This window comes from Anabrus simplex, chromosome 2 (assembly GCF_040414725.1).
Source record: "Anabrus simplex isolate iqAnaSimp1 chromosome 2, ASM4041472v1, whole genome shotgun sequence".
Taxonomy (NCBI): domain Eukaryota; kingdom Metazoa; phylum Arthropoda; class Insecta; order Orthoptera; family Tettigoniidae; genus Anabrus; species Anabrus simplex.
In genome coordinates, this window is record NC_090266.1 from 443242936 (window position 1) to 443387114 (window position 144179).

A 144179-nucleotide genomic window follows, 5' to 3' on the forward strand; every position below is an offset into this window, starting at 1 on the left:
GAGCAATGTACAGACAAAACTCTTATTTTATATATATAGATTACATTTCAGGCCTTCCCCTAAACTACCATTTCACTCAATGTGAATAACATTATTGATAGCCTAGATTATAGCGACCTATTCTCCGACTTCGCACACCAATTTTTGTGAAGATACGACCACTAATACAATAAATATTTGACAATTAAATTTTAGGCCTACCCTTAAACTACCATGTTTCTAAGCGTGTATAGCCTATATTGTAGCGACTTATTTCACATGTTTGTCTACCGATTTTCATTAAGACACGACCACTAATAACATAAACATTTGAGAATTAAATTTCAGGCTTCCCCTAAACTACCATTTCACTCAGCGTGATTAAAATAATTTATAGCCTAGATTGTAGCGGTTCATCACCCGACTTTACATTCCGATTTTCATTAAATTCTCTTCAACCGTTTTCTCGTGATGCGTGTACATACATACAGACAGACAGACAGACAGACAGACAGAAATTACGGAAATGTAAAAAATGCATTTTCTTGTTATTGTGAACATGACCGATACAAAAATAGCATTCTTTTCAAATTCTGAGCAATGTACAGACAAAACTCTTATTTTATATATATAGATTACATTTCAGGCCTTCCCCTAAACTACCATTTCACTCAGTGTGAATTACATTATTGATAGCCTAGATTATAGTGACCTATTCCCAGACTTTGCATACCAATTTTCGAGAAGATACGACCACTAATACAATAAATGTTTGACAATTAAATTTTAGGCCTTCCCCTAAACTACCATTTTTTTCAGCGTGTATAGCCTATATTGTAGCGACTTATTTCCAATGTTTGTCTACTGATTTTCATTAAGGCACGACCACTAATAACATAAATATTTGAGAATTAAATTTCAGGCCTTCCCCTGAACTATCATTTCACTCAGCGTGATCAAAATAATTTATAGCCTAGATTGTAGCGGTTAATCACCCGACTTAACATTCCGATTTTCATTCAATTCTCTTCAGCCGTTTTCTCGTGATGCGTGTACAGACAGACAGACAGACAGACAGACAGAAATTACGGAAAAGGAAAAAATGCATTTTCTTGCTACTGTGAACATGACCGATACAGAAATACCATTATTTTCAAATTATAAGCAATGTACAGACAAAACTCTTATTTTATATACATGGTGAAGCGAAATTCGCGCACTCAGGCGTCGCAGCGCGACTGCTCACATGCCAGCAATAAAAAAATGTCTCTCACAAAAGTTCGTCCTTCGAGTATATCCGGCAGAAGAAGGGCGTTGAAGAGTGGCAATCTGGCAACACTGTAACCACAAGTAGGGTAACTACCTCTGTCAGCACGTACTCTTTGTGCTGTACAGTTGGTGCAGTGGTTACAGCTTTGGGTTAGCATTCAGGAGGTCGAGGGGTCGATCCTGGGTTGAAGCGTATTTTTTTTATTTCATAAATGTAGTCCAGGTGGTATGGTATCTGGCAACTAAATCGTCAACAGCCATTGCAGCGGGTCCTCTAGAAACCCTTTGCACTTACATACTACGATCCTACAAATGGATGAACAATCGTTTCCCTTGGTCAGCTTTGAAAGACGTCCTTTCCACGTCGTGGGCGTGAATTTATTCGCACAAATTCATATACTACATGCGAAACCTGTTTTCTTTCCACCGTCGTCCAACGATCTCATAGATTAGTAGCAACTGTTATTCTTGCCTCGTTCAAGTCCATTGTATTTCGTAAGGGCTTACGTTACCAGTAGGCCTAGCAAGGTATTTGTTGTGTTCAGCGTTACAAAATGTTGTAAATGTAGGATACATGAGACCTAAGGTACGGTGTCTTACTGTATTACAGTATGTAATGTCCGATGGAAATTAGTAAACAAAAAATTGCGCCTTAACCCAGGATCGAACCCTCTACCGCCTGCATGCCAACCCAAAACCCTATCCAATGCACCAACTGCTCAGCACGGATATATGATGCTGACAGAGGTACTTACCGTACATGTGGTTACAGTGTTGCCAGATTGCCACTATTCAACGTCCTTTCTCTGCCTGATATACTCGCAGGACGAACTTTTGTGAAAGACATTTTGTATTGCTGGCATGTAGGGAGTCGCACTGCGACGCCCGAGTGCGCCAATTTCGCTTCACTCTGTATATAGATTACATTTCAGGCCTTCCCCTAAACTACCATTTCACTCAGTGTGAATAACATTATTGATAGCCTACATTATAGCGACCTATTCCCCGACTTTGCATACTAATTTTCGTGAAGATAAGACCACTAATACAATAAATATTTGACAATTTAATTTTAGGCCTTCCCCTAAACTACCATTATTCTCAGCGTGTATAGCCTATACTGTGGCGACTTATTTCCCATCTTTGTCTACCGATTTTCATTAAGACACGACCACTAATAATAAAATATTTGAGAATTAAATTTCAGGCTTCCCCTAAACTACCATTTCACTCAGCGTGATTAAAATAATTTATAGCCTAGATTGTAGCGGTTCAAGACCCGACTGTACATTCCGATTTTCATTAAATTCTCTTCAGCCGTTTACTCGTGATGCGTGTACAGACAGACAGACAGACAGAAATTACGGAAAAGTAAAAAATGCATTTTCTTGTTACTGTGAACATGAACGATACAGAAACGCCATTCTTTTCAAATTCTGAGCAATGTACAAACTCTTATTTTATATATAGATTACATTTCAGGCCTTCCCCTAAACTACCATTTCACTCAATGTGAATAACATTATTGATAGCCTAGATTATAGCGACCTATTCTTCGACTTCGCACACCAATTTTTGTGAAGATACGACCACTAATACAATAAATATTTGACAATTAAATTTTAGGCCTACCCTTAAACTACCATGTTTCTAAGCGTGTATAGCCTATATTGTAGCGACTTATTTCACATGTTTGTCTACCGATTTTCATTAAGACACGACCACTAATAACATAAACATTTGAGAATTAAATTTCAGGCTTCCCCTAAACTACCATTTCACTCAGCGTGATTAAAATAATTTATAGCCTAGATTGTAGCGGTTCATCACCCGACTTTACATTCCGATTTTCATTAAATTCTCTTCAACCGTTTTCTCGTGATGCGTGTACATACATACAGACAGACAGACAGACAGACAGACAGAAATTACGGAAATGTAAAAAATGCATTTTCTTGTTATTGTGAACATGACCGATACAAAAATAGCATTCTTTTCAAATTCTGAGCAATGTACAGACAAAACTCTTATTTTATATATATAGATTACATTTCAGGCCTTCCCCTAAACTACCATTTCACTCAGTGTGAATTACATTATTGATAGCCTAGATTATAGTGACCTATTCCCAGACTTTGCATACCAATTTTCGAGAAGATACGACCACTAATACAATAAATGTTTGACAATTAAATTTTAGGCCTTCCCCTAAACTACCATTTTTTTCAGCGTGTATAGCCTATATTGTAGCGACTTATTTCCAATGTTTGTCTACTGATTTTCATTAAGGCACGACCACTAATAACATAAATATTTGAGAATTAAATTTCAGGCCTTCCCCTGAACTATCATTTCACTCAGCGTGATCAAAATAATTTATAGCCTAGATTGTAGCGGTTAATCACCCGACTTAACATTCCGATTTTCATTCAATTCTCTTCAGCCGTTTTCTCGTGATGCGTGTACAGACAGACAGACAGACAGACAGACAGAAATTACGGAAAAGGAAAAAATGCATTTTCTTGCTACTGTGAACATGACCGATACAGAAATACCATTATTTTCAAATTATAAGCAATGTACAGACAAAACTCTTATTTTATATACATGGTGAAGCGAAATTCGCGCACTCAGGCGTCGCAGCGCGACTGCTCACATGCCAGCAATAAAAAAATGTCTCTCACAAAAGTTCGTCCTTCGAGTATATCCGGCAGAAGAAGGGCGTTGAAGAGTGGCAATCTGGCAACACTGTAACCACAAGTAGGGTAACTACCTCTGTCAGCACGTACTCTTTGTGCTGTACAGTTGGTGCAGTGGTTACAGCTTTGGGTTAGCATTCAGGAGGTCGAGGGGTCGATCCTGGGTTGAAGCGTATTTTTTTTATTTCATAAATGTAGTCCAGGTGGTATGGTATCTGGCAACTAAATCGTCAACAGCCATTGCAGCGGGTCCTCTAGAAACCCTTTGCACTTACATACTACGATCCTACAAATGGATGAACAATCGTTTCCCTTGGTCAGCTTTGAAAGACGTCCTTTCCACGTCGTGGGCGTGAATTTATTCGCACAAATTCATATACTACATGCGAAACCTGTTTTCTTTCCACCGTCGTCCAACGATCTCATAGATTAGTAGCAACTGTTATTCTTGCCTCGTTCAAGTCCATTGTATTTCGTAAGGGCTTACGTTACCAGTAGGCCTAGCAAGGTATTTGTTGTGTTCAGCGTTACAAAATGTTGTAAATGTAGGATACATGAGACCTAAGGTACGGTGTCTTACTGTATTACAGTATGTAATGTCCGATGGAAATTAGTAAACAAAAAATTGCGCCTTAACCCAGGATCGAACCCTCTACCGCCTGCATGCCAACCCAAAACCCTATCCAATGCACCAACTGCTCAGCACGGATATATGATGCTGACAGAGGTACTTACCGTACATGTGGTTACAGTGTTGCCAGATTGCCACTATTCAACGTCCTTTCTCTGCCTGATATACTCGCAGGACGAACTTTTGTGAAAGACATTTTGTATTGCTGGCATGTAGGGAGTCGCACTGCGACGCCCGAGTGCGCCAATTTCGCTTCACTCTGTATATAGATTACATTTCAGGCCTTCCCCTAAACTACCATTTCACTCAGTGTGAATAACATTATTGATAGCCTACATTATAGCGACCTATTCCCCGACTTTGCATACTAATTTTCGTGAAGATAAGACCACTAATACAATAAATATTTGACAATTTAATTTTAGGCCTTCCCCTAAACTACCATTATTCTCAGCGTGTATAGCCTATACTGTGGCGACTTATTTCCCATCTTTGTCTACCGATTTTCATTAAGACACGACCACTAATAATAAAATATTTGAGAATTAAATTTCAGGCTTCCCCTAAACTACCATTTCACTCAGCGTGATTAAAATAATTTATAGCCTAGATTGTAGCGGTTCAAGACCCGACTGTACATTCCGATTTTCATTAAATTCTCTTCAGCCGTTTACTCGTGATGCGTGTACAGACAGACAGACAGACAGAAATTACGGAAAAGTAAAAAATGCATTTTCTTGTTACTGTGAACATGAACGATACAGAAACGCCATTCTTTTCAAATTCTGAGCAATGTACAAACTCTTATTTTATATATAGATTACATTTCAGGCCTTCCCCTAAACTACCATTTCACTCAATGTGAATAACATTATTGATAGCCTAGATTATAGCGACCTATTCTCCGACTTCGCACACCAATTTTTGTGAAGATACGACCACTAATACAATAAATATTTGACAATTAAATTTTAGGCCTACCCTTAAACTACCACGTTTCTAAGCGTGTATAGCCTATATTGTAGCGACTTATTTCACATGTTTGTCTACCGATTTTCATTAAGACACGACCACTAATAACATAAACATTTGAGAATTAAATTTCAGGCCTCCCCTAAACTACCATTTCACTCAGCGTGATTAAAATAATTTATAGCCTAGATTGTAGCGGTTCATCACCCGACTTTACATTCCGATTTTCATTAAATTCTCTTCAACCGTTTTCTCGTGATGCGTGTACATACATACAGACAGACAGACAGACAGACAGACAGAAATTACGGAAATGTAAAAAATGCATTTTCTTGTTATTGTGAACATGACCGATACAAAAATAGCATTCTTTTCAAATTCTGAGCAATGTACAGACAAAACTCTTATTTTATATATATAGATTACATTTCAGGCCTTCCCCTAAACTACCATTTCACTCAGTGTGAATTACATTATTGATAGCCTAGATTATAGTGACCTATTCCCAGACTTTGCATACCAATTTTCGAGAAGATACGACCACTAATACAATAAATGTTTGACAATTAAATTTTAGGCCTTCCCCTAAACTACCATTTTTTTCAGCGTGTATAGCCTATATTGTAGCGACTTATTTCCAATGTTTGTCTACTGATTTTCATTAAGGCACGACCACTAATAACATAAATATTTGAGAATTAAATTTCAGGCCTTCCCCTGAACTATCATTTCACTCAGCGTGATCAAAATAATTTATAGCCTAGATTGTAGCGGTTAATCACCCGACTTAACATTCCGATTTTCATTCAATTCTCTTCAGCCGTTTTCTCGTGATGCGTGTACAGACAGACAGACAGACAGACAGACAGAAATTACGGAAAAGGAAAAAATGCATTTTCTTGCTACTGTGAACATGACCGATACAGAAATACCATTATTTTCAAATTATAAGCAATGTACAGACAAAACTCTTATTTTATATACATGGTGAAGCGAAATTCGCGCACTCAGGCGTCGCAGCGCGACTGCTCACATGCCAGCAATAAAAAAATGTCTCTCACAAAAGTTCGTCCTTCGAGTATATCCGGCAGAAGAAGGGCGTTGAAGAGTGGCAATCTGGCAACACTGTAACCACAAGTAGGGTAACTACCTCTGTCAGCACGTACTCTTTGTGCTGTACAGTTGGTGCAGTGGTTACAGCTTTGGGTTAGCATTCAGGAGGTCGAGGGGTCGATCCTGGGTTGAAGCGTATTTTTTTTATTTCATAAATGTAGTCCAGGTGGTATGGTATCTGGCAACTAAATCGTCAACAGCCATTGCAGCGGGTCCTCTAGAAACCCTTTGCACTTACATACTACGATCCTACAAATGGATGAACAATCGTTTCCCTTGGTCAGCTTTGAAAGACGTCCTTTCCACGTCGTGGGCGTGAATTTATTCGCACAAATTCATATACTACATGCGAAACCTTTTTTCTTTCCACCGTCGTCCAACGATCTCATAGATTAGTAGCAACTGTTATTCTTGCCTCGTTCAAGTCCATTGTATTTCGTAAGGGCTTACGTTACCAGTAGGCCTAGCAAGGTATTTGTTGTGTTCAGCGTTACAAAATGTTGTAAATGTAGGATACATGAGACCTAAGGTACGGTGTCTTACTGTATTACAGTATGTAATGTCCGATGGAAATTAGTAAACAAAAAATTGCGCCTTAACCCAGGATCGAACCCTCTACCGCCTGCATGCCAACCCAAAACCCTATCCAATGCACCAACTGCTCAGCACGGATATATGATGCTGACAGAGGTACTTACCGTACATGTGGTTACAGTGTTGCCAGATTGCCACTATTCAACGTCCTTTCTCTGCCTGATATACTCGCAGGACGAACTTTTGTGAAAGACATTTTGTATTGCTGGCATGTAGGGAGTCGCACTGCGACGCCCGAGTGCGCCAATTTCGCTTCACTCTGTATATAGATTACATTTCAGGCCTTCCCCTAAACTACCATTTCACTCAGTGTGAATAACATTATTGATAGCCTACATTATAGCGACCTATTCCCCGACTTTGCATACTAATTTTCGTGAAGATAAGACCACTAATACAATAAATATTTGACAATTTAATTTTAGGCCTTCCCCTAAACTACCATTATTCTCAGCGTGTATAGCCTATACTGTGGCGACTTATTTCCCATCTTTGTCTACCGATTTTCATTAAGACACGACCACTAATAATAAAATATTTGAGAATTAAATTTCAGGCTTCCCCTAAACTACCATTTCACTCAGCGTGATTAAAATAATTTATAGCCTAGATTGTAGCGGTTCAAGACCCGACTGTACATTCCGATTTTCATTAAATTCTCTTCAGCCGTTTACTCGTGATGCGTGTACAGACAGACAGACAGACAGAAATTACGGAAAAGTAAAAAATGCATTTTCTTGTTACTGTGAACATGAACGATACAGAAACGCCATTCTTTTCAAATTCTGAGCAATGTACAAACTCTTATTTTATATATAGATTACATTTCAGGCCTTCCCCTAAACTACCATTTCACTCAATGTGAATAACATTATTGATAGCCTAGATTATAGCGACCTATTCTTCGACTTCGCACACCAATTTTTGTGAAGATACGACCACTAATACAATAAATATTTGACAATTAAATTTTAGGCCTACCCTTAAACTACCATGTTTCTAAGCGTGTATAGCCTATATTGTAGCGACTTATTTCACATGTTTGTCTACCGATTTTCATTAAGACACGACCACTAATAACATAAACATTTGAGAATTAAATTTCAGGCTTCCCCTAAACTACCATTTCACTCAGCGTGATTAAAATAATTTATAGCCTAGATTGTAGCGGTTCATCACCCGACTTTACATTCCGATTTTCATTAAATTCTCTTCAACCGTTTTCTCGTGATGCGTGTACATACATACAGACAGACAGACAGACAGACAGACAGAAATTACGGAAATGTAAAAAATGCATTTTCTTGTTATTGTGAACATGACCGATACAAAAATAGCATTCTTTTCAAATTCTGAGCAATGTACAGACAAAACTCTTATTTTATATATATAGATTACATTTCAGGCCTTCCCCTAAACTACCATTTCACTCAGTGTGAATTACATTATTGATAGCCTAGATTATAGTGACCTATTCCCAGACTTTGCATACCAATTTTCGAGAAGATACGACCACTAATACAATAAATGTTTGACAATTAAATTTTAGGCCTTCCCCTAAACTACCATTTTTTTCAGCGTGTATAGCCTATATTGTAGCGACTTATTTCCAATGTTTGTCTACTGATTTTCATTAAGGCACGACCACTAATAACATAAATATTTGAGAATTAAATTTCAGGCCTTCCCCTGAACTATCATTTCACTCAGCGTGATCAAAATAATTTATAGCCTAGATTGTAGCGGTTAATCACCCGACTTAACATTCCGATTTTCATTCAATTCTCTTCAGCCGTTTTCTCGTGATGCGTGTACAGACAGACAGACAGACAGACAGACAGAAATTACGGAAAAGGAAAAAATGCATTTTCTTGCTACTGTGAACATGACCGATACAGAAATACCATTATTTTCAAATTATAAGCAATGTACAGACAAAACTCTTATTTTATATACATGGTGAAGCGAAATTCGCGCACTCAGGCGTCGCAGCGCGACTGCTCACATGCCAGCAATAAAAAAATGTCTCTCACAAAAGTTCGTCCTTCGAGTATATCCGGCAGAAGAAGGGCGTTGAAGAGTGGCAATCTGGCAACACTGTAACCACAAGTAGGGTAACTACCTCTGTCAGCACGTACTCTTTGTGCTGTACAGTTGGTGCAGTGGTTACAGCTTTGGGTTAGCATTCAGGAGGTCGAGGGGTCGATCCTGGGTTGAAGCGTATTTTTTTTATTTCATAAATGTAGTCCAGGTGGTATGGTATCTGGCAACTAAATCGTCAACAGCCATTGCAGCGGGTCCTCTAGAAACCCTTTGCACTTACATACTACGATCCTACAAATGGATGAACAATCGTTTCCCTTGGTCAGCTTTGAAAGACGTCCTTTCCACGTCGTGGGCGTGAATTTATTCGCACAAATTCATATACTACATGCGAAACCTGTTTTCTTTCCACCGTCGTCCAACGATCTCATAGATTAGTAGCAACTGTTATTCTTGCCTCGTTCAAGTCCATTGTATTTCGTAAGGGCTTACGTTACCAGTAGGCCTAGCAAGGTATTTGTTGTGTTCAGCGTTACAAAATGTTGTAAATGTAGGATACATGAGACCTAAGGTACGGTGTCTTACTGTATTACAGTATGTAATGTCCGATGGAAATTAGTAAACAAAAAATTGCGCCTTAACCCAGGATCGAACCCTCTACCGCCTGCATGCCAACCCAAAACCCTATCCAATGCACCAACTGCTCAGCACGGATATATGATGCTGACAGAGGTACTTACCGTACATGTGGTTACAGTGTTGCCAGATTGCCACTATTCAACGTCCTTTCTCTGCCTGATATACTCGCAGGACGAACTTTTGTGAAAGACATTTTGTATTGCTGGCATGTAGGGAGTCGCACTGCGACGCCCGAGTGCGCCAATTTCGCTTCACTCTGTATATAGATTACATTTCAGGCCTTCCCCTAAACTACCATTTCACTCAGTGTGAATAACATTATTGATAGCCTACATTATAGCGACCTATTCCCCGACTTTGCATACTAATTTTCGTGAAGATAAGACCACTAATACAATAAATATTTGACAATTTAATTTTAGGCCTTCCCCTAAACTACCATTATTCTCAGCGTGTATAGCCTATACTGTGGCGACTTATTTCCCATCTTTGTCTACCGATTTTCATTAAGACACGACCACTAATAATAAAATATTTGAGAATTAAATTTCAGGCTTCCCCTAAACTACCATTTCACTCAGCGTGATTAAAATAATTTATAGCCTAGATTGTAGCGGTTCAAGACCCGACTGTACATTCCGATTTTCATTAAATTCTCTTCAGCCGTTTACTCGTGATGCGTGTACAGACAGACAGACAGACAGAAATTACGGAAAAGTAAAAAATGCATTTTCTTGTTACTGTGAACATGAACGATACAGAAACGCCATTCTTTTCAAATTCTGAGCAATGTACAAACTCTTATTTTATATATAGATTACATTTCAGGCCTTCCCCTAAACTACCATTTCACTCAATGTGAATAACATTATTGATAGCCTAGATTATAGCGACCTATTCTCCGACTTCGCACACCAATTTTTGTGAAGATACGACCACTAATACAATAAATATTTGACAATTAAATTTTAGGCCTACCCTTAAACTACCATGTTTCTAAGCGTGTATAGCCTATATTGTAGCGACTTATTTCACATGTTTGTCTACCGATTTTCATTAAGACACGACCACTAATAACATAAACATTTGAGAATTAAATTTCAGGCTTCCCCTAAACTACCATTTCACTCAGCGTGATTAAAATAATTTATAGCCTAGATTGTAGCGGTTCATCACCCGACTTTACATTCCGATTTTCATTAAATTCTCTTCAACCGTTTTCTCGTGATGCGTGTACATACATACAGACAGACAGACAGACAGACAGACAGAAATTACGGAAATGTAAAAAATGCATTTTCTTGTTATTGTGAACATGACCGATACAAAAATAGCATTCTTTTCAAATTCTGAGCAATGTACAGACAAAACTCTTATTTTATATATATAGATTACATTTCAGGCCTTCCCCTAAACTACCATTTCACTCAGTGTGAATTACATTATTGATAGCCTAGATTATAGTGACCTATTCCCAGACTTTGCATACCAATTTTCGAGAAGATACGACCACTAATACAATAAATGTTTGACAATTAAATTTTAGGCCTTCCCCTAAACTACCATTTTTTTCAGCGTGTATAGCCTATATTGTAGCGACTTATTTCCAATGTTTGTCTACTGATTTTCATTAAGGCACGACCACTAATAACATAAATATTTGAGAATTAAATTTCAGGCCTTCCCCTGAACTATCATTTCACTCAGCGTGATCAAAATAATTTATAGCCTAGATTGTAGCGGTTAATCACCCGACTTAACATTCCGATTTTCATTCAATTCTCTTCAGCCGTTTTCTCGTGATGCGTGTACAGACAGACAGACAGACAGACAGACAGAAATTACGGAAAAGGAAAAAATGCATTTTCTTGCTACTGTGAACATGACCGATACAGAAATACCATTATTTTCAAATTATAAGCAATGTACAGACAAAACTCTTATTTTATATACATGGTGAAGCGAAATTCGCGCACTCAGGCGTCGCAGCGCGACTGCTCACATGCCAGCAATAAAAAAATGTCTCTCACAAAAGTTCGTCCTTCGAGTATATCCGGCAGAAGAAGGGCGTTGAAGAGTGGCAATCTGGCAACACTGTAACCACATGTAGGGTAACTACCTCTGTCAGCACGTATTCTTTGTGCTGTACAGTTGGTGCAGTGGTTACAGTTTTGGGTTAGCATTCAGGAGGTCGAGGGGTCGATCCTGGGTTGAAGCGTATTTTTTTTATTTCATAAATGTAGTCCAGGTGGTATGGTATCTGGCAACTAAATCGTCAACAGCCATTGCAGCGGGTCCTCTAGAAACCCTTTGCACTTACATACTACGATCCTACAAATGGATGAACAATCGTTTCCCTTGGTCAGCTTTGAAAGACGTCCTTTCCACGTCGTGGGCGTGAATTTATTCGCACAAATTCATATACTACATGCGAAACCTGTTTTCTTTCCACCGTCGTCCAACGATCTCATAGATTAGTAGCAACTGTTATTCTTGCCTCGTTCAAGTCCATTGTATTTCGTAAGGGCTTACGTTACCAGTAGGCCTAGCAAGGTATTTGTTGTGTTCAGCGTTACAAAATGTTGTAAATGTAGGATACATGAGACCTAAGGTACGGTGTCTTACTGTATTACAGTATGTAATGTCCGATGGAAATTAGTAAACAAAAAATTGCGCCTTAACCCAGGATCGAACCCTCTACCGCCTGCATGCCAACCCAAAACCCTATCCAATGCACCAACTGCTCAGCACGGATATATGATGCTGACAGAGGTACTTACCGTACATGTGGTTACAGTGTTGCCAGATTGCCACTATTCAACGTCCTTTCTCTGCCTGATATACTCGCAGGACGAACTTTTGTGAAAGACATTTTGTATTGCTGGCATGTAGGGAGTCGCACTGCGACGCCCGAGTGCGCCAATTTCGCTTCACTCTGTATATAGATTACATTTCAGGCCTACCCCTAAACTACCATTTCACTCAGTGTGAATAACATTATTGATAGCCTACATTATAGCGACCTATTCCCCGACTTTGCATACTAATTTTCGTGAAGATAAGACCACTAATACAATAAATATTTGACAATTTAATTTTAGGCCTTCCCCTAAACTACCATTATTCTCAGCGTGTATAGCCTATACTGTGGCGACTTATTTCCCATCTTTGTCTACCGATTTTCATTAAGACACGACCACTAATAATAAAATATTTGAGAATTAAATTTCAGGCCTTCCCTAAACTACTATTTCGCTCAGCGCGATTAAAATAATTTATAGCCTAGATAGTAGCGGTTCAAGACCCGACTGTACATTCCGATTTTCATTAAATTCTCTTCAGCCGTTTACTCGTGATGCGTGTACAGACAGACAGACAGACAGAAATTACGGAAAAGTAAAAAATGCATTTTCTTGTTACTGTGAACATGAACGATACAGAAACGCCATTCTTTTCAAATTCTGAGCAATGTACAAACTCTTATTTTATATATAGATTACATTTCAGGCCTTCCCCTAAACTACCATTTCACTCAATGTGAATAACATTATTGATAGCCTAGATTATAGCGACCTATTCCCCGACTTCGCACACCAATTTTTGTGAAGATACGACCACTAATACAATAAATATTTGACAATTAAATTTTAGGCCTACCCTTAAACTACCATGTTTCTAAGCGTGTATAGCCTATATTGTAGCGACTTATTTCACATGTTTGTCTACCGATTTTCATTAAGACACGACCACTAATAACATAAACATTTGAGAATTAAATTTCAGGCTTCCCCTAAACTACCATTTCACTCAGCGTGATTAAAATAATTTATAGCCTAGATTGTAGCGGTTCATCACCCGACTTTACATTCCGATTTTCATTAAATTCTCTTCAACCGTTTTCTCGTGATGCGTGTACATACATACAGACAGACAGACAGACAGACAGACAGACAGACAGAAATTACGGAAATGTAAAAAATGCATTTTCTTGTTATTGTGAACATGACCGATACAAAAATAGCATTCTTTTCAAATTCTGAGCAATGTACAGACAAAACTCTTATTTTATATATATAGATTACATTTCAGGCCTTCCCCTAAACTACCATTTCACTCAGTGTGAATTACATTATTGATAGCCTAGATTATAGTGACCTATTCCCAGACTTTGCATACCAATTTTCGAGAAGATACGACCACTAATACAATAAATGTTTGACAATTAAATTTTAGGCCTTCCCCTAAACTACCATTTTTTTCAGCGTGTATAGCCTATATTGTAGCGACTTATTTCCAATGTTTGTCTACTGATTTTCATTAAGGCACGACCACTAATAACATAAATATTTGAGAATTAAATTTCAGGCCTTCCCCTGAACTATCATTTCACTCAGCGTGATCAAAATAATTTATAGCCTAGATTGTAGCGGTTAATCACCCGACTTAATATTCCGATTTTCATTCAATTCTCTTCAGCCGTTTTCTCGTGATGCGTGTACAGACAGACAGACAGACAGACAGAAATTACGGAAAAGGAAAAAATGCATTTTCTTGCTACTGTGAACATGACCGATACAGAAATACCATTATTTTCAAATTATAAGCAATGTACAGACAAAACTCTTATTTTATATACATGGTGAAGCGAAATTCGCGCACTCAGGCGTCGCAGCGCGACTGCTCACATGCCAGCAATAAAAAAATGTCTCTCACAAAAGTTCGTCCTTCGAGTATATCCGGCAGAAGAAGGGCGTTGAAGAGTGGCAATCTGGCAACACTGTAACCACATGTAGGGTAACTACCTCTGTCAGCACGTTTCCTTTGTGCTGTACAGTTGGTGCAGTGGTTACAGTTTTGGGTTAGCATTCAGGAGGTCGAGGGGTCGATCCTGGGTTGAAGCGTATTTTTTTTATTTCATAAATGTAGTCCAGGTGGTATGGTATCTGGCAACTAAATCGTCAACAGCCATTGCAGCGGGTCCTCTAGAAACCCTTTGCACTTACATACTACGATCCTACAAATGGATGAACAATCGTTTCCCTTGGTCAGCTTTGAAAGACGTCCTTTCCACGTCGTGGGCGTGAATTTATTCGCACAAATTCATATACTACATGCGAAACCTGTTTTCTTTCCACCGTCGTCCAACGATCTCATAGATTAGTAGCAACTGTTATTCTTGCCTCGTTCAAGTCCATTGTATTTCGTAAGGGCTTACGTTACCAGTAGGCCTAGCAAGGTATTTGTTGTGTTCAGCGTTACAAAATGTTGTAAATGTAGGATACATGATACCTAAGGTACGGTGTCTTACTGTATTGCAGTATGTAATGTCCGATGGAAATTAGTAAACAAAAAATTGCGCCTTAACCCAGGATCGAACCCTCTACCGCCTGCATGCCAACCCAAAACCCTATCCAATGCACCAACTGCTCAGCACGGATATATGATGCTGACAGAGGTACTTACCGTACATGTGGTTACAGTGTTGCCAGATTGCCACTATTCAACGTCCTTTCTCTGCCTGATATACTCGCAGGACGAACTTTTGTGAAAGACATTTTGTATTGCTGGCATGTAGGGAGTCGCACTGCGACGCCCGAGTGCGCCAATTTCGCTTCACTCTGTATATAGATTACATTTCAGGCCTTCCCCTAAACTACCATTTCACTCAGTGTGAATAACATTATTGATAGCCTACATTATAGCGACCTATTCCCCGACTTTGCATACTAATTTTCGTGAAGATAAGACCACTAATACAATAAATATTTGACAATTTAATTTTAGGCCTTCCCCTAAACTACCATTATTCTCAGCGTGTATAGCCTATACTGTGGCGACTTATTTCCCATCTTTGTCTACCGATTTTCATTAAGACACGACCACTAATAATAAAATATTTGAGAATTAAATTTCAGGCCTTCCCTAAACTACTATTTCGCTCAGCGCGATTAAAATAATTTATAGCCTAGATAGTAGCGGTTCAAGACCCGACTGTACATTCCGATTTTCATTAAATTCTCTTCAGCCGTTTACTCGTGATGCGTGTACAGACAGACAGACAGACAGAAATTACGGAAAAGTAAAAAATGCATTTTCTTGTTACTGTGAACATGAACGATACAGAAACGCCATTCTTTTCAAATTCTGAGCAATGTACAAACTCTTATTTTATATATAGATTACATTTCAGGCCTTCCCCTCAACTACCATTTCACTCAATGTGAATAACATTATTGATAGCCTAGATTATAGCGACCTATTCCCCGACTTCGCACACCAATTTTTGTGAAGATACGACCACTAATACAATAAATATTTGACAATTAAATTTTAGGCCTACCCTTAAACTACCATGTTTCTAAGCGTGTATAGCCTATATTGTAGCGACTTATTTCACATGTTTGTCTACCGATTTTCATTAAGACACGACCACTAATAACATAAACATTTGAGAATTAAATTTCAGGCTTCCCCTAAACTACCATTTCACTCAGCGTGATTAAAATAATTTATAGCCTAGATTGTAGCGGTTCATCACCCGACTTTACATTCCGATTTTCATTAAATTCTCTTCAACCGTTTTCTCGTGATGCGTGTACATACATACAGACAGACAGACAGACAGACAGACAGACAGACAGAAATTACGGAAATGTAAAAAATGCATTTTCTTGTTATTGTGAACATGACCAATACAAAAATAGCATTCTTTTCAAATTCTGAGCAATGTACAGACAAAACTCTTATTTTATATATATAGATTACATTTCAGGCCTTCCCCTAAACTACCATTTCACTCAGTGTGAATTACATTATTGATAGCCTAGATTATAGTGACCTATTCCCAGACTTTGCATACCAATTTTCGAGAAGATACGACCACTAATACAATAAATGTTTGACAATTAAATTTTAGGCCTTCCCCTAAACTACCATTTTTTTCAGCGTGTATAGCCTATATTGTAGCGACTTATTTCCAATGTTTGTCTACTGATTTTCATTAAGGCACGACCACTAATAACATAAATATTTGAGAATTAAATTTCAGGCCTTCCCCTGAACTATCATTTCACTCAGCGTGATCAAAATAATTTATAGCCTAGATTGTAGCGGTTAATCACCCGACTTAACATTCCGATTTTCATTCAATTCTCTTCAGCCGTTTTCTCGTGATGCGTGTACAGACAGACAGACAGACAGACAGAAATTACGGAAAAGGAAAAAATGCATTTTCTTGCTACTGTGAACATGACCGATACAGAAATACCATTATTTTCAAATTATAAGCAATGTACAGACAAAACTCTTATTTTATATACATGGTGAAGCGAAATTCGCGCACTCAGGCGTCGCAGCGCGACTGCTCACATGCCAGCAATAAAAAAATGTCTCTCACAAAAGTTCGTCCTTCGAGTATATCCGGCAGAAGGGCGTTGAAGAGTGGCAATCTGGCAACACTGTAACCACATGTAGGGTAACTACCTCTGTCAGCACGTATTCTTTGTGCTGTACAGTTGGTGCAGTGGTTACAGTTTTGGGTTAGCATTCAGGAGGTCGAGGAGTCGATCCTGGGTTGAAGCGTATTTTTTTTATTTCATAAATGTAGTCCAGGTGGTATGGTATCTGGCAACTAAATCGTCAACAGCCATTGCAGCGGGTCCTCTAGAAACCCTTTGCACTTACATACTACGATCCTACAAATGGATGAACAATCGTTTCCCTTGGTCAGCTTTGAAAGACGTCCTTTCCACGACGTGGGCGTGAATTTATTCGCACAAATTCATATACTACATGCGAAACCTGTTTTCTTTCCACCGTCGTCCAACGATCTCATAGATTAGTAGCAACTGTTATTCTTGCCTCGTTCAAGTCCATTGTATTTCGTAAGGGCTTACGTTACCAGTAGGCCTAGCAAGGTATTTGTTGTGTTCAGCGTTACAAAATGTTGTAAATGTAGGATACATGAGACCTAAGGTACGGTGTCTTACTGTATTACAGTATGTAATGTCCGATGGAAATTAGTAAACAAAAAATTGCGCCTTAACCCAGGATCGAACCCTCTACCGCCTGCATGCCAACCCAAAACCCTATCCAATGCACCAACTGCTCAGCACGGATATATGATGCTGACAGAGGTACTTACCGTACATGTGGTTACAGTGTTGCCAGATTGCCACTATTCAACGTCCTTTCTCTGCCTGATATACTCGCAGGACGAACTTTTGTGAAAGACATTTTGTATTGCTGGCATGTAGGGAGTCGCACTGCGACGCCCGAGTGCGCCAATTTCGCTTCACTCTGTATATAGATTACATTTCAGGCCTTCCCCTAAACTACCATTTCACTCAGTGTGAATAACATTATTGATAGCCTACATTATAGCGACCTATTCCCCGACTTTGCATACTAATTTTCGTGAAGATAAGACCACTAATACAATAAATATTTGACAATTTAATTTTAGGCCTTCCCCTAAACTACCATTATTCTCAGCGTGTATAGCCTATACTGTGGCGACTTATTTCCCATCTTTGTCTACCGATTTTCATTAAGACACGACCACTAATAATAAAATATTTGAGAATTAAATTTCAGGCCTTCCCTAAACTACTATTTCGCTCAGCGCGATTAAAATAATTTATAGCCTAGATAGTAGCGGTTCAAGACCCGACTGTACATTCCGATTTTCATTAAATTCTCTTCAGCCGTTTACTCGTGTTGCGTGTACAGACAGACAGACAGACAGAAATTACGGAAAAGTAAAAAATGCATTTTCTTGTTACTGTGAACATGAACGATACAGAAACGCCATTCTTTTCAAATTCTGAGCAATGTACAAACTCTTATTTTATATATAGATTACATTTCAGGCCTTCCCCTAAACTACCATTTCACTCAATGTGAATAACATTATTGATAGCCTAGATTATAGCGACCTATTCCCCGACTTCGCACACCAATTTTTGTGAAGATACGACCACTAATACAATAAATATTTGACAATTAAATTTTAGGCCTACCCTTAAACTACCATGTTTCTAAGCGTGTATAGCCTATATTGTAGCGACTTATTTCACATGTTTGTCTACCGATTTTCATTAAGACACGACCACTAATAACATAAACATTTGAGAATTAAATTTCAGGCTTCCCCTAAACTACCATTTCACTCAGCGTGATTAAAATAATTTATAGCCTAGATTGTAGCGGTTCATCACCCGACTTTACATTCCGATTTTCATTAAATTCTCTTCAACCGTTTTCTCGTGATGCGTGTACATACATACAGACAGACAGACAGACAGACAGACAGACAGACAGACAGACAGAAATTACGGAAATGTAGAAAATGCATTTTCTTGTTATTGTGAACATGACCAATACAAAAATAGCATTCTTTTCAAATTCTGAGCAATGTACAGACAAAACTCTTATTTTATATATATAGATTACATTTCAGGCCTTCCCCTAAACTACCATTTCACTCAGTGTGAATTACATTATTGATAGCCTAGATTATAGTGACCTATTCCCAGACTTTGCATACCAATTTTCGAGAAGATACGACCACTAATACAATAAATGTTTGACAATTAAATTTTAGGCCTTCCCCTAAACTACCATTTTTTCAGCGTGTATAGCCTATATTGTAGCGACTTATTTCCAACGTTTGTCTACTGATTTTCATTAAGGCACGACCACTAATAACATAAATATTTGAGAATTAAATTTCAGGCCTTCCCCTGAACTATCATTTCACTCAGCGTGATCAAAATAATTTATAGCCTAGATTGTAGCGGTTAATCACCCGACTTAACATTCCGATTTTCATTCAATTCTCTTCAGCCGTTTTCTCGTGATGCGTGTACAGACAGACAGACAGACAGACAGAAATTACGGAAAAGGAAAAAATGCATTTTCTTGCTACTGTGAACATGACCGATACAGAAATACCATTATTTTCAAATTATAAGCAATGTACAGACAAAACTCTTATTTTATATACATGGTGAAGCGAAATTCGCGCACTCAGGCGTCGCAGCGCGACTGCTCACATGCCAGCAATAAAAAAATGTCTCTCACAAAAGTTCGTCCTTCGAGTATATCCGGCAGAAGGGCGTTGAAGAGTGGCAATCTGGCAACACTGTAACCACATGTAGGGTAACTACCTCTGTCAGCACGTATTCTTTGTGCTGTACAGTTGGTGCAGTGGTTACAGTTTTGGGTTAGCATTCAGGAGGTCGAGGAGTCGATCCTGGGTTGAAGCGTATTTTTTTTATTTCATAAATGTAGTCCAGGTGGTATGGTATCTGGCAACTAAATCGTCAACAGCCATTGCAGCGGGTCCTCTAGAAACCCTTTGCACTTACATACTACGATCCTACAAATGGATGAACAATCGTTTCCCTTGGTCAGCTTTGAAAGACGTCCTTTCCACGACGTGGGCGTGAATTTATTCGCACAAATTCATATACTACATGCGAAACCTGTTTTCTTTCCACCGTCGTCCAACGATCTCATAGATTAGTAGCAACTGTTATTCTTGCCTCGTTCAAGTCCATTGTATTTCGTAAGGGCTTACGTTACCAGTAGGCCTAGCAAGGTATTTGTTGTGTTCAGCGTTACAAAATGTTGTAAATGTAGGATACATGAGACCTAAGGTACGGTGTCTTACTGTATTACAGTATGTAATGTCCGATGGAAATTAGTAAACAAAAAATTGCGCCTTAACCCAGGATCGAACCCTCTACCGCCTGCATGCCAACCCAAAACCCTATCCAATGCACCAACTGCTCAGCACGGATATATGATGCTGACAGAGGTACTTACCGTACATGTGGTTACAGTGTTGCCAGATTGCCACTATTCAACGTCCTTTCTCTGCCTGATATACTCGCAGGACGAACTTTTGTGAAAGACATTTTGTATTGCTGGCATGTAGGGAGTCGCACTGCGACGCCCGAGTGCGCCAATTTCGCTTCACTCTGTATATAGATTACATTTCAGGCCTTCCCCTAAACTACCATTTCACTCAGTGTGAATAACATTATTGATAGCCTACATTATAGCGACCTATTCCCCGACTTTGCATACTAATTTTCGTGAAGATAAGACCACTAATACAATAAATATTTGACAATTTAATTTTAGGCCTTCCCCTAAACTACCATTATTCTCAGCGTGTATAGCCTATACTGTGGCGACTTATTTCCCATCTTTGTCTACCGATTTTCATTAAGACACGACCACTAATAATAAAATATTTGAGAATTAAATTTCAGGCCTTCCCTAAACTACTATTTCGCTCAGCGCGATTAAAATAATTTATAGCCTAGATAGTAGCGGTTCAAGACCCGACTGTACATTCCGATTTTCATTAAATTCTCTTCAGCCGTTTACTCGTGTTGCGTGTACAGACAGACAGACAGACAGAAATTACGGAAAAGTAAAAAATGCATTTTCTTGTTACTGTGAACATGAACGATACAGAAACGCCATTCTTTTCAAATTCTGAGCAATGTACAAACTCTTATTTTATATATAGACTAGCTGATGTACCCGTGCTTCGCTACGGGATTCTCAGAAAGACTGACTTGGTGGTTTTCCTAAATTAATCCAACATAGGTCATTACAAAAACGTCAGTAGGAATGTAGCGATTGAAAGTAATGTTATCATATAAAAATACTCGATCAAATGAAACACCGCACACTTTCTCACTTTCAACGAACAGTACTACGGTGTCGATCTAAGAGTCCGAAGTTCCAGAGCTGGAATAACCAGGTCGCAGACTGCCGTGAACACTCCTCTGTCATTATTCCTTTAAACATGCACACTACTCATTCCAATCAGTGCCTCCGAGTAGTGATTGAATAGCTCGAATACTATGATGAACCAGTGTGTTACGAACCAGATATATCAGAAAATGTATGAACCAGAGGAATGGCATGCTACTTCCCGCCAATATACAGGCAGGCTGTTTCAGTCGGTACGACCAGGCGAGTTGGCCGTGTGGTTAGGGGCGCGCAGCTGTGAGATTGATATATACAGATTTATCTATACGACCACTAATGACATAAATAACTTATTTGAGAATTACATTCCAGGCCTTCCCCTAAACTACCATTTCACTCAGCGTGAATAAAATAATTTATAGCCTAGATTGTAGTGGTTCATCACCCGACATTACATGACGATTTTCATTAAATTCTCTTCAGCCGTTTCCTCTTGATGCGTGTACATACATACATACATACATACAGACGGACAGACAGAAATTACGGGAAAGTAAAAAAATGCATTTCCTTGTTACTGTAGACATGACAGATACAGAAACACCATTCATTTCAAATTCTGAGCAATGTACAGGCAAAACTCTTATTTTATATATATAGATTACATTTCAGGCCTTCCCCGAAACTACCATTTCACTCAGTGTGAATTACATTATTGATAGCCTAGATTATAGTGACCTATTCCCAGACTTTGCGTACCAATTTTCGAGAAGATACGACCACTAATACAATAAATTTTTGAAAATTAAATTTTAGGCCTTCCCCTAAACTACCATTTTTCTCAGCGTGTATATCCTATATTGTAGTGACTTATTTCCAATGTTTGTCTACTGATTTTCATTAAGGCACGACCACTAATAACATAAATATTTGAGAATTAAATTTCAGGCCTTCCCCTGAACTATCATTTCACTCAGCGTGATCAAAAGAATGTATAGCCTAGATTGTAGCGGTTAATCACCCGACTTTACATTCCGATTTTCATTAAATTCCCTTCAGCCGTTTTCTCGTGATGCGTGTACAGACAGACAGACAGACAGAAATTACGGAAAAGTAAAAAATGCATTTTCTTGCTACTGTGAACATGACCGATACAGAAATACCATTATTTTCAAATTATAAGCAATGTACAGACAAAACTCTTATTTTATATACATGGTGAAGCGAAATTCGCGCACTCAGGCGTCGCAGCGCGACTGCTCACATGCCAGCAATAAAAAAATATCTCTCACAAAAGTTCATCCTTCGAGTATATTCGGCAGAAAAAGGGCGTTGAAGAGTGGCAATCTGGCAACACTGTAACCACATGTAGGGTAACTACCTCCGTCAGCACATATTCTTTTCGCTGTACGGTTGTTGCAGTGGTTACAGGATTGGGTTAGCATTCAGGAGGTCGAGGGGTCGATCCTGGGTTGAAGCGTATTTTTTTTTTATTTCATAAATGTAGTCCAGGTGGTATGGTATCTGGCAACTTAATCGTCAACAGCCATTGCAGCGGGTCCTCTAGAAACCCTTTGCACTTACATACTACGATCCTACAAATGGACGAACAATCGTTTCCCTTGGTCAGCTTTGAAAGACGTCCTTTCCACGTCGTGGGCGTGAATTTTTTCGCACAAATTCATATACTAAATGCAAAACCTGTTTTCTTTCTACCCTCCTCCAATGATCTCATAGATTAGTAGCAACTGTTATTCTTGCCTCGTTCAATTCCATTGTATTTCGTAAGGGCTTACGTTACCAGTAGGCCTAGCAAGGTATTTGTTGTGTTCAGCGTTACAAAATGTTGTAAATGTAGGATACATGAGACCTAAGGTACGGTGTCTTACTGTATTACATTATGTAATGTCCGATGGAAATTAGTAAACAAAAAATTGCGCCTATACCCAGGATCGAACCCTCTACCACCTGCATGCCAACCCAAAACCCTATCCAACGCACCCACTGCTCAGCGCGAGTACACATTGCTGACAGAGGTACTTACCGTACATGTGGTTACAGTGTTGCCAGATTGCCACTATTCAACGTCCTTTCTCTGCCTGATATGCTCGCAGGACGAACTTTTGTGAAAGACATTTGTTATTGCTGGCATGTAGGGAGTCGCACTGCGACGCCCGAGTGCGCGAATTTCGCTTCACTCTGTATATAGATTACATTTCAGGCCTTCCCCTAAACTACCATTTCACTCAGTGTGAATAACATAATTGATAGCCTAGATTATAGAGACCTATTCCCCGACTTTGCATACTAATTTTCGTGTGAAGATACAACCACTAATACAATAAATATTTGACAATTAAATTTTAGGCCTTCCCCTAAACTACCATTATTCTCAGCGTGTATAGCCTATATTGTGGCGACTTTTTCCCATCTTTGTCTACCAATTTTCATTAAGACATGACCACTAATAACATAAATATTTGAGAATTAAATTTCAGGCCTTCCCTAAACTACTATTTCGCTCAGCGCGATTAAAATAATTTATAGCCTAGATAGTAGCGGTTCAACACCCGACTGTACATTCCGATTTTCATTAAATTCTCTTCGGCCGTTTTCTCGTGATGCGTGTACAGACAGACAGACGGACAGACAGATAGACAGACAGACAGACAGACAGACAGAGATAAAGACAGACAGACAGACAGACAGACAGACAGAAATTACGGAAAAGTAAAAAATGCATTTTCTTGTTACTGTGAACATGAACGATACAGAAACACCATTCTTTTCAAATTCTGAGCAATGTACAGACAAACTCTTATTTTATATATAGATTACATTTCAGGCCTTCCCCTAAACTACCATTTCACTCGATGTGAATAACATTATTGATAGCCTAGTTTATAGCGGCCTATTCCCCGACTTCGCACACCAATTTTCGTGAAGGTACGACCAATAATAAAATAAATATTTGACAATTAAATTTTAGGCCTTCCCCTAAACTACCATTTTTCTCAGCGTGTATAGCCTATATTGTAGAGACTTATTTCACATGTTTGTCTACCGATTTTCATTCAGACACGACCACTAAGAACATCAATATTTGAGAATGAAATTTCAGGCCTCCCCTAAACTACCATTTCACTCAGCGTGATTAAAATAATTTATAGCCTAGATTGTAGCGGTTCATCACCCGACTTTACATTCCGATTTTCATTAAATTCTCTTCAGCCGTTTTCTCGTGATGCGTGTACATACATACAGACAGACAGACAGACAGACAGACAGAAATTACGGAAATGTAAAAAATGCATTTTCTTGTTACTGTGAACATGACCGATACAAAAATAACATTATTTTCAAATTCTGAGCAATGTACAGACAAAACTCTTATTTTATATATATAGATTACATTTCAGGCCTTCCCCTAAACTACCATTTCACTCAATGTGAATAACATTATTGATAGCCTAGATTATAGCGACCTATTCCCCGACTTCGCACACCAATTTTTGTGAAGATACGACCACTAATACAATAAATATTTGACAATTAAATTTTAGGCCTACCCTTAAACTACCATGTTTCTAAGCGTGTATAGCCTATATTGTAGCGACTTATTTCACATGTTTGTCTACCGATTTTCATTAAGACACGACCACTAATAACATAAACATTTGAGAATTAAATTTCAGGCTTCCCCTAAACTACCATTTCACTCAGCGTGATTAAAATAATTTATAGCCTAGATTGTAGCGGTTCATCACCCGACTTTACATTCCGATTTTCATTAAATTCTCTTCAACCGTTTTCTCGTGATGCGTGTACATACATACAGACAGACAGACAGACAGACAGAAATTACGGAAATGTAAAAAATGCATTTTCTTGTTATTGTGAACATGACCGATACAAAAATAGCATTCTTTTCAATTTCTGAGCAATGTACAGACAAAACTCTTATTTTATATATATAGATTACATTTCAGGCCTTCCCCTAAACTACCATTTCACTCAGTGTGAATTACATTATTGATAGCCTAGATTATAGTGACCTATTCCCAGACTTTGCATACCAATTTTCGAGAAGATACGACCACTAATACAATAAATGTTTGACAATTAAATTTTAGGCCTTCCCCTAGACTACCATTTTTTTCAGCGTGTATAGCCTATATTGTAGCGACTTATTTCACATGTTTGTCTACCGATTTTCATTAAGACACGACCACTAATAACATAAACATTTGAGAATTAAATTTCAGGCTTCCCCTAAACTACCATTTCACTCAGCGTGATTAAAATAATTTATAGCCTAGATTATAGCGGTTCATCACCCGACTTTACATTCCGATTTTCATTAAATTCTCTTCAACCGTTTTCTCGTGATGCGTGTACATACATACATACAGACAGACAGACAGACAGACAGACAGAAATTACGGAAATGTAAAAAATGCATTTTCTTGTTATTGTGAACATGACCGATACAAAAATAGCATTCTTTTCAATTTCTGAGCAATGTACAGACAAAACTCTTATTTTATATATATAGATTACATTTCAGGCCTTCCCCTAAACTACCATTTCACTCAATGTGAATAACATTATTGATAGCCTAGATTATAGCGACCTATTCCCCGACTTCGCACACCAATTTTTGTGAAGATACGACCACTAATACAATAAATATTTGACAATTAAATAATAAGGCCTACCCTTAAACTACCATGTTTCTAAGCGTGTATAGCCTATATTGTAGCGACTTATTTCACATGTTTGTCTACCGATTTTCATTAAGACACGACCACTAATAACATAAACATTTGAGAATTAAATTTCAGGCTTCCCCTAAACTACCATTTCACTCAGCGTGATTAAAATAATTTATAGCCTAGATTGTAGCGGTTCATCACCCGACTTTACATTCCGATTTTCATTAAATTCTCTTCAACCGTTTTCTCGCGATGCGTGTACATACATACAGACAGACAGACAGACAGACAGAAATTACGGAAATGTAAAAAATGCATTTTCTTGTTATTGTGAACATGACCGATACAAAAATAGCATTCTTTTCAAATTCTGAGCAATGTACAGACAAAACTCTTATTTTATATATATAGAAGATTACATTTCAGGCCTTCCCCTAAACTACCATTTCACTCAATGTGAATAACATTATTGATAGCCTAGATTATAGCGACCTATTCCCCGACTTCGCACACCAATTTATGTGAAGATACGACCACTAATACAATAAATATTTGACAATTAAATTTTAGGCCTACCCTTAAACTACCATGTTTCTAAGCGTGTATAGCCTATATTGTAGCGACTTATTTCACATGTTTGTCTACCGATTTTCATTAAGACACGACCACTAATAACATAAACATTTGAGAATTAAATTTCAGGCTTCCCCTAAACTACCATTTCACTCAGCGTGATTAAAATAATTTATAGCCTAGATTGTAGCGGTTCATCACCCGACTTTACATTCCGATTTTCATTAAATTCTCTTCAACCGTTTTCTCGTGATGCGTGTACATACATACAGACAGACAGACAGACAGACAGACAGAAATTACGGAAATGTAAAAAATGCATTTTCTTGTTATTGTGAACATGACCGATACAAAAATAGCATTCTTTTCAAATTCTGAGCAATGTACAGACAAAACTCTTATTTTATATATATAGATTACATTTCAGGCCTTCCCCTAAACTACCATTTCACTCAATGTGAATAACATTATTGATAGCCTAGATTATAGCGACCTATTCCCCGACTTCGCACACCAATTTTTGTGAAGATACGACCACTAATACAATAAATATTTGACAATTAAATTTTAGGCCTACCCTTAAACTACCATGTTTCTAAGCGTGTATAGCCTATATTGTAGCGACTTATTTCACATGTTTGTCTACCGATTTTCATTAAGACACGACCACTAATAACATAAACATTTGAGAATTAAATTTCAGGCTTCCCCTAAACTACCATTTCACTCAGCGTGATTAAAATAATTTATAGCCTAGATTGTAGCGGTTCATCACCCGACTTTACATTCCGATTTTCATTAAATTCTCTTCAACCGTTTTCTCGTGATGCGTGTACATACATACAGACAGACAGACAGACAGACAGACAGACAGACAGAAATTACGGAAATGTAAAAAATGCATTTTCTTGTTATTGTGAACATGACCAATACAAAAATAGCATTCTTTTCAAATTCTGAGCAATGTACAGACAAAACTCTTATTTTATATATATAGATTACATTTCAGGCCTTCCCCTAAACTACCATTTCACTCAGTGTGAATTACATTATTGATAGCCTAGATTATAGTGACCTATTCCCAGACTTTGCATACCAATTTTCGAGAAGATACGACCACTAATACAATAAATGTTTGACAATTAAATTTTAGGCCTTCCCCTAAACTACCATTTTTTTCAGCGTGTATAGCCTATATTGTAGCGACTTATTTCCAATGTTTGTCTACTGATTTTCATTAAGGCACGACCACTAATAACATAAATATTTGAGAATTAAATTTCAGGCCTTCCCCTGAACTATCATTTCACTCAGCGTGATCAAAATAATTTATAGCCTAGATTGTAGCGGTTAATCACCCGACTTAACATTCCGATTTTCATTCAATTCTCTTCAGCCGTTTTCTCGTGATGCGTGTACAGACAGACAGACAGACAGACAGAAATTACGGAAAAGGAAAAAATGCATTTTCTTGCTACTGTGAACATGACCGATACAGAAATACCATTATTTTCAAATTATAAGCAATGTACAGACAAAACTCTTATTTTATATACATGGTGAAGCGAAATTCGCGCACTCAGGCGTCGCAGCGCGACTGCTCACATGCCAGCAATAAAAAAATGTCTCTCACAAAAGTTCGTCCTTCGAGTATATCCGGCAGAAGGGCGTTGAAGAGTGGCAATCTGGCAACACTGTAACCACATGTAGGGTAACTACCTCTGTCAGCACGTATTCTTTGTGCTGTACAGTTGGTGCAGTGGTTACAGTTTTGGGTTAGCATTCAGGAGGTCGAGGAGTCGATCCTGGGTTGAAGCGTATTTTTTTTATTTCATAAATGTAGTCCAGGTGGTATGGTATCTGGCAACTAAATCGTCAACAGCCATTGCAGCGGGTCCTCTAGAAACCCTTTGCACTTACATACTACGATCCTACAAATGGATGAACAATCGTTTCCCTTGGTCAGCTTTGAAAGACGTCCTTTCCACGACGTGGGCGTGAATTTATTCGCACAAATTCATATACTACATGCGAAACCTGTTTTCTTTCCACCGTCGTCCAACGATCTCATAGATTAGTAGCAACTGTTATTCTTGCCTCGTTCAAGTCCATTGTATTTCGTAAGGGCTTACGTTACCAGTAGGCCTAGCAAGGTATTTGTTGTGTTCAGCGTTACAAAATGTTGTAAATGTAGGATACATGAGACCTAAGGTCTTACTGTATTACAGTATGTAATGTCCGATGGAAATTAGTAAACAAAAAATTGCGCCTTAACCCAGGATCGAACCCTCTACCGCCTGCATGCCAACCCAAAACCCTATCCAATGCACCAACTGCTCAGCACGGATATATGATGCTGACAGAGGTACTTACCGTACATGTGGTTACAGTGTTGCCAGATTGCCACTATTCAACGTCCTTTCTCTGCCTGATATACTCGCAGGACGAACTTTTGTGAAAGACATTTTGTATTGCTGGCATGTAGGGAGTCGCACTGCGACGCCCGAGTGCGCCAATTTCGCTTCACTCTGTATATAGATTACATTTCAGGCCTTCCCCTAAACTACCATTTCACTCAGTGTGAATAACATTATTGATAGCCTACATTATAGCGACCTATTCCCCGACTTTGCATACTAATTTTCGTGAAGATAAGACCACTAATACAATAAATATTTGACAATTTAATTTTAGGCCTTCCCCTAAACTACCATTATTCTCAGCCTGTATAGCCTATACTGTGGCGACTTATTTCCCATCTTTGTCTACCGATTTTCATTAAGACACGACCACTAATAATAAAATATTTGAGAATTAAATTTCAGGCCTTCCCTAAACTACTATTTCGCTCAGCGCGATTAAAATAATTTATAGCCTAGATAGTAGCGGTTCAAGACCCGACTGTACATTCCGATTTTCATTAAATTCTCTTCAGCCGTTTACTCGTGTTGCGTGTACAGACAGACAGACAGACAGAAATTACGGAAAAGTAAAAAATGCATTTTCTTGTTACTGTGAACATGAACGATACAGAAACGCCATTCTTTTCAAATTCTGAGCAATGTACAAACTCTTATTTTATATATAGATTACATTTCAGGCCTTCCCCTAAACTACCATTTCACTCAATGTGAATAACATTATTGATAGCCTAGATTATAGCGACCTATTCCCCGACTTCGCACACCAATTTTTGTGAAGATACGACCACTAATACAATAAATATTTGACAATTAAATTTTAGGCCTACCCTTAAACTACCATGTTTCTAAGCGTGTATAGCCTATATTGTAGCGACTTATTTCACATGTTTGTCTACCGATTTTCATTAAGACACGACCACTAATAACATAAACATTTGAGAATTAAATTTCAGGCTTCCCCTAAACTACCATTTCACTCAGCGTGATTAAAATAATTTATAGCCTAGATTGTAGCGGTTCATCACCCGACTTTACATTCCGATTTTCATTAAATTCTCTTCAACCGTTTTCTCGTGATGCGTGTACATACATACAGACAGACAGACAGACAGACAGAAATTACGGAAATGTAAAAAATGCATTTTCTTGTTATTGTGAACATGACCGATACAAAAATAGCATTCTTTTCAATTTCTGAGCAATGTACAGACAAAACTCTTATTTTATATATATAGATTACATTTCAGGCCTTCCCCTAAACTACCCTTTCACTCAGTGTGAATAACATTATTGATAGCCTAGATTATAGCGACCTATTCCCCGACTTCGCACACCAATTTTTGTGAAGATACGACCACTAATACAATAAACATTTGACAATTAAATAATAAGGCCTACCCTTAAACTACCATGTTTCTAAGCGTGTATAGCCTATATTGTAGCGACTTATTTCACATGTTTGTCTACCGATTTTCATTAAGACACGACCACTAATAACATAAACATTTGAGAATTAAATTTCAGGCTTCCCCTAAACTACCATTTCACTCAGCGTGATTAAAATAATTTATAGCCTAGATTGTAGCGGTTCATCACCCGACTTTACATTCCGATTTTCATTAAATTCTCTTCAACCGTTTTCTCGTGATGCGTGTACATACATACAGACAGACAGACAGACAGACAGACAGACAGACAGACAGACAGACAGACAGACAGACAGAAATTACGGAAATGTAAAAAATGCATTTTCTTGTTATTGTGAACATGACCGATACAAAAATAGCATTCTTTTCAAATTCTGAGCAATGTACAGACAAAACTCTTATTTTATATATATAGATTACATTTCAGGCCTTCCCCTAAACTACCATTTCACTCAGTGTGAATTACATTATTGATAGCCTAGATTATAGTGACCTATTCCCAGACTTTGCATACCAATTTTCGAGAAGATACGACCACTAATACAATAAATGTTTGACAATTAAATTTTAGGCCTTCCCCTAGACTACCATTTTTTTCAGCGTGTATAGCCTATATTGTAGCGACTTATTTCACATGTTTGTCTACCGATTTTCATTAAGACACGACCACTAATAACATAAACATTTGAGAATTAAATTTCAGGCTTCCCCTAAACTACCATTTCACTCAGCGTGATTAAAATAATTTATAGCCTAGATTATAGCGGTTCATCACCCGACTTTACATTCCGATTTTCATTAAATTCTCTTCAACCGTTTTCTCGTGATGCGTGTACATACATACATACAGACAGACAGACAGACAGACAGAAATTACGGAAATGTAAAAAATGCATTTTCTTGTTATTGTGAACATGACCGATACAAAAATAGCATTCTTTTCAATTTCTGAGCAATGTACAGACAAAACTCTTATTTTATATATATAGATTACATTTCAGGCCTTCCCCTAAACTACCATTTCACTCAATGTGAATAACATTATTGATAGCCTAGATTATAGCGACCTATTCCCCGACTTCGCACACCAATTTTTGTGAAGATACGACCACTAATACAATAAATATTTGACAATTAAATAATAAGGCCTACCCTTAAACTACCATGTTTCTAAGCGTGTATAGCCTATATTGTAGCGACTTATTTCACATGTTTGTCTACCGATTTTCATTAAGACACGACCACTAATAACATAAACATTTGAGAATTAAATTTCAGGCTTCCCCTAAACTACCATTTCACTCAGCGTGATTAAAATAATTTATAGCCTAGATTGTAGCGGTTCATCACCCGACTTTACATTCCGATTTTCATTAAATTCTCTTCAACCGTTTTCTCGTGATGCGTGTACATACATACAGACAGACAGACAGACAGACAGAAATTACGGAAATGTAAAAAATGCATTTTCTTGTTATTGTGAACATGACCGATACAAAAATAGCATTCTTTTCAAATTCTGAGCAATGTACAGACAAAACTCTTATTTTATATATATAGATTACATTTCAGGCCTTCCCCTAAACTACCATTTCACTCAATGTGAATAACATTATTGATAGCCTAGATTATAGCGACCTATTCCCCGACTTCGCACACCAATTTATGTGAAGATACGACCACTAATACAATAAATATTTGACAATTAAATTTTAGGCCTACCCTTAAACTACCATGTTTCTAAGCGTGTATAGCCTATATTGTAGCGACTTATTTCACATGTTTGTCTACCGATTTTCATTAAGACACGACCACTAATAACATAAACATTTGAGAATTAAATTTCAGGCTTCCCCTAAACTACCATTTCACTCAGCGTGATTAAAATAATTTATAGCCTAGATTGTAGCGGTTCATCACCCGACTTTACATTCCGATTTTCATTAAATTCTCTTCAACCGTTTTCTCGTGATGCGTGTACATACATACAGACAGACAGACAGACAGACAGACAGACAGAAATTACGGAAATGTAAAAAATGCATTTTCTTGTTATTGTGAACATGACCGATACAAAAATAGCATTCTTTTCAAATTCTGAGCAATGTACAGACAAAACTCTTATTTTATATATATAGATTACATTTCAGGCCTTCCCCTAAACTACCATTTCACTCAGTGTGAATAACATTATTGATAGCCTAGATTATAGCGACCTATTCCCCGACTTCGCACACCAATTTTTGTGAAGATACGACCACTAATACAATAAACATTTGACAATTAAATAATAAGGCCTACCCTTAAACTACCATGTTTCTAAGCGTGTATAGCCTATATTGTAGCGACTTATTTCACATGTTTGTCTACCGATTTTCATTAAGACACGACCACTAATAACATAAACATTTGAGAATTAAATTTCAGGCTTCCCCTAAACTACCATTTCACTCAGCGTGATTAAAATAATTTATAGCCTAGATTGTAGCGGTTCATCACCCGACTTTACATTCCGATTTTCATTAAATTCTCTTCAACCGTTTTCTCGTGATGCGTGTACATACATACAGACAGACAGACAGACAGACAGACAGACAGACAGACAGACAGACAGACAGACAGACAGAAATTACGGAAATGTAAAAAATGCATTTTCTTGTTATTGTGAACATGACCGATACAAAAATAGCATTCTTTTCAAATTCTGAGCAATGTACAGACAAAACTCTTATTTTATATATATAGATTACATTTCAGGCCTTCCCCTAAACTACCATTTCACTCAGTGTGAATTACATTATTGATAGCCTAGATTATAGTGACCTATTCCCAGACTTTGCATACCAATTTTCGAGAAGATACGACCACTAATACAATAAATGTTTGACAATTAAATTTTAGGCCTTCCCCTAGACTACCATTTTTTTCAGCGTGTATAGCCTATATTGTAGCGACTTATTTCACATGTTTGTCTACCGATTTTCATTAAGACACGACCACTAATAACATAAACATTTGAGAATTAAATTTCAGGCTTCCCCTAAACTACCATTTCACTCAGCGTGATTAAAATAATTTATAGCCTAGATTATAGCGGTTCATCACCCGACTTTACATTCCGATTTTCATTAAATTCTCTTCAACCGTTTTCTCGTGATGCGTGTACATACATACATACAGACAGACAGACAGACAGACAGAAATTACGGAAATGTAAAAAATGCATTTTCTTGTTATTGTGAACATGACCGATACAAAAATAGCATTCTTTTCAATTTCTGAGCAATGTACAGACAAAACTCTTATTTTATATATATAGATTACATTTCAGGCCTTCCCCTAAACTACCATTTCACTCAATGTGAATAACATTATTGATAGCCTAGATTATAGCGACCTATTCCCCGACTTCGCACACCAATTTTTGTGAAGATACGACCACTAATACAATAAATATTTGACAATTAAATAATAAGGCCTACCCTTAAACTACCATGTTTCTAAGCGTGTATAGCCTATATTGTAGCGACTTATTTCACATGTTTGTCTACCGATTTTCATTAAGACACGACCACTAATAACATAAACATTTGAGAATTAAATTTCAGGCTTCCCCTAAACTACCATTTCACTCAGCGTGATTAAAATAATTTATAGCCTAGATTGTAGCGGTTCATCACCCGACTTTACATTCCGATTTTCATTAAATTCTCTTCAACCGTTTTCTCGTGATGCGTGTACATACATACAGACAGACAGACAGACAGACAGAAATTACGGAAATGTAAAAAATGCATTTTCTTGTTATTGTGAACATGACCGATACAAAAATAGCATTCTTTTCAAATTCTGAGCAATGTACAGACAAAACTCTTATTTTATATATATAGATTACATTTCAGGCCTTCCCCTAAACTACCATTTCACTCAATGTGAATAACATTATTGATAGCCTAGATTATAGCGACCTATTCCCCGACTTCGCACACCAATTTATGTGAAGATACGACCACTAATACAATAAATATTTGACAATTAAATTTTAGGCCTACCCTTAAACTACCATGTTTCTAAGCGTGTATAGCCTATATTGTAGCGACTTATTTCACATGTTTGTCTACCGATTTTCATTAAGACACGACCACTAATAACATAAACATTTGAGAATTAAATTTCAGGCTTCCCCTAAACTACCATTTCACTCAGCGTGATTAAAATAATTTATAGCCTAGATTGTAGCGGTTCATCACCCGACTTTACATTCCGATTTTCATTAAATTCTCTTCAACCGTTTTCTCGTGATGCGTGTACATACATACAGACAGACAGACAGACAGACAGACAGAAATTACGGAAATGTAAAAAATGCATTTTCTTGTTATTGTGAACATGACCGATACAAAAATAGCATTCTTTTCAAATTCTGAGCAATGTACAGACAAAACTCTTATTTTATATATATAGATATACTTGGAGAGAATATCATTTACTGGTTATCTTTATTATATTTTTATATACGATGTTTATAACGACAATAATTATACATCTCTGTATAAGAATGTTTTTCATTCTTAAATGAAAAACATATCGTCACTGCGCGAGCAACACCGCTTATCCGACAATACTCTTCCCATCCATTGTTTGCTTTAAGACTGGTCACACCTTTCAGCCACATATGGACATGCAGTTCATTAGAACAGTTTCCATTGTGTTCATTTTCCTACGCGAGCATGTAAAGAAAAATGAACCTTAAATAAATTACACTGTAGGAGAGCGTAAATGCGTCATGCAAGTGCAGTTTGGTAAGGTCCATTTTCCTTTACACAATGGCATAGGAAAATGAAAACACAACGGAACTTGTTCTGATGGGCTGAGTACCAATTTTCTGCTGGGAGGCGTGACCAGTCTAGAGGATCATAATGGATTGAAAGAGCACTGTCAGACACGTGGTACTGCATGCGCAGCGACGATATAGTCATGACTTAAACATGGTGTAGTACGGTATTATTATGACAAACAGAAATTCTTTCAAAATGTTGACAAAATAAATGGCTCGTATTTCCTTATTAACTGTACTTCTTTTAATCATACATCAGTTACATTCATGCCTTTAATTTATATCTTTCTTTGTGTGTGTGTGTGTGTGTGTGTGTGTGTGTGTGTGTGTGTGTGTGTGTGTGTCATGTACAGTACTTCAATCATATTATACAGAATGTAGGCTAAATGCCGGTCAACGATCACGTACTGCGATAAAAGGGATCATAACAAAGAAACCGAGGACAGGAACCAAATCTCTGGATAGTGATTTTCATCCAGGGTCGACTGGGGTAACTAACGTAATGTTGCTTTAGACGACAACTGCAGTCGAGATAACCTTTGAATTATTTCAATAGAAGTAGTTATGGTGTCTTGAATCACGGTTATTTTATGAATGCCATAATTTGAGAGTCTAGAATTCATATACGTCAACAGGCCTCAAAAAGCAGAGGATCATATTTTTCATTCCTATCGCCATTCAAAAGTAAACAATAGAACTGAAATCAATCAGAACGACGACGGAAACTCTCGCTTGGTAAATTACTGTCACAAATATATGTTGTATGTGGGTGAGAATTGAAAGTTAGAACTGTGGTACCTATCCTCGTGTAAATTGTTCTGATCCTCTTTGTTATGGCCTGCAAGTACAGGGTAGCATTTTTCGTCAATGTATATATTAATCATTTTTGATTATAATTACTCCATATCTGTAGATGTCTCTATCGAACTCAAAGTATAAAGTATATTTATTTCTGAAGCCTGAATATTTTAGAGAAGAAAAGTTAATATTTAAGAAATGTATGCAATTTCAGAGACGAGGTATTTGTAACACAGAGATAAGAGCCGTCTTAAATGGATTTGATCTTGCGTTTGTTGGATTGTTTATAATTATGGTAAAATTACTTGGTTGTACTGACTGCAGTTTACTCACACGACGATATACTTGAAGGTTCGATTCCCGGCAGGGTCAGGAATTTTAACCATAATTGGCTGGCACTGGGGATGGGTGTGCTGTATGTGATGTCTTCATCTTCATTTCATCTTCATCACGACGCGAAGGTCGCCCACGGGAGTCAATCAAAGGACCTGCGTCTGGCGAGCCGAAAATGTTCTCGGACACTCACGGCACTAAAAGTCATACGCCATTTCATTTCCATTTCAGTAATTAAATATTGTCGACTCATTGATTCAGTTCGCTAATTAGAATGACGAAATGCAATGCACAGGTAGAGCCAGAAAAATTCGAAGGAGAAATACAACTGCATCGTTATTTACTCCGATTATATAGAATTTTAATAGGATGTGACAGCTGCACAAGAAATCAATAGTAACGAACAACCTAAACGAATTTAAGTATTTTATTACATATACAAGATACTTTAAATTTGCAACTAACTGAAGTATAATAATAATAATAATAATAATAATAATAATAATAATAATAATAATAATAATAATCCACCGAGCAGGTAACCGTACGGTTAGGATCTCGCAGCCGTGAGCTTGAATTCGGGAGATAGTGGATTCGAAACCCCCAATGTCGGCAGACCTGAAGATGGTTTTCCGTGGTTTCCCATTTTCACACCAGGCAAATGCTATGGCAGTAGCCTACCTTAATTAACGCCACAAGTGCTTCGTACCAATTCCTAGCACTTTTCTATCCCATCGTCGCCATAATACCTAACTGTGTCGGTGTGACGTAAAGCAAAACTTAATAAATAAAGATTTATTCCTTCATAACCTTGATGTCGCTTTTATGAAATACATTGTAATACCTCATCTACGTGTTTTATGACGTAACTCATAGTATTTTGAAATAAATAATAAGTGTGTTGGTTTTATATCACACTACCTACCTTTACCCGTTTTGGAGACACCAAAGTGTCGGAATTTTGTCCCCCAGGAATTTTCTTACCTGTCGGTAAATCTACCGAGTTAAGCCTGGTGTATTTGAACACCTCAACTGGGATGGAACCTGACAGTTTGAGCTCTCACAAATGAATGGAAACCTACAACCTGTTTTCCAGTCAGTGACCGGGTCAGGGATGGAATGAATGAAGCCCCCATCTTGCGGCGAGGATAGTGACAGACGAAGCCTGTCACACGCCTCTGGGGCAATGATTAATGACTGACCGATGAAGTGATATTGGAGAGTGTTGCTGATGAAGGAATATTGGGAAAACCGGATTGTCCGGAGGAAAACCTGTACCGCCTCCGCATTGTCCAGCACAAATCTCACATGGAGTGACCGGGGTTTGAATCACGGAACCCAGCAGTGAGGGGCCGACGAGCTGCCGTCTGAGTGACGGAGGCTTTTGCTCTCACAAATATAGTGGTTATATGTGCATTTTGTATTCAGTCGTTTTGCCCGAAGATCACATCAATTGTTGCATTTACTATGTGAATATTTCATGTCGGATGTGAAAGTAATTCAGCTAATACTTAGACGTGAGTGAAGTATTTAAAATATGTGTATATAATAATCCAAAGAGGAGAAAGTGATAGATTCCAATGGAGTGTATATTCGCAAATCATTGCGTTTTACATGGCTTGGGGAATGGTCAAACCGTGAACGTAATAATTTTAATGCACTGTTTGCATTTGTACGAGATTATACAAATATCAAGTGCTATTTACCAACGTTATGTACATCCTGCCATAATAGGAATATACGAGTAGTTCAATATTATCCTGCAACACTAACTGTAATAATACATCAATCGTTCAGACGACAGGACACAGTCCGTCGTACGAAATGCAGTTCTAATTTTTATTGTATGTTTAAAACTTTATTGCCATTTACATTTAGAATTAAATTCAAATCATATATCTTGTAATGTGCATTCCATCATGCAGGTCATATGAAAATTATAGGGGAATGAAAAAACAATATTGAAATTATTTTGGTTAATTTCGGGTTTTTTCCTTATGTTCTTTTTACCAACGCTGACAGAGCTCATTCCCTGATGTAAAGTTTTGGAATATGTAAAAATTAATAAAATTCATACAGCAAACGATACAAGAGTCACAGGCACGTGATTAATGGTGATAGGACGCCGCATGAGTCTACAAGTGCCTCTAAATTTTTCAAAACTAAAAGGAGGAACCTCTTTAATCCGGTTCTAGTGAACTCTTTATAGTACCATACTTTCTAAATCCCGCAATATTTTCAACACTCAGTGGTTGCCTTTAAGTATTTCAAAAGAAGTAACTAGTAAGATATTCATTCGTTGGTTGGTTGGCTAGTTGATTGCCTGTAAAGGCCATCGACATTACCAAAGGAAGAAGTCTCCGTATCTAGTCAAGATTTGAAATTGAAACTTCCTATGAGTATATAGTTTTTATAGTTAGAAAAGTAAAGAAATCAACTGTGAGAGATGAATTTCAGAGTTGAGGAAAGAGCAGAAAGGAAGAATAATAACGCTGGCCTAGATTGAATACCTCGTATCTCACAAAGTTCTTCCTATCCATTATTTCCCTTACGACTGGTCACGCCTTCCAGCCACATTTGGCTAGGCAGTCCATCAGAGCAGTTTTCGTTGGGTTTATTTTCCTATGCTGAGCAGTAAAGGAAAATGAACCTTATAAAAATTATGCTCTAGGAGTTAGTAAATACGTCACTCAAAGATACTTTCCTATAGTACGGTACGGTAAGGTTCATTTACCTTCACACATCGGCATAGGAAAAAGGACACAACGAACACTGTTCTGATGGACTGCATATCCATGGGTGGCTGGGAGGCGTAACCAGTCTTAAAGGAAATAATGGATAGGACGAACTTTGTGAGATACGAGGTATTCACTCTAGACCATCGATAAGCCATTGTACAGGCGAGACAAGATAACTTCGAAAATTACTGTCGTTGTGCCACAAGTGCCTTGTGGTATTTAACCGGGTGGGATTGACGGTTATCCATTGCATCACCATGAATGTGTTACGGACTCCATGCTTCAGTTTAAATCACTTATGACTCACTTTTCCTTAGTTGCTAAATTTTGTGACTACTATCCCCACTAAACTTACCTTCTTATCTACGAAACATCCTAGTGGCCCAATATCTTGCCGTTGCAGGAGTTGTAGAATATTGACTACGAAGGAAATATAATTATAAAAAGTAACAAATGATATTTCATCATAAGGTAATAGAATATCATTATACGGTCTTCTTTACGTATAATGTTCAATAATATTAATAAAATGTATGTATGTTCAGTCCGTCAGCACTTCCGCTGGTGGGATCCTCAACAGCTCTGCCATCAGCTGTAATAGTTGGCCTAGGCATCACTGAAGAGGCGTACTAGGGAAATGAGGAGTGATGTAGTTTCCCATTGCTTTCCTCATCGAGCCGGAGTTGCTATTATATATCAGTCTGCCAAGCCCACTGAAATGCATCCACCAACTGACGCTATGAGCAACATTTTCACACTATTCATAGCAGGGACTGGCTGCATAAGGAATTGGCATTACTAGCATCGCTCATACCTCAGTCACTTTCATATTGTCAAAGCCAAGGATAAGACAGAGACAGATCTATGAAAGTAACAAAATTGCTCTAGCCTATACCAGAAGATATAGTGCACTGTAAAGACTAGGTCCTGCCAGCAAAGGCTTATTAATAAAATACAAAGAGAATATTTTTTCCCTCCTGTGGTGGCGCATGAATACATTTGGACGTGTTCTGATGGAACGCGCTGTGGCGCACCAGACGTTTCCATTTGTGGTGAGAATATAATTTCCCAAACTATAAAACTCTGCTATATTACCCGCATTTACAAGCCTTTTGTGGCTGCCACTGATTAACTCTCCACCGTGGCCAGTAAGCACGCTTCGCGCTCATGGAATGGAATTTTATTTACTAACTGAAGGTTTATTGAATTTGTCACCGTTAGAGGTACACCAAAATTCAGTACTTGTTCGTTATGTTGAATAGAATTCAAGTTTGTTCTGTGGAATGTGCAGTGGTGTAAAATGGAAATTTAAACTTGGTATGGCAGAGTTGAAACATATCTATATACAGTTTAAAGCTTACCAACTGAGCAAAGGAAATTTGTTTCAGTAATATTCCAACTGTATCTGAGTTACCCGCACTCATCCTGCAACATTCCGTCTGTTATGTGAAAATTAAATAGAAATGTCATGATATAAACTCCTATGCTTGACCAAAACAAATTCAAGGTATCGTCCCTGTTCTGTCAAAACGGCGAATGTTACAATGCTCTTCCTATCCATTATTTCCCTTAAGACTGGTCACGCCTTCCAGCCACATGTTGATATTCGGTCCATCAGAACAATTTCCTTTGAGTTCATTTTACTATGTGCGTGTGTAAAGGAAAATGAACATTACTGTACCATACTGAAGGAATGTATGTTTGCGTGATATTTACCCACTCCTAGAATGTGATGTATTTAAGGTTCATTTTCCTTTACGCACGCGCATAGGAAAATGAACTCAACGAAAACTGTTCTGATGGACCGCATATCAATATATAGCTGGAAGGCGTGACCAGTCTTACGGGAAATAATGTATAGGAAGAGCATTGTAACATTTGACGATATACAAGATTACGTGCTACACCTTTTGTTGGTTTATATTCAACTGATTTATCACATCGCCCTCCGTTTCTGTGACGTGTTTTTGCCCGTAGTGGACGTGTTAAGGAGCACAATACTGCTCAGTAGCTCACATGAAATTTTTGTTAAACTCTTAGTCAATGAATAAATAACTAATATTTGAGAACTTAACTGGATGATAAATTTAAAATTCCGTATTGTTTTTCGAGTACAGCCATACTCGAGGAAGAATCTGTTTCACGGATTTTACTGGAAGCCGAGCACAGATGAGTAGCAGAACAAACGAAATTAATCGAATAGTACCTAGGTCATCGTGCGCGAACACACACGCTCATTAAAAAAATTGCTCCAGACTCGGCCACTGGTCACAAAAAATCAGTAAATGCTTTTATAATTTCGTCGGGAAAGTCTCAATAGATATTGTACCGGGCGGTACACCTCCACGACGCTAATTCAAATATTGCGCCAATTGAAACTTCTCTACTGGAGAAACTTGGAACTTTAACTATTGAACTAATTCCACGGTTGTTCAGAAGATGTCAGTGAGTGTATTTTATTTGCCTTTTGTTTTTCTACGATTAAGAATTGTGGACAATCTCTAACAGATGTCTCTACCCAAAACTATGGTAACACACTCTGGTGCAATGGAATGAACTTTCTTGAAGAAATATTGTATTCCTAAGTTTTGTTCTTACTAAATTTTGTTCTGTGGTTTGTGGGGTGCCAATGTAAATCCTTTCTTTCCGCCTGTTTGAATGTAACCAATCAGGAATTTATGTAATTAATTTTCCACCAATAAGGCGTTTCTTACTCGTCTTGTGTATTAGTTTTTGCTGTTATCCAATAAACGTTTGTGGGCGGGTTGTTATCATTCATGAAAGGCCTCGAACTTTCCACGAGGGTATAAGAAATTCTGATTTTCTTGTCTCAGGGCCACTTCAGTAACATCTTTCTTAGTGTGTGGATATGTAGCAGGGGTCGGGACGCGCCTCTTTCTTCGGGCAACAGATCTCCAACAAGGTAATGGCCTGTTAACATCTTTTTTTCTTGCTAGCTCAGCAGTTTAACTCTCGGAGAAGGTTCGAATCCTGTAGTATGTAACCCATCTTTTAAAATGTAAATTCCTTTTCTGCCTATGTAAAATCTACAAATATCTTTTACTGTAAAGCGGGATAGAGAGTGCTTCACCCTCTCGAACTCCCCTTCATTTTAAAAAGGAGGTGACGACGTTTTCATAACCGTTCTTCTCTTCTTTAATGTAGTAAAGTTTTCTCATACGGGTCACCTCCCTAGCTTGGGATTAGCCCCTGTTTTTCGGCCTAGAGCCATTTAGGTTTTAAAAGTGTATTTAGGAGTGCAAGTCACGCATCTAATCCCTTCTGTACTTTGGGCCAGTAACTTAACCTGATGTTTTGTTTTCTTCATGCGAAGGCCCCGTAGGTTGGGTATTAATTACCCCTGTTTCCTTGTGTGCCTTCAGGGAAGATAGAAGTGAAGTTTGTTGTGGCCTTTGATAGGCTTGTAAAATTGAGAGCGGGTCTGCTTTTTTCCTTAACATTGTAATTAGGAGCAAGTGCTCCTTGTATTTAGGGGTTTTCTGCCCTTTAGCAATTGTGGTTGTGAGCTGTGAGCTCAGAAATTAAACTTGGGGCTCGAAGCCCAAATCTTGTAACGAACTGTAATTTGTTGATCTGCTACTTGGTACCTGTTATACTCTGTCATTTGTTGATTTTGAAAAGAAAATATTATAACATTTGTTAAAGTTTTAAATTAACTTGAATTTTGTAGTTGAGACCTATTCCAGCCCGCACCTTCTTTCACCTCTAACTACCACGGATATCTCCGTAACAGGTATGATTCGTGAATATGAGATGTTAGCAAAGGAATTTTTTGTACTAACTTCTTTTTGACTGTATACGTTGTCCACGTTTACCGGATTTACTCAGTCAGCAGACACGAGGATCACTTGGCGTCGACCGTTCATGAGACCAAAGAAAAATTAAGCACATAAGAAGACGGGATGGTAAACACGGCATAAATAACAATTAAAAATTTGAAGTGCCATTTATTATAAATTAAGTAATAAATTAGTTAATTCTGACAAATAGTGAGTCCAGATGTGATGAAAAATATCTCTCGAGCCCTTCAATTAAGTGCTTCACGCTCTCGCCCTACAACAATCTAGGGTACACTAAATTCATTAGAGAAATCGAACTATTTCAAAATCATTAACACAATCAACTAAGGATGTTACACACCTCTAATGAATTATTTACATTAATTAACCTTTCTTTCTTTCTTAATCTGTTTACACTACAGGGTTTGCTTTTCCCTCCGACTCAGCGAGGGATCCCACCTCCTCCGCCTCAAGGGCAGTGTTCTGGTGTGTGAGAAATTTGGTCTGGGATACAAATACGGAGTAGGACCAGTACCACACCCAGGCGGCCTCACATGTTATACTGAATATGGGCCCTGGGGAGGATGGGAAGATTGGAAGGGATAAACGAGGAAGAGGGAAGGAAGCAGCCGTAGCCTTAAGTTACGTACCATCCCGGCATTTACCTGGAGGATAATTGGGAAACCACGGGAAACCTCTTCAAGGAAGGCTGTGGAGGGAATCGAACTCAGTTGACCTCCCGAGGCTGAGTGGACCCCTTTCCAGCCCTCGTACCACTTTTCAAATTGCGTGGCTGAGCCGGGAATCGAACGCGGGCCTCCGGGGATGGCAGCTAATCACACTAACCACTACACCATAGAGGCATTAATTAACCTAACTATTTAAATTAGTCTCAATATTCTACGCATTCCTGCTGCAATAATATTCATTCTGGGTTTGAGCTCATTTATAGGCTTTACGTTTACCAAAATCTCTCTGAACGTGCGATATTAAATCATGTTTTGTGAAATTATAATCTATGATTAATCTCACTCGCACATTCATGCAATTAACGAAAGGAAACTTGTTCGTCTTAAAAATAATTCTTCCAAGATTTAATATAGTTTTTTGACAAAATTAATCTAATCCAGAAAAACAAATTTAAGTGTATTGTTTACATACAATTCTTAAAAATATTTGGATGAGAGAATAAATTCTGATCAAAATGCCAGTCCCGTGATTTAAATAATTACGCTTTAACAATCAATTTATTTAATGAACTCACAATCTTGGTTAACGTAGTTATCTTGAGTTGCCTTCAATTTACGAATATATTACGATCGTACTGGTTATTCGTAAAATTATAACCTAATTAATCAAATATGAAATTATTAAAATATTAAATTATCAAATAATTAAATTAATAAATTATTACACTCTTTCCAGTTCTCGAAGAATAATCGCAACCAGCGCTGAAATTATTCCGACTATGGCAGAACACAGTTTAAATCAGCACCCAGTAAACAATCACACATGAACAAATCAACACACGAGTCTAATAATACAGCATAAAAACAATCATTAGCTATACGCTTTTATTTACTAATTTACAAGCTCATATCATCATTATGATTGTTATTTCATCAAACTCGGTAACGTAGATGACCTTAACTTCGCGCCCCTACGTTGGATGATTAATACGTTGTGTGATGACTGAATTAAAGGCAAGTCACTTAAATGTTATAATACCATTTTAATCACTATGTCGTATTCATGAAATCCAGTCTTAATGAAGAATAAGCGAAATAATGCCTCAATCACGTATCTGTAATTACATCTTGACTGGTATGAGCTTTAAGGTGGTTGAGATCACCCTCACTAAAGTTGATTGCGAAATAAAAGGTACATTGAAATAATCACACGTAAATTCACAACGTGGTTGTGTCCATAACTATTGCATTGTGCAAGTGCTCCATACTTATATTCCAAAAGACATCAACTCTAACCGTATTTTCCACCGGCATATTCACATAGCATCAGAGCATGTTTCGCATTTCAAATTCATAAGAACATAAGGCATGCTTAAATACTGAACATCTCATTACATATATCATTTATTCATGTTATTTGGAAGTTAAGTTTAGTAGTTTAATATTTTGATGATTTACAAGATACCTCACACTGTCGAATGGTCATTCCGGAAGAGTCTAACTTGGTTCCATTGACAAGGATAATGACACTTATCACATCAAAATTAAAATGTTTAGCACTCATTTTATCGTTTGGCATTATTACTATAATTTCAATATCATTAATGAACAATGGTGACCCCAAATATACTTCATATTCGAATATATCACTCTCACACCATATGACACAACGTCAAAATCTACCATAACCAAGATAGTTGAAATGGAAAGAATACTACCTTAGAAAGATGACTAATAGGATATTATCCTACGGCAAGACGGGCAATATTACATTCTAATAAAGTTTTAAAAGACATTAGGTCTTGCAAGTGATTCTCATTTTTGCTGCCGATGAGGTTCGATAACGGAGTTTCCATCCTTAACTTCCCGGTAGATTAATTCTTAAGTGAGGGCTGCTCCTCCATTTAGCAGTTCATGTCAGAGCTGGTTTTGCAAACTTGAAATCTTCTTGATTTGCTCCATGAGGAGGCTTGAGGCCACAGCAGAATTCTTCTCAGTTCCTTGGCACTGTGCTGAACCTCTCGTAAGCTGAAACCTAGCAGATGGAATTACCAACGATTCATGATCAGGTGCTCTTTTATATATTAATTTGCTGTATTCAAATGCTAGATTGCCAGCTTGAGTGAGATATCAATATAAGATATACTAGTAATAAGTATAGAACGAGGTCTGTGGATATCAGCTTACATACACTTCACTAGTAAGAGGAGTGTCACGATAAAATATCCTACTGACTGAGATAAGTCACACGTAACAGGTCATTTGATCAAGCTATTGCTTCGAGAATATTCCAGTACAACACGCGCACAGTCGCAGTCTCAGTCACGTGCTAACTGCTGCCCACGTATAGAGTTACAGCATGACAAAAGAATGAGAAGGAAAGAGAAACAAGCTACTGCGCTCACCGTGCGACCTAGTTTTGAACACCTTAAAGTCGAGGTTATCAATTAAATACACACATACAAGACGGGTGAATAAATAATGTTCTTGTGACCTATTTCACACAATTGTAACCCATGTAATTAATGCGACGTGGACAACCTTGTCTAAATTTACAACTCAAGCGACGTCAAACTCGCTGTGATCGTCAAGGAATTGGTTTCAACTTAAATTCCACTGTCCTTATTACTTTAACTTCTTCATTCGATTTATCTCACTAGGCGAAGAGGGGGAACTGCACGAGATGTTACACATGGAAAATAACGTACTGTTCCGACAGGGAGTCATTTGGCCGCCATGTTTCCAACTGTGCTTGCAGCAGAAACAACCTACACTGTGTTTATCGTGCGTGTAGTTTTCAAAATATTCTGTAGAATATGCAATATATGCATATACACATATAAACATATAAAGTGTTTTGCAAAGTCCTCTAATTGTTATCTGTATGTGTGGACGTATAGTCGGTTAAACTAAGTTCAAAGCTCCAAGCTTCAATGGAAAGGACGGGCATCTTGTGGCCTAAAATATCTTTCTCTGGAGGCAATATCGAGAAACATATTAGTAACATTATTTCCCGATAAATAATCAGCAGATTCTAATTCACTCATTAAATCTGTCCCTAGAGTGCAAGCAAATGGAGACGATGTCTACCGCCCAGACACTTCAATGCACAGAACACAAATATTTTGCAATTGAATTACTGTCATCCGCCTTTGTGGTGTAGTGGTTGGTGTGATTAGCTGCCTTCCCCGGAGGCCCGGGTTCAATTCCCGGCTCTGCCACGAAATATGAAATGTGGTACGAGGGCTGGAATGGGGTCCACTCAGCCTCGAGAGGTTAACTGAGTTGAGTTGGGTTCGATTCCCACCTCAGCCATCCTGGAGTTGGTTTCCCGTGGTTTCTCACTTCTCCTCTCCGCAAATACCGGGATGGTACCTAACTTAAGTCCACGGCCGCTTCCTTTTCTACCTCCTTCCAATCTTCCCATCTCCAGCCCCCCCCCCCCTTACAAGGCCACTGTTCAGCATAGCAGGTGAGGGCACCTGGGCGAGTTGCTGGTCCTCTCTCCAGTTGTATCCATAACCCAATGTTTCACGCTCCAGGACACTGCCCTTGGGGCGGTAGAGGTGTGATGCCTTGCTGAGTCCGAGGGAAAACCAACCCTTGAGGGTAACCAGATTAAGAAGAATAAACACCAACTGAATTCTGAAAGAATAAATTATTATTATTATTATTATTATTATTATTATTATTATTATTATTATTATTATTATTATTATTATTACAATAAAACCTGTCTGAACAGCCACATGCACGTAACAGCCACTTCAATAAACAATTATTTTTTGTCTGGGACCGAATAGTTTTCCCATTATGCTTATGTTAATATCACATCCTATTGAGCATTAAGCTGTCACTTCGAACCTCCGTCAGTGGCCAGACACATCTTACAGACAAATGTAAAAGAAACTGCCCGTCATAACCGCTCCGAATACTTCGAAAATCACATAATAATAAAGTCGAACTTTTCACAGCTGGCCATCCGACTATTACTCTACATGTATAATATTCTGGGGCACAATGCACGCACTTCTTCAACCTCAACCTCCCCTCTCCGTAGTCTTTCAGTAAACAGAGTTGTAAATTTCCAGCGACAATGACTGAGGTGGCGGTGGCGTGGTTGTAAAAGATGACAATGCGCGAAATTTTTAAAGATGATCTTGGTTTGAATAATGTTTGGATACCGTGTAGGCCTGCTACTGTCACGGTTAAAGCCTGTACGGCGAGTATACAGTCTCGCATCTGAATAAAGTCTTAGATCAGACTTAATCTCCCTTTCCAAGTTTTTGCAACCTTAATTAAGTGGTCACTTGTACTAACTGCAATTTTTTTTCGAAAAACCGTCTGATGGCTGCTTTAGGCAGGTTTCACTAAATTATTATTATTATTATTATTATTATTATTATTATTATTATTATTATTATTATTATTATTATTATTATTATTATTTTTATTATCATCATTATTATTATTATTATTGAAGATTATGTAACATAAAATAGTATATTACGGTACAATACCACACATAAGATACAAATAATGTAAATTAAATTCGACAAAGTATCTAAAATAATTTATATTAAACGACAAGAACTTAATTTAATTATGGAGCGACTATAAGTCTAGAATGTACTATAAATGAAAACTGATAGGATATCATTAGGCCAACAATATATCCTCGACCACATACAGTCTCTGTTTCCCATTCATTCACCTATTATGTTTTGCTATTGTCGTTGCTGAAACAATAAAATCAATAATTACTCTATAAGATATGTACTTTTTCTGATAGTAATCGTTCTTACCTTAATTGTCTCGGGGAATAAAAATATACGACAATGATTTCGGGTAAAACTGAGAAGGTATTCAAAATATTTATGTTATCTATCTAACGCCTACAATGGGTACATCTGATCCAAAACACTATTCAGTATCTATTTCCCCTGTGTTCCAAGATTCTAGTATACATTAAAGAATCGTTTCCGAGTCACCTCATACCTTATTTCAAGTTATTTCCAATGTTACTCCATAATTTCCATTTGAACCAATATTTGTTTAACACCATTCTACGAAACATTATGTCACAGCTCTTCGCAACTATACCAGATGAGTCTTTCTATACGTTTACACTTTGAACATACAACGTCAGTCTATTAAAGATGTCGCTTCTCCTTTTTTATTATTGATAAGCATTGTTACTGCAGTTACACCCTTGCTTCTTACAGTTTTAAGTTGCTATTTGGCACATGGTCGTTGAGGAAACAAAACCTCGGACTGCATAAACATATGTACGGTAGCTGGGAGGCGTGACAAGTCTTAAGGAATATTTTGACATATGATGTATTGTTTCTTCACCTACATGATATTCTAATATCCTGGCCCTGTTTAACGTTCATTCATTCGAAAATTAGAATTATTAAATCTTCTCACTTCTTTTTCGTTAAACTCCCCTGCTCCTGTACCTCAAAATACAACATTTCCTGTATCTTCGACCTGGTGCTACATTCACTGGACAACTTATTGCTAGGGATGTAAAAAAATCGCGGAAATACCGTAATGATGTTCACAGATTTGATGAATTTAAATTCGATCACGGTATATATAAGATATTATGGACCTGGTACTTCCACCCTCCAAGATGTAGTGATGGAAAGACTTAGAACATGATTTTTCAGCTATTACTCACTCATTGGCAGGGAAACTGAGAGATTGTTTCCCGTTCTTTTTTGCCTGCACCTATTTTCTGAATTTACCCGTTACTCTTCGGTTTTATTTAATCCCTGTTAAGAATTCACTTATTAACACACGACTACTCGACATTGTAAAACATTGTATCCGCCTCATCATCATCTGCTCTTCTACAATCCTAGTTCCTGTTCTTTTAATTACCGCATGTACCTATGTTACTAATTTATATGCTAACAGAAACTATGTAAGCTTCATGGATACTTTGAAGAAATCCGCTCTGCAATTCTGCCCTACCTCTTCCACACCTGCAACGAGTACCTTAAAATTGTCCATCGCCTACTCACTGTCTCCTCTAACAAAGAATGTCACTAATTTCTATCAAGAAAGTTGCACCCTAATTGTTAACACCGGCATTCTCTTCGGCTGAGAGGCCAATTTGAAATTTGAAGTTATTTTCAGAATTCTTTTTGAGGTGTCCATGACTTGTCAAACTTTAGTGTGACCCTTTCATTCCCTTAAGTGCGACATTCGTTAAAAAGATTATAAACGTTTGGGTAAAATCCTGATCCTACTTCGAATAGTCCCAAGGTGATTTTTGTTTGGAAATAATCAATGGACAGAGTGACCCTTCGAAATACTAAGGAGACGATTACGTTCGATATGATCACCTCGATTCCACTCTAACTTGCACGCGGACTATCGGGGACATTTAGTGGGCCACCCTGCTATTTCCAACAGTACACGAGATACGGTGCGACTAAAAGGAATCCAGGCCTTTAAGCACGCATAGCTTTTAAATTTAAATGTTGACATATAATTAAATACAAAATGTTACTCGAGATAAACATAGTTACATCTTAGACGGTATTTATTCCGTAACTAAATGATGTACCCGTGCTTTGCTACGGAATTCTACATTTTATACAGATTTCTAGGTTAGGTAGTGTACACGTTGTGAGCAAGATAGTATGAAATTGCATAGCTCTTAACGTTAACCTAGAAACGCGACGGGGAAGTCACCAAACATCTTTTCTCATATGAAGACGGAGTTAGGGAATTTTCACTGTAATGGTAGACCCGCTTGCATACCAATAGTCACAATCAGTTTGGGGAGCTTTCATTATAATGGTAGACACTCACTCTCCACCTGCCTTTTTATATCACCAGAAAGACTGTCTTAGTGGTTTTCCCAAATGAAGTGACCATACATTACAATGACGTCAGTAAGGATGGCGCGATTAAAAGCAATGCTTTCATATGAAATACTCGATCAAATGAAGAAACCACACATTTTCTCACTTTTAACGAACAGGGCTAAGCTGCCGATCTAACAGTCCAATGTTCCAGAGCTGGAATGACCAAGCCCAGACAGCCGTGAACCGTCAACACTCTTCGTCTTTTTTCGGCGGGGGAGAGTCGAATATTGGAGTGTCCCAGAGAAAAAACTATGCCCGATTACTAATCTCTTTTCTAGGAGTACACGATGAGTCGGAAAGTGTCAATTAAATACATTGGCGGCGGAAAAATCTAACTTGGAGGCAAATTTTTCCTCCAAGCCAGAGGCAAAACCCCTCTTCACTGATAATTGGGAATAAAATGAATGTAGAATTTAATAAAAATGAAGAATAATAAGCTTTTCGCAAGAAACGGCTCTTTTCAGGATTGAATTTTGTGTTATTTAGTGAAATGTTTTGCTATAATTTGGAATAGCCCTAATTGTTATTCTAGACCAGGCCATAATATATATAAAGGAAAATGGACCTTACAACACCGTATTGTAGGGATGTGGTTTTCATGGCGAATTTATGCACTCCTACAGTTTAATGTATTCAAGGTTCATTTTCCTGTACACGTTACCATAGGCAAATGAACACAACGAAAATTGCTCTGATGGACTGTACATCCATACGTGGCTGGGAGGCGTGACAGATCTTAAGGAAGAAAATGGATAGGAAGTGCATTGGGAGATACGAGGTTTTAGAAGTAAGCCATCGATATACTGATTTTCATTAAATTCTGTTAACCCATTTTCTTGTGGCTCGGCGTTGATACGGACTTAGAAACCAAAATACAAATTCATGAATATCTGTGTTATCATAGCCGGCACGGTAAAAATGTATAAGACATAAATGGTCGGAAATTTAATTCTATCTAACTTTAATTTTATCGATACGACCACTAATAACATAAATATTTGAGAATAAAATTGTACGTCTACCACTAAACTACCATTTCACTCAGCGTGAATTAAATTATTTATAGCCTGTATTTTATTGGCTTATTCTACGTCTTCGCATACCAGTTTTCAATGAGATAGGGCCACTAATAATGTACATATTTAAGAATTAATTTTCATGCCTTACCTAAACTACCATTTCACTCAGCGTGCATAACATTATTTATAGTCCAGATTATATCAACTTATTTCCCGACATTCCATACCAATTTTTATTAAGATAGGACCAGTAATAACTTAAATATTTGAAAATTAAATTTTAGTCCTTCCCCTAAACTACCATTTCAATCAACGTGAATAAAATTATTTATAGTCTAGATTGTAGCGACTTATTCCCCGACTTTGCATACCGATTTTCATTAAGTTCTCTTTAGCCGTTTTCTAGTGATGTGTGTATATACATACAGACAGACAAAATTACGGAAAAGTAAAACAGTGCATTTCCTTGTTACTGTGGACATGACCGATACAGAAATACCATTATTTTCAAATCCTGAGCAATGTACAGGAAAAACTCTTATTTTATATATATAGATACAGCAACATATTTTGACGAATGCATTAAAAGTCAGTTTCTCATAATACGGTATTCTACATTATTGAAAGAGGAACGAGAGTTTCATACTAGTATTTTTATTGTAAATAGTATTGAACTAAATTTTATTGTTCCGTAATCCTCACCGGTAGACAACCAGGTCCTCGCAATGAGCATGCGAACGAGCGTGTAATATGTAAATGTACTGTATGTGGGAAGCCACAAATGTAGTAATTACAGTGGAGAAAAGAATGTTGGAACAGTGTATACGATGGATGTAATTTATGGCTCGTTGCCAACAAACGAAAGGGAATTTTAGCTAATGTACAAGTCTAACCCATGGGATATGCTTGATAAATATCAGGTTCGTTTTAATTGCAAGGCACCCTGTTACCCTGTACCATTACACGCTCCTTTCTTATCTCAGCATCGCCAGCCTCGCAAAGCTATTATTATTTCAGATTTTTAGTTATTTAGCAAACCAGAGGGTATTTCATGGGGAAGCAAGCGCAGGTTATTCTTTAAATTACGGGAGTGATCAACTCCAAGAAAGAGAAGAAATTGCATATGTTTTGTTTACTCCTATATCTTAAGGAAACAGTATTATTCACTACAACCACTTATTATGAAAGCCTTTGGTGCTTCATCTGTGCTCTACAAAACATCACAATAAATGTAAAGATTGTAATAGAATGTAACTTAAGTAATTACCTGATCACGGGGAATCGGCCGTGCGGTTAGGGGCGCGCGGCTGTGAGCTCGCATGTGGGAGATAGTAGGTTCGAACCACACTGTCGGCAGCCCTGAAGATGGTTTTCCCTGGTTTCCCAATTTCACTCCAGGCAAATGTTAGGGCAGTATCTTAATTAAGGCCACGGCCGCTTCCTTCCCATTCCTAGGCCTTTCCCATCGTCGCCATAAGACCTATCTGTGTCGGTGCGACGTAAAACAAATAGCAGAAAAAAGCAAAATAAATATTATACGCAAGGCATACCTTATAGGTCGTTAAGGCTTCTCCAGCAATGCCGTACACAAATATAGCATGGCTATGTACTACATTGGAACATCAAGAATCAGATCAAAATGGAACGAACCGTCAGCCTTTCATGTTCGCCAATCATTTAAGAAGATTTTACTTTACCGAATCTGGTCAGATGGATGGACGGTGCGTTACGTTAATTTGTAATTATATAATAACAAATGCTGAATTCCCTGCCATGAAATCTAGACACTGTAGCAGTAGTAAAGATGTTGTGTATCGTTTGCATTTATTTCAGTATTGAGTCTTGAAGCTTGCCATTGTAGATAAATAGTAGTATGTTGGCCATTGATTTCGTACGTCGTAGATTCGTTTCCTGCCCACACAACGATATTTCAACCGTAGTTGATATGTTCCCTAGGTTCAGAGGCTGATGGTTTGTACAGTCTATACACTATTATTTTTCTCAAATATAACACATGACATCATATCGTCGCTGCCGGGAAAAAAAATCAAATGTGAAATATTTTAGCTTAGAACTTTGGCCAGTAAGATTCTGTCATCTAAGGCGCAATATTGTGTGGATGTTGTCAAGGCATTCTCGCTCTTCATAATGTATGTGCTGCGTGTCAGTATATCTCCAAAAATATTATCACATAGGAGGTTTTCTCCCGGCAACGACGATATGTTTCATCAGTACACCAACTCATAGTACCTCACGTGTCGGATGCGCTTAAATGAAACTGCACCAAGGCAATGGTGTTATCATGAAAAAAAAAACGGAAAAAGTAGGTTCATAAGAGAATCATAATACACTCAGCACACAAAAATAGGAGAACAAATCGATGGCTTACTTCTAAAACCTCGTATCTCCCAATGCACCTCCTATCCATTTTCATCCTTAGGACTGGTCACGCCCTCCAGCCACATACGGATGCACAGTCCATCAGAACTATTTTCGTAGAGTTCATTTTCCGATGGTAACGTTTAAAGGAAAATGAACCTTAAATACGTCAAACTGTTGGAGTGCTTACATTCGCCATGAAAACAACATCCCTACAATACTGTATGGTAAGGTCCATTTTCCTGTACACGCTTACACAGGAAAATGAACACTACGAAAAAGGTTCTGATGGACTGCATATAAATATTTGGCTGGGAGGCGTGACCATTGTTAAGGATTGTAATGGGTAGGAAGAACATTGTAACATACGAGGTTTTAGAAGTAAGCCGACGAAATATTTGACATGCTGTAAAAGTTTATGTCGTGGAGCATGAAATATGTACAAAGTACAGATTTATTGGAATATGCTACGCACCACAGTAACGCAGTCACGATGATTTAATTGCGTAAATGTTATCCTATTTAACATAAATATGCTTCCAGTCCCGTCCCGTCCCCAGTGCACGAACCACTATCGCCACACTATTGGTGCCGTTGATACGCATTATTCAAGAATGAGACAGTCACCATGAGGCATCTAAGCGAAGCGGACGTGTCCCGAGCTGTTGCCCTATGTCAAGAAGGGAGAACAATGCGGTATGTGGCTAACGAAAACAGAGTGTCTCCATCCGTTGGCACAGGCTCTAACATCGTTATGCGGAGACAGGAGGGTTTGTTAGACGCCGTGGACAAGGTCGCAAACGGAAAAGTACTGCTCAACAAGACAGATTCCTATGGTTTTCAGTAATACGCCGGCCATCCACCAGTGCCAGGGAACTGCGAAGTGACCATATAAGAGCCTCTGGCGTTCGGCTGTGTGTTCATACCGTACGCAGTGGATTAAGAGAGGTTAAAATACGCACTAGGAAAGCTTCTTGTGTAACCCCCTCACTACCGAACCGCAGAGCTCGTCTTGCATTTACCAGAGAACAACGTCACTGGCAACTGAGACACTGGCGACAGGTAATGTTTACAGTTGAGTCCAGGTTTACCTTAAATCGAACAGATGGCCGTAATGGCGTGTGGAGAAGACGAGGACAGTGATTCGTTGAAAGTATTATGCAGGAAGTGGACAGACATGGTGGTGGATCGGTCATGGTGTGGGGAGGGATCATGATTGATAATCATACGGATCTTGTGGTGGAACCCTGGCCGCCTGAATGCTGCGGTTTACATCAGGGACATCCGGAACGACGAAACTCCTCCTGCTGCTCTTCGTGTAGGGCCTGCTGTCTTGCTGATGCATGGCAATGCTACTGCCCATACTGCACGAGACACCAGAGATCATCTCAAGCGACTGCACATCTCTGAGATGGAGTGGTCTGCAAGGAGCCCCGAACTAAATCCACTGGAGCACTTATGGGGTATATTGTAGAGGCGGATTAGGCAGCGCGAAAATGCTCCACAAACAATACACCACCTCAGTGAAGCACTGGTTGGTGAGAGGGATGCCATTCCAGAGGCAGTCGTCCGACGTTACATTCGAAGCATGTCACGCAGGTGTGCAGCTGTAATTGGAGCTAGGGGAGGAGCAAGACGGTATTAGACAACTATCGCTCGGGTATCCAGACTGTTCAGCAAGAACTTTACATTGTGATTGTGGTAGTTCATCTGTTTTGTTGCGAATTGTGGTGAATGGTTAAATGCAATGGCGATGGTTTTGTTGTTGCTACCTAAATAAGGCATGCAGTTACTTCACCATTATGTGTTTCTTTTCACAAATACATATGTCGAGAATCTGCACAGCACTAAAAACCTGGTCCCCTACTTTTTGTGCTGAGTGTATAGCCCCACTTGATCAACATGCATGAATATTCATATCATCGCTGCGCGAGCCATACCGCGTATATGGCAATGCCCTTCGTATACATTATTTTCCGTAAGACCTGTTATACCTCCCAACCGCAAATTGATATACAGTTCAGCAGAACAGGTTTGGCTGTGTTCATTTTTCTATGCTGAGTTGTAAGGGAAAATGAACCTTACAGTACCGCACAGTAGGAATCTGTTTGCATGACGTATTCACGCACTCCTACAGTATAATACATTTAATGTGGCTGGGAGGCGTGACAAGTCATACATAAATGAATGGATAGGAAGGGTATTGTGAGATACGATATTTTTCTCGTGCAGTTACGACATACATACATACATACATACATACATACATACATACATACATACCGTCGGCTTACTTCTAAAACCTCGTATGTTACAATGTTCTTCCTACCTATTATATTCCTCAACACGGGTCACGCCTCCCAGCCACATATTTATATGCAATCCATCAGAACCTTTTCCGTAGTGTTCATTTTCCTGTGCAAGTGTGTGAAGGAAAATGGAACTTACCATACAGCATTGTAGGGATGTTGTTTTCATAGTGAATTTAATCACTCCTACAGTTTAACGTATTTAAGGTTCATTTTCGTTTACATGTAACAGTAGGAAATTGAACACAACCAAAATTGTTCTGATGGACTGTACATCCATGTGTGGCGAGGAGGCGTGACCAGTCTTAAGGAAGAAAATGAATAGAAAGTGCATTGGGAGAAACGAGGTTTTAGAAGTAAGCCATCGCATGCATACATACAGAGTGAAATAATGACTTTCTACCTTATTTTATTGACAATATCTGACGGGATAATAAACACGTATTTTTATACTGTCTTCGATTTCAGTCATGTATGGACCATTTGAATAACAGCTTCCTCGTGTCTTTGTCTTCTTTCCTGATTTTAGATCACGCTAGTGCTTCTTCATCATCCTTTCACTGTGTTCATTTCTTCTGAAGTTCGTCCATACAATTGCACGCTTTATTAATTTTCCCTCAAAACGTCTCAACATCATTACCCTATTGAAAAATGTGATAAGGAATGCAGTATGAATCGGACTGAAAAATTTGGGAGAGAATAAATATGATAAATAAAGGAGGGAAGTGTCCAAAAAATGAATATTGACTATGTAAAATGGGTGACATATTTTAGCGAGCTATTAGGAGGAAGGGATGATAGGGAGTATAAGGAGTCTACAGCTGGTAAACAAACCACATTTCAACACATTTAATTTTCTCGAGAAGTACTTGTTTGATTTTCAAGATAATTGCCATTTCTAATCACCATTAGTTGAGTGAAGGAACGGAAGATTTGTTACATTACCTTGGCGGACATTGTCACTCTAAGGAAGTACTTAAACTTCGATTGTGAGCCTCTTTTGTACCACTGCTGAAAGTGAATACATGATGTCGATATTTTTAAGGGTTACGAGTTATTTGAGGTGGACATCGTATTTGAATTATTCTGCGTAATGTACTAATTGGTTGCATACCTACTTAATTACTTGGAGAGCGTTTTATAAAGATGCCGTGAATATAATTACAGCATATACGTATATAAAGCTGTTAATGTTATTTTTCTGGCCCCACTGTCAGGGGATAGTGAAACTGCCTCTCACCCGAAAGCTGCGGGTTCAGTTCCTGGCATGGTCAGAGGTATTTTTCCCTCAAATGTGAGGTATGGTTCGAGGTCCATTCAGCCTACGTGAGAATAGTTGGGAAGCTATTTGGCGGTAATATAGCGGCCCTGGTGTGAAAGCCCAAGGGCAACGGTCGAAAGAATTCGTCGCCGCGATTAGAGTTCGAATCGCACCGTCGGTAACCATGAAGATGGTGTTCCGTGGTTTCCAATTTTCATACAAGGAAAATCCCAAATATCCTTTAAAAATAAAGAAACACGTACTCTTCCGTTTCCGGAAAATCCCATTAAGGGGGGCGAAAATGGGGGAAAAGTAATTGAACACCTTTTATGAGGAGACTTATATCTCGAAAACTGAAGATGCTAAAGACATGAAAATTGCAATTTGAAATCGCTTTGAAAATAAAGAAACACGTACCATGTTTCAGTGTTTTTTATAATCCGATTAATGGGGGGTGAACAGGAGTGACAAGCGGGGTGAAAAGACCATATCAATAAATTATCTCAGACAGGTAACATATTACAGATATGAAAACTAGTCATTGGAATTTCCTGTAAAAGTGAAGAAACTTAAATAATTTTTCGGAAAATCCACTTAAGGGGAACTGAAGAAGGCGGTGAATTTTTAAAATTAGTGTATCGGCAGTTTATCTCAAAAACTTAACATGTTTCAGGCGTGAGAATTGGTATTTGGAATCTCCTTTAAAAATAAGAAAGCGCATATTCCTTTTTTGCGGAAAAACCCTTAGCGGGGGGGGGGGGGGAGGATTGAAATAATTGAAAAATTAGTTGAATGATTTGTGTTGAATAAATATACCAAAAATCTAAAGACGTTACAAACGTGAAAACTGGTATCTGGAATCTCCTTTTAAAGTAAATAAACACGCATTTTTGTTGGCGAGAATCAACTTGGTAGGGGTGGGAGGAAACAGGGATGAATTCCTTTTACGAGGATACATATATCTCAAAATCTGAAGATGTTACAGTCGTGATCTTCGTATTTGGAAGCTCTTTTAAAGAAATGGGTACTGTTTATTTTTGGAAAATTCACTTAAGTGGAGAGGGTGAAAGGAAGTTAAAAATTGAATTATTTTTTCGTAGAGACTTATATCCCAAAACTGAAGGTTACAGCGGGGGAAAATGATATTTGGAATCTCCTTGAAAAATAAATAAACACGCATTTTTGGGTGGAGTGAAACCAACTTAACGGCGGGGTGGAGTCAAAAAGGATTTGAATTATTTCATGAGGATACTTATATCTCAAAACCTGAAGATGTTACAGACATGAAAATTTGTATTTGGAATTTTCTTTCAAAGTAAAGAAACACATAATCTTTTGTCTTTGGAAAATCCACTTAATGTGTTGAATTAATTAAAAAATTAGTTGAATTCTCTGTATGAGGATACTTATATCTCACAAACTAAAGATGTTACACACGTGAAAATTTGTATTTGGAATCTCCTTTAAAAATAAAGAAACATGCATTTTTGGAGGGGTGAAATGAATTTAACGGGCTGGGGTGAAAAAGGATTTCAATTCTTTTTATGATGATACTTATATCCCTAAAACTAAAGATGTTAAATACATGAAAATTGGCATTTTGAATCTCCTTTAAAAATAAAGAAACACGCACTTTTGGGGAGGGGGAAATCAGATTAATGGGTAGAAAGGGTTGGGGTGAAAAAGGATTTGAATTACTTTTATGAGGATACTTATGTCTCAAAAACTGAGGATGATACCAAAGACGTGAAAATTAGTATTTGAAATCTCCTTTAAAATTAAAGAAACACGTATTTGTTTTATTTTTGAGAAAATCTACGTAAGGGGAGTGGGGTTGAAATATGTTTATGAGGATACTTTATTTTAAAATATGAATCTCTTACAGACGTGAAAGTTGGTATTTTGAGTTTCCTTTTATAATAAATGAACACGTATGTTTTTTTTTTTGAAAGTCCATTTAAGGCGGGAGAGGGGTGGAAAGAAGTGAAGAAGAAGAAGAAGTTGAATTATTGTTATAGCATACCTTTATCTCAAAAGCTGAAGGTGTTACAGACGTACAGACATGAAAACTGGTATTTTGAATGTCGATTGAAAATAATGGAACACGTATTTTGTTGTTTTCGCAAAATCCAGTTAAGGGGCTGAAACGAATTGAAAAAGCGGTTGAATTTATAAAATGAGTACCATTATACCTACATTATATGTCAAAAACTTAACATGTTAGAGACAAGAAACTTGGTATTTTGAATGTCCTTTACAAATGCAGGAACATGTACCCTTTAGTTTCTGGAGAACGCAGTTAGCGGGGGGTGAAAAGAGGTGAAAAATAGTTTAATTGCTTTGTATGAAGATACTTATATCTTGAACATTAAATTCGTGAAAATTGTTATTTGGAATCACCTTTAAAAATAAAGAAACAGGTATTTAAGTTTTCGGAAATCAATCAATCAATCAATCAATCAATCAATCAATCAATCAATCAATCAATCAATCAATCAATCAATCAATCAATCAATCAATCAATCAATCAATCAATCAATCAATCAATCAATCAATCAATCAATCAATCAATCAATCAACCAATCAATCAATCAATCAATCAATCAATCAATCAATCAATCAATCAATCAATCAATCACTACTGATCTGCATTTAGGGCAGTCGCCCAGGTGGCAGATTCCCTATCTCTTGTTTTCCTAGCCTTTTCTTAAATGATCTCATAGAAATTGGAAAATTATTGAACATTTCCCTCTGTAAGTTATTCCAATCCCTAACTCCCCTTCCTATAAGCGAATACTTGCCCCAAAGGAAAGCAGATTTCCGACAAACGACTATTGTTACGAAAACGTTTCAAACTTGGGGCTGGGAAGACTTGGTAGTAAGGAAACGAAATACTCGACTGAAGGGTATGTTCCAATTTGTAAGTGGAGAGATGGCGTGGAATTACATTAGTAGACTAATTAGCTTCAACGGAGCTTTTAGTAGTAGAAAGCTCATAATATGGAGATAAATCTGGAATTTAAAAGGACAAATTTGTGCCAATAGTAATTTATTTGACGAGGAGTAAGGGATTGCAATAATTTTTCAAGAGAAATTATTGCGATAATTTATCAAACGAAATGCTCGATAAATTCCCACGTTCTTTGAAATCGTTTAAGGAACGGCTAGGTAAACAATTGACAGGGATTCTGCCACTTGGTCGACAGCCCTGAATCCAGATGATTGATTGATTGATTGATTGATTGATTGATTGATTGATTGATTGATTGATTGATTGATTGATTGATTGATTGATTGATTGATTGATTGATTGATTGATTGATTGAATCCTGTTCAGATCATTCATACGAATCGTCATTTGTTAGGTTTGCTGCTATTTGATATTTTGTTGTATCAATAGCTTCTGTACAGTGACCGGAAGTATCGTTGGTCTTCAGTTCCATAGTTATTTGTGTGTGTATGGTGGGGGAGCAGGGGCATGCGAGTGTGAAACTTATTAGACAAAGAGCTTTTTGAGATGTTGATAGAATTTAGGTCTGGAAAACTGATAAGTTACATGAAACATGAAGCATGGTGTTATCCCGGTATTCATTTTGTCTTATTCTGCAACTTACAGTATATGGAAAAGTGTAAACACAGAGAAAGCATGAAATGTTAACAAGGTATGGATAACTGAAAAACGACCTCCAGTTATGGTATATCATTGTGAAGGAAGGGAAATAATTTCATGCAGAATTAATGAGTTCGTATCCCATCTTCGAAGTCGCGTAAATTAACACGTGCTCTTCGAGATCATCGGGAGTCTCCATCTTTCACAGACTAAACTTCGAATTACTTCACTGACAGTTATTACTATTACTATGAATGCCCCTCTACATAAATTTAATTAAAATATGTCAAGTTCTGATTTAAGATATTCAAATCGTTCGTTCGTTCGTTCGTTCGTTCGTTCGTTCGTTCGTAATCTGTTTACACTCCAGGGTCGGTTTTCCCCTCGGACTCAGCGAGGGACCCCAGCTCTACCGCTTCGAGGGCAGTGTCCTGGAGCTTCAGACTCATGGTTGGGGATACAACTGGGGAGGATGACCAGTACCGCGCCCAGGCGGCCTCACCTGCTATGCTGAACAGGGTCCTTGTGGGGTGGATGGGAAGTTTGGAAGAGATAGACAAGGAAGAGGGAAGGAAGTAGCCTTAATTTAGGTACCATCCTGGCATTTGCCTGGATGAGAAGTGGGAAACCACGGAAAACCACTTCCTGGATGGTTGAGGAGGGAATAGAATCTCTCTACTCAGTTGACTTTCCGTTCCAGCAATCGTACCACTTTTCAAATTTCGTGGCAGGGCCGGGAACCGAACCCGGGCTTTTGGGGATGGCAGCTAATCACACTAACCACTACGCCACCACAGAGGCGGACTAAGATATTCAAATACTAATTCAAAACTACACTCACACCACCACAGCCGCGACAACGACATGTTCTTCCAACAGTTGCTGTACAGAGAAGTGAATCAGGTTCTAAAAGAAAGGAAAGAAGACCAAGGATAACCATAACGATACAAACGCGCTACATTATCTAAAATAGAGGACACTGAACTTGTACGAAGCACGTCACCAGTAAATCCCATACGGACTATTTCACTGCACGGAATGCGGGAAGTGCTTTGACTTTGTCTGAATGCAATTCAGTTATTTGTTACTTCTCTATGAGGAAACAGTTTCAATTTCCCTAAAGCGCAGCGTTTTATTTTTAACATCTCACAGAGCTATATAGGCTTTAACAACATGACGTATTCTAGACATAAGTTTCACACACTCTGAACATAATTTCAATTATTTTGATATATCCAGTAATACTCATAAAATGTTACAAATCACAACATGCCTTTTAGAAAAGCAGAGAAGTTTGCATTTTTCTGCAAGGAACTCTTATCAAAAGCAGATATAATATTCAAAATTTTAAAGTATTTCACAAAAGTGAGTACTTGGTTACATCCGCATGGTGAAGGTTTAGCGTACCTGCCTCTTACCCGGAGGCCCGGGGTTTTCTTCCTAGCCAGGAACTTGATAAATTATGTACTGTGGGCTAGAACGTACTCAGCCTCTTGAGACCATCTGAGGAACTGTCTGATACGAGAGGCAGTGGGCCAGTTGGAGAAACCTGTCACGCTGACCATATTTCCCTCCAGTAACATCAGCCATGTGATTTCGCAGCAGTCGTCTTGAATGCTGTCGGGAAAGTACCGTTTGTTTGTTGTTCGTTAAATATTCAGTAGCTGTAAAACTACTCTAGTACTGATCAAAGTGTGATGGCTTAAGATTTTTTTTTTTTGCCAGGGGCTTTACGTCGCACCGACACAGATAGGTCTTTTGGCGACGATGGGACGGGGAAGGGCTAGGAGTGAGAAGGAAGCGTCCGTGGCCTTAATTAAGGTACAGCCCCAGCATTTGCCTGGTGTGAAAATGGGAAACCACGGAAAACCATTTTCAGGGCTGCCGATAGTGGGATTCGAACCTACTATCTCCCGGATGCAAGTTCACAGCCGCGCGCCTCTACGCGCACGGCCAACTCGCCCGGTGGCTTAAGAATTAATCTTCCTTATCTTGTATCAGCGTTGGAGCAACGAATATCTGTACCTCGTGGAATGATATCTCTAGGCTGCGCAGTAGAATCGAACATCTGTTTCCTATTGAATGCTTTAGCTTGTGTATCGGTGGTTACATAACTGGTTGTAGACTGAATCGTAAAGCCTATTCGACATTAACTCCCAATATCCTCATGCCAATTGACTGAGCAAATCGCTTTGGGAAGATTGCGTTATAATTCACTTTCACTGTGTGCTGTGCCTGCCGAATATCTCGTTTCTAATTTTCTCCGATAACCAACGCACGCACTTTTACGAGTAGAAACACCCATTAAAATGCGTTGTTTATCAGAAGTTTTAAAGACCATTGTGCTGGAGGTTGTGAAAAATTTGAAATTACATTACTCTTTGCATTAATTCGAAGCGTTTTAGAAACGACCTGCGGATTCCTCTAAGCATGCAGTGAGACATGAGGCAGCAATTTATTTTTGCTAGTTGCTTTACGTCGCACCGACAGAGATATGTTTTATGGCGACGATGGGCCAGGAAAGGGCTAGGACTGGGAAGGAATCGGCCGTGGCCTTAATTAAGGTAAAGCCCCAGCATTTTCCTAGTGTGAAAATGGGAAACCACGGAAAACCATCTTCAGGGCTGCCGACAGTGGGGTTCGAACCTACTATTTCCCGAATACTGGATACTGGCTGCACTTAAGCGACTGCAGCTATCGAGCTTGGTCATCAAAGTAGTGAAGTCAAGTGATATATAAAGTACGCTGTTACAAACCGTATATATCTGGAAAAATATTCAGAATTTAAATCCCATCCCATTTAACATACGGGCTGCTTGGCCGAGGCGGTAAACGCGTGCTCGGTTCGCCCGGAAGGACGTGGGTTCGAATCCCCTTCAGGAAGTCGTGAAATTTAAGAAACGAAATTTCCACTTTCGAAGGTGCATATGGCCCGGAGGTTCACTCAGCGTACACCAACAATGAGTACCAGGTTAATTCCTGGGAGCAAAGGCGGCCGGACGTAGAGCTAAATACTCTAGCCCATCACGTGCCGCGGTTAACAATGGTGGAAGCCTTTACCTTCCACTCCTCCAAGGGCCTTCATGGCCTGTACGGAGGTGACTTTGCTTTGCTTTTTCCCATTTTAATAGACCGACTGTAAGAACAATTTCATTGATAGTTTCTTTTCATTCGTTTGTGAATAGAATAGAATGCTCTTAGTCTATTACTGAAGGGTTAAGAGTTTCTTACGACTTAATTTGGCCCTATGACTTTGGTAATTGTCTACGAGTCAGCTTTGTACTTGGTTCACATTTATTGCGACCAGTATCTAGTATTCGGGAGATAGTAGGTTCGAACCCCACTGTCGGCAGCCCTGAAGATGGTTTTCCGTGGTTCCCCATTTTCACACCAGGCAAATGCCGGGGCTGTACCTTAATTAAGGCCACGGCCGCTTCCTTCCCACTCCTGGCCCTTTCCTGTCCCATCGTAGCCATGAGACCTATCTGTGTCGGTGCGACGTAAAGCAACTAGCGAAAAAAAAAAGAATGGTTCACATTTATTTAAACATCACTTTTCCCCAAATAAATTTGTCGAAGGTCTGAAGGTCAAGCTGTAGAGATAATAATAATTATTTCGTGTGGCTACTTCTAGCCGAGTGAAGCCCTTGAAAGGCAGACCCTCCGATGAGGGTGGGCGACATCTGCCATGAGTAGGTAACTGCGCGTTAATGTGGTGGAGGATAGTGTAATGTGTGGTGTGTGAGTTGCATGGATGTTGGGGACAGCACAAACACCCATCCCCCTGGCCACTGGAATTAACCAATGAAGGTTAAAATCCCCGACCCGGCCGGGAATCGAACCCGGGACCCTCTGAACCGAAGTCCAGTACGATGACCATTCACCCAACGAGTCGGACAGCTGTAGAGATGATAGAGGATATTTTGTATACTGACCTTCGGAGTAACTCCTACACATACTGCTGAGAGACCACAGTGACTTACGCATAGGAAATGTATGAACTGCTGAACCTGTGTTCACCGAGCTCAATAGGTGCAGTCGCTTATGTGCGGCCAGTATCCAGTTTTAGGGAGATAGTAGGTTCGAGCCTCACTGTCCGCAGCCCTAAAGATGGTTTTCCGTGGTTTCCCATTTTCACACCAGGCAAAATGCCCGGGATGTACCTTAATTAAGGCCACGGCCGATACCTTCCACTTCCTAGGTCTCTCCTATTCCATCGTCGCCATAAGACCTATCTGTGTCAGTGCGACGTAAAGCAAATAGCAAAAAAAAAAAAAAAAAAAAAAAGATCCTGTGGGAATTCTGAAATGGAACCAAATAGCACTTCTTTCTGCGGCTTAAATCTGAATTTTTCCCATGTGATGTTTTCATGTTCGGTGAAGGGTAGAATTTATTCAATTATATTTGTAATGTTTCCAGTGGTCCGCCTCTGTGGTGTAGTGGTTAGCGTGATTAGCTGCCACCCCCGGAGGCCCGGGTTCGATTCCCGGCTCTGCCACGAAATTTGAAAAGTGGTATGAGGGCTGGAACGGGGTCCACTCAGCCTCGGGAGGTCAACTGAGTAGAGGTGGGTTCGATTCCCACCTCAGCCATCCTGGAAGTGGTTTTCCGTGGTTTCCCACTTCTCCTCCAGGCGAATGCCGGGATGGTACCTAACATAAGGCCACGGCCGCTTCCTTCCCTCTTCCTTGCCTATCCCTTCCAATCTTCCCATCCCTCCACAAGGCCCCTGTTCAGCATAGCAGGTGAGGCCGCCTGGGCGAGGTACTGGTCATTCTCCCCAGTTGTATCCCCAACCAAGAGTCTGCAGCTCCAGGACACTGCCCTTGAGGTGGTAGAGGTGGGATCCCTCGCTGAGTCCGAGGGAGAAACCGAACCTGGAGGGTAAACAGATGATGATGATGATGATGTTTCCAGTGATGGGAAATCGAAAGAATTTAAGAAACAAGATATCCACTTCCCAAGTTGCAGGTTGCCTTGATCTTCACTCAGCCTATACCAGAAACGAGAACCAGGTTAATTCCTGGGTAAAGGCGGCCGGGCGTAGAGATAAATACTTTACCCCATCAAGTAGGGAGGTCAAACACAGTGGAAACCAGTGCTTCCTCCCGTCCCAGGACTTTCATGGCCTGTATGGAGATGACCTGACTTTGCAGTTTGTGTCCTGTACTGGTACTGCGATTTCGTTTACGTCTCACTAACAACGCTCACTGTTTTGGAGATTCCGAGATGACAGAAGGAGTTTCTTTTAAGCGCCGGTAAATCTATTGGTACCAGGCTGGGGAATTTGAGCACATTCAAATACCACCGAACTTTTCCGAGATTGAAACCTGTAACTTGAGCTTTGAAGGCCAGTATTCTATTCAACCACGGAGTACGTTACAACACTGAACGTCATATTGCATTGGAGATCACGTGTGGTGCAATAGTTCAATAGTTCTCTACCGTTTGGGTCACTCTGAAATAAGACATTATAATTCAGCAAGACTTGGACAATTTGAAATAAATAGTTCATCATTTTACTCAACTATGCTTCACTTTATTTGGAGAGCGTTAAGATATCGTCATTGCCCCTCGAAACACATTTATGTGGCAATGCTGACGGGGAGAGAAACTGACCCGCAGCGCATGTATCCCTTTGAACTAAAATTCATTGATATAGTTCATGATAGAACCTTTCAGACCAGAGTTCTAAGCTGAAACGTGATCACATAGCGTTTATTTCTAGGCGTAACGACTACCGGGTGTGTCAGCCGCGCCTGAAGTTTCTGCTTTTAGGCGTCCCAACGAACGTCAATGGGGTGATGGTCGATTTTCCTTTGCCGCATACCTAGCTACAGTCGCCTTTAAAGCACTTACTGCGTCATCTGATAACTTAGAGGCAACACCCACCCTGGTGTAGTTGACTAACCGCAGATGTGTTGAGGCAAGTTGCGTTCGTATGTGGCTTCAAATCCCACGAGCGGTAAATATTTTTATTCACATTTTAAACTTTCGGGATCAAATAAGGGACCATTCGTACCACATTCGAACAATATCATGCATGTTGAATGTGTAGTGGCCTGACACTTGGTGTAGCCTAGCAGACCTGGTCATTTCTTTGCTACAGTATGTATTCAGCAGATGAGTATGTCGACATGCTCCTCATCTACGGTGAAACAAAACAGAACGCACAGAAAGCACGGCGCCTGTACCAGGAAAGATTTCCACACAGACAACAACCAAACGCAAATAGGTTTAGGATGGTGGAGTGACGCTTGCGAATAACTTCGTCACTTTCCCGAACAGGTCCTGTTAGAGAGGCACCAGTTACGTCCGGTAAAACTGCTGAGGCGGTTTTGGACACTTTCCAGGAGAATCCTCACACGAGTACCTGGGCAGTAGCACAACAGGCCAGCATCAGCCAGTCGTCTGTTGTAAGGATATTGAATTCATTTTTTTTATTGTCCGTATCATCTGCAACGGCATCTGAAACTCCACGGACGAGGGTTCGAAACTCTTGTTGATTTCTGTGTGTGGATACTGATGCAAGTGGCAAATGATCCAGCGTTTGTAACTCACATTTTATTTTCGGACGAGGCATGATTTCATAATAATGGCTCTGTGAATCGTCATAATATGCACCACTGGAGTGTTGAAAATCCCCACTGGTTAAGGCAGGCAGCATTTCAGACACGATGTGGAGTAAATATCTGGTGTGGTACACTTGGTGGTCACCGTGGACCATACATCTTTGAGGATAATTCGACAGGAGTAGGTACCTACAGTTTCTTCAAGACCAACTATCATTGCTGCTAGAGGATGTACCCACGGCTGAGCGTGTAACCATGTGGTATCAATATGACTGAGATCCACCTCACATGTCAGCAGATGTTCACAACTACCTGAATGTTGCATTTCCCGGTCGATGGGTAGGAAGGGGTGGATCTGTGATCTGGCCTACCAGATCGCCCGATTTGACGCCACTGGACTTCTGCCTATGGGGCTATTTGAAGGATGTACTGTACGATCAGCAGCCGGAAAATCCTGAATGCCTTCGAAACCTTATTACGGAAGCCTGTGAATCCATAACACCTACATTGCTACAAAGAGCCCGAATGGCAGTTCAACGACGTGTGGAAACGTGCATTACTGCAGAAGGCCATCTATTCGAACACGTACTGCGCTAACATTCTGTTCCTAAGCCAAGCGGATTCAAACCCCCAACCATTCTATCCTTGTCCAGCCCTGCTTGTAAAACATCCACATTAGCAGCAGTAATGATCTAGAACAGTGCCTAAATAAATAAATAAATAATAAATAAATAAATAAATAAATAAATAAATAAATAAATAAATAAATAAATAAATAAATAAATAAATAAATAGTCCACCTCTGTGGTGTAGTGGTTAGTATGATTAGCTGCCACCAGCGGAGGCCCGGGTTCGATTCTTGGCTCTGGCAGGAAATTTGAAAAGTGGTACGAGGGCTGGAACGGCGTCCACTCAGCATCGGGAAGTCAAATGTGCAGGGGTGGGTTTGATTCCCACCTCAGCCATCCTCGAAATGGTTTTCCGTGATTTCCCACCTCTCCTCCAGGCATATGTCGAGATGGTACCTAACTTAAGGCCACGGCCGCTTCCTTCCCTCTTCCTTTTCTATCCCTTCCAAACTTCCCATCCCCCCACAAGGCCCCTCCGTGGCATAGCAGGTAAGGCCACCTGGGAGAGGTACTGGTCATTCTCCCCTGTTGTACTCCCCGACCCAATGTCTCACGCTCCAGGACACTGCCCTTGAGGCGGTAGAGGTGGGATCCCTCGCTGACTCCGAAGGAAAAACCGATCCTGGTGGATAAACAGATTAAGTAGTAAATTAATAAATAAATAAACAACATTTAAAAAAATATATAAATTATTTAAATAGCCCACGTCGTGAGGGCATTCGGATACATTGGATCTGTGAATGATACTCGAAGTACAAAAAAACGAATAAATTGTACAGGCTCAAGTGGGATTCGAACCCACCTGCCAAACGCAGCTGTCTTAAAAACACCGCACTTAACCTATGACACCACGACGACTAAGGCGAGCGCGTTTCCAGAAAGCCTACTAGACGGACTACTACTTCTGCTTCACACATTCACACACGTTTTCTATCAGTATGCCATCACTTTTAGCGTTCATTTCATAACCTGGTGAAAGCTTATAATCGGTCGGAACTTACTTTTTACATAACCGTACGAAAATCCGCAGCCTGTTTCCAGTCATTCGAACGGGTCAGGAATGGAATGAATGAAGCCCCCATCTAGCGGCGAGGACATGAATTGTGCTGGCTGCCGAAGCCTGTCGCACTCCTCTGGGACAATGATTAATGACTGAGAGATTAAATGAAATGATACTGGAGAGTGTTGTTGGAATGAAATATGACAGGGAAAACGGGAGTTCCGGGAGAAAACCCTTTCCCGCCTCCGCTTTATCCAGCACAAATCTCATTTGGAGTGACCGGGATTTGAACCACGGTTCCCAGCGATGAGAGGCCAGCGTACTCCCGCCTGAGCCATGGAGGCCTGGTGATCTGAGACATCAGACAAATTAAGAGACGTGTATCTACTAGGTAGGGGCTGCCTAGTGGAGGTGGTAAAGACGTGGTCGCTTCACCCAGAAGCATTTACCTTCAATCCCTTCCATGGTTGTACGGAGATGGCTTTGCATTTGTTTGGTGCTTTTTTTGTAACAAGTGAATAATCTATGCTGAAACCGTGAGAATGTTGTCTTGTCAATATTACCTCGACGGAGATTATGGAATTTATATTTAAAACAATGTTCTAGATTGTCGCACATCACCCTTTTATTGAATGAATATTCATGCATGACTATTTAATAGTCATCCCCTCCGCTTTGCGCGGAATTCCCATTATTCTTCACGTCTCATTAATCATCAGCTTCAGGAAATGTACTTATTTCTGCGTTACAACGACGGAAATTAATTTCTCGTCGAGAAATACTCTTTGTATCGCAGATGAGGCTGTCTGCTGACAATTCTAATTAGAAACACCTTTAAAACTCCCAGTTTGTCTAGCCAAGTTTCTGAAACCATAATTATTGCATTTTCAAAACTAATCATTTTAGATTTGCAACACATTACTAGGCCGCCTCTGTGGTGTATTGGTTAGCGTGATTAGCTGCCACCCCCGGAGGTCCGGGTTAGATTCCCGGCTCTGCCACGAAATTTGAAAAGTGGTACGAGGGCTGGAACGGGGTCCACTCAGCCTCGGGAGGTCAACTGAGTAGAGATGGGTTCGATTCCCACCTCAGCCATCCTGGAAGTGGTTTTCCGTGGTTTTCCACTTCTCCTCCAGGCGAATGCCGGGATGGTACCTAACTTAAGGCCACGGCCGCTTCCTTCCCTCTTCCTTGCCTATCCCTTCCAATCTTCCCATCCCTCCACAAGGCCCCTGTTCAGCATAGCAGGTGAGGCCGCCTGGGCGAGGTACTGGTCATACTCCCCAGTTGTATCCCCCGACCAAGGGTCTGAAGCTCCAGGACACTGCCCTTGAGGCGGTAGAGGTGGGATCCCTCGCTAAGTCCGAGGGAAAAACCGAACCTGGAGGGTAAACAGATGATGATGATGATGATGATGATGAACACATTACTAACATTTCAAGTATCTCTTATTAATCAATAGCAAGCCTGAGTACGAAAGCATCATATAAACTTATTTAATTTAAAAAATACATCTAGTAGGGAACTCAAAGTTGAATATCATCCTTCATTTTACGTGAAATCCCTCATCGTGATAAATTGATAAATTCAGTGACTATCCGGGGACAAGCTGTATGGAGCAGAGTTGCATTTTGCTGTTTTTGTTGTTTTAAAGGGCCTAACATCGAAGGTCATCAGCCCGAGTTGCATTTTAATACAGTATTTACTTCGTACTCTTTGCTTGACCTTCACAGTTTCCTCATCCCATGTTCATCAAATACCGAAATAATTGTCGAGGGATATACTTGTATTGTTATTCTTCCTGTGTTGTTACTGCTGCTACATTATGTAGGTTTGAGACTGAACGCAACACAGCCCTGTGTATTAAATAAGTCGTTGTATAGGCCTAACACATCCTCACATCCCACGCAGGATATGTTTCTTTTTTTTTTTGCTATTGGCTTTACGTCGCACCGACACAGATAGGTCTTATGGCGACGATGGGATAGGAAAGGGCTAGGACTGGGAAGGAAGCGGCCGTGGCCTTAATTAAGGTACAGCCCCAGCATTTGCCTGGTGTGAAAATGGGAAACCACGGAAAACCATCTTCAGGGCTGCCGACAGTGGGGTTGATCTCTGTTTCGAGGGAGTGATCACTGATATTAAGTTACACATTACAATCAACTGGTGGCTGTTGCTGTTAGATACGTACAAACAAAAATATCAGGGGCAGAGGTACCAGCAAAGTATATTTTAGTTCCAAGAATGTATCATGTGTGTTTATTGGCAAGACAGGTAGGCAATAATCTACATATATAAAGTAACTTGTCCTAACTGACACTGACTGACTGACTGACTGATTCATCATCGCCGAGCCGAAACTACTGGACATAGAGAAATGAAATTTTGGGAATACATTCATATTAACATGTAGGTGCCCGCTAAGGGGGTGAAAAGGGGAGTTAATTTTTAAAATAAGAATATCCATATCTCAAAAACTTAAAGGTTTAGAGTAATAAAAATTGGTATTTGATTTCTCCTTTAAAAATAAAGAAACACGTATTATTTTGTTTTCCGAAAATGATGAAGGGGTAAAAAGGGGGGAAAGAGTTGAACGCCTTTTATGTGGAGACTTATATCTCAAAAACTGAAGATGTTATAGTCATAAAAATTTAAATTTGGAACCTCCTTTAAAAATAAAGAAACACGTATCTTTCTTGTTTTTGGAAAATCCAAATAATGGGGGTGAAAAAGGGGGGGTGAATTTTTAAAATGAGTGTATCTATATCTCAAAACTGTAAAAGTTTACAGGCGTAGAAATTGGTACTTAGAATCACTTTTCAAAACAAAGAAACACTAATTTTTCTTTGTTTTCGGAAAATCCCAATAGGAGGGGTGAAAAGGAGTGAAAAATGGGTTGAATGCCTTTAATAAGGATACTTATATCTCAGAAACTGAAGATATTAACAGACCAGACAGTTAGTATATGGAATCTCCTTTTAAATTACAGAAACATTTACTTTTTTGTTTTGGGAAAATCTCATTAATGGGGGTTAAACAGGAGTGACAAATTGGGGTGATTTCTTAGAAAGACTATATCAATAGTATATCTCGGAAACGTAAAATGTTACAGACGTAAAAACTGGTATTTAGAATTTCCTGTTGAAGTAAAGAAACAGGTATTCTCGGAAAATAGAATGTAGGGAGGGGGGGGGTGAAAATAGAAAAATTAATTGAATTAATTGTATGAGGATACTTACATCTAATAAAAACTAAAGTAGTTACAGACGTGAAAATTGGCATTTAGATCTTTTTAATAAATAAAACGATTTTTTTTGGGGGGGCGGGAATCATCTTTGGGGGCGGGTGTGAAAAGGAGTTGAATTCGTTTCATGAGGACACATATCTCAAAAACTCAAGATAATCGGTATTTAGAAGATCCTTTACAATTGAAAATGAAAACCTACAACCTGTTTTCCAGTCATTGGCGGGGCAGGGATGCAATGAATGAAACTTATACAGGCTGTTATCACAATGGGGTCGCCACTCCTAAGGTGATTTATTAATGAGTGGTAAATGCTATGAAATGATAATGGAGAGTGTTGCTGAAATAAAGGATGACAGGGAAAACCGGAGAACCCGGATAAAAACCTGTCCCGCCTCCACTTTGTCCAACACAAATCTCACATGGAGTCACCGGGATTTGAACCACGGTATCCAGCGGTGAGGGGCCGACGCGCTGTGAGCCAAGGAGGCTCTATCGTTTACTATTAAATAAACAAATATTTTTCCCCGGAAAAGTGTGAAAGTAAGTGAAAAAAGTGAGTTATTTTTATGGGAATACTTATATCTCAAAACTGAAGTAAACACAGGTGAACATTGGCATTTGGAATCTCCTTTAGACATAAAGAAACACGCCTCCTTTTTTTGGGGGGGGGGGTAAGTCAACTTAACCGCGGTGGGGTGAAAACGGAGGTGGGACCAATTGCCTTTACTGTTCCTAATGTACTTATAAGGAGCCTCCCTGGCTCAGGCAGCGGCGCGCTGGCCTCTCACCGCTGGGTTTCGTGCTTCAAATCCCGTTCACTCCATGTGAGATTTGTGCTGGACAAAGCGGAGGCGGGAGGTTTTTCTCCGGGTACTCCAGTTTTCCCCGTCATCATTCATTCCAGCAACACTCTCCAACATCATTTCATTTCATTTGTCATTCATTAATCATTGCCCCAGAGGAGTTCGACGGGCTTCGGCAGCCGGCACAATTCCTATCCTCGCCGCTAACTGGGGGGTTATTCATTCCATTCCTGACCCGGTTGAATGACTGGAAACTGGCTGTGCATTTTCAATGCACTTATTCTGATCATAAACCGATCATTTTTAATCTTTCCTGGGTTCGTTTTCAAGAGCCATCTTTTCCTTTGGAGAACCTTCTTAGATTAAAGTAGATTCTTCTGGCATATAAATAAAAATTTAAACACATTTGAAATAAACGATAGGAATGAGATTGACCGTGCAATTGTTCACCTCTAAGGTCAATAATGCACGGAAGTGTGTCACTCGTACCGCCAAAAGTCCTGCGCACTTGCCTACGGGCGACAATGGTGCTGGTCATACTGTCATCATTGACAATGGCAGCAGATGTAATTTACCGCCAAGTAGCGGTCTTGCATCTTGCTGTGGAGTCCAGAACAAGAACAATAATAATAATAATAATAATAATAATAATAATAATAATAATAATAATAATAATAATAATAATGTGCGGACCGCGCTGGAAACGGGTCCTGAGCGGGTAATGACTGCGATTGCAGTCCGGCCGCCGGTTCAGTACTGCCAAGGCACCCAAGACGACACCACGCCGGATCTCCTCAAGGATGTGATCCACATTAAAAAAGCTTATAGGAAAAGATGGCAAAGATTTAGGGACCCAACTGACCGGGTGGAATACCTGGACCTAGCCTGGGAAGTACGAAATCGATTGCTGGAAAGAAAGATTGAAAAATATGAGGAAACTTGCCGTAATCTATTAGAAAACGAGTCAGATTGCGAATTTTGGCGCATTCTCTTAGAAAACCACTCAGATCGCGAATTTCGGCGAATTAAGTATAAAATAATAAGCATTCAATTATAAATTTCATTATAATGCCGTAGCGAAGCACGGGTATCTTGCTAGTCTATATATATAAAATCAGAGTATTGTCTGTACATTGCTCAGAATTTGAAAAGAATGGTATTTCTGTATCGGTCATATCCACAGTAACCAGGAAAGGCAATTTTTTACTTTTTCGTAATGTCTGTCTGTCTGTCTGTCTGTCTGTCTGTCTGTCTGTCTGTCTGTCTGTCTGTCTGTCTGTCTGTCTGTCTGTCTGTCTGTCTGTCTGTCTGTCTGTCTGTCTGTACACACATAACTAGAAAACGGCCAAAGATAATTTAATGGAAATCGGTATGCAAAGTCGAGGAATAAGTCTCAACAATCTAGGACATAATAATTTTATTCACGCTGATAGAAATGGTAGTTTAGGGAAAGGCCTAAAAATTAATTTTCAAATATTTATATTTTCAGTAGTCCTATCTTCATAAAAATCGGTATGCAAAGTCCAGGAATACGTCGCTACAATCTAGTTTATGAATAATTTTATTCACGCTGAGTAATATGGTAGTTTAGGGGAAGGCCTAAAATTTAATTGTTAAATATTTACGTTAATAGTGGTCCGAAAATTGGTATGCAAAGTAGGAGAATGATCTGCTACAATTTACGCTATAAGTAATGTGATTTACGCTGAGTGAAATGGTAGTTTAGGGGAAGGCCTAAATGTAATTCTCAAATATTTATATTATTAGTTGTCGTATCGATAAATACCACATAACCAAAGTTATACATAATTAAATTTCCGACCATTTATGTCTTATACATTTTTACCGTACCGGCTATGATAACACAGATATTCATGAATTTGTATTTTTGTTGCTAAGTCCATATCAACGCCGAGCCACGAGAAAATGGGTTAACAGAAGTTAATGAAAATCGGTGTATAGAGTCCGAGAATAAGAAACTACAGTCTAAGCTATAAACAGTTTTATTCATCCTGGATGAAATTGTAGTTTAGGGGAAGGTGCGTAAATTTTAATTTTTAAATACCAATGTTATTGGTCCTATCGAATAGTACTATATACTGTAAAAGAGTTATAGAGAATACATCATTTATCTTTTATTCAGTTTTACCGTACTGACTATGTTAAGAGTGGTATTTTAGAGTCGGAAGAAAACGAAATGTGAAGGCCTATAATATCAACAATAACATTACATTGACCATTGCTTATTGTGATATTCTTTGTCTCTTATGCTGCCTCTCATCTCCGATAGATGGGATTACTGCTGCCTACCGAGTATAACAGCCTGACTGCATATTGGCGGGAAATAGCCGGGGAGTTAGAAAACATTTCTTCTTTAGCATGCCATTCCTCTGGTTCATACATTTTCTGATTCAGCTGGTACGTAACACACTGGATCATCATAGTATTTCAGCTATTCGACCCCAACTCTGACGCGCTATTTTGAATGAGCAGTGAGCATGCTTAAGGCAGACCCTCGCTTAGTGGTGGTGGTAGTAGTAGTAGTAGTAGTAGTAGTAGTAGTAGTAGTAGTAGTAGTAGTAGTAGTAGTAGTAGTAGTAGTATGGCCTGGTCTAGAATAACAATTTAGCCCTTTTCCAAATTATAGCACCACAATCTTCACTAAATAACTCAAAATTCAACTCTGAAAAGAGCCGTTTCTTAAGAAAAGCTTCTTCCTCTTCACTTATACTAAATTTTACATTCAATTTATTCCAAACTAGCAGTGAAGAGGGGGTTTCTCTTCTGACTTGGAGGAAAAATTTGCCTTCAAGTCAGATAGAATTTCCGCCGCCAGTGTAGTGAATTGATATTTTCCGACTCATCGGGTACTCCTAGAAAACAGAATAGTAATTGGGCATAGTTTTTGCCCTGGGAGTCTCCACTATTCGACCCTCTCCCCGCTGAAGAAAGCCGAAGAATGTTCACGGATCACGGCTGTCTGTGGTTTGGTCATTCCAGGTCTGGAACTTTGGACTGTTAGATAGGCAGCGTAGTCCTGTTCGTTAAATGTGAGAAAATGTGTGGTATTTAATCTGAACGAGTATTTCGTAATATGAAAGCATTGCTTTTATTCGCGCCATTGCTATTCACGTCATTGTATGTTCATTTCAGTTGGGAAAACCACTAAGACAGTCTTTCTGAGGATGTAAAAAGGCATTATAATGAAAACATCTCAACCTGATTGTGACTGGTGGTATGAAATTGGGTCTACCTTTACAGTGAAAATTCCCTCAGTCTTCATATTAGAAAATATGTTTGGTGACCTCCCGACGCTTTTCTAGGGTAACGTTAAGAGCTGTAAAATTTAAGACAATCTTGCTCACAACGTGTACGCTACCTAACCTAAAATTCTGTATCCAATGTAGAATTCCGTAGCGAAGCACGGGTACATCACCTAGTAATATTATAAATAAGAGGTCTACCGTTCGTACGCAATCTATAAAAGAAGTTGAAGTCACACATTTTGTATGCTCTGATATTTCAAATTTTTTTACTGGAATGCTGATACTGACTCATTTCCTTCTTCTAGACATTTTTGATTATATATTTGGAGTGATAAGACTCATTTGCGAAATTATTTTCATAGTAATAAGTATTTCAAATTCTCCTTGACATATTCCATCACCATACACGATTGAAACAATGATAACGCAAACATATACTTTCAAACTATTTACATTTACGATTCCAATACGAACGAATATCAATTTCTCAGTAGTTAAATGACTTCCAGAAATTGGAATGTTCTAACTACTGAGCAAAATAGATATTTCATTCCGTTTAAAAAATCGCTTCTGTCACGAGAGAAACAGATAAACTGCTTAAGGCCACAGAACAAGTATTTTTATGCCAAACAAATGAGTGGTTATTTCCGACCTAATTGTTTCCTTGCAGTCGTAACCTCATTCCGCGTTCTTTATTACCCCAGACCGATCGTCTCCGGCTAGACTGTCTTTCGGCGTTTTAATTCGGTTAGATAACCATCCGTTCAATAAACAATCTGGTTAAAAATTACAGGAATACCATCATACCTATTCTAGTCTGAGTAAACCATCACTGATAGGTTACATTCTTAAGTATAATTTAAGGAAGAAATGAATCGTAATTGTATTCCATACTTAAATACAATAAATACTTAACTTCTTGTGTGAGATACAAAGAGTGAAATCTGAAGGTAACTCAGCACTGTTTATTAATTACTTGAGCAGTTCATTGTAATATCCTAGACATATTTCACATGTAAATGGTTTCACTGTGGTGTGTATAACTGATTCTCTTCGTACTGCGTATAGTTTTAATAACCACGTTTCTAATTGACATAATAGCCATATGGTTAATGCATGAGGAGCTTATTTATTGCGTACCTGAAATGCAAACAACACCTCGGCTGAATATTTACACAATGAAGGTGAATTTACTTCAGGAAAAGTGTTACTTTCTTTCATTTTTGCTAATTGCTCTTACGTGCCATTCGAGAATCTGTTCAAGGCCAATGTTGAAACCTAAATCTATTGAACGTACATAACTGTATCTTTGTTCCTCCAGTGTCAGTGGATGGTACCCTACAGCGGCATCAAATATTAGGTGCTATTTCCACTTTATGAAAGTTCTGGGAAAAGCACAGGAAACGTAACCTAAGAGGCACATGGAACGTACCCATGATCGAGTCTGTTATAACATTTAAGGAATTATATTTTTCCGGATTCGATTGCATATGGCAATTGATATATTCAACTATTGGAACGCATGTGGACGAAATACTGATTTTGCGGACGAATAGGCCGTGGGGTTAGGGGCGCGCAGTTGTGAGCTTGCATCCGGGCGATAGAGGGTTCGAACCCCACTGTCGGCAGCCCTGACGTTATTTTTCCGTGGTTTACCATTTTCGCAACACGCATATGCCTGTTGTGAAAATGGGCTGAACTTTAATTAAGGCCACGGCCGCTTCCCATTCCTAGGCCTTTCCTATTCCATCGTCGCCATAAGACCTATCAGTGTCGGTGCGTCGTAATTCAACTTGTATAAATAAATATTGATTTACTTTTTGGCAGTGGAAATAGTACATTTTGAACATACACTCCTCATATGTGGTCGTGATCAACTGATAAATTCAGCGACTATCCGTTGACGGGTTGCAGGGAGCAGAGTTTTCTTTTAATATTAACTTCAGCTTCCACTCTCCGTAACCTCAGCATTTGGTGGGGTAGAGTGGTTAGCTCTACTCCCGGCCGTCTTTGCTCCCAGGAATTAACCTGGCATTCACTCTTGGTGTAGGCTGAGGGAACCTCTGGACCATGTACACCTGTGAAAATGGAAACATTATGTCGGGATATTTGTAGATGTTAAAGTTGGCAATGTTTGTTCCTTTACTCTTTGGGTTTTGTGTATTCTGTGGTCGGGTGTTAACATGTTTTTGATTGCGAATAAAAGTTGTTTATGAATGTTGAAAACTGAATTAGTTGATACAAAAATAAGGTGTATTTACGACATAATTCTACATATGGCGACCGTGACAGGACTTAACGTAGACTTCGTTGAGTTATAATTTGATAGCGAGTATAACTGTGTCTGTATATCCAGTATACCGTATCCTGTTGTTTACATTCGTACCGGTACATCGTAATTATGACGTCTATACAAGTAACTAAGAAAAGAGCTGTTACCCGCACATTGTTCACGAAAACTTGCAATGCTATAGACGAACTAGTGACGCAGAGGGATGCAGATTTACAATAAATAAGAGCGCGTTTACTAGTGCTCGAAGAGAGAAGAAACGAGTTATCGGAACTGGACAGTCAGATTTGTGAAAACATCTGTGCTGAAACAAAGGAAGAGGAGATTGAAGAGGTGCTGATGGCAGAAATGGGGAAAGCAGAGGAGTATACCTTACGTTACCACAGCATTAAAGGTAATGCCTCTGATTTGATCACAATGAATAGTGCTGCCCATGCTTCATCTAGTTGTGTTGGTGATCGTTCGGGAAACGAAATATCTCTTCGTCTACCGAAATTGGAATTAAATAAGTACGATGGGGAAATAGCCGGTTGGATATCATTCTGGTCACAGTTCTCACAAATTGACGAGAGTCAGTCGTTAAGTAGGGAGGAAAAGTTTCAGTATTTGATTCAAGCTACGAAAGAATATTCACGAGCACGCGCGGTTGTTATGAGTTTTCCTCCCTCAGGTGAAAATTACGGGAGGGCCATTCAAGCACTTAAAGACAGATTTGGGCGTAATGACCTCCTTATCGAGTATTATGTTCGGGAGCTACTAAGTTTGGTTTTGGAAAAGAAGACAGTCAAGATCAGTATTTTGTATGACAAACTAGAAACTCAGTTACGGGCACTGGAGGCATTAAATGTCTTCTCGGATAATTATGCCGCATTATTGTTTCCGCTAATAGAATCGTGTCTGCCCACAGACATATTGAAGGTGTGGCAACGTTCCAATGAACCCAGTAGGACACTGCAGGAGCAAATGGATAACTTAATGTTGTTTTTGAAAAGAGAAGTAGAAGGGGAGGAGAGAGTCGCAATGGCAAATAATCAGTCCCTTTCCTATAGCCAGGCTAAGAATCCGGGGAAATCACATGATAAGGACAAGGTTTATTTTGCCTCTGCAATCGATCTTGCTACTCTCGGAATTGAATCTGACTCTCAGAAGTGTGTATTTTGTAAAGGAGTGAATCATTATTCAACAGAATGCCTCCATGCACAAAAAATGTCACTTGAAGATAGGAAAGGGGTTCTGTTTAAAGTTAGACGCTGTTTTTCTTGTACCAAAGCAGGCCATTCTGCGCAGCAATGTCGAGCACGGTGTGTTGTTTGTCGTGGGCGGCATGTGCCATTATTATGCCCCTCTGTTGAGAAGTACCAAGTGGAAGAGAGAGAATGTGTTGAGGGTAGCCATCCTGAGAGCAAACGAGAAGAGGTTTCCTTGTTCAATACTTCATCTGTTGATAACAATTTGACAGTTAGCTCCCAAACGGAGGTCTATCTACAGACTCTGCTAGTTTATGTAAAGAATGGTGACAAAATAAAGAAGGCCAGGGTACTGATAGACAGTGGATCCCAACGTTCGTACATTTCTAGTAGTTTGGCCGAAGAAATGAACTACTTTCCAATTGGGGAAGAAAACATTATACACTCTCTTTTTGGTGGTAAGCCAACAGGGGTAGTCCAGCACAGATGCTATAAAGTGCACTTACTCAGCTTATGTAATGACTTTGCATGCAACTTCATGGCGCTAGACCAGAGAACAATTACAGCTGCGGTTCCATCAGTAGAAGTCAGGGAGGAAGTGAGGGAAGAGTTGCTGAGAGAACACATTCCAATGTACAGAGATTCTAGGGCTCCGATTGACATCTTGATAGGTTCTGACATCGCGGGAAAATTGTGGACGGGCAACATGAAGACTCTACCTTCTGGCCTGGTTGCCATTGAAACCCGTTTAGGATGGACGGTAACGGGGAAGAAGAAGGAAGTATGCACCATAGGAAAAAACGATCTAGCTCATCATGCAAGTATTGCGAATACAGTCACTGCACTCAGTATTACTCAACTACCTGTATCTGATCTATGGAAAATGGAGACCATTGGGATCACCGATCCAGTACAGAATGCAACAAAGGAGGAGAAGAGGATGTCAGCACTCAGATATTTCAAATATACGGTTAATTTTGTAGATGGCAGGTATGAGGTACGTCTTCCATGGAGGAGAGATGCTCCAGACCTTCCAACCAATAGAGAGATTGCAGAAGGCAGATTAGTTCGAATGACCCGAAAATTAAAGGCAAAGCGTGGGCTCTACGAAGAATATGATACCATCTTACAAGACTGGGCGAAAGAAGGCATTGTCGAAGGTGCAATGGATCTATCTACAGGACACTACCTTCCTCACCGCCCGGTATTGAAGGAAACTAGTGCAACTACGAAAGTGCGTCCCGTATTCGATGCGTCGGCGAAAGAGAGAGGTTTCCCATCACTGAACGACTGCCTTGAAGAAGGACCGAACCTCGTTGAAATCATACCAGAATTGCTCTTGAGGTTTCGACAACGGAGGATAGGTATCACAGCTGATATAAAAAAAGGCCTTTTTGCAGATAAGAATACACCCAGACGAGAGAGACTACTTGAAGTTCTTCTGGTATGAAGATAATGAGAAAGACCTACGAGTCCTTCGTCATGCCAGAGTGGTATTCGGTGTTACCAGTAGTCCGTTTCTTCTTGGAGCAGTTATTGGGTACCACCTAGAAAAATGTGTGGAATCAACTGATCCAAAGGAGGCAAAAATCGCGGCATCGTTGAAGAATAATTTTTATGTTGATAATCTAGTGACAAGCCTCGACCGAGCAGAAGAAGTAGAGGAATTCGTTTATCTTTCGAAGACCATTATGGCGAGGGCCGGGTTCGACCTTCGAGGGTGGGAGTGGACTGGAGACAACTCTCCCCAGGAGTCTACCCTGCTTGGCATTAGGTGGAATCATCGAGATGACACTTTGAAGATCAATATGGATTGGTGGGAGAAATCGTGGGAAATGGAAAATCTGACAAAAAGGACTGTTCTTTCAATAGTTCACCGCATTTTTGATCCGATTGGACTAACCGTTCCAGTAACGATAAGGTTGAAAATGTTAACTCAAGAGTTATGGACCAGACAGTTAGGATGGGACGACCCTATTGACAAAGATACTCGACGACAAGAGAGGTGGTTGAAGGACTTGCCTCACCTAAGAGAAATCGGGATGATGCGCCACCTCGGCAGCGAGGAGGACATCTCACTGCATGTATTCGGTGATGGAAGTCAGAATGCATATGCAGCTGTTGTCTTTATCAGGAGTGGTTACCAGGGAGAGGTACACATTCGGTTAGCGGTAGCCAAAGCAAGAGTAACACCGCTTAAGCGCCTGACCATTCCTCAAGTGGAATTATTAGGAACTCTTATTGGAGCTCGTCTACTGAAATCAGTTCGAGAAAGTCTAAATTGGAAAGAAGTCCCTGTTCATTGTTGGACCGATTCAAGCACTGTGCTAGCCTGGATTCTTGGCAATGAAGACAAGACTGTGTTTGTTAGAAATCGAGTGAAGGAGATAAGGGAACTCACTGATGTACGAAGCTGGAGACACATACCAGGTGAGTTGAACCCCGCAGATCTACCCTTAAGAGGATGTAGTGTCGCGCAGCTGCTCGAACCCGAATGGTGGAAAGGGCCTAAGTGGCTTGCTGAAGGAGAAGAAACCTGGCCTGAATCTCACATAAACTATGGAGTGGCAAACGAATATAATCTTATTGCAGTCACTCACAATACTACGTGGCTGTATCACCGGTTCAGCAAATATGAAAATATTGTGGGGATGGTGGGATGGATCTTCAGATTTCTCAACAACTGTCGACGCACTGAAATTAAAAGAAGAGGTTCGATATCGACAAGTGAGGTAGCTGCAGCTGAAGATAAACTTGTTCTGCTCATTCAGGCAGAGTCCTTCGAATTCTCAGACGATCAGAGACTTAAGAATTTCCAAGTATTCCAAGTATTCTAAGATCAAAAAGGCATAATCAGACTCCAGACACGGATAGTCGAACGTGTGGACAAGGGCCCCTTCAGACTACCGGCCTTGCTGCCTCCCGAACTTGCGGTGGTCAAAAGGTACGCGGAAGAATTGCATCGTAAAAATAATCATCCCGGTCCAGCAACTCTCATAGGTTTGTTACGCGAGAGATTCTGGATCATTAAAGGACGCCAGTTTGCGAGAGGAATCGTCAACAGATGTGTTATTTGCCGGCGTCTTCAAGCAAAAACTTTGACACTCAGTCCCCTCCTTTGCCTGATCTTCGAGTTAAGGATGCAGCCGTATTCGAAGTCATCGGGTTAGATTTTGCAGGACCTTTACATCTTCGTGATTCGTCAAAGACATGGATTGCCCTATTCACGTGTGCTTGCTACCGGGCTGTCCATCTGGAACTAGTTCCGTCTCTGTCAACCGAGACATCCATTGTTCAGTTACCCTCAATGTTTTGATAATTTCCAATTTTGAGAAAATTGTAAATTAGGTGGGAGTATGTCGGGATATTTGTAGATGTTAAAGTTGGCAATGTTTGTTCCTTTACTCTTTGGGTTTTGTGTATTCTGTGGTCGGGTGTTAACATGTTTTTGATTGCGAATAAAAGTTGTTTATGAATGTTGAAAACTGAATTAGTTGATACAAAAATAAGGTGTATTTACGACATAATTCTACACATTATTTCTTAAACGTTTCGACTTCCTTGCGGTGAATCTAATCCATGTCTTTCTGGGTGAACCGAGCACGCCTTTACCACTTCGGTTGAGCAGCCCTCACCTGTCTGTTCTACCTCATTTAATTAGCCAGATATCTCAGTTCAGCACGGCTATAATGGAATAAAACGTTAAACATTAAATAAACAAACAAACAAACAAACAAACAAATATAAAGGATTACTGTGCAGGAGCAGACTATTTGGAAATCCAACCCAGCTTCCTAACCGAGGATGGAATGGTCCTAGGGACGTGACCTACGAATGATGTACGCAGATGGTCTTACTCCCCTGAAAGCAAAACACGCAGGCGGAGAAATAAAGACGCCTTAAGACACTTTGGCTGCGGACGGAGTATGTCACGTCTGATCTGGCTAGTAACACGAACATTGGCAGAATAGACCTATGTTCACTTGGGAACTCCGATTGGAATCATTCGTGAGACGACACATGGTATGTCACCGTGGGAACAGATCATCAACTAAACTTGAAAGGATCATGAAATTAAACAAGTAACTACATCGTAATAGAACAGTGCATGAACAGGTATCAAGTTGGATCGCAGTGTTTGCAGACGAAACCTTTCTGACGACATTACCTTAAATAAAGAAATTTCACGGATGTCGTTGATGAACGATTATATTCCTGTATTTCAGCTATGATCGCAAGTAAAGACGTTTGTAGGAACTGTTTATATTTATAAGTCATATGACATCGACGTTAAGGACAATTACTATAATTAGACTTTTAATATATTATTTCATATACTGAGATTCGTAACTATTATCATTGTACAGGATGTCTGAAAATGTTGCGGAAAATTTATTGGCATAATAAACCCAAGAATATAAGAGAAAATTCGTCATTCGTTTTCCTAATTCTTTTCATTAATCGTCAGGGGATGTCCTGCGACGTAGTGAACTGAATTTGCAACAGAAAGTTAACGGGGTATTCCCAAGGAAACTGTATGGGGAACATAGAAATGATCAGAATCTGTACAAGTGAACGGAGTACAAGCATGAGCGGGTGACAAAAACCGCACGGTATCAGCAAGCCATAAAGTAGACTGAATTGCGTTACTACATATGTAGGGGAGGGGAGTGGGCAAGCGAGGCATCAAGAATGAGAAATTAAAAGCTTTATTTCCTCTAAGTTTTCGCACCGGCGCCCTACACCGGGTGAAACAACTACAAAATGAAATAGAAATAAGAATACAATAAAATAATAATGTTCACAATATGTACGATATATAAACAATTAACAGAAATCAAATATCACTAAACATATCACTTCAATGGCCTCAGGAATCCAAAGTCGAGCTGTAAAGGCTTGGCCTCTAACGTCAGAAAATCTAAATAACGTCAAGATGACATCATTAATAGCATTAACAGTGGTGTAAATTTCTAATTAACAGCTATCGAAACACACTAATAACTTACGGAACTACTTGGACAGAGTTTTATTAGCCTATATCCCAGGATATTCTGTTCTAAAATAAGCCTTTAATATCTGTCAGTACCACAGGACGTGCCTGCGATATTTTCTTTTATTACATAACTTACGTAACTACCCTGCGAACCATGTTTACCTCGCCTCAGTGGGGAGGCTTGCGCCGCAGTGAAACAGATTGCCGAGCCGCAGGGGCAACCACATCGTTTGGGCATCTATGGAAAGACCAGAATAACGAATGGTTCGTCTCCTGCCATTCCTACTACCAGATGATCCATGCAGTCATTCTCACATCTCTCATATCCGTTCCTTCCGGCTTAGGAATAAGATATCTTATGGCCACCCAGCGTTCCCTCCCGGTCTGAAGTAGACGTATTTTCGTCGGGGAGCTAACTTTTCCGATACAAAATACCGTTGATTGTAAATACGAACTCACTGCATTAGTTTTCTTGCAACTTCACGTATTATGCTATTGTCCTGGGAGAATACAGATCTTGAATATTTGAAGTGATCTACCTGTTACAGTTTTGTGTTCCTGACCTGACATCCAGTCCTCTTTTTTTCCTTCACTACTGACATCACTTTGGTCTCAAGATCGTAATTTTCATGTCATATTCATTGTATCTGCCAGCGTGGCTCACGCGCCAGCGCGCCGGCCCCTCACCGCTGGGTTCCATGGTTCAAATCCCGGTTACTCCATGTGAGATTTGTGCTGAACAAAGCGGAGGCGGGACAGATTTTTCTCCGGGTACTCTGAATTTCCCTGTCATAATTCATTCCAGCAACACTCTCCAATATCATTTCATTTCATCTGTCATTCATTAATCATTGCCCCAGAGGAGTGCGACAGGCTTCGGCAGCCGGCACAATTCCTATCCTCGCCATTAGATGACGCTTCATTCATTCCATTCCTGACCTGGTCGAATGACTGGAAACAGGCTGTGGATTTTCCTTTTCACTCATTGCATCTATTTACAAGTTCCGAGATGTTATATTGCTGGATTTTAGGGCAGTCTGCCATTAATACCAAGTCTTTGGTACAGGCTAAAATGCCCACAACATTTCCACCTAACTAAATACCTCCCTGCCGTTTTATACCTTTCTGTATATGCAATGACCAACAAACGTGAAATATTACAGCCTTGTCTCGCCACATTAAATCCCTTTAATAAAAAAGTCATTTCTCAATCAATATTCGTTGCGGCTTGATTGTCAAAATAAATGCGTTCGATTGTCTGTAATAGCTTACCCTGAATACCATAATCGACCAATATAGAAAACAACATTTCCCTTACACTGTCATATATCTTATCTATATTTCATAAAACTGAAACATAACTGTCTATTCCTCTCGCTGCATTTCTGTATTGCTAAACGAATGCTGAACATCTGCTCCTTACATCTCCTCCATGGTCTTAAACCAACACTGCGTAATTTCCAAATTACGCTTCACCACTGATCATGCCCTCATTTATGATACATGTGAACATCATTCCCACTACAGTGATCAATGAAATACCTCGATATTTGTAATCCTTCCTCTTCCCTTGGTTACAGATAGGTGCGATTATTGCTTGCATCCATAATTATGGTACCCTATTTAAGAGTCCAACACTAATCCTGTTGCAATTTGAAGCCAGTTAATTTCTGCCTTCCCACTACATTTCACCATTTCAGGTGTATTTCATTTATTCCTGAAGCTTTATGACAATGTAATTCATTTCCCACACTTTCTACTTCCCCGAGAGTAATGCCACTGCTTTCTTGATTATCTACCCCCAGGAAATCCAGTATACAGGACTTCAACAGAAATAATTCCTTTTAAGCTTGTCATATTTTTAATATATTCCATCCATCTTTCCGGTGATTCCTTAGGATCTATGATTATTTCCATTGAAGCTATGAATATTTACTCCCATTAAGAGATATGAAAATTATTCATTTCATGTTTTGGTTCGCTTAACCAGTTTAAAAGGACATCAAGGAGTGAAAGCTCAAGTCACGAACAAGTCTTAATGGTTTTAGTTGGTAAAGGTAATGGGGTGAAAAGAATTTTGGGGCATGATTAGTGCGTAAAAAATAAATAATCCATACACATTGAAACTTGGTGTAAAAATGCGCAAAATGCCTTTCAAAGTAGAAAATTAAACAGTGAAAAAATTAATGTATTCGTAACCAGAATCTTCACAGGGGGAATCAAATTTCGCAGATCTCTGTACATGGTTATGATGGTATTAAGGGGTTGTTGTCAGAATGTAAAGGAGACGGCATATAAGTCTCCTGTAAGACTCCAACTAGAGTATCGTTCCAGTGTACGGCTCCTCACCACGATTACTTCATTCAAGAACTGGAAAAAACTTCAAAGGAAACAACTCGATTTGTTCTGGGTGATTTACGACAAAAGATTAGCGTTACAAAAATGTTGCAAAGTTTGGGCTGGGAAGAATTAGGAGAAAGAAGACGAGCTGCTTCACTATGTGGTATGTTTCGAGCTGTCAGTGGGGGGATGGCATGGAATTATATTAGTAGACGAATAAATTTGACTGGTGTCTTTAAAAGCAGGAAAGATCACAATATGAAAATAAAGTTGGAATTCAAAAGGACAAATTGGGCAAATATTCGTTTATAGGAAGACGAGTTAGGGATAGGAATAAATTACCAAGGGTGATGTTCAAAAAATTTCCAATTTCTTTGCAAACATTTAAGAACAGGCTAAAAAAACAACAGGTAGGGAATCTGCAACCTGGGTGACTGCCCTGAGTGCAGATCAGTAGTGACTGATTGGTTGATTTATGTATGAGAGCCTAAATTGCAATGACTCAGAATAACACATTCTTCAGCTAAGGCCAAAGATATGAAATGTATTTGGAACAAACTCATAGTTTATTATTATTATTATTATTATGATTATTATTATTATTATTATTATTATTATTATTATTATTATTATTATTATTAAGTGTTTTGTATGCCTTTGTTCGTCTGTCCGTCTTCTCACGCATATACAAATCGTCGCTTCGTGAGCAATACTGCGTATCTCTCAATGCTCTTCACATACATGATTTTCCTTAAGACAGGTCACGTCTTCTCACCACATATGGATATGCAGTCCATCAGAACAATATTCGTTGTGTTCATTTTCCTATGCAAAAGTGTAAAGAAAAATGAACCTTAAATACTGTATACTGCAGGGAAGTGAACCTCTCAATACAGCACTGTAGGAATGTATATTTGCATGACTCTTCGCTCATGTTTAAGCTTCCTTTATACATTAGCATAGGAAAATGAGTACAACAAAATTGTTGTAATGGACTGCTTATCCGCATGTGGCTGGGATACCTGACCACCCTTAAAGAAAATAATGGATTGGAAGATTATTGTCAGATACGCGGTATTGCTAGTTCAGCGGCGAAATGGTCTTACTTGGATAGGATCAGGCAGAGGAGTTTTGAAAGAGAACAAGTACAAGCACAATGAAAATGGGAGTACAAAAGTGCGAACCGCAAGGAATGAAAGAAATAATGAGGGACAATTGGAACGACCTCTCAGCCTTGTGGCATTGCTTAGCATAGGGTCATAGTCGAAAACTTTTATCGACACAGAAGAGAAAAGAATAACCTGCTAGTAGCAACAGGTGTATTTGAAGGCTTGAAGTTAGAGCGGATATCTCTGCTGAGTGAGTGATGTGCGGCAAGTAAAAGTGACGCATTGAAAAGTAAGGAAGTTACTATTTAATTACGAGTCCTCTTAAGTTACATTATTGATTGATATAATCTGGTCATAACCGAGCATTGAATTACGAACGACATAGCACTAATAATGTTTAGTGATTTTTTATGACCTTACAACCGTTTCATTATTGCTTTCTTTTTTCGTTTTTTGCAATTGGCGTAACGTCGCACCGACACAGATACGTCTCATTGCGACGATGGTATAGAAAAGGACTAGGAGTGGGAAGGAAGCGGACGTGGTCTTAATGTGTATGTACAGCCCAAGCATTTGCTTAATGTGAAAATAGGAAACTACGGAAAACTATCTTCGCGGCTGCCGACATTGCTGCCCGAACCCACTATCTCTCGGATGCAAGCTCACAGCTGCGTGCCCCTAACCGCACGGCAAACTCGCCCGATATTTCATTATTGTATTGAGAAATAGAGATCAATCAAACCTCTTATTGTAATAATGGGACAAAGAATTGTTACACGTTTAACGAATTATGCATGTTCATTTTTTTAATGAAAGCAAACATTCGAATGACTGTACTTAGAATGAATGCTGATACGAACATGAAAGATAATAGCAGGATAAATTTTCCTCCTCTTCTTTTATAACTTTTCCCACTTCTTGGTCGGTTCGCGGGTTCCACCTTGGCACATATGTGTACCTACTTACCCCTGTTCTACGGCCGTATTCCCTACCTGATATCAACCCTATGTAATGGGATGTATTCTTCACTGTTTTCTCTGGTTGTTCGTAGTGTAATGTGCAGTGAGTGTATGAAGTAGTGAGTATTGAGGTGAACATAAACATCCAGTCTCCGACGGAAGAGGTAACCATACGGGTTTAAATTCCCCGAAGCCGGCGGGAATCGAACCCGCAGCCCTCTGAACCGAAGGTCTAGATTCTCTAATAATTTGGCCAATGAGCCGGGCGAGCAAGGTAAATTAATAATTAATTTACAAAATTCATATAAGAAAAAGCACTTTAATATGCCTGTACTTATAAACTACCTGAACGTATGTGCCTATGTTAGGCGAATGCTCGAGGCTGGCACACATCTAGAATAGTAGACGTATGGGTAGGTAGTAGAGAGTAAGGGATGCAGATGGAGAAAATTTATACATCTATTTCTGAGTACGTTTTCAATTTTTAGCCGAAAGGCTGGTTGGATGCCGAGCTATTCCTCCATCTGTTATCCTGGAAGTGGCGTCTTAAGGAAATGAGGAGCGAAGAAGTTTTGGGGTACTTTCCCCATTGGTTCAGAATGTGTTATTTTATAAATAACCTTGGAAGAGGTCCGCTGTTTTTAAGTTCATTTATTTTGCCTTATTTTGATATATCTATTCGTTTTAGGTCCACTCGGGACCGTATCAGTGGTTCTTAGCTTTCGTGTCTGTTTGTCTGTTTGCCGGATCGCTTGTTTGTTTGCTTGTTTATTGGTTCCGCCATTACGGGAAAACGGCTATATAAATCTTGAACAAATTTTGTATTTAGAGTCAACTCATTCTGGAGCAGGTTTCGATATGCATATCACTTAAAAGTCACTGAACAGACTGGGAGCTTACAGGAAGACCAGAAGAAATTCTTTCAATTTTCTATTACACTATACATTACATACCTACCAAAATTCATATTTAGAGTCTACTCATCCAGAAGAAGGTTGTGATACGCGTATCATTTAAACCCATAAGGAGACTAGGGGTTTACAGGAAGACCAGAAGAAGATTTTCTTAAGTTTCTCTTACACTATTGACTATATCTCGACCAAACTTCATATTTAGAGTCTAATAATACAGGATCAGGATACAATATCCATGTCATTTAAAACTCAATGACTAGACTGGGGGTTTGTAGGAATAAAAGAAGAATATTTTTCATTTTTCTTACACTATTGATTACATCTCGAACAAAATTCATATTTAGAATCTACTCATCCAGGGGTACAGTAGGTTTCAATATGCATACCATTTAAAAATCACTGAAGGGACTGGGGGTTTATAGGAAATCAGAAGATTTTTTTAAATTTTCTCTTACACTGTTGATTATATGTAAAATCTGTGGACAATATGTGAAACGCCCCTTCATTTTAAATAATTTTTGTTATGTACATATTTACGCTTACTCTTCAAATGACGGAGTAAATTACTATTTTCTACGGGTTTCATGTTTGCAGCCAGTGGCGGACACCCTCGCACACCTAACAGTTATTTGAAGGATCCGTAAGAGGAGAAAATCGGAGGGTGAATAAAATTTCGCTCGGCTTTAAAATTAACCCCGCCTAATGAAACTTATCAAGGAAACATGAGGTAGAACTTTTCCTTTTGGAATCTGTCTGTTTGTCTGTGTGGCTGTCTATCTGTTTGTATACTCCTAAAAGTGGAAATCTGGCTGGACATAATTCAAACAAATTCTTTATTTGGAATCTTCTCACTCCGGATTGTGTTATCAGGTGCATATGATGTCATGGTAATCATATGGACTTGGTATTTATAAGAAGATTTTTCTCAAATATTTTCGTTAATAATAGTTCTATCAACAGACTGTATACAACAAATGTTTAAAAATATTTCATTTCCGTTCCTTTATGCCATGTACGTATTTATCGCACGAGAGCTAATAACGCAGATAATTATGGAAAATTGTACTTTTAGTACAAGTCCCGTGGTACATGTCATGCATGTTACTTCATGTTGGGTAACGGGAAAATCTAAAGATCCATTTTACTCTTTTAGATTGGACAGATATTAAGGGAGGAATCTTCAAAGTCAGAGCGCCACGCCAGTTGTCAGAAATACAATATCGTCGCTTCACCGGTAAAAGGTTGTTATCCACAAAGCTCTTCCTATCGATTATTCTCCTTAAGACTGGTCACGCCTCCCAGCCACATATGGTTATGCAGTCCATCAGAACTAATTTTGTTGTGTTCAATTTCCTATGCCCAAGTGTAAAGGAAAATTAACCTTACTGTACCGTACTATAAGAATGTATGCTTGCATTACGTATTTACGCACTCCTATTGTATAATGCATGTTAGGTTCATTTTCGGTTACTCATCGGCATAGGAAAACGAACACAACGGACATTGTTCTGATGGGCTGCATATCCATATGTGGCTGGGAGGAGTGACGAGTATTAAGGAGAATAATCGATAGGAAGAGCTTTGTGGATTACAACCTTTTACCGGTGAAGCGTCGATATGCAACCTGAGATCCACGGAGAATTTCGCACAAGTTTGGTCCAGGAACTGTACCATACAATCAATTTGGAAGTGAGGCTCGTTCTCATTCTCTCTCGGCTTTCTTCAGCTTCATCATCTTTCCTCGTTACTGCCACGCGCTTTCGTATGAAAATATCATTTTAACATGTCGCATTAAACGTGCGTTTAGGGCCATGTTATTTCGCATAAATTCCTGAAGGCAAATTTCCGTGCGAAGATCGGGTACAAATGCTAGTCAAACATAAATTTGCCATGACAATTGAAATGTACACACCAAGTACCATCAATGGTTTTTCTTTGATTATTTAACAAGGGAACACGGCGTATTAAGAATGGTATTCCTGACATCACCATACCTCTGTCACATGCATATTGTCAAAGCGGAAGAGGGTATGGAGAGAGATAGACTGAAGTAACAACTTTTCCTAGCCCTGAATTACCTGAGGGGTACCACGCCCTCGACGGAGATGGATCCGTTCTCAAGACCTTGTATACATTCGACAGTTAATGAAGTAATGAAATATCGTATGGCTTTTAGTGCCGGGATATCCCAGAACGGGTTTTGCTCGCCAAGGAGCAGGTCATTCTATTTGACTCCCGTAGGCGACCTGCGCCTCATGATGAGGATGAAATGGTGATGAAGACAGCACATACACCCAGCCCCCGTGCCGTAGGAATTAACCAATTAAGGTTAAAATCCCCAACCCGGCCGGGAATCGAACCCGGGACCCTCGGAACCGAAGGCCAGTACGCTGCCGTTCAGCCAAAGAGTCGGACAGTTAATGAAGTGAAGGCGTCTGGGTGAACCAGCAAGAAACTCCATTCATTGACGGTGACTTTCTTGTTGAATAGTGAGGGACATTAAATTATTCTCTTAAAAATATTCCAAAGGAGTGTGGCGTAGTTGAAGTTCAGATCAATCTGCTCTTAAATGTAGTTTGGAAGTCTTAAAATTAACTGTTTTGTAGTTCGAGTTAATGGAATGAAAGGAATTGTACGCAGATGAAGTATACATAGCGAAAAAAACTAGTTGCTGAATCCAAGAAAATTCGTGGGACTATTTTGGCAATAACCTGGTCAGTTTAGGTCAAGCAGTAGGGAAACCTGTCTGGATAGTAATAAAGAATAATGTCTCAGTCAGTCAACCTATGATAAATTCACAAATTACTTCAGATCAATGAACAGTTTGGAAAATATGGAGTCTCTCGCTAGGTAGAGATAAAGTACACATCGAGGACCTGGGTACAATAACAGCGTAAGTCTACTTACGCTCTTATTGCACAAACATCCTTGAACTCTCTGTTACCAGCAAGCTATGTTAGCTCTGTACGCAGCTTCTGGAAGTAAGGATATGAAAGAAATGAACGGCGTGCGCTACTCTCTTGTTGCAAGGAAGGAGAGCAATCCTGCATCAACAGCGTAAGAGAAAATGACGCGTGCTGGTGAGATGATGCACGAGACACATTCAATCTAGTTTTTCACATTGTAATGAATCAGATGTGTCTGTTGATGAACAGTAGGTGGATGAAAGTTTTACACCTAGGTATAGAAGGAAGAAAAGGAAGAGAAAACACCAGTAACAGGAAGAGAAATATTGTAAAACATGTTTCTAAGAGTACCTACTGTAAAAGGGTATGCATTTTCAATCCAGAAATACGTGAGGCTGCATTACAAGAATGGCATTGTATCTGGGTCTCAGACATGCTTTTCCAACTTTCAGGCATTTGTATTCATAAATAAAAAGATTAACGTTCTGTCTTACAACGCTTTACAATTAAGTAAAATATATAAGGCAGGTGTGAATGCACAAAAGAGGGGTGTTATACAATCCTTAGCTAAGTACTAAAAACCTGAAAATGTAGAGTGGTATGAAAAGGCCTTGTGTGTGAGCCTTGAATCAGAAATTTCAGAAAGTGATTCCGATTGTAACGATGCTGAGTGAAACAAAGATTTTAACTCAATGGAAGTTCATGAATTAATCTGATTGTAACAATGCATGAGTGAAATGAATAGTTAAACTCAATGAAAATCATGTTAATGATTTCACTGCGTCATCTAAACCGATTTTCCAATGATAACTGATCCATATTCCGCTCATGTAATTACTCAGAGCCTACGTTTATATATAATTTCGTAGTTCCATGCAATAACAGTGTATAGTAAGGAAAATTAACTCATTTATCCTTGTATCAATTGAAGATAATTGAGTGCAATATTTAGAATGTGTTATATGATTGCTAAATATTATGTTTATGCATCATAATACCTTATATTTGTAATTATATCTTAGTTATTCAAATTTAAATCCTTGACTTCCTGTTTCACAAAACAACTTAAATCTACTAAAGCTGATATGGTATCCACGCCCTCAAGTGTGACGTAATTTTGTATAGGAGTTTATATGAATAAATTTCATAATTTACTTTATTTCTGCCGTTCCTTTGTATCAGTCGTATATACGTTATTTATCTAAAAAATTCGATGCTATTAAGGAAGAAGGTCACTTATTACACACGCTGAACAGAACTCTAAGTGTGGTATGACGTCAAGCTCCTTTACACTCTTACTCTGGGAAACCAACGTGGTCGATCCTTCCAAGTGACGCAAAACAAGCAAGCAAGGGCATCTCTGTACAAGCCATGGAGGCCGTCTGCAGAATGGAAGGAAATCGCTTCTTCTCTATGTAAGCCCGGCGCGAAGTCAGAGAGATTTATCAGCCCTATTCCTGGCCATCCTTGCCACCAGGAATTAACCTAATACTAATTTCTAGTGCAGTCTGAATGAATCTCAGGGCATGTGCCTCTGCGGATGTGGGAATCTATTTATCATTTTTCTTTGACTTATTTTCCTTTTCGAAAATTCGAGAACCCCATTACCGTTTCTGCTAGGTACCCTCCGTCCAAGTGACAATTCCAATGAATGTTGCTTACACCCGGAGATCTTTAATAATAATAATAATAATAATAATAATAATAATAATAATAATAATAAAATTTTCAGTTTGCTTTACGTCGCACCTACACAGATAGGTATTTTGGTGATGATGCGATTAGAAAGTGTTAGGAGTAGAAAGGAAGTGGCCGTGGTCTTAACTAAGTTACATTCTTGGTGTGAAAATTGGAAACCAAGGAAAACCATCTTCAGGGCTGCTGACCGTGAGGCTCGAGCCCACTATCACTCTAACGCAAACTGACAGTGACGTGACGCAAACTGTGCGGCCACTAACACGATAATAATAATATTATTAATAATAATAATAATAATAATAATAATAATAATAATAATAATAATAATAATAATAATAATAATAATAATAATAATAATAATAATACTTTTGTGTTTTAATTTCTATCCTCGTGTAGCTCATCTGAGGCAGACTCTCTGACGAGGGTGGTGGAATCTGGTGTGGATGGAGTGTATGAGTTGATGGAATGGGAAGAGCACACAATCCCAGTCCACGAGCTAAGGGAATTAATCGTTTAAGATTAAAATCCCTGTACCAGGTCCAAAATTAACCCTGCGGCCCAAAGGACAAACGCCAAATTGCTAACCACCACCCGCCCATGAATTCGGACGTTATAGCAATGCTACAGGTATTACATCTCCGTAACTTGATTTTAAAAGTTTCCAGGAACACCGAACGAGAGTAATTTCTGTCCAATAGGAGTTCCTTTAAGCGCGGATAAATCTACCGTCACGAAAATGTCGTATTAAGTCTTCTCAAAATACCACCGGACTGACCCGCGATGGAATTTACCAACTTGAGGCACGAAGGCGAGCACTCCACCGTCCGAGTTATTCAATCCAGTCCCAAATATCTAATTGTAGCCACCATTCTGAACTGAATAGGGCCAAAGCCGTCTGTCAGTCAACACTTTTATTTAGGCTGTCCAAAATCTTTGAAAGATCATTAGCTCGTGGGATGACGTAACACGAGTTATTGCCCGGTTAACGTAAAGTCAATTAAAAACTAAACTAAACCGCATGGTTCCGTAAGCTACACTTCTATCAGAAATTATTGAACCTATAAATGTACTATCTCATGTGTATCCACTGAGTTTATTACCACAGGGAGGTAAATCATAATTCGTTAATAATAAAAATTAAGTCCAAATATAATTTTTTATTTTAAAAAAATATTAAAATAGTTCATGGTGTGGGTACCTGTAGTCACATCCTAGTTCGTGAACTATGGGCAACGACTGAGCATCCTAGTAAGTGGTCCTGAGAGTCGGGATGCAAGTTGCTACGGAATGGAAGTGGGCTTCTCGGACATATTCTGAGTCATGGCCTTCCTTGTGCTCAGGCGGCTACGACTATACAATCCACCTGAGGTCGCTAACCCGTTAGAGGGAAATCCTCACTTGGACTATATGTAAGTAGCGAAGCATCCTGCTTCATGGATTTACTGAGCTCAGAACATTTTAAGCAAGCATCAGACATATTGGAGTAATGGAGTCCCACTCTCATTTGACAGACGAGGGACTCCTTGGAAACAACTTGGCGAACGGAATGGAATTCGATGGGGAGCTATCAATATTAATGGGGCTTATGGAAGAAAATAGGTAGAACTGGCTGAATCAGCAAAGAGGATGTATCTGATGTGCTAGGAGTAAGTAATATTCGGGTAAGGGGAGATAACGATGAAGAGACAGGAGATTGTAAATTGTACTTGACGGATGTTAAAAAGGGAAGGTCAGAGTCTGGGGTAGGGGTGTTCTTCAGGAATACTATTGCACGCAACATAGTTTCTGTTTGGCACGTAAACGAGCGAACGATGTGGGTAGATTTGGCAGTTGGAGGAATTAGGACTAGAATATTCTTAGTGTATTCACCATGTGAGGGTACGGATGAGGATGAAATGGACAAGTTTTACGAAACATTGAGTGACACCGTTGTCAGGGTCAACAGCAAGGAAAGGATAGTACTAATGGACGATTTCAATGCAAGAGATGGAAATAGAAATGAAGGATACGAAAGGGTCATTGCCAAATGTGGAGAAGATATGGAAGCTAATAGGAATGGGAAGCGTCTGCTGGACTTCTGTGCTAGTATGAGTTCAACAGTTACGAATACATTCTTCAAGCATACGGCTATTCACCGCAACACATGGGAGGCTACGAGTAACAGATCCATAATAGACTATATCGTAACCGACTTCAAATTCGGTAAATCTGTTAGAAATGTACGGGATTTTCAAGGGTTTTTCGATTAAAGAGATAACTATCCGATCTGTAGTGAACTAAGTATCTCTAGGCCTAGGGTACAGCAAGTGAAATCTGTCTACAAACGATTGAGTGTAGAAAATTTCCAGGATGAGGAAATTAGAGTACATGGATATGATTAGTGAGAATTTCCAAACAGTGGACAGTAAGCAGGTTCAGGATATAGAAAGACAATGGTTGGAATACAGGGATGCTGCAGTAGCAACAGCAAGGAAATGCCTCGGAACAACTGTGTGTAAAGATGGGAAAAGCGAACATCTTGGTGGAATGATGTAGTGAGAGCAGCCTGTAAACGTAAAAAGTACGCTAATCAGAAATACCTCCAAATCAGGGCTGATGCAGACAGGTAACCGTACATCGATGAAGAAAACAGAGCGAAATAAATTCTTTTTGAAACCAAAAAGAAGTCGTGGGATGATTTTGGTAATAACCTGAAAAGTCTAGGTCAAACAGCAGGGAAACTTTTTTGGACAGTAAAGAAGAATCTTAGGAATTGAGGGAAAAAGAAAAGAACAACGTTTTTGGTAATTTAGGTGAACTCATAATAGATCCCAGATAATCACTGGGCAGGTGGAGGGCATATTTCGCAAATCGCCTCAACGTGAAAGGAAACCTTCCTGGCGGTGCCGCGTACAACGGTGCTCATGGTGAGGAGGAAAATGGTGATGGTGAAATTATGCTTGAGGAAGTGGAAAGGATGGTAAGTAAACTCCATTGTCATAAATCAGCAGGAATAGATGAAATTAGACCTGAAATGGTGAAGTGTAGTGGGAAGGCAAGGATGAAATGGCGTCATAGAATATTAAGATTAGCAGAGAGTGTTGGTAAGGTACCTTCTGATTGGACAAAATCAGTACTTTCACCTACCTGTAAGCAAGGGAACAGGAAGGATTGCAACACCTATCGCGGTATCTCATTGATTAGTATACCGGGCAGGATATTCACTGGCATCTTGGAAGAAAGAGCGCGATCAGTAATTGAGATGAAGTTAGATGTAAATCAGATTTTCAGTATGAACCAACTAATTGAAAAATTCTACGAGAGGAATAGATAGTTATGTTTGTTTCGTAGATCTAGAGAAAGCATATGACAGGATACCGAGGGAAAGGATGTTCGCCACACTGGGGGACTATGGGATCAAGGGTAGTTTATTAAAATCAATCAAAGGCATTTATGTTGACAATTGGGCTGCTGTGAGAATTGATGGTAGAATGAGTTCTATTTCAGGGTACTTACAGGGGTTAGACAAGGCGGTAGTCATTCACCTGTGTTGGACGTAGTTGACATGGATCATTTGCTGATAGCTATAAAGTGGTAGGGGTGGGGTGCGGTTAGGTGGGAATGTAGTAAGCAGTCTGGCCTATGCCGAAAGCCTGCAGTCTAACATCTTGCGACTTGAAAATGGGTTCAATCTATATGGTATGAAAATTAGCCTTTCGACGTCTAGATTGATGTCAGTAGGTAAGAAATTCAACAGAACTGAATGTCAGATTGGTGATACAAAGCTGGAGCAGGTAGATAATTTCAACCATATTTAGGATGTGTGTTCTCCCAGGATGGTAATATAGTAAGTGAGATTGAATCAAGGTGTAGTAAAGCTAATGCAGTGAGCTTGCAGTTGCGATCAACAGTATTCTGTAAGAAGGAAGTCAGCTCCCAGACGAAACTATCTTTACATCGGTCTGTTTTCAGACCAACTTGCTTTACAGGAGCGAAAGCTAGGTGGACTCACGATATCTTTTCACAAGTTAGAAGTAACAGACATGAAATCAGCCAGAATGATTGCTGATACAAACAGGTCGGAACAATGGCAGGAGGGTACACGGAATAAGAAGATGAAGGCTAAGTTAGGTATGAACTCGATGGATGAAGCTGTACGCATAATCAGGCATCAGTGGTGGGGTCATGTGAGGTGAATGGAGGAGAATAGCTTACCTAGGAGAATAATGGACTATGTTATTGTTGGTGAGAGAAGTAGAGGGAGACCAAGTCGATGATGGTTAGACTCAATTTCTAATGATTTAAAGATAAGAGGTATAGGACTAAATGAGGCCACAGCACTAGTTGCAAATAGAGGCTTGCAGACTGAACGCTGAAGACATAACGGTCTATAATGATGATATATGTATTTATGTAAAATATTAAATGCGGGTACATACAAATACCACGTACTCATTCTCGTTTTGAGTGAATATCGATGGCTTTCTTTAAAACCTCGTAAGTCCGAATACTCTTCCTATCCATTATATTCCTTAAGACTGGTCACGCCTCCCAGTCCCATATTTATATGCAGTCCAAATGAATCATATTCGTTATGGCCATTTTCCTCTGCCAATCTGTAAAGAAAAATGAACCTTGAATACATTATACTGTAGGAGTGTGTAAATTCGCCGTGCAATCAACATCCCTACAATACGGTACGGTAAGGTCCATTTACCTTTAGACATCGTCAAAGGAAAATGAACACTACGAAAATTATTCTGATGGACAGCATACAAATATATGACCGGAAGGCGTGACCAGTCTTAAGGAATATAATGGTTAGGAAGAACATTTGGACATACGAGGTTTTAAAAGAAAGCCATCGGTATGGATCTTAAGAAGGGAAGTATATCGTAAAGTACAAGCCGGGCTCAGTGGCTCAGACGGTTGAGGCGCTGGCCTTCTTACACCAACTTGGCTTGTTCGATCCTGGCTCAGTCCGGTGGTATGCTAAGGTGCTCAAATACATCAGCCTCGTATCGATAGATTTACTGACACGTAATAAATTTCCTGTGGGACTAAATCCCGGCACTTCGGCGTCTCCGAGAACCGTAAAAATGTAGTTATTTGGGCGTAAAGCAAATAATATTATTCATAGGTACAACTTGTGGGTTCTGCCTTCAAATAATTTATTCCCCTATTACTAAGTAGTGGTTGAAATGTGTGACATTTGCAGCTGCACATTAGCATTTATAACGTAATAATTTATCCCACCAAAGCTTGATGTGTTCGCCTGCAATGTCATTTGCTGTGGATTTTGTTCCAAAAATAAAACAGATAGAAATCATTGCAATTATTTTTGTTGGTTTGCTCGAATCACACCGTCAGCAGCCCTCAGGATGTCTTTTCCGCATTTTCCGCTTGTCATGCCACTCAAGTGCTGGGTTACAGCTGAATTAAAGTAACGACCGCTTCCTTCCAGTCCAAGCCCGTCTGAACCACGTCGTTACCAAAAAACTTGAGTTAATGCAACTTTGAAAACTAAACTTGGAAAACTAAAAAAGCATTGTTATTATTATTATTATTATTGTTATTATTATTATTATTACTATTATTATTATTATTGGTAGTGTCACTGACACAGATAGGTCTTTTGGCGACGATGGGATAGGAAAGGCCTAGGAAATTTAAGGAAGCGGCCGTGGACTGAATTGAGGTACAGACCGGTGTGAAAATGGGAAACCATTTTCAAGGCTGCCGACAGTGGGATTCGAACCCACTATCTCCCGGATGCAAGCTCATTGCCGCGCGCCCCTAACCGCATGGCTAACACGCCCGGTATTATTATTATTATTATTATTATTATTATTATTATTACTAATATTATTATTAATAATTATATTCGTGGTGTGGGTTATTTTGGTAACGTCCTGGTTTGTGAACCATGGTTAACGGCTCAGTAGCCAAGTAAGAGGTTCAGAGAGCGGGACCAGTTGCTTTGAAATAAGACTAGGCATCTCATGCGGCTAGGAATATACAATCTGTCGTTCGTCCCCGATCCGCTAGATTCTCGCTGAAACTATGTATAACTAGGATAGAATCCTGCTTCACAGAATTTACCCAGCTCGGAATATTTTAAGTAAGTCTCGGTCCTATGGGAGTAACTGAGTCCCACTTCCATTTGACAAGCGACGGTCTCCTTGGAAACAACTTGTCCAACGAAATGGAATTCGGTGGGGAACTATCAATAATAAAGGGGTCTACTGATAGAAAGTAAGAAAGAATGAATGTAGAACTTAATAAATCAGCAAGAGAATGAATGTGGATGTGTTAGGAGTCAATGATATTCGAATAAATGGAGCTAACGAGGAAGAGATATGAGTTTATAAAGTGGCCTTAACAGGCATTAATAAGGGAAGGTCAGAGTGTAGCGCAAAATTGTTCATAGACAATACTATTGAACCCAACATAACGATGGCTTTCTTTTAAAACCTCGTATGTCCAAATGTTCTTCCTAGCCATTATATTCCTTAAGACTGGTCACGCCTCCCGGTCATATATTTGTATGCAGTCCATCAGAATAATTTTCGTTGTGTTCATTTTCCTTTCCTAATGTCTAAAGGAAACTAGACCTTACCGTACCGTATTGTAGGGATGTTGATTGAACGGCGAATTTATACACTCCTACAGTATAATGTATTTAAGGTTCATTTTCTTTTAAAAACTGGCAGAGGAAAATGACCATAACGAAAATTAATCTTTTGGACTGCATAAAAATATGAGACTGGGAGGCGTGATCAGTCTTAAGGAATATAATGGATAGGAAGAGTATTCGGACTTACGAGGTTTTTAAAGAAAGCCATCGATAAGTGTGTTAGGCAGGAAATCGAGAAAATTATGCTCGTAGATTTAGCAGTGGAAGTAATCAGGACGAGAACAGTTCAGTCATTACACCATCTGAGGATGAAGTCGACAAGCTTTTTGAAGTACTGAGTGACATCGTAATAAGGGTCAGCAGCTATAATGTTATAGTGCTATTGTTCGATTTTAATGGGAGTATTGAAACTAGAACTGAAGGATATGACAAGATTATGGGTAAATATGGGGGAGATGTGGAAAATAACAAGGATGGGGAAGTGTTCACTGAATTTCTATGCTAGTATATGATTAACTGTTACTGGTACATTCTTCACGCATTAGGCTATGCACCACAACACCTGATAGGGTACGGGCACCAAGTCCGTAATAGACTGTACCATAAATGATTTTGAATTCAGGTAATCTGTTCGAAATGTGTGGGTATTCCGGAGACTTTTCGATAATTTAGACCACTATCTGATCTGTAACGAACTATATATCTTTAGGCCAAGCATAGAGGAAGTGAAATCCTTCTGCGGACGAATAAGTGTAGAAACCGCCAGGATGGTGAAATTAGAATTTCATGGTTATGATTAGTGAGTCCGAATCTAGAGAAGATCTGGAGAAATTTCTGAATGGTATGGACAGACCCCCTGGAATGGAGTACAAGATGAAAATTACTAAGTCCAGAACGAAATTAATGGAGTGCTGTCGAACGGAATCATGTGATGCAGGAGATATAAGATTGGGAAATGAAATACTGTACAGTATATGAATATTGTATCTTGGGCAGTAAAATAACTAACGATGGCAGAAGTAAGGAGGAAATAATTTGCAGATTAGCACAAGTAAGGAAGGCCTTTCTTAAGAAAAGAAATATGCTCACTTCGAACATCGGTATACGAATTGGAGTGACGTTATTGAGGACTTTCGTCTGGAGTGTGGCACTGTACGAATGTGAAACATGGACATAACCAGTTCAGAAAGAAGGGGAAAAGAAATGTTTTAAATGTTGTGTTACAGAAGAATGCTAAGGGTGAGGTGGGTAGATCGAATCACGAATGATGAGACACTGAATTTAACTGGTGAGAGGAGATTGATTTGGCTAAATTTGGCAAGAAAATGATAGAGGATGATAGGACACTCCTTAAGACTCCCAGAAATTTTTCAGTTTTTAAGGGATGTGCAGACGGTAAGAACGGCAGGGGTTGTCCATGGTATGAATATGACAAAAAATTAGAGCAAATGTCGAATGTAGTTGTTGCGTACAAGTGGAAAGGTTAGCACAGACGAGGGTGGCTTGAAGAGCTGCATCAAAAAATTCTATGGACTGATGGCTCAAGCAACATGATTAGGGGAAAGTTCTCAAAATAGAGAGTATGAAGTTTCGGGATATAGGAATAAAATGGGTGACGTACAGGGATTCTGTGATAGATACAACAAGGGGATGCCTACGAAAAACTATGCGCAAAGGTGAAAAAAGTCGATCACCTTGGTGGATTGATGAAGTGAGCATTTAAAAGTAAGAAGGAGACGTATTAGGCCTGATTCGAAAAAAATACTGATGAAGGGAATTGTACGTAGATGGTATAGAGCTGATCAAATATTTGCAGAATCCAAGAAAAGTCGTGGGAAGATTTTGGCAGTAATCTGGAGAGGCTTGGTCAAGCAGCAGGGAAAACTTTCCGGACAGTAATGAAGTACTTGGAAAAGGGAGGGGGGAGGAAATGAATAGCGTTTTGGATAAATCAGGTGAACTCATAGTTTATCCTAGGAAATCACTTGACAGGTGGAATGATTATTTTTAAAATCTCCTTAATATATTAGGAAGTCTCCCTGTGGAAGTCGCTAACAACAGAGTTAACAGCAAGGACGACAATGATGTTACTGAAATTACGCTTGAGGATTTGTGTAGGATAGTAAGTAAACTTCATTGTCACAAAGCATCACAAACAAGTGGAATTAGTTCTTAAATTGGACCGTATAGTATTGTTGGGCTGAATGTTTAAAATTGACGTATTTACGCACTCGTACAGTGTACTCTATTTAGGATTAACTTTCTTTTGCGCTATCGCATAGGAAAATGAACACAACGAACGTTGTTCTTAAGTTATGGACCGCATGTCCTTACATAGCTGGGAAGCGTAACGAGTCTTAAGGAACATAATGGATTAGAAGAGCATTATGACATATCGATGGCCTAGATTGAATACCTCGTATCTCACAAAGTTATTCCTATCAGTTATTTCCCTTAAGACTGGTTACGCCTCCCAGCCACACATGGATATTCAGTCCATCAGAACAATGTTCGTTGTGTTCCTTTTTCCTATGCCGATGTGTGAAGGAAAATGAACCTTACCGTACCGTACTATAGGCAAGTATGTTTGCGTGACGTATTTACTAACTCCTACAGTATAATTTTTATAAAGTTCATTTTCCTTTACGAGTTAGCATAGGAAAATAAACCCAACGGACATTGTTCTGATGGACTGCATACCCAAATGTGGCTGGAAGGCGTGACCAGTCTTAAGGGAAATAATGGATAAGAAGAACTTCGTGAGATACGAGGTATTCAGTCTAGGCCATTGATATGAGGTATTGTTGATTCACCGACGGTATGACAGAATACCTAGGAAAAAGTTGTTAGCCGTACTGGAGGATTATGGGATTAAAGGAAGATTATGGAAATAAATCAAAGGCAATTGGGCTACAGTAAGAATTGATGGCAGAGTGAATTCTTGGTTCAAGGTACTTTCAGGCGATAGACGAGACTAATCTTTCACCTTTAATGTTTATAGGTTACATTGATGATTTACTGAAGGGTATAAAGTGCCAGGGAGGGACTCAATTCGGTGGAAATATAGTAAGCGGTTTGACATATGCTGACGTCTTGGTCTTAATGGCAAACTGTGCTTAAAGCCTCCAGTCTATTATCTTAGAGTTCGAAAGTAGGGGTAATGAGTATGATATGAAAAAGCCTATAGAAGACAAAAGTGATTTCAGCATGAATGAAACCTAAGTGAATCGAATGTCGGGTTGGAAATACACAACTAAAACAGGGATCATTTCTAGTATTTAGGATTTGTACTCTCCCAGGTTGGAATTATAGTGAGATTGAATCAAGGTGCAGTAAAGTTAATGCGGTGAGCTCGCAGTTGCGTTCAACAGTATTCTGTATAATAGAAGTCAGCTCGTGGACGAAACTGTGCTTCCACCGGTTTAGACCAACTTTGCTTTACGGGAGTGAAATCTGGGTGTTCTCTCGATACCTTACTCATAAGATAGAAGCAAGCAGCCAGACGGCGTCAAATTAAAATTCTTGCATTCGACAGCTGAGGTCACGCCATTTCATTTATTATTATTATTATTATTATTATTATTATTATTATTATTATTATTATTACCAGAGGACCCGTGCTGCTCCGTAATATTCGTTATAAGTAAGTCAGGTAGCACTTCTTAATATGCCTGTCGTAGTGATATTGTTTTGACTGCCCTTTCGATGGTTTTATGAATATGTAATAAGAAACGGGTTATCGTATGCCGCTGTTCGCAGACATAATTCATCCCTTCCTTATCCTGCAGTTCTTGATGTAAAGCTTGGTATTGTGTCGTAGAAGGCGATGGTATTTTTAATGGCAGTTGTTCTAAGAACGGTTATCTTTTGAGCTCATAGGTTAGTCTCGAAGGGAGGTTTTATGCCAGGCAGAGAACGGTTTCACTCTTTCTAATGTAGCTAGATTATCCTTCAATAAGTATTCCCAGATAATTTCTAAGGCGTATGTCATGATGGGGTCTGTGCTGTAGCCATTTTCTTCTCTTAGCAGAATGCAAGTTATTAGGAACACTCTGCCATCTGCTGAATATATTTGGGAAAGGTTAGAAAATCAATCAGGGAATAGTATTATTCCGTGATCAGAAGAACTGTATACTCTCTGGCTTGACAGGTAGTAATCATACGTGGCTGCATGCAATGACATGACTAAGGATGAAGATCACAAATATCAGAATATTAATGAAAGTGTTAGTCGCTTAGCAAGCTGCTAAGTACAGAATGTGTTGCGGCCAACGCCTTCAATGATTGGAGTGTTCATTTAATGACTTGATTTTAGGATTACTCAAAGTTGGCTAATCTTAGAGACCTATCAATCTTACGAATCACCGCAGGTAATTCCGGAGAGAACAAAACAATAATGAAGCAAATCGGTGTAGTAAATGAAATGTCGTATGGCTTTTTAGTGTCGGGATATCCTAGGACGGGTTCAGCTCGCCAGGTGCAGGACTTTCTATTTAACACCCGTAAGTGGCCTGCGCGTCGTGATGAGATTGAAATGATGATGAAGACAACACATACACCCAGCCCCCGTGCCATTGGAATTAACCAATTAAGGTTAAAATCCCCGACCCGGCCGGGAATCGAACCGGGACCCTCTGAACCGAAGGCCAGTACGCTGACCGTTCAGCCAACGAGTCGGACATCGGTATAGTAGAACGGGCAGACGGATTAGCCAAACCTATTTTAGTAAACTCTTTCAATGTAGAGATTATTATTATTATTATTATTATTATTATTATTATTATTATTATTATTATTATTATTATTATTATTATTATTATTATTAGAGGTAACAGAAATGACAGCGGCGATAAAGATCGCTGCTACAAACAAGTGGGTACAATGGCAGAAGGGCGATCGGAATTAGGATATAAAAGCTAATGTAGACATTAACACGATTTATGAAACTTAACGCATAAACCGGCTTCGGTGGTGGGATCATGTTAGGAGAATGGAGGAAGATAGGTTATCCAAGAGAATAATGGTCATGGTCAAGGAAAGTAATAGAAGTAGGCGTATAGAAAGACAAGATGTCGATGGTTAAACTCAGCTTCTAATGATTTAAATATAAAAGGTATAGAACTAAATGAGGCCACACAATTAGTTTCAAATAAAGGATTGTGGCAGCAATTAGTGAATTCACAGATGCTTGCAGACTGAACGCTCAAAGGCATAAAAATATGTAATGAATATCGTCGCTTCACCGGTAAAATATTGTAATCCACAAAGCTCTTCCTATCGATTATTCTCCTTAAGACTGGTCACGCTTCCCAGTCACATATGGTTATGCAGTCCATCAGAACAAATGTTGTTGTGTTCATTTTCCTATGCCCACTTGTAAAGGAAAATTAACCTTACTGTACCGTACTATACGAACGTATGCTTGCATTACGTATTTACGCACTCCTACTGTATAATGCATGTTAGGTTCATTTTCGGTTACGCGGCGGCATAAGAAAACGAACACAACGGACATTGTTCTGATGGGCTGCACATCCATACGTGGCTGGGAGGCGTGACCAGTCTTAAGGAGAATAATCGATAGGAAGAGCTTTGTGGAATACAACGTTTTACCGGTGAAGCGATGATATGTATGATATATGTATGATATATGTATATTATTATTATTATTATTATTATTATTATTATTATTATTATTATTAATAATATAATTACTATCAGGCATCATCATTTCAAACATGTAGTGCGCCTGACTTTTACCGTGAGGCCACTGGTTCTTTCCCCGGCTTGAAGGAATATTTCAGTTCTGCCCTAGGGGTTCTCTTAGCTCCAAATTATTAGCTATCGAAATCGAGAGGTTGCTTATTTGGTAATGAAATTCTGGAAATAAGGCTCAGTTTGGAGTTACCTTGACTACGCGACACTCCAGAATCTGCATGCTTTCTGGCAGGGCAGCTGCCTTCGTCTTGGATGGCTGGGCTATTGTATCACGGGTATCCTTTTTATTTTATAATTATCAGAAATGTTTACTGTCTATTCATTGGCTATGTGATTAGCGCACTAGCCTTCCGATCAGAGGGCTCAGGGTTGGTTTCCCGGTCGGACCGGAGATTTCATCTGTCTATGGTTAATTGCTACGGCTCGGGAATATAGTATTTATATATATCCCTCCACCTTCCACTTCGTATTCATACAACGCATCACACTACCAACCACTTTCCGACTTGTTGGCTGATTGGTCAGCATACTGGTCTTCGTTTCAGAGGGTCCCGGGTTCGATTCCCGGCCGGGTCGGGATTTTAACCTTCATTAGTTAATTCCAATGGCTCGGGAGCTGGGTGATTGTGCTGTCCCCAACATCCCTGCAACACACACCACACATAACACTATTCTCCACCACAATAACAGGCAGATACCTACACATGTCAGATGCCTCCCACCCTCATCGGAGGGTCTGCCTCACAAGGGCTGCACACGGCTAGAAATAGCCACACTAAATTATTATTTGCCAACCAGTGAAGGAACACCCAGTAGTTAATACATCCCTCCACGCGGGGTTGGCGTCAGGAATGACATTCCACCCTAAAACCGAGCCAAATCCGCATATGCGACACAATTCGCATCCTAGATCCCATGGGTGTGTGAAAATTGGTAGAAGAAAACTGTCTATTCATCTGAGCCTTTCGCTAATTATATCCAAGTACTTCTGTGTAATTTCCACACGTTGAAGTTTTTATAACCATTTTAACATCGATCTGTTTTGAGGTCAATCTTGCTGTTCGTGAGTGGGATCTAGTTTGGTTATTTATTTGTAATTCATAAGCTGGAAGTAAAAGACATGGAGGACTCGAGAATTGTTGGTGTGAAAATACGTGGGAACATTGGCGTTGGAATGCTCACAAAAATATGCAGTAATTGCTCAGTTAGCATTCAATTGGATGGATGGTGCTATCTCTATGAACCCACCTTGATATTAGGGTACATGGGAGGCTAATGGAAGAGAATATACTGATGACAAAGAAAAAGAAGTCGGCCCTGGAAAACGATAAAATCAGAGCGACTCCCAGGCGACGACAATTACACACAAATTTTAATAATTTCAATGTAGATCTCGATGATTACCTTCAAGCGTTTTAGGGGCGCACCAAATCATTTACCTCCTTTGGTGACGGTGGGACTGCAAGGGCTGAGTCTGGAAAGGAAGTGGCCGTGGCCTTAATTACGGTTCATCACCAACATATCTCCTCCAAAACCCATGGCACTACAGCCCTTGAAGGGCCTTGGCCTACCAAGCGACTGCTGCACAGCCCGAAGGCCTGCAGATTACGAGGTGTCGTGTGGTCAGCACGACGAATCCTCTCAGCTGTCATTCTTGGCTTTCTAGGCCGGGCTGCTATCTCACCGTCAGATGGCTCCTCAGTTCTAATCAGGGGCCGAAGACATTCGATGTTAGACCCCTTTAAACAACAAGGATCATCATCATCATCATCTATTCTATTCACGTAGGCTTAGTGGACCTAGAACCAGCCCTCAGGTCCAGGTAACAATCCCTGATCCGGCCGGGAATCAAACCCGGGTCCTCCAGGTAAGAGGCAGGCACGCTACCCCTACACCACTATCCCCAACATATACGAGATTTGAAATTTGAAACTACGAAAAACGATTTTCTGGGCAACTGACAGTTGAATTCGTACCCTCTGTCTCCCGAAAGCAAGCTACGTGATGTGAACCGCGTGGCTAACTCACTCGGCAGGATAACATTACACCTCAGAACTAGCTGCCAATGGAGGATTGTGGAGGGGCTTAGTTCATGCACAGAGAATTGCGTAGAGAACACTGAAAGTTAGAACTGTCTATAATAAATATGTACAGTACAGTATGCGTATACATTTCTTTATTTGCTCTGTGTTTTACGTCGCACAAATACAGACAGGTCATATGACGACGATAGGATAGAACAGGGCTGGGACGTGGAAGGAAGCCATCGTAGCATTAATTAAGACGCAGCCTGGGAATTTGCGTAGAATTCAAATGGAAATCACAGAAAACCATCTTCAGGGCTGCTGATGGTGGGGTTTGAACCCAAGGTATCCCACATTCAAACTGACTGTTGTGTGACCTAAATCACTTAGCCAACTCGCTCAGTGTTTGTTTGGGTCATTGTATGTGACTGTATGTATGTAACATATCGTCGCTTCACCGGTTAAAGGTTGTAATCCACAAAGCTCTTCCTATCGATTATTCTCCTTAAGACTGGTCACGCCTCCCAGCCACATATGGATATGCAGCCCATCAGAACAATATCCGTTGTGTTCGTTTTCCTATGCCGACGAGTAACCGAAAATGAACCTAACATGCATTATACAATAGGAGTGCGTAAATGCGTAATGCAAGCATACATTCGTATAGTGCGGTACAGTAAGGTTAATTTTCCTTTACACACGGGCATAGGAAAATGAACACAACAAAATTTGTTCTGATGGACTGCATAACCATATGTGGCTGGGAGGTGTGACCAGTCTTAAGGAGGATAATCGATAGGAAGAGCTTTGTGGATTACAACCTTTTACCGGTGAAGCGACGATGTATGAAGGAAGTAGACGGAACGAGCGAACAGGAAGGGTACATTCGTCCCTAATGTTTTTCTTTAATTTTAGTTTAAGCTATATCCTATTTGTGGAGTTGTGTGCTAAAGAACTGAACATCAACTGTTTATTTGGTTTGTTGTTGGTGATTTAACTTTGCGCTAACACATGCAAAGTTTTCGGCGACGGAGGGATGAGAAAGGGCTAGGATTGGTAAAGTAGCGGCCGTGGACTTTATTAAGTTGACTGGTGTGAAAATGGCAGATTACAGAAAAATACCTTCAGTGATACCGTCGGTGGGATTCGCACCCGCCATCTTCCAAATGCAAGCTTACAGCTTGGTGACCATAACGACACATCCAACTTGCTCGGTGGACCTCATCAGCCTGGTGTGGAATGGTCGACTATTTTCGTAACGGTGAATATCACTATTCTTGACATCCTGTCACTTTTTATAATGGATCATTTATAAAACATATTCCGTAACTCTCTCCAGAGGGAGTTGAATCTATACTAATTATTCAGGATTTTTATTTTTTGTGAATACGTCCGGGACATAAATTTATTTAATTTTATCATTGATATTTGTAAGCAGAAAGGACTGCTTAACACACAAACGGGTAGAATCACCGGGGCGCGAACGATATGGCGTGAGTGATGTGTGTCAAGCGTTCGATGGCGGCCTTAATATAGCAATTTCCAGGCGACAGGCACCAGTGTTGCAATAGCTCACAAAGGAATAGAGGGACAGAAATAGTAGTAACTCCCAGCTGCACACGTTGACCACTTGGAAACCTTCCTCTCACTCTTCCGCTCTCTCAATTCATTCCAGCACGAAGACTCAATCGAAGTGCTATTTTTCAAATTATGTTCATTATTTCATCAAATTCAGGAATTTGCGAGATTGAAAGTATAATGAACAAGACGTTGAGCACATGTGAAGACCAGTGATATATGAAGAGGATGCAATCAAGGATGTACTGTATAAAACCTTTTTATTGCTCTAAGCCTGGATTTACTTGGTATTGTTCATACTCTCATACCAATACTATAGAAGATAACTTACCTTAACCAAGAAGCTTTCCACTTCCTTTCTTCCTAAGTACTAGAAAAAAAGGAAATGAGGCGTTTAGTATCAAAACCGGCCAAGTCACAAAATTTACGAAAATTAGTTAAGGTTATCAATTTGAAGTAGAAGTATAGCACTATCAGGTGAAACAAGAATATGTTTTAAAATCGTCCATGTCTTCATGTTATAGAGCACTGAATTCTCGGTCTTGCAACAGAATCGGCCAAGTCGTGCAGCCAGTGAATTCAAAACCGGCCAAGTCAAGGAACGAGCGACAATCTTTATAATGCAGCATTATTGTCTGGATTCTTGTGTTGTTACATTAAGCAACAATGTGATAATAACAGTAGGCAAAATCGTTCCTTGTAATGTATATTCTTTGAAGTCATAATATTTTGTTTTTTGTTCGTTTGCAACACTGATTTACGTATTCGCGGGTTTCTTACCGTCATTGGCGCCAAAGCAGTCCTATTTCCGGTGTGCTCGTATTTTGTCATTATTGTGTGCTGTAACGTGGATATTGTTCCGAGTGGTGAACTGAAAGATTTGCTTTGATACTTTGTGAAATTGTACAAAATTGCAACAAAAACGGCCAAGTCAGAACTTAAATTAACAAAAAAGATGGGTTAATTATGAGTTAGATTTCTCAAAACAGCGGAACTTAAATATTAAACCATTAAGGATATAACTGTGAAAAAACATCTTTTCTGACCATCATTGCTTTGTCTCTACAGGTTTTTCGTCCATATTGAAAAATATGCCTTGAGTGACTTGGCCGGTTTTGATACTAGACGCCTCAAATTAAAGATTTCCTCGCGAAGAACAGAAAATCAAATCCTATTGGTATTCAGAAACAAGACAATAATATTTTGTTGAATATTACAATAAAACATAACGATAGGGTGATTTAATGAAATGACTGACACTAAAAATGTTCTATTCTGTAAGCAGTTCAGAAAATTGATTCACTCAGTTTTATGCAAACCCACAGATTATAACCTAAGCTACAAACATTGACTTTGGCTACTCACAGCGATGTCTGGTGTTACGGAGCTTTCTATAATTCGTTAATTTGCGTCAACGAAACGAGCATTAACGATAAAATACCGAATGATTGTAAAGAATCATGAAAAAATGTATCACAGAAGGTTCATGTACAGAGAATATGATGGCTAAATTACTAGAAGTAGTGTTGATAAAACGCTGGCAAACGGCAGCTTGTGGTAGCCGAGCGTGTTCAAAATTACAGAAGGTAAGAGGTGCTCGTTAGTCGGAGTTTCGAGTCCGTTATTGAATCACTTTTATTTCGTTGTTAAATGCTCGTTTGAGTCGAGTTGTTGAAGACAAATCTAATTCTTGATAAGTTCTCATGTTGTAAGTGCTCGGTTGTTTTCATTTCTAAGTAACTCTTAGAAGATCTATTTGCAGTATAATACGATATTACTGACAAAGTTGCAATGGGCTTGTGTATGGCCATTCGATTAATAAAGTAAATGTTCAAAATGACAACCTCCTTCTTTAATGCATACCTGAGTACGGTAGAGGTGAGTCATTCTTGCTTGCTGCAGCGGATGTGGTGGAACATGTCTGCACTTTGCTGTACAGATTACTATGTGTTGTTTCATATCGATGGCTTACTTCTAAAACCTCGTATCTCCCAATGCACTTCCTATCCATTTTATTCTTTAAGACCGGTCACGCCTACCAGCCACATACGGATGTACTGTCCATCAGAACAATTTTCGTTGTGTTCATTTTCCGATGGTAATATGTAAAGGAAAATGAACCTTAAATAAGTCAAACTGTAGGAGTGCTTAAATTCGCCATACTGTATGGTAAATTCCATTTTCCTTTACACGTTTGCACAGGAAAATGGACACTACGAAAAGGGTTCTGATGGATTGCGTATAAATATGTGGCTGGGAGGCGTGACCAGTGTTAAGGGATATAATGGGTAGGAAGAACATTGTAACATACGAGGTTTTAGAAGTAAGCCGACGATATACACTACGTATGAAGTCCTATCGTTCTTCGAGTCAAACGTGCACAGTTGTTTGCTTGAATGGATTTGTCATAATGCTGACAATAAATGCAGTGGGCTTCATTTGTTTTACCCGTTTGCCATTTCAAAATCGCATGTATCTATTCCTTCCTGATGTATGCTTTCTTTCTAAAGGTGAAAAGTTTGAGAGTTAAGGATTGTTCCTGTATATATAACTGTATATCACTTTACTGTCACAGTTATTTGAACAGGACTGTAGTTACATAATTTTGCTTTCATTTCTTGCGATACAAAAATCAGCAGAAGTGCTCATGTATGCTCTTTCACTTCCATACATTTTATTCATTAAGAGATTACTTACCGGTACTGCAGTTATAAAAACTTACTTACCGGGCGAGTTGGCCGTGCGGTTAGTGCGCGCAGCTGTGAGCTTGCATCCGGGCTATGGTGCGTTCAAGCCCCGCTGTTGACAGCTCTGAAGATGTTCCTCCGTTGTTTTCCATTTTCACACCAGGCAAATGCTGTGCCTTAATTAAGGCCACGGCCCTTTCCATCCCACTCCTAAGCCTTTCATATACCATCGTTGCCATAAGACATATCTGTGTCGGTGCGACGTAGCAAGAATTGTAAAAAAAAAACGTTTACTTCGGCAGGTTGACAAACATTGAATGTCTCTTGAGTTAAGTGCATTAAATTATGTTTGCTGATAGTTGTTATCCATTCATGAGGTGATTACTTTGGGTTCTTAGGCAAAAATGGTCGCTGCCGGGAACAAACCTCCTATGTGAAACTTTTTAGCTCAGAACTTTGGCCGGTAATGTTCTGTCATCGAAGGTGCAATATTGTGTGAATGTTGTCAAGGCATTCTAGCTCTTCATAATGTGTGCGCTGCGGGACAGTATGTGACCAGAAATATTATCACATAGGAGGTTTTGCCCGGCAACAACGAAATACTCTCCACATATACATCAAGAGTGATGTTCTATGAAACTGTAACTGGTTCTAAATAGTACAAGGTGGTGGTGGTCGTGGTGATGATGGTGGTGGTTGCGGTGATTATATTCATAAGAGGAACTACAACTGGACACCAAATGCTATTAAAACCGATTAGAGGGCAAAATGGAAAAGATCCGACACTTCGAAGAACGACGGTATCGTCCAATGCTAGACAAAGACAACGAGGCTCGTGAACATGAAGGATTCCCTAGACCTCGAATGATCTAATACAGCTGGGGTCAGAAAAGAAGAAGAGTTCGTGCAATGAAGTCCATGGGACCTCCTTCAGTCTCCTCTTATTGAAAATCAAGGGATACCGTGAATATATTCTACCGCCTTCTCAAAATAGTGTAAAGCAGTCGCCTGTATTATGTTTATGTCAATATTGTTTCAAGACTGGTGATTACGGCCACAGCTTTACTTGGCTTTTGGCACGAAGAAAATTCAAGGTAATAATATTATTATTAATAATAAGAAGAATGATCATAATAATAATAGTAATAATAATAATAATAATAATAATAATAATAATGATAATAATACACTGACTGACAGAGCAAATGCAACACCAAGAAGGAGTGGTCAGAACTTTATGCCAATTGCAGGGTAGACTGACGTCACTGAGGTATGCTCATGATGTGAAATGCGCCGCTGTGCTGCGCACGTAGCCAACGATAAATGGGACACGGCGTTGGCGAATGGCCCACTTCGTACCGTGATTTCTCAGCCGACAGTCATTGTAGAACGTGTTGTCGTGTGCCACAGGACACGTGTATAGCTAAGAATGCCAGGCTGCCGTCAACGGAGGCATTTCCAGCAGACAGACGACTTTACGAGGGGTATGGTGATCGGGCTGAGAAGGGCAGGTTGGTCGCTTCGTCAAATCGCAGCCGATACCCATAGGGATGTGTCCACGGTGCAGCGCCTGTGGCGAAGATGGTTGGCGCAGGGACATGTGGCACGTGCGAGGGGTCCAGGCGCAGCCCGAGTGACGTCAGCACGCGAGGATCGGCGCACGGCGCATCCGCCGCCAAGCGGTGGCAGCCCCGCACGCCACGTCAACCGCCATTCTTCAGCATGTGCAAGACACCCTGGCTGTTCCAATATCGACCAGAACAATTTCCCGTCGATTGGTTGAAGGAGGCCTGCACTCCCGGCGTCCGCTCAGAAGACTACCATTGACTCCACAGCATAGACGTGCACGCCTGGCATGGTGCCGGGCTAGAGCGACTTGGATGAGGGAATGGCGGAACGTCGTGTTCTCCGATGAGTCACGCTTCTGTTCTGTCAGTGATAGTCACCGCAGACGAGTGTGGCGTCGGCGTGGAGAAGGGTCAAATCCGGCAGTAACTGTGGAGCGCCCTACCGGTAGACAACGCGGCATCATGGTTTGGGGCGCTATTGCGTATGATTCCACGTCACCTCTAGTGCGTATTCAAGGCACGTTAAATGCCCACCGCTACGTGCAGCATGTGCTGCGGCCGGTGGCGCTCCCGTACCTTCAGGGGCTGCCCAATGCCCTGTTTCAGCAGGATAATGCCCGCCCACACACTGCTCGCAGCTCCCAACAGGCTCTACGAGGTGTACAGATGCTTCCGTGGCCAGCGTACTATCCGGATCTCTCACCAATCGAACACGTGTGGGATCTCATTGGACGCCGTTTGCAAACTCTGCCCCAGCCTCGTACGGACGACCAACTGTGGCAAATGGTTGACAGAGAATGGAGAACCATCCCTCAGGACACCATCCGCACTCTTATTGACTCTGTACCTCGACGTGTTTCTGCGTGCATCGCCGCTCGCGGTGGTCCTACATCCTACTGAGTCGCTGTCGTGCGCATTGTGTAACCTGCATATCGGTTTGAAATAAACATCAATTATTCTTCCGTGCCGACTCTGTTTTTTCCCCAACTTTCATCCCTTTCGAACCACTCCTCCTTGGTGTTGCATTTGCTCTGTCAGTCAGTGTAATAATAACTAAGAAGAAGACTTAGGCTACGCGTATCATTCTAATCATATGTGCCACTTTTATACCTATAACACTTGTGGTAGATAACTGCGAACCTGTTTGCCTAGGCTTTCATATTCCTTACGCCCTGTGGTTGGGGGTGGTATACGAACACCCATGGTATACCCTTATATCGTAAGAGGTGCCTAAATGGGGCCCCAGGGACTCTTAACTTGGAAGAGTGAAATGGCCACCTCGGGGCCCTTAGCTGAGTCCCTCATTTCTTCCAATTACTTGGCTAGGCTCCTTACCGAAATGTTTCCTAAATCATCTCCGTTGGGTAGATAATGTGAAACAAGAAAACACCAATAATATCATTATACACTTCTTATTACCTTTGTTGCTTCCTATTCGAAAGAAAAGTCTTTCTTTTGGAGGTTTTCCTAAAACGTTGAAGGAATGAGTGGATTAGGAACATTTCTTTGGGACGGAACTCCGCTTGAGTGTTTCCGTCCATCTATCCTTTTCTGTTCAAACTGCGATTCATCAAAATTGAAGTCAGAAGAAAATACAAAATGGAACCCATAATTAAAAAATTCTTTCATATACATATGATTCGTCAGGAATAATGTCAATGTAATAACTTACTAACGTCGCACTAGACGGAATTATACGTAGGTTGCCATTTATGTCGCTTGCAATCTTGTACTATACCCAATGAGCTCACCATTCCTTATCAGTGGAAAGCTAAACGCACTAATCCGCTAGTTGACATATTTTGACAATTTGGTGTAACGCAGTATCCCATATTTTCCTTAAAATTGCAGATATATTTCACATTATAATACCGGGCTCGCCCACATCATAACTCCATATAGCTATCACAGCAAAGGATTGTGTTATCATGTCCAGTCCTTCCTAGACTGACTTTGCTTGGTAGGTATAAGGTTTAAACGCACTCAGATACGTCACCCTCATATGGGTATGAGCATCCATCCGTAAAACAGGGGCAAGTCCACATGCGTTGCACGTTTGCACTCGTCATTTACCATGTTGTGGGAAAAGTGGCAGAAGGAAGATAAGAAGGTGATCTGTACTCTTCTGATTGGAAAAAAATGCAGGGATGATGTACTTGTAGCACTTTATTCAGTCATTAACAAGATGATTTAAGACAATCTTCTGTCCATCTGAACTGTTAAAAATGTAATGAGGTTTTGTAAACTATATTATCGTCGGCTTACTTCTAAAACCTCGTATGTTACAATGTTATACCTACCCATTATATTCCTTAACACTGGTCACGCCTCCCAGCCACATATTTATACGCAATCCATCAGAACCCTGTTCGTAGTGTCCGTTTTCCTGCGCAAACGTGTAAAGGAAAATGGACTTTACCATACAGTATTGTAGGGATGTTGTTTTCATGGCGAATTTAAGCACTCCTGCATTTGACTTATTTAAGGTTCAGTTTCCTTTACATATAACCATAGAAAAATGAACACAACGAAAATTGTTCTGATGGACAGTACATCCGTATGTGGCTGGAGGGCGTGACCAGTCTTAAGGAATAAAATGGATAGGAAGTGCATTGGGAGATACGAGGTTTTAGAAGTAAGCCATCGTTATGTTCTTCTCCTCCGTACACATTTCGTACACGGTGTCTTAAAATTCACTGTAGCAGTGATGTTGAGTAAAGAATTACACCTATCTAACGGTAACCTATCCCCATATTCAGCACGTACTTATTCGTGGTGAGGAAAGCAATGGCAAACTACCTCTCTGCTCATCATGCCTCGTACTACTTTCATGGTACCGACAGCGGCTTTTGTGGTTTCCCTGTAACATCACAACATTTAGTCATGCTGTTTGGTGATCCATACATCCTCCGGACTGAAGATGGTAGAGAGTATTTCGTCGCTGCAGGGACAAAACCTCCTATGTGAAATAATTTATCTTAGAAGTTTGGCCGATAAGGTTCTGTCATCTAAGGTGCGATATTGTGTGAATACCGCCAAGGCATTCTCGCTCTTCATAATGTATGTGCTACGGGTCAGTATATCTCCAAAAATATTATCACATAGGAGGTTTAGTTCCGGCAACGACGATATCTCGAAATACAGTGTTGTTCACTGTATTTTGCATAATAATATTCCTAATTAAACGTCCTCTATAGCATCATCTAGCAATCGCTGCCGAATATTCCTTTTTGGAACTCAGTGTAGTCAAATAGTGTAGTATAAAAAGAGGGGAGGTAAATGAGCACGTGAAATGTACAGGGTACAGCAATAAGCAATGAGCAGCGTTTGTAATTTTTGGCGTTTGATGGGTTGGGTGTGTGGATTTTTTTACAAATTTTACCGCATTTGACGTGTGTTTAGTGATTTTTGGATTTGGGATTTTTGGAAATATTTTCGGAATTTGTATCTGAAGGGGTGGATGTTTGAGAATTGGTGGAATGTGTCGTAAAAGTGTAAAGGGAAGCGTTAAGTGTAAAAAGTGCCGAACTTTTTACTTGCGATACGGGGAGTGGTCTTGAAGTGTAAAACTGCATTGTTGGTCGGTTGGATGTTTGGGAACTGAGGAACTTTTGGAAGTTCTGACATTTCAAGTGACTGAATGATAATTGGGTATTGATATACTGGTATAATATGTAATTTAAAAAAAATGTTTAAAATTGAGTAGATGTGTCGGTTACCGTACCACAAGGCCAACTCCCAACAAGAAAGACAACTCTGTGAACAGTATTAAATTGACCGACTTGTTTCAGTGTAAAACTGTTTAGTATTTCGTGAGAACTGCAATAAATAAACACGCCATTTCTTAATACGTTTTAATTGCTTAACAGTGTCCGGCTCCATGGCTAAATGGTTGGCGTGCTGGCCTTTGGTCACAGGGGTCCCGGGTTCGATTCCCGGCAGGCTCGGGAATTTTAACCATCATTGGTTAATTTCGCTGGCATGGGGTCTAGGTGTATGTGTTGTCTTCATCATCATTTCATCCTCATCACGACGCGCAGGTCGCCTATGGGCGTCAAATCAAAAGACCTGCACTTGGCGAGCCGAACATGTCCTCGGACACTCCCGGCACTAAAAGCCATACGACATTTCATTTTCATTGCTTAACAGTGATGTCGGAGGCTGAAGCTGCGCGTCGAACACACTGGTAGGAAGTAGCACAGTTTTATTGCTGATCAGCGTTTTTGACACTTTCTCTGGCCTCCAGTGCCATTTTGGGCAATTGAGTTTACTGTAAGACAATTTATTGAACAGCTATTTAGGCACTATTTATGTGTCACAAGTCCTTTTTAAGAACTTTCTAGTTTTATCGGAAGTCAACTTACTGATCAGCATTGAAGCTGGCCTACACTATCGTTTTAGACATTTTTACAGTATTATCGCTAAGCTACATACTGATTGCTCAAGACACTTATTATGGGTTATAGGTGTGTTGTAAGTACTTTTGACAATGTATCTCAAAGCTACCTACTGTTGATCATTTAAGCCATTTTTTAGGTGCTACATGTCCGTTTTAAGCACTTTATAGTTCCATCATGAAACTGCTTACAGATATGCATTGAAGCTGGTCTATAATGTCGTTTTAGATATTCATCGAGTTTCATCGCAAAGCTACCCACTGATCAGCGGTTTAGAATTTTTTTGTGGGATAGAGGCCTGTTTTAAGCATTTTTTTAAGAATCTGTTTCATAGCTCCCTACTAATCTCTGTTTTAGCTAGCTTTTATTGGCTACATTTATATATATATATATATATATATATGTATAAACTAACATCCTTTGAATAATACAAAACAATTTTAAACTACTACAATGCTACATTAATAATAATAATGGTAATAATAAAATAATAATAATAATAATAATAATAATAATAATAATAATAATAATAATAATAATAAAATTATAATTTCGTGTGGCTATTTCTAGCCGAGTGCAGCCGTTGTAAGGCAGGCCCTACGATGAGGGTGGGCGGCATCTGCTATCTGTAGGTACCTGCTTGTAATTGTGGTGGAAGAAAGAGTTATGTGTGGTGTGTGAGTTGCAGGGATGTTGGGGACAGCGCAAACACCCAGCCCCCGGGCCATTGGAATTAACCAATGACGGTTAAAATCCCCGACCCGGCCGGGACTCGAACCCGGGACCCTCTGAAACAAAGGCCAGTACGCTGACCGTTCAGCCAACAAGTCGGACATAATAATAATAATAATAATAATAATAATAATAATAATAATAATAATAATAATAATAATAATATAAATAATAATAATAATAATAATAATAATAATAATAATAATAATAATCATCATCATCATGGAAAATCTACGTCAAAATAGCAAAAGAACTCCGCTAGAGATGGAAAACGGCACAATTTCACAGGTGCCCTCCTTCAAATACCTTGGAGAAATTATACTACCATCAGGATTAGACAGTAGTGCCAATGTAGAAAGAAACACCAAACTACATAAGGCATACAGACTGACGTGGAATTACTACAACAAAAGAGTCACATCGCGTAATGCAAAATTACGACACTACAAGACAGTTGTATTGCCCGAAGCTTTATATGCCTCTGAAACCATATGCTTAGGTGGTCACTCTAAAATTACAGAAATTGAAAAGCAGGAGCGGAAAATTCTCAGGAAAATTTATGGTCCTACGAGAGAAAATGGAATGTGGATTAAGAGGAAAACAGCGGACCTCTACTCCTTCACCGACAGGTTTACTGATGCTGTACGGAAAAGGCGCCTTAATTTCTATGGCCATATCTACAGAATGAACAGCGACAGACTAACTAAAAGATTATTCAAAGTAATCAACTCAAAGAAGGTCAAAATGAAATGGCTAGAAGAAACTAAGGCGGACCTCCAAGAAATAAATATTACAGACGACATCATGGAAAATCGTGGAGCTTTTAGAACCAAAGTAGCTAATCATAAATTTAGGGAGAAACCAAAAAAGACAACTGGTAGGAAGTGGTCGACAGAACGCAAGATGCAACACAGTGCATTCATGAAGAGATTTTGGGAGGATAAGAAGGCACAAACCATCAAACCAACTATCAAGTTCAAACGCGCTCTATGAATGGGCATAACGAAGGAAGAAGAAGAATAATCATCATAATAATAATAATCATAATAATATATTTTGTGACATGTTAGAATCTGGTTGTGTTCTTTCAAGAACGAAACGTGTCATTCCATTTTCATTAAGTTGTTTATTTTTCATGTACAATCAATTAATGTATGTTTTCTTTTTCAGAAATTTTCTAGATTTTATTTACAAATTAGTTCCGACTAACTTAAAAACCTAGCATTTATAAATTAACTCAGTTGAATCTGCAAGGAAATGGCTTCCACTCTAAGAAATTATTCCTGTATACAAAACATAATACATACCACAAATGAACTCTAAAGTATCCTCAATTTTATATATTGATTCGATTAGTGTCGATATGCAGTCACTGTGGGGATACCTATATCGTATGAATTTAAAAATGTCTACCTTCTTCAATTTGAAATTTCCTACCAGGCAATGAAAAAACTAGGATAATTTCCAATTTATTCTTCTAAACATTGAAAAGTTTATTTTAGTCACTGACTGTAATTTTATGTTCCATGGTATTGAATGACTGGTTACTTAGAATATCTACCATTACTAAGAAATTACAAACAAAATTACTTAAAACATCGATGGCTTACTTCTAAAACCTAGTATCTCCCAATGCACTTCCTATCCATTTTCTTCCTTAAGAGTGGTCACGCCTCCCAGCCACATACGGATGTACAGTCCATCAGAACAATTTTCGTTGTGTTCATTTTCCTATGGGAGTGTGTAAAGAAAAATGAACCTTAAATACATTAAACTGTAGGAGTGCTTACATTCGCCATGAAAACAACATCCCTACAATACTGTATGGTAAGGTCCAGGTTCCTTTACACGCCAGCATAGGAAAATGAACACTACGAAAAATGTTCGGATGGATTGCATATAAATATGTGGCTGGGAGGCGTGACTAGTCTTAAGGAATATAATGGGTAGGAAGAACATTGTAACATACGAGGTTTTAGAAGTAAGCCGACGATATCTGGATCAATTGATCTCACACGATTTCCGTGCCATTATATAACGCGTGCATATAAAATCTTGAAGTTATAATGTCTATATTTTCCGTATATTAGTGGTATAAAAGACATTTTTGGCAACCTTCGCTAATATTTGCTAATTGATTCATAAGTAAGTAATTTTTAAGGATAAGGCAAGTGAATTACAGTAGCTGAAACATTCGTTCTCCTCACGTCGCGCACCCACATCGTTGCTCACAGGAAAGTAACACAAACTAATTTTGCTGACAGAACACTTATTTTGACATGACAATGTCGAAGAAGTCACGCAGCATATACTCGAAATAGAAATGATGTGCTCATATCCAGATTGTTGAAATACCGTTTGATTTTAAAAAATAACATATGAAATATAATATGACACTCCGTGGGTTTCAGTTAAATACTCTTGACAAGGGAGGGTGTTAAATAAATTACGGTTTTCAGATATACGATTAGGATTGGGATTAATAACACTGAAACCTAATGATGTGCGAAGGAGATTCAGAGGTCTAAAAGCTGATAAATTGACATATTACATTCACATATGAAAATGGTCTGAATTCAGAAAAAGTAAGACGGCAAATTTCGAAAATTAACAGTTGTTTATGAACATTACCGTGTTTGGTCTCATTGGAAAGAATAATATGGATATAATTGAACTACGTGATCGTTACTATTCTCAGACTTCATCTTAAGAAATTATAATAGAACGGAATGATACGATTAACATTAGAGCATGTGTCAACTGGTACGGAATAATACTGAGTGATATGGTTATCAATGTACAATACCTTTATCGGTTAATGGCACTAAGATATTTGCGAAAATAAATTTAAAGTAGAAATACTCATTCATTTAAGTGAATTTATTCACCTGAATCTCCTGTATTAAATGAAATTTTAACCCCGCTAACCCGTAGCAGAATTTCTTCCCTCAGCCTTAAGGAAAATTTAGCGCATATTACTTATTAATATAAGTGATCATATTCATATTAACGAAATAATTATAAAATAATGATATCCTTTAAATAATGAAAACACCGAGCTCGATAGCTACAGTCGCTTAAGTGCGGCCAGTATCCAGTATTCGGGAGATAGTAGGTTCGAACCCCACTGTCGGCAGCCCTGAAAATGGTTTTCCGTCGTTTCCCATTTTCACACCAGGCAAATGCTGGGGCTGTACCTTAATTAAGGCCACGGCCGCTTCCCTCCCACTCCTAGCCCTTTCATATCCCATCGTCGCCATAAGACCTATCTGTGTCGGTGCGACGTAAAGCAACTATCAAAAAATATAATGAAAACATTAATTAGTTGCGGTAATTTAAAATTTTAAATTCATTTAAAAACAGAACATTTTATCGCCCGTAGTTCAAACACGTTGTCTTTAACGGACGGAAATCCTATTTCACTTTTGATATCTATTGCTTGCTTCGAATAACTCTAGGATCCAGGGATTTCTATATATAAGTTTCCAATTTATCCTCTGACAATAAATCAGGAGGTAGATTATCACTGGAAGAAAATCAGCATACAATTGAATTTTGCTGAAATTGGGGAAATAAACAAAGGACTGTATTGATTAAGTTCTCGAAACGAAGAAATCACTGGAGAATAGTTAGAAGTTCTCAAAGTGGGAATTCACCGTCCAATTAGCCAAGTCAACACTGAATCAGCGGAAGTCAAGGGGATCCTTTGGGAGTAGACGCTTGAGGAAGCGCCTCCTTGATTAAATGATGCACCCTCGAATCCCAGGGCGGGTGAATGTCGTGGTTTCTGCACAGACAACATAAAGGGTTATTGGAAAGAGCGATGAACGGAATTATATTCACCTTCACTGTTATATTATAGGAGATATTTTGCCTTGAATATAATTCAACCTTTGGACAGTGCATATCCATAAATGGTTTCAAATAGATAATCGCACCTTTTATTTCTAGCTGTATACTTCCTGACATAAATGCTAAGCGGAATCATATATGGAGCGACGTCTAACGTCAAGCTACAAAACGTTTCAATTCGCTCCCTGGCGCGGTCCTTCGCGATAAAATATTCCGTATCTTACACCTTAATACATATTTTCCCAACACATTTTCACAATAAGTATGCGTATTTCTACTGTGTTATGAATATAACAAACTGTGTTGAGGGCAATTTAAGTGAGTGATATCCTTTAAACTCGTGTTAAAACCATACACGTTTATTCTTTAATTGGGAAAATGTAAATAAAACCCCGTGTAGTAACTGTCCAAGCAAACTCTGTAATAATGTGCCCTTTTTTTCGATCGTGCTTGTATCAGCAACTGTACAAGAAGAAAGGCATGACATATTTATTAACAATAAAAATATCTTCAAATGCGATATACCGGTAATCATTTCGTGTGCTTACCGAAGGCAAAATTTCGATTAAAATCCTACTAGAGAGAATGAAACAGGTCTTAAAGGATAAATATGGGTATGGGAGTTTCAGAAATCATCATAAAAAGTACTAGTTGTTATCTAAGGATTCCGAATGCACCTGGATCGATACACTACGAGGTAACTTCAATATGAAACATGTTTCTTTTCCTTCCCCTCAATAAGTTAAATTTTGATTTATACAAAGCACAACAAACTTCATTATTTCTCATGTTAAGTGAGAAAATTATGTACACGTGAGGTAACGATATCCACAGTCTTGACATTCCTACTTTCCCATCGAAATCTGTTTATTTCTTCTTTACGGTAGGGACTTAATTCTGTCTTTACGGTACTCTACTTTAGTTTTTCTGTACAATTGGTGCATACGTGTAGGCTGAGTTTCAGTTAAACTTCTTTCTCGTTTGAAATCCAAGCAGAAGTACAGATTTCTAACTTTCATCTTGCGATGAAATATATTGGTAGATTTTTGTCCCAGGGAGTTCTGTCATTAAGTCTGCCAATTCACGATTTACAGTTTGGAATGACTGTGCATATCACCATAAGTAGTCTGAGATGGGTCACGCCGATTTATGGATCTCTGGAGTGCCTGCAAAAATCTACCGGTATTCTCATAGCTACGCAGTTTCAATGTGTACAGCTCGTGCCGTTGCACATGTGAAATAAAGCTACGTAACATTTGTTCGATGTACGACGAGCCTTAATGTACAGCAGCCCGTCAAAATCAATCCTGGTGTTTCCGAACGGCTAGTGTGGCGTTACACGTTGCGCTGGTAATATAGCCTCCCATTTATCAATTGACACTGAAAAGCAAACCATTTAGTATCTTCTTGATAGTATTTCGAGCACGAAAGGTGCAGTACGTTTACTTGAGTTCTGAACGCAAAATCTGAACACCCAGATGGTCAAGGCGGACACGCGTGTTTTGTATAAGCAATCTCGTAAAGTGAAGGTCATTCTCCAAAATACGTACTTGTGTGTGTGTCGTTGTTTGTTTAAAAATATCAGAGAATGGCAGTCAATTACCTGTGCTCATCAGACCATCTCTAGCAATGGACTGAAGGTCTTGATTTCCGTTTTCTTGTGGCAAAAGAACATTCTCCCCGAGAGCCTTAAGTTCGGCGAAGGCACATTCTGACTGTACTGTTCTTAAGCAGTAGTCAGGGGCTTCTGTCAATTCATTGGTCGTGAGTTCAACTTGTGGAAGATGGCAATATCGAATGGTATCCCTTACGCATAGGATACTAGCAGTGACATGGAGGTGCATCGCATATCCGCTAAATATTCTGGTATCCTTTATTGATTACGAAGTTTATAACCGGAGAATTTGCTGAAAATAATTTATCTTCCCGGGAATTGATGTGAATGTCAGTGTTTGAGATGGCTAGTGAGCTATTTCGTCAGATATCCAAGGAGATCCATGCCACCAAACAATTAATCCATTGAAACTACCTACCGAAATTCCTATTTAGAGATGGCCTTTGCCCGGCCAGTGTCACCATTGTGATGGTGTCCTGGTTGCCTGGATCCCTGTGGCCCGGATACATACAAACGTCTCCCAGTCGCTGAAGTTGTCTCAATTTTAAGCGCGCTCCCCAAAATACACAAAGACACATATCCCATCAGACCAATAGTCAATTTCAAAAACCACAAAGATACAATGTAAACAAATTTCTCAATAAAATATTTAGAGAAAATATGAAAAATAAAAAGACGATAGTTCGATTAAATGCACATTCGAACTAACGAAAACTTAAATAACGATGGCCTAGAATGAAAACCTCGTATCTCAGAAAGTTCTTCCTCTCCATTATTTCCCTCAAGACTGGTTACGCCTCCTAGCCACACATGGATATGCAGTACATCAGAACAATGTTCGTTGTGTTCTTTATTCCTATGCCGACGTGTGAAGGAAAATGAACCTTACTGTACCGTACTATAGGAAAGTATGTCTGCATGACGTATTTACTAACGCCTAGAGTATAACTTTTATAAGGTTCATTTTCCTTCACGCGTTAGCATAGGAAAATAAACCAAACGCACATTGTTCTGATGGACTGCATATTCATGTGTAGCTGGGAGGCGTGACCAGTCTTAAGGGAAATATTGGATAGGAAGAACTTTTTGAGATACGAGGTATTCAATCTAGGCCATCGATAACTGAAAATAACAGAAAGCACGTGAATTATAAATTTGGGGAAAACCTACATGTTCACCAGCATAGCAATAGAGGAGTCGGTTAAAATTATAGAAAAAATCTAAAAGAAAGCAATTCAGTACGAGAAAGAGAAAAAATAACCAATCTGTTAAATACAACCTTACCGGGCGAGTTGGCTGTGCGCGTAGAGGCGCGCGGCTGTGAGCTTGCATCCGGGAGATAGTAGGTTCGAATCCCACTATCGGCAGCCCTGAAGATGGTTTTCCGTGGTTTCCCATTTTCACACCAGGCAAATGCTGGGGCTGTACCTTAATTAAGGCCACGGCCGCTTCCTTCCAACTCCTAGGCCTTTCCTATCCCATCGTCGCCATAAGACCTATCTGTGTCGGTGCGACGTAAAAAGCCTCTAGCAAATACGACCTTAAACGGAACACGTTCATATTTAACAACAAAACGTATTCACAAAAAGCAAGACTAGCGATGGCTACGCCAATATAGGGAATAATAGCGAACACATTCTTATAAAGCATTGAGAACAAGCTCACAACCGACCGTCGTGCCAAACGGATAATGCACCGGAGCAGATACTTGAATGACGCAGTATGCGTGCATGATAAGTATGTCACAAATTCAGAACATTTACTTAACACACTAAACTATTTCGCAATGCAGTTAAGTTCACAATGGAACCAGAAACAAATAGGAGGATCAATTTTCTGGACATCAAGATCAGTGGAAGCAAAAACTATGTTACAATTTATAAATGAAACCAACCCAAACACCACACACAAAATACAACAATTCTAATCAACCAACTTCACTCAAGTTAGCAGTACTGAACACAGCAGTAAATATGTAATGAGCAAAACGGATTTCAACAACGAAATACAAATAATAAAACAAATCGTGGTAGAAAACAACCGTCTCCCCAACACAGTATGTCGGCTATTAAAAACAACAAAACCACAAATCCCTACCCGAAAACGATAAATGTGTGGTTCCCTTTTTTCGTGAACGAAATACGTAGAAAATAACTAACGAGTTCAAAACGGAGCGGTTTAATAGTATTCAGATCACACAACGCATTACGCAAACTAGTTGGTAAATGTAGTTTAAATAAAGAAGATCACTTTTCTAAATTAGGAATTTATTTATTAACTTAATAATGCGAAGAGCCATATTGTAATTCCAGGTATAACGGCCAGACAAAACGTTACTTTCACGCCAGGTACGAAGAATACAAGGACGCAATTACACACAACAGATACTCAGCATTCGGCGAAAACATATATGACAACTCACACCACCTCAAAAATAACAACACGGTTAGAATACTTCAAACATCGATAATTCGAGCAATTAATTGAATGATAAAGAAGATATCGAAATTTATATCGCAAAAAGGCGAACCGGTCAAACTTCAATGACTACACTCATTTAAAAATGACATCCCTATTCCCACTACTAAATTTCTGAACAGCATTCCACACTTTTTGAACTATGGCTTAGTTGATCCCACGGGAGGTTAATCTTACTTAAAAGTCTGGAGTGTGAGTTAGGATATTCTTGTCTTTAGTAAATTCCCTGAATTTATGCAGCGTTTTGGCCACTCCGGACGGTTTATAAGTTATCATTTACCTATTGAGATAATGTATTTCAAGATAGACTTTAATTCATTTCATGCATTACTCAGTCAAACACATACATCATTATAGACCGTTATGCTATTCATCGTCCAGTATGCAAACCTCTGTGAATTTACTAAACGTCGCCACAATCAACTATTTGCAACTAGTGCTGTGGCCTCATTTAGTTCTACACGTATTATCTTTAAATCATTAGGAACTGAGTCTAACCACCGTCGTCTTGGCCTCCCTCTAGTTCTCTTACTTCCATAACAGAGTACACTATCCTCCTAGGTAAACTATCCTCCTCCATTCGTCTCACATGAACGAACCCTCGAAGCCGGTTTATGCGTACAGCTTCAACCATCGATTTCATTCCGAACTTAGCCTTTATCTCCTCATTCCGAGCACCCTCCTGCCGTTGTTCCCACCTGTATGTAGCAGCAAAAATGCATGCTACTTTCATGTCTGTCACATCCAACTTACGGATAAGATATCCTGATTCCACCCAGCTTCCACTCCCGTAAAGAAAGGTTGGTCTGAAGTCAGTCCGATGACAAGATAGTTTCGTTCGGGACCTGACTTCCGTCTTACAGAATACTATTGATTGCAACTGTGAGCTCAGTGTGTTAGCTGTACTGCACCTTGATTTAATCACATTATATTACCATCCTGGGAGAACACGCATCCTAAATATTTGAAATTATCTACCTGTTCCAGGTTTTTTCACCAATCAGACATGCAGTTCTCTGGATTTCTTAGCTACTGACATCAATTTAGTTTAAGAAATGCTAATTTTCATGCCATACTCATTGCACCTATTTTCAAGTTCCAAGAAGTTACTGCAGGCTTTCGGCACAACCTGCGATTAAGACCAGGTCGTCAGCATAGGCCAGACTGCTTACTTCATTCCATCTCCATTTCCATTTCCATGCCTTTTCATAATTTACCCTTAATCCCATAGTCCCCCAGTATGGCGAACAACTTTTCCCTCGGTACCCTGTCATATGCTTCCTCTAGGTCTACGAACATAAACATAACTGTCTATTCCTCTTATAGCATTTTTCAATCACCTGGCGCATACTAAAAATCAGATAATGGCAGCCGCTCTGTAGTCAGAAAACACACTGGATTTCATCCAACTTCGTCTCAACCACTGATCCTACTCTCCATTCCATGATGCCAGTGAATATTTGACCGGTATACTAATCAATAAGATACCTCGATACTTGTTGCAATCCTTCCTGTTCCCTTGCATATAGATAGGTGCAGTTGCTGCTTTTGTCCAATCTGAAGTTACCTTACTAACACTCCATGCTAGTATTATTAATCTATGAAGCCATTTTATCCCTGACTCCCCATTATGCATCACAATTTCAGGTCTTATGTCATATTATTTTCCTTCTGCTTTATGACAATGGAGTTTGTTTACCACCTTTTCCACTTCCTCTAACGTAATTCCACCAACATTATTTTCGTCCTCCCCATGAGCTCGGTTGTTCGCGACACCAAAGGAAAGATTTCCTTTCACGTTGAGAAGAGTTTTCAAAATATGTCCTCCACCTTTCCAGTGATTCCCTGGGATCTATTATGAGTTCACCTGAATTACCTAAAAAGACACTGTTCATTTCCTTATTCCCCACCTTCCTAAGATTATTTATTACTGTCCAGAAAGGTTTCCCTGCTGCTTAACCTAGACTTTCCAGGTTATTACCAAATTCTTCCCACGAATTCATTTTGGATTTAACAACAATAATTATTTGTTTTGCTCCGTTTGATTCATGTACGTACAATTCCCTGTCATCATCAGCCCTCGTTTGGAGCCATTTCTGGAAAGCATTATTTTTACCTTTAAAAGCTTCTTCCGCTTTATCATTAAACCAAGATGTTCGATTTTTACAATCTTTACACACAAGTTCCTTTGCATTTCCTTGCTTCTTCTACTGCAGAATCCCTGTATGACACCCATTCACTTTCTATATCCTGAACCTGCTTGCTGTCTACTCTTTGAAACTTCTCACTAATCATATCCATCTACTTCTCTCTAATTTCCTCGTCCTGGAGATTTTCTAACCATATTATTTTGCAAATAGGTTTCAACTTTCTCTATCCTAGGCCTAGAGATACTTAGTTCACTACAGATCAGATAGTGGCCTACATCATCGAAAATTCCCCGGGAAACCCGTACATTCCTAACGTATTTCCTGAATTCGATTTCGGTTAAGATACAGTCTATTATGAACCTGTTACCCCTACCCTCCCATGGGTGGCGGTGAATAGCCTTATGCTTGAAGAATGTATTCGTAACAGCTAAATCCATACTAGAACAGAAGTCCAGGAAACGCTTCCCATTCCCATTAGCCTCAATATCTTCCCCAAATTTAGCAATCACCCTTTCTTATCCGTCAGTCTATTGCCAACTCTCGCGTTGAAATCGCCCATTAACGCTATCCTATACTTGCTGTTTTCCCTGACAACGATGTCACTCAATGCTTCATAAAACTTGTCAACTTCATCCTCATCTGCACCCCTACCGGGATGATATACTGAGAAAATTCTCATCCTAATTTCTCTAAGTGCCAAATCTACACACATCATTCGCTCATGTACGTGCCTAACAGAAACTATGTTGCGTGTGCAATGTTATTCCTGATAAAGAGCTCTACACCACACTCTGCCCTTCCCTTTATAACACCCGTCAAGTACACTTTATAACCCCCTATCTCTTCCTCGTTATCTCCCCTTACCCGAAAATCACTTACTCCTAGCACATCCATATGCATCCGCTGTGCTGACTCAGCCAGTTCTACTTTCTTTTTCCATAAGCCAAATTAACGTTGAAAGCTCCCCGTCGAATTCCAATTCGATTGCCAAGTTTTTTCCAAAGATCCCTCGCCTGTCAAGTGACTATGGGACTCAGTTACTCCAATAGGTCCGAGGTTTGCTTGAAATGTTCTAATTTCGGTAAATTCGTGAAACAGGATACTACCCTACTTACACATTGCTCAACTGAGGATATCTCCTCTAACGGGTTAGTGACCACCGCTGGATTGTGTAGTCCTTGCCGCCTGAGCACAAGGAGACCATGATTCAGAATATGTACGAGATGCCCACTCCCATTCCGTTGCAACTGGTATCTCGACACTCAGGACCACATTCTTGGCCACTCATCCGTTGTCCGTGGTTCACGGACTAGGAAAACATGAACCATGCTCAGACAAGTAATGAATATCAATTTAAACCCAATACACTGCGTAATAAAATAACAGTACGAACCTACAAGATCCTATCCAGGGCGCTTTTAAAAAGAGCAGAACAAAGAATCAGTCCACAACTAGGAGAGTGTCAAGCAGCATTTAGGAAGGAAAGGTGATATGCCGAACATATATTAAACCGAAAGAACATACGGTAATAGAAATGAGGAAAATCAGGAACTTTGAATTTGTACTTACATTTTTGGATTTTAAGAAAGCCTACGATGCAATTGACAGAATCTACGAACATACATACTGACCTGAAGAGGTGCCCCATCGTGCATGAGCCACATCCGCTTACGCATGTGTAGTGGAACGTCATCCAGAGACTCCGGCAGAAAAGGCTGCAGAAAACGGAGATAACTAGAGCCAATCAGACGTACAGGCAGCTCCAGTTGCTCAAGAAGCTGATCTCCCAAAGTTACAGCCCTAATACTTTTAGAAAGCCTATGCCGGAAATGACCTTGGTGAATGGCATGAGGGTCTCCTTCTGCCCATGTATGGGCACTGAGAAAATTAATTATACCTCCCAGGGAAAGGATGCCTCAACTGTAACTAACACACTGTGTGGAACATCTGCATTACGTTCTCCTTGTTGCAAGAACCAGGTACAAAATTCAGCTGTCGGTCGGTAATCCACTTCTTGGTAATGCAATATTGAGCATTACAGCTGCGCGCTCCTAACCGCACTGCCAACTTGCCCGGTCACAATAACATTAACACTTGCAGATCAATATTCAAAATATTCACTCCCCCAACTCATTAGTACTATAAATGAACTACCTAACTCTAACCCACCCCTACTCATTTAAAATCAAAAATGAAACTTAATCATCATATAGTCGCTTCACCGGTAAAAGGTTGTAATCCACAAAGCTCTTCCTATCGATTATTCTCCTTAAGACTGGTCACGCCTCCCAGCCACATATAGTTATGCAATCCATCACAACAAATGTTGTTGTGTTCATTTTCCTATGCCCATGTGTAAAGGAAAATGAACCTTACTGTACCGTACTATACGAATGTATGCTTGCATTACGTATTTACGCACGCCTATTGTATAATGCATGTTAGGTTCATTTTCGGTTACTCGTCGGCATAGGAAAACGAACACAACTGACATTGTTCTGATGGGCTGCATATCTATATGTGGCTGGTAAACGTGACCAGTCTTAAGGAGAATAATCGATAGGAAGAGCTTTGTGGACTACAACCTTTTACCGGTGAAGCGACGATATGCAAATATTATTTACGAATTTACCTAATCTGCTGATCATGCATATGCGAGTTATATAAATTCAGAATGTACTCACCTTAGTCCGGTTTCGTTCCATCTCCTGCCACACACCACTCTGACCAGCACGGTGCTCTCAACATCATGATGGTACCTTTACCATCTGTGAAAATTCTCCTCTTGAAGTCCATGTTCTTGACGCATGGCACAATCCGCACACGTTTGATACACTTAGCATACAAAGAAAAATACCAGTTAATTATATAACAAATTATGCACAACAATACAATCTTCTCACTCGCGCTCAATTCCCGTAACAATTAATTAGAATTTCATCTCGGCCGGAATCCACCATTCCATGATAAACTGCACTCCAACGCGTCCCGCAACTTCATTTATGATCACATTTGCTATTGCTCAGCGAACAGGTTTATCGGTATTCAATACTTAATACTTTAAATCTATGACAGTTCGAATATCTAATCTCTTATGGGAATAACCCCTGCGGATTAAGTTTTACGTTAGCCAGTTATTATTCATTAAGTCAAGAAATGCTCAGATCCACGTTTCTCCGACGACATCGCCATAGACTTTCGAATTGTACAGTCCCCAAGTTAAGAGTGTACTGAGTCTGCTTCACCGCTTGGCGTCCCTCCATTCGCTTCCTCGTGGCACAGCATCTCGATGGCTTACTTCTAAAACCTCGTATCTCCCAATGCACTTCTTATCCATTTTAATCCTTAAGACTGGTCACGCCCTCCAGCCACATACGGATGTACGGTCCATCAGAACTATTTTCGTAGAGTTCATTTTCCGTTGGTAGTGTTTAAAGGAAAATGAACCTTAAATACGTTAAACTGTAGGAGTGCTTACATTCGCCATGAAAACAACATCCCTACAATACTGTATGGTAAGGTCCATTTGCCTGTAGACGTTTTCACAGGGGAATGAACACTACGAAAAAGGTTCTGATGGATTGCATATAAATATTTGGCTGGGAGGCGTGACCATTGTTAAAGATTGTAATGGGTAGGAAGAACATTGTAACATACGAGGTTTTAGAAGTAAGCCGACGATCTGTGGAATCCCCTGACCATTTTAATCACATCCTGCTGCCAGTAGCCACATATTTAAATTAAAAGGTTTGCCAGAATATTTCAGTTTCATTTTTCTACTCATGTATAAGTCTTATTCATCATTGATAATATCTTCTTGTAGATTTGAGGTAATATCGCAGTGCGTTCATAATAGTGTCCCTGCTACTACATCACTTCTTTCCCCGCGCGCTATCTTACGATTCGCTGGTTCGCTTTCTTATGCAATATCCGTCGACCTCGACACGTGTGCTATTGGACTTATAAATTTAGCAAGCCTCATGTAATATTACGTCCATTCAACTTTGACAATTGTAAGGCAATGACATGAACCAATTCGGTTCATAAGATAAGACCAGGATCATACCGACGTGCTAACTCAACGCAATTTCTCGTAAGACACCGCTTCACTACACTACCTACTGGTCTAGAACCACTAATACTACCTTCGTTGAAGTGTTTAGACTGCGACAAACGGATTAATTCTGAAAACGGTGGAGTAGGAAATTATCAATGCAACTACAAAATATCCTCCCATTATAGGCCATGTATACGAAGGCAGTCGAGATGAGAGTGAGAAATGCTCTCCTTCGAAAAGAGGTTTGTCCTTGGCACAAGTGAAACTTGGTACGGGTACAAACTCTGCATCAACGAATTGTTAGGATTTCTTCGCACGGTAACAGTCTCCACTTCAGAGGGAATACAAACCACTAAATCCCTTCAACTCATTATACTCCTCGGAGACTGACCATGGTGTGGAGGGTGTCGGGGATTGAAGTGCTTCCAGTATTAGCCACTTTCTGTAGAAATTAATTTAGGAATATATTCGATTCATTACTCTTTGAGCTATAGCTAGCGTTTAGCGCCATATCTTTGTACAAAGAGTGTAGAATAAAGCGGTATAAGTAAAATGGTGCGTGCGCTTTTGTTTCTACCCTGTAACTCCAATACTGAACTGAAGACACACATTCCTAGAACAATTGTTAAAAGTACATGTGGAAGTACCAGAATGGTTAAGAATTGAAGACTTCATTGTGTGGATATTTCAACACATTTTTATGAAAGGTAATACTTTTTAAGAACATTTTACTAGTCATATATTTTGTCTCCTATCAAAAATTCGAAACCATGTGTTACGTTAGCTTGCTGCGTAATTCAGACCCCGTGAGGTTTTATTGGTGATATATCATGTTTATCCTTGACATACGAATCATCTACGGATCACGCCTAGGAAACGTCATGAGTATCATGATACATACTCATTTTAAGTACTTTTCAAACATGCCGTGCGTGATGTGACCTCATACGCTGTACTGAAGATTATTTTTTTACATACATACAGTATAACCTGAATGCTTCACAAACCCAAATTCCGACTTTTGGAACTCCAGTCAAGAAGATCGTCGCTGCCGGGACAAAGCCTCCAATGTGAAATATTTTAGCTTAGAACTTTGGCCGGTAAGTTTCTGTCTTATAAGGTGCAATATTGTGTGAATATTGTCAAGGCAGTCTCGCTCTTCATAAAGTATGTGCTGTTGGTCAGTATATCTCCAAAAATATAATCATATAGGAGGTTTCGTCCCGGCAACGACGATATATACCTCTCGGCGCACATTGTGAGTCGGACTTGTTATCTGGTTCATCGTGTATGAATATCATGCATTATCTGAAACCGAGGCTCCCTCTCAACTCAATTACCTACAATAAAGGTTGAATAGTATTCTAAGGATATTCATCGAAGTTCTTCATAGAAACATCATTCAACTTTACGCTTTGAAAATTCACCATCTTCAATCAAAATCTAGTTTCTTCTAGTATTTGTGGTTCATAGCAATGGATTGCAAAATTGTAAGACGTTTCAGTTTGCATGTAGCGTGCTGAGAATTGTTAACTAGAGCGTGAGATTTAGCTCATTCCTCCCGTGATTGTGAGCAATATGTATCCAGCAGACGTGTAAAAGTACGATAAAGGTAGCCTATACATTTCTCTGCTGTAATAAAAAATATAAATTGCACTATATCCATTCATTGCTAACGTTACTAGCCACAAAATGTAGATTATTTAGGTAAGAAACTAACATGGGATATTACCATGTGCCTACAATATATAGCAACAATCATAGAGCACCGAAGGCCTAGAACAACTGATAAATATGCTAGTTGTTTTAATTCGCGCCGACACAGATACGTCTTATGGCGACTATGGGACAGGAAAAGGCTAGGAGTGGGAAGGAAGCGGCCGTGGCCTTAATTAAGGTACATCCCCAGCATTTGCCTGATGTGAAAAAATGGAAAACACGGAAAACCATTTTGAGGGCTGCCGACAGTGGGGTTCGAACCTACTATCTCCCGAATACTGGATACTGGCCGCACTTAAGCGACTGCAGCTATCGAGCTCGATCTGATAAATATGAAGAAAGAAAAATGAATATACTGAAACTTTAGATGAATGTTGAGTCAGTTATTTGTCGTATATATCTTTGGCTTACTTCTAAAACCTCGTATGTTACAATGTCCTTCCTACCCATTATATTCCTTAAAACTGGTCACGCCTCCCAGCCACATCTTTATATGCAATCCGTCAGAACCTTTTTCGTAGTGTTCATTTTCCTATGCTGGCTTGTAAAGGAAAATGGACCTTACCACACTGTATTGTAGGGATGTTGTTTTCATGGCGGATTTAAACACTCCTACAGTTTAACGTACTTAAGGTTCATTTTCCTTTGCACGTTACCATAGGTAAATGAACACACCGAAAATTGTTCTGACGGACTGTACATACATATATGCCTGGGAGGCGTGACTAGTTTTAAGGAAGAAAATGGACGGGAAGTGCATTGGGAGTTACGAGGTTTTAGAAGTAAGCCATCGATATATGAAATGGTAATGCTTCATTCATCATTTTTCGAAGACTTATGGTGCTGCTTGTTGTTTTCAAATGTTTTGAGGTTAATTTCGTAGAACCCGAAAGAGACGCTCTTCAGAAATTATAAATGTGCTCACTTACAGAAATACTTCCACACAGTGCCCATTGTTGCGGAGAGGACGTCCTCATACAAGTACTTGATGAACTGCAGGTGAGTGCTAGAATTCTCGTTGCACTTAACAGTGGGACATGTCACCTACTACTGGAGTTATCACGTGAAGGTTTACCGTGTACGGTCATCGCTCATTAATAGTCATAATTGGAGGATATCACACCGTTACGTAGAAAAATATTGGGGCTCAACACTTGGGACTCACACAGTCATTTTTTTTTGCTAGTGGCTTTACGTCGCACCGAGACAGATAGGTCTTATGGCGACGATAGGAGAGGAAAATGCTAGTACTTGGAAGGAAGCGGCCGTGACATTAATTAAGGTACAGCCCCAGCATTTGCCTGGTGTGAAAATAGGAAACCACGGAAAACCATTTTCAGGGCTGCTGACAGTGGGTTTCGAACCCACTCTCTCCCGGATGCAAGCTCACAGCTGCGCGCACCTAACCGGCCACATAGTCATAGTCTCTCGAAATGTTCTTACGTGTTTCAATACATCTCTAAATTTACTGCTAAATTAATTTGTTGCCTATTGAAAATTTGGTAGATTACACTGGTCGTCCATTTCCTGCATGACAAAGAATTTGTGATTCTTAGCATAACTTGTGACAAGAGAGGGAAAACATGCCATATGCGAATGTTCAATTTCACGTAGGCCTAGTTAACTAAAGTTTTTTTATCCAGGCTCAAATTAGTAAGATGACGTATCTAAGTGGATTTCGTTCACCTCCAGAGTGGGCGCGAGAAATATAAAAGTCGATTTCGTTCACCAACACAGATGGCACAAGAGATTGATTAATTAATTACATTATACCCTGAACACATAGGCGACTTTCACAGAAGAGACCTGGATTTGAATCTATCGTGTGGATTAATATTGCCATTATTAGATAATATTGCATACCACACCGTCCTATATAACATGACAATCTCACTACTGAAGACAAACCATGAAGTTAAATGGAGTACTACGGTATATAAAGATGATTAGCCACGCCCTATTTTGTGTAACTAATCAGTTCATTTCACTTTATTTATTGTTGTTTAAAATGAGGTATCAGGTTTATAAAAATCGTGATGTTTGTCGTTTAATTACATCGTACTTCATTCATCATTCATTTATTTTTCACTCATCAACAGAAAATAAAAATTCCTACATGTGCTTAAAACAGACAATAATCAAAAAACGATGACACATTTTTCATGAAGAAGGGAGAAAATTCAAAGTCACATGCTTTAAAAATCATATCGTCGCTTCACCGGTAAAAGGTTGTAATCCTCAAAGCTCTTCCTATCGATTATTCTCCTTAAGACTGGTCACGCCTCCCAGCCACATATGGTTATGCAGCCTATCAGAACAAATTTTGTTGTGTTCATTTTCCTATGCCCATGTGTAAAGGAAAATTAACCTTACTGTACCGTACTATGCGAATGTATGCTTGCATTACGTATTTACGCACTCCTATTGTATAATGCATATTAGGTTCATTTTCGGTTACTCGTCGGCATTGGAAAACGAACACAACGGACATTGTTCTAATGGGCTGCATATCCATACGTGGGTGGGAGGCGTGACCAGTCTTAAGGAGAAAAATCGATAGGAAGAGCTTTGTGGATTACAACCTTTTACCGATGAAGCGACGATATACAATAGAATCATGATTCGTAGCGTCAGTGTCCGATCAGAATTGCCAGCTATATCTTTGCATTAATAGGTGTGACCAATTTGAACCTACTCGGAAGACAAGTTCGATAACTTAAAAACATTCTTCGAGGTATCTGCTTTTTAACTCCCGTAAATGCCTGGAAATAAGCATTTTGTCACATTCTTGACATTCTTAGTCCAGACCATTGTTATTAATAATTGGCTTAAACATTTTGCAACCATTACCTTACAGACTAAACACACTGATTTCATAACTACAGTGTTCCAAGCTCGAAATCCGGCAATAACTCACAGAATTGTGTGTGAAGTAGAACAAACGAATACCTTGATGTGGTGAAGTTTATGAACGTTTTCGTTTTCATTTCTCGTTCTTACTCCAGTATATGTTCTGCATGTTATTTGACGTAGCGGTATTTGTAACTCATTAAATAAAAGCAAGTGAGGTCGTATTAAAACTGCAATATTTCGTATTACTTTTGCCTTGTGAAATATGAGAATATATTGATGAAATGAGAGGGTAACCACAAACGCATATACTCAGCTCATGGGTGTTCTGCTCCAGTGGAAACATATTAGTGATTAATAAAATAACATCAGGGTTGCCAACAACAAATTGATGGATCAAAGGTATTGACGCAAGTTTGATGTTTGAGAAGATTAAAAATTCTGGCAATTCTAATCTTGATATACAAATAGAAGACAGTACTAAACGTAAAATATGGAGATTTTGCTGGTATGGGTAACATAAAAGTAGTGCTACAGGTTCTAAAAACCTCCATGTATAATTGTTTAACAGTAAATGTAAAATCAACACATTTTAAGCGGTAGTGTGACAGAATGGCCAATTTCACAAACGGATGTGTTGATCCTCTCCCATCTATGACTTGTCCTCGAACGTTCGATAATTATGTCTGTATTAACAAGAGAGAAGAAAACAAGAACTTAAGTTATGACTCAGTAAGATGAATTACAATTAAGTAAAAACTCACAATAAGATTAGAATAATCATAATTGAGTTTAATAGGTCACGTCCAACTGTTCAGGAATCCAATTATGATCGCAGGCATTACCTCACCAATGTATCTACGTTACATAGTACGTAAATTGGTTACTGAATAAGTAAGAAGATCGGAAATCCAATATATTTTAACTTGGCGATGGATAGAAAAAAACACAACTCGTAGCGTCAAATTATATGGCTAAAAATTATTAATTACTGTAAGCTCATACACACGAAAGAGGCACACAAGCACACCGTTTGCGCTCTTTCCACTCACTTTGACTCAATGAAAATGGTTGTTCACTCCAACACTTACTATTAAACGCAATCACAGCTGCACAGTACAAATTACGCACTGTTCCACTACTGCCACTTATGCTCCAAGCCAGGTCCACAATTACACTCCTCGTTTCACAACCATTTAGTCTAATGTTTACGCATAACACAATTTCATAATTATATACGGCGTACAGTGTCCGTACACTCACAAAATTCTCCGTTCCCTAGCTTGCCGATCCCTCGATCAAATCTATCACACTGCGCCAGAAACAGAGTATTAACTCCACAGCAGCTGAACACGTTAGAATTCACTGCTCGACCACAGACAGGGCATAACGGTACTCTCACTTCTACAAATCGATGGCTTACTTCTAAAACCTTGTATCTCCCAATGCACTAGCCATCCATTTTCTTCCTTAAAACACCGGGCGAGTTGGCCGTGCGAGTAGAGGCGCGCGGCTGTGAGCTTGCATGCGGGAGATAGTAGGTTCGAATCCCACTATCGGCAGCCTGAAAATGGTTTTCACACCAGGCAAATACTGGGGCTGTACCTTAATTAAGGCCACGGCCGCTTCCTTTCAACTCCTAGGCCTCTCCTATACCTTCGTCGCCATAAGACCTATCTGTGTCGGTGCGACGTAAAGCCCGTAGCTTCCTTAAAACTGGTCACGCCTCCCAGGCATATATGGATGTACAGTCCATCAGAACAATTTTCGGTGTGTTCATTTTCCTATGGTAGCGTGCAAAGGAAAATGAACCTTAAGTACGTTAAACTGTAGGCGTGCATAAATTCGCCATGAAAACCACATCCCTACAATACGGAGTTGTAAGGTCCATTTTTCTTTATACGGAAGCATAGGAAAATGAACACTACGAAAAATGTTCGGATGGATTGCATATAAATTTGTGGCTGGGAGGCGTGACTAGTCTTAAGGAATATAATGGGTAGGAAGAACATTGTAACATACGAGGTTTTAGAAGTAAGCCGACGAAATCCTCATCTCTGACTGAGAATACAGAAGTGTGAACTCAAAGACAGTACTTTCACACATAGTACTCCATCCAGAGTTCCACAGCAGTACACTTGCACACAGCACTGCACCCAGTGTTCCACAAATCCTCTGGCTACACTCCACCGTCCCTGTCCACTCCCGGACATACATAGGCATCTAGCTGTTCGGGAAGAGTCTAAAAGCTAGGTAAGCCCAGAAAATCCTTGTAGAGGTTTCGAGGTGACTCTAGCAAAGGGGTCCAGCGCTCCTACTGTTGGCCCGGCCTTCCTCAGGCGAAAGTGCGTGCGGTGGAATAATTGCTTGGCTAGAGTGCGGGACCAAACTGACTTGCTGCTCCTCACATGGAAACAACAATGGCGGGTACAACCATAATAATGGGATCTTTGTTTCAGAAATAAAATTAAATAAACCACGCTATTCATTCAGTGAAATTGACTAATACGCTATTAGGGTGACATGTGGCTTATTAATAACATGTACAAATTATTGACAGAGAATCAATGAAACTAGTTATAACGTAACCTAATTACTTAGTAACGCTCTAATAGGCAGTGAGCATTTGAATTCCTGAAAAATTTTAGTAACACAACAAATCGTCTTACAGCATGGTTGTTGTTCCTCTGTCGCAGAGATGCTCACGCTGGGCATTTCCTCCGCGGGAGAGCAGGCAGGCGATGAGCGTACGCTATTCAACCACAGTGAGATGGTTAGGTCACAAGCCGTGTAGGTTGCGCAATGTTCTCCCAGTCACTGTCGATCACTGCGGCGATACACGAGTTTGATTTGGAGGCAGAAAATAATGAAAGAAAGAGGGCAGAAATCCACGTGATTTTCAATTTACGTAGTGAGAAATAACTCATTTACGTTTATAGTAATTTAGGTATATAATAAATAATTAGGCTTACAACAACGAACATTATTATAATATCGTCGCTTCACCGGTAAAAGGTTGTAATCCACAAAGCTCTTCCTATCGATTATTTTCCTTAAGACTGGTCACGCCTCCCAGCCACATATAGTTATGCAGTCCATCAGAACAAATTGTGTTGTGTTCATTTTCCTATGCCCATGTGTAAAGGAAAATTAACCTTACTGTACCGTGCTATGCGAATGTATGCTTGCATTACGTATTTACGCACTCCTATTGTATAATGCTTGTTAGGTTCATTTTCGGGTACTCGACGGCATAGGAAAACGAACAAAACGGACATTGTTCTGATGAGCTGCATATCTATATGTGGCTGGGAGGCGTGACCAGTCTTAAGGAGAGTAATCGATAGGAAGAGCTTTGTGGATTACAGACTTTTACCGGTGAAGCAACGATATACGTAATGAACTACAGTTTTCACTATTCATTTTAATAGGTGCTTTAGAAATATTTCTACTATAGTACGGATTTAAGGTGGATAAGCTGTGGCTTGTGGTTGTTTGGGTTTAAATTAAGTGATAAACTCACCGTGCTTACCGGAAATAAAATTAGTTAGGTTATTTGAAGGAATACCGTATATCTATTGGGCAGATGCATTTACATTGTTGTTGTACTTTAATCTAGGCTATGTCCCCACTCAGGATGAAATTCTCTCGCCATTTCATAGCTAGCTATTATCATCGGACGCCTGATAATCGATGGCTTACTTCTAAAACCTCGTATCTCCCAATGCACTGCCCATCCATTTTCTTCCTTAAAACTAGTCACGCCTCCCAGGCACATGTGGATGTACAGCCCATCAGAACAATTGTCGTTGTGTTCATTTTTCTATGGTAACGTGCAAAGGAAAATGAACCTTAAGTACGTTAAACTGTAGGAGTGTTTAAATCCGTCATGAAAACAACATCCCTACAATACGGTGTGGTAAGGTCCATTTTCCTTTACATGCCTGCAATAGGAAAATTAACACTACGAAAAAGGTTCTGATGGATTACATATGAATATGTGGCTGGGAGGCCTGACCAGTATTAAAGAATATAATGGGTAGGAAGAACATTGTAACATACGAGGTTTTAGAAGTAAGCCGACGAAATACTCTTTTCATATTCGGTGAACAGGGAAATTCAAACAACACTACAACAGTGTGCAAAATCAAGCAGTAAACTGGTTGAATTATGTAAATATATTATTGTTTGCTCAAAGGATAACAGAAACATTACCTTTGAAGAAACGTAAATTCTGCTATTCCCGTCCAAGGAGTTAAAAATCGTAGCTTGTACGCTTAAACCCTGTACCTTTGTAAATTGTAACACAAACATTATAACGTGTTAGTTTTCTTTGAACGTATAAATTTAAGAAAACTGACTGTTTATATCGAGCGCAATTTAAGTAAAACCGCATTATCTTGAAAAGGTCGGTTTTCTTGCGATTATAGCGTTTTTTTCTTAAATAGTGTTCCCCATTCCGAATTTGGCTGAATAGAGTAGGAGAGCTACATATTGACACTCGAACGTAACCGTGCCCTTCCCTCCAAAGCACGTTCGCTCTCTCACTTTACTGTGACGTATGCTTGCTACGTAAGACGCCCACGTTTATGTCACGTCAGCCCGGCCTCACTGGGCTAACCTCAACGGGCGCCCAGCTGAGCACCTCTGCCTATCATTTGTTGATGTCTTGAAGATGGTGAATATAATATTCAAACGAGTGACGATTAAACTATTACAAGCTGAAAATTGTTGAACTTGTGAAGGTTAACACTAT